This window comes from Lampris incognitus, chromosome 15 (assembly GCF_029633865.1).
Source record: "Lampris incognitus isolate fLamInc1 chromosome 15, fLamInc1.hap2, whole genome shotgun sequence".
In the NCBI taxonomy this organism is placed as follows: Eukaryota; Metazoa; Chordata; class Actinopteri; order Lampriformes; family Lampridae; genus Lampris; species Lampris incognitus.
In genome coordinates this window covers 21,496,896-21,641,074 of record NC_079225.1, presented here as the reverse complement: position 1 = coordinate 21,641,074, position 144,179 = coordinate 21,496,896, and the positions used below count along the sequence as shown (strand labels likewise).

General features: G+C 44.0%; 6 protein-coding genes, 1 long non-coding RNA gene and 1 other non-coding gene across 11 annotated transcripts in view; 3 read left to right on the top strand and 5 right to left on the bottom strand.

Moving 5' to 3' along the window:
- The window catches only part of cmtr1 (cap methyltransferase 1), a 27,998-nt gene extending 27,591 nt beyond the window's left edge, over window positions 1-407 (bottom strand). For both annotated transcript variants that reach the window (XM_056294620.1, XM_056294621.1), the window contains exon 1: window positions 31-407. The gene's annotated coding sequence lies outside the window, so the exon portion shown is untranslated. The remainder of the gene's footprint in view (window positions 1-30) is intronic.
- A 17,259-nt stretch (window positions 408-17,666) lies between these two features.
- On the top strand, window positions 17,667-35,759 carry si:ch211-225h24.2 (uncharacterized protein LOC564539 homolog). The gene is made up of 4 exons (XM_056294769.1): window positions 17,667-17,975; window positions 23,468-23,530; window positions 30,681-30,796; window positions 33,753-35,759. Exons 1-4 carry the CDS (start codon window positions 17,883-17,885, stop codon window positions 34,189-34,191), a joined length of 711 nt encoding a protein of 236 aa, XP_056150744.1. The 5' UTR covers window positions 17,667-17,882; the 3' UTR covers window positions 34,192-35,759.
- A 2,696-nt stretch (window positions 35,760-38,455) lies between these two features.
- Window positions 38,456-62,816, bottom strand: fbxo25 (F-box protein 25). Of its 2 annotated transcripts, XM_056294573.1 has the most exons (11): window positions 62,747-62,816; window positions 62,086-62,243; window positions 51,534-51,637; window positions 49,722-49,771; window positions 49,489-49,581; window positions 49,281-49,374; window positions 47,786-47,970; window positions 46,946-47,128; window positions 41,231-41,374; window positions 40,171-40,197; window positions 38,456-39,698 (listed from the first exon to the last, which is right to left on the bottom strand). In XM_056294573.1, exons 2-11 carry the CDS (start codon window positions 62,196-62,198, stop codon window positions 39,609-39,611), a joined length of 1,083 nt encoding a protein of 360 aa, XP_056150548.1. In that variant the 5' UTR covers window positions 62,199-62,243; window positions 62,747-62,816; the 3' UTR covers window positions 38,456-39,608. The 2 variants fall into 2 exon arrangements, with proteins under 2 accessions (XP_056150548.1, XP_056150549.1); XM_056294574.1 differs by lacking the exon at window positions 40,171-40,197.
- Window positions 51,029-51,133, bottom strand: LOC130125828 (U6 spliceosomal RNA). Its single transcript, XR_008811665.1, has one exon. It is a non-coding gene; the product is annotated as a U6 spliceosomal RNA (small nuclear RNA).
- A 191-nt stretch (window positions 62,817-63,007) lies between the features above and the next one.
- Window positions 63,008-82,783, top strand: LOC130125233 (uncharacterized). Its single transcript, XR_008811421.1, has 3 exons — window positions 63,008-63,054; window positions 70,265-70,362; window positions 81,538-82,783. It is a non-coding gene; the product is annotated as an uncharacterized LOC130125233 (long non-coding RNA).
- Window positions 66,014-67,879, bottom strand: fam110c (family with sequence similarity 110 member C). The gene has a single exon (XM_056294739.1). The coding sequence runs from the start codon at window positions 67,665-67,667 to the stop codon at window positions 66,594-66,596; it is 1,074 nt and encodes a 357-aa protein (XP_056150714.1). The 5' UTR covers window positions 67,668-67,879; the 3' UTR covers window positions 66,014-66,593.
- Window positions 82,784-84,912: 2,129 nt separating the features above from the next.
- On the top strand, window positions 84,913-102,653 carry acp1 (acid phosphatase 1). 2 transcript variants are annotated; one of them, XM_056294740.1, is made up of 6 exons: window positions 84,913-84,990; window positions 85,974-86,047; window positions 88,024-88,137; window positions 91,903-91,964; window positions 97,450-97,555; window positions 102,325-102,653. In XM_056294740.1, the coding sequence occupies exons 1-6, from the start codon at window positions 84,948-84,950 to the stop codon at window positions 102,400-102,402; spliced, it is 477 nt and encodes a 158-aa protein (XP_056150715.1). In that variant the 5' UTR covers window positions 84,913-84,947; the 3' UTR covers window positions 102,403-102,653. The 2 variants fall into 2 exon arrangements, with proteins under 2 accessions (XP_056150715.1, XP_056150716.1); XM_056294741.1 differs by lacking the exon at window positions 88,024-88,137 and adding an exon at window positions 87,839-87,952 and having other exon boundaries at window positions 84,920-84,990.
- A 5,955-nt stretch (window positions 102,654-108,608) lies between these two features.
- On the bottom strand, window positions 108,609-109,673 carry LOC130124813 (ALK and LTK ligand 2b-like). The gene is made up of 4 exons (XM_056294161.1): window positions 109,400-109,673; window positions 109,138-109,191; window positions 108,833-108,913; window positions 108,609-108,673 (listed from the first exon to the last, which is right to left on the bottom strand). Exons 1-4 carry the CDS (start codon window positions 109,671-109,673, stop codon window positions 108,609-108,611), a joined length of 474 nt encoding a protein of 157 aa, XP_056150136.1.
- Between the last annotated feature and the right edge of the window lie 34,506 nt (window positions 109,674-144,179).

Sequence of the window (144,179 nt, the reverse complement as noted above, 5' to 3'; positions counted from 1 at the left end):
ATAGCCTAACTACGGTTATATTTACGTTACCTCCGGATTATGTTGTTACCAAATGACACCTGAGAACGGACTAAAGTGGCCCATACCACAATCCAGTATGTATTTTTTGGGGAAGCACGTCGACAGCTCTACCAACTGGTGAGTAACAGCGGGGATGTATCACTTTCCTCGCTGGTTGTCAAACGACCCGAATGAAGACACTGGGCATCCAGGGCAGCTAGCTGTTGGCTAGCTAGCGAGTTTTTTTTCCAGCTTCGTGCACAACTTAATTCTCCTTTTTAACAAACACACACGTTACACTCCATCGACAAAGCGTACTTATAGGTATTTATCCATGTTTTGAAATCGGACGTTTCTATTTACATTCAAGAATGGATAACTGCGTTATTTATCAAAGTGAACATTAGCCCGCGTCTGTTTTCGAGTTCTCTGAGGTCCTTCGTTTCCATCAGACGCCTGTAAATGACGTATGTAATATATTAGGTGTCCAAGCAAATGCCTACGCGTAAAGAGAATATCGCGGTTATCTGGTTACCGTTCAAAATAAAATTCAGGTGATTAAAACAGGTGACAGACAACACTTTCTTTGCCTAGGCAGAAATGAATTACCACTATAATTTTTACCTTTACAAAACTGTAGCAGAACCTGCTTTGGAACTCAAGCGTTTTATTCTAAGATCTAGCCCAAGGTCTGCACTTAAATTCATCCATTATCTATATCCGTTTAATTCAATTCAGGATTGTGGGGCTGTAGTCTATCCCAGCTGGCATTGGCCGGGATGCACTATATTCCAGGGGTTTGGAGCCTTGCGTCATTAAGTGGGCGTGGTTAAGACCGTAAACAGAAAGGTCACGATCTTGCGCATTACAAGTACCGCTCAAAATTCAAAAGACATTTGGCGATCATTTCTGACATGAGCAAGTATTTGCTTTACATGGTTATCTTTAGATAAAGTTACGTTTGTAGTATTGTTTTAGTTTTTAATGACTACAATTAATGCAGCATGATTCGATGTGTTTAATAGGTAGCGATTTTTGTGTGTGCAGTGTTGTTTACCTTAGCTAACGTTAGCTTATTGCATTAAAAAACCGGTATACAACACAAATTACATTATAGTCTTCCCAGAAGGCTTACCCTCTATTTTGCATATTTTGTATGAATGGATATATTCATTAGCTAGCTAATGTTAACTAACAGAGTTAGCCACTTTTTATTTATTTCTTCAGCGCCCAGTATTTCATGTCATAATCATATTGTTCCCTGCTTGTTTAGCTACCTAGCATTAACTAACTACTGCATACAGGAATCAAACACCTGGGTTCAGCGTCCGGTGTTTCAGGTCACAATGTTCTGTGCTTGTTTAACTGCCACAGGATTCAGGGTTCAGCGCTCAGTGTTTCAGGTCATAATGTTCTGTGCTTGTTTAACTGCCACAGGATTCAGGGTTCAGCGCCCAGTGTTTCAGCTCATAATGTTCTGTGCTTGTTTAACTCTACACAGGATTCAGATACCTGGTTTAGCGCTCAGTGTTTCAGGTCATAATGTTCTGTGCTTGTTTAACTGCCACAGGATTCAGGGTTCAGCGCCCAGTGTTAAGGTCATAGTATTCTGTGCTTGTTTAACTGCCACAGGATTCAGATACCTGGTTCAGCACCCGGTGTTTCAGCTCATAATGTTCTGTGCTTGTTTAATCAACACAGGATTCGGATACCTGGTTTCAGCGCTCAGTGTTTCAGGTCATAATGTTCTGTGCTTGTTTAACTGCCACAGGATTCAGAGTTCAGCGCCCAGTGTTCAGGTCATAATGTTCTGTGCTTGTTTAACTGCCACAGAATTCAGGGTTCAGCACCCAGTGTTTCAGGTCATAATGTTCTGTGCTTGTTTAACTACACACAGGATTCAAACACCTGGGTTCAACGCCCAGTATTTCATGTTGTACCCTTATTTAACTACACACAGGATTCAGATACCTGGGTTCAGCGCCCGGTGTTACAGGATCTAATGTGGTACCCTTGTTTAACTACTAGACTGGATTCAGATACCTGGCTTCAGTGCCCGATTTTTCATGTTGTCATGCTTTACCCTTATTAAACTCTGCACAGTATTCAAACACCTGGCTTCAGCGCCTGGTGTTTCAGGTCATAATGTTCTGTGCTCATTTAACTCTGAAGCCAGATGTTTGAATCCTGTGTAGTTAAACAAGCACAGAATATTATGACCTGAAACACCGGGTGCTGAGGCCAGGTATCTGAATCCTGTGGCAGTTAAACAAGCACAGAACATTATGACCTGAAACACCGGGCGCTGAACCCAGGTGTTTGATTCCTGTATGCAGTAGTTAGTTAATGCTAGGTAGCTAAACAAGCAGGGAACAATATGATTATGACATGAAATACTGGGTGCCGAAGAAATAAAAAGTAGCTAACTCTGTCCGCTAACATTAGCTAGCTAATGAATATATCCATTCATAGAAAATATGCAAAATAGAGAGTAAACCTTCTTGGAAGACTAGAATGTAATTTGTGTTGTATATCTGTTTTTCAATGCAATAAGCTAACATTAGCTAAGGTAAAGTAAACAACACTGCACACACAAAAAATTGCTACCTATTAAACACATCGTATCCTCATTCATACTGCATTAATTGTAGACATTAAAAACTAAAACAATACTACAAACGTAACGTTAAGTTATCTAAAGATAACGCTGTAAAGCAAGTACCTGATGTCAGAAATGACCGCCAAATGTCTTGAATTTTGAACGGTGGGGGGCGGAGCGCCCGGAGGGGACCCATGCAGGCACGGGGAGAGCATGCAAGCTGCACGCGGAGGACGACCTGGGATGACCCCCAAGGTTGGACTACCCCGGGGCTCCAACCCGGGACTTTCTTGCTGTGAGCCGACCGCGATAACCACTGCGCCATCATGCGGCCCCAAAGCGACATTATACAACATTATTCTGTGGGATGAATACACTGCATTTCAAATAAGGCCACTAGATAGCACTGTTTAATCTTATGACTCAATTGAAATTACTGTCGTACTGGTGCGATGGCCTGGCGGCCTGTCCAAGGTGTCTCCCCGCCTCCCGCCCAATGACTGCTGGGCTAGGCTCCAGCATCCCTGTGACCCTGAGAGCAGGATAAGCGGTTTGGATTATGGTATGGTATGGTACTTTTAATGCGCAAGATCTGTGACCTTTCTGTTTACGGTCTAAACCACGCCCACTTAATGACGCAAGGATCCAAACCCCTGGAATATAGTGCATCCCGGCATATTGGACAGAGGGCAGGGAGAGAAGCCATCAGCCCATCACATCACAGGGCCCACACATTCACACACTGTTCACAGTATTGGCAAATTAAAGGCCTCCAAATCCCCTAACATGCGTGTCTTTGGGCTGTGGGAAGAAACTAGAGCACTCAGAGGAATCCACTTAAACACAGGGAGAGCATGCAAACGCCACATAGATGGGCTGGAACTGAACCCAGGACCCCCATGTTGTGAGGCATCAGTTCTAAACACTAGGCGATCAGACCACCAACACCATCATACCGGTTCATGCATGTGATTTTTCTGACCAGTTTGAGCAGTTGAACCAGTTTTTTCTTTTGGTTTTTTTTTAAGTAAGCCGTTCTAAAACTTCAAACCTTGATGCTAAATTGGCAGGTCATCACAAGTGTCACAGCCACGGTCAAAATAGAACTAGGCCCAACTGTCAGTGATCCATTGCTCCAGATGCTGATGCAGTCACATTAGGGCCCAATTTTATATATACATATTACATATATAATACATATGTACTATATATTCTTTTTATGTGATTATCTAACGCCTGGATCTGTCTCATCAGCAGCAGCAGCAGCAGCTCTGTCTATCAGTCCTGCACATTTTTATAGATCGGGAGGAGAAGCTTATCTGTTCTTGGCATCTGGATAAGATGATCCGTAAAACAAGTTGTTAAAGTAATTATCTATCTATCTATCTATCTATCTATCTATCTATCTATCTATCTATCTATCTATCTATCTATCTATCTATCTATCTATCTATCTATCTATCTATCTATCTATCTGGCATAACTTTGTTTTTGTGATTTCATGTGAGAGCATTATGTGACTGCGAGTGGGTGCAATAATGTGCACGACATGCCCATAGAGACGACTTAATTAGTTGAACATGCAAAATCCCTCTAAGTAGAAATTTCGTGACAGCAGAGTTACAGCAGGAAGAAACAGCCAAGAATGGCAGCTTGTTGTATTTGGTAAAAAAAAAAAAACTAACTTGGTTACCATTATACGAATATCATTTTTACTTCTATTTTTTTCTTTGTTTCGTGACTGAGATACTGTATGGAAAACGCTGAGTTGGGATTAGATCAGTTGCATATAGTAGGTTAGTGAGTACCTCTTAATGCTTCAGTTATTTAGATGGGTCAAGTCAGACGTCAGTGTCAGCATCCACCCACTGCAGCAAAACAGGTGCAGACAACGCTAAATCCCAATCAAGTAATTTGCCTTTAGATGGTAAATAAATGCAACCTGCTCCACAATGACCTTGGTAGATATCATTCCAGTATTGTTTTGTTGACTAATGATGGAGTAAGATGTTTGTTTACTCCATACGGCGCAGATGCCCGATGTAAAGGTGTAGTTCTGACAGATGTATTCATCCAACAGGTTTCCCAGTGCTCTATGTTCACCTGCTAATCCCCCACAGATTTAAAGATGTGCGTAGGCACAATCACATACACACGCAACACTCGCATACATACACTCAAACACCATGTGACCAGTGCGCAACTAAGCCAAGGCTTTATATGTCCCCCATGAGGACGAGTCTCCCACAGGTAACATCAAAGCGGTACTGCTGTGTGTCGGTGTGCATGACTGAGACAACCACTGTGTGTGTGTGTGAGTGTGTGTGTGTGTGTGTGTTTTCAGACACAAGGGAGACCTGCTGCTTTTTGCACACAAAACCTGGTGGGAGAGACCAACATAAAGCAACTAAGATTGCCTTGCAGGAAGTCCTCAGGGCTGATTAGGAAAGGCTTTTTTTGGTGGCTTTGACTTTGCAGCTGTGGAGACCAGCACAAAGATGTTTTTCCGCATCCCTCGACTGACCCCAGGGTACATCAGATACCTTCAGGTGCGTAAGATGCTTTAGGGAGCTTTTCCCCTTTAGGTAGATTAATGATTAGACTTAGCCATTTAGGGACATAACAGTGAATTGCACTTCCCTCGGTGAAAAGCTAGAAGCAAGGTCATCCATAAAAGATGTTGTTCATATGTCATTTTTTTCTCTTGTTCCCTCACAAGCTAATGTTTTCTTGGTTTTCAGCTAAGTTACCAGAAACTGGCACTGAGCACCGTCTAGAGAGTGTCCGTTAGTGTGTGTCAGGACAGGATTACCCATGAGGATTAAAGCAACCTGCCTTTGAAAGACTTCTGTATCAGAGAGGATTTTAGCCCCTCTGGGGTCAAGATGAATGTCCTCTAATTGGATCTCTAATGGAATAGCATGAGATCCATGCTCCAAATCACCCAGCCAGGTATTTCAGGAACCTGTCACTGGATTTGGCTGCTTATGACTTCTATTCTCTTTAAAATGGGAAGCGTCAGTCCTGACTATCTGTGTTTCAGTTCATCAGAGTTAAGGTTAGGTGTTAGATAACTGACACCATTGGTGATGGTAACTGCAAATACACTGAGATGAGTCTTATGTCATTTATGTACACATAGCCAAAAGGATTGGGTGATATATGGGAAAACAGCACAACAGAGATGAGGGAAGAAAATAAATCGATTTATATCTGACCTCAGGACATGTTTTGGATTGGCTCAAAATTCTGAGATGCCCGTTATGTCCAAAACCCCAGAAGACTGACAAAAAGAGAGTAGCTGCATGGGGTTGCTCTTTTCTTGGCCTGAATCTAAATCCAAACTTGAAAAAATGGAGATCCTAGCACGGCTCTTTCCCTATGGTAAGACCATCGCTATGATGAGAAAGGTCTGTGACCAGGGTCACCTCTTTCAGGACTCGACCGCAGCCAGAGCCAGCAGGAACGTTGCTCACGTTGGTCATCATCGTTTGACTGGTTGTTGTCGTGGCTACGCTGGTGGTGACCACTGCTCTCTCTTTCAGACTCAGGCAGCCCAGACTGTGCTGCAGACCCAAGAGGGCCTCGTGATGCCACGCGTGGCCATGCTGATGGGTCTGATGGGGATCGGCATGTGTGGTTACAGCTCCCGCCAGCTCACACTACACTACAAGCCATCAACTCACCTCTTTAGATGAGATGGAACAAGACAGGGCATGATCACATGCACGCACGCACGCACGCACGCACGCACACACGCACGCACACACACACACACACACACACACACACACACACACACACACACACACACACACAATTCTGACCTTTGCCTCTATCATCAAGCCAGACACCATCACAACGGACAGGAAAATGGATAGGCTGACAAGGCTGACACAAATACTGGTAGGAATTACAAAACCAGTGTTTTAATTTTTTCAAAAGGCATTTTTTTTCTCTGTGAGTCTCTGCCCCTACCACCCCTAGTATGGTTGAAGTTCAGGATCAGCACTGTTCTGGATTTGACTCTGATTATTGCATTTGATTTGGACAGATTGTTGCCTTAAGGCTCTGCTTGAACAGTAAAGAGTGGAAGTGAACTTCCCCGTTTTTAAAACTACCTCTCCATTTCAGCCCGATGTAGGTTTCTATGCTGTGTTGAGCTGAGCTGTAATGCGGCGAAAAGACAGAGGCAGCTTTTGATTTTCGTGCTGAATTGGGCTGACGTTGCACTTCAACCATAATATCTTCATATCATGTGCCTTGTTAAGATTCAAAACCCCCTGAACCGACTAAAAACATAAAAGCTAACTTTTAAAAAAGGTTTTTTTCTTCCCCCAAATACGTCAAAGATACTCAGTTATTGTATAGCAGATGCCCTCAACGTTACACAGTTGAGGTCAGTTTTGCAAAGTCTGTTTTCAAGTCCTCAGTCACCTACTTGCTAATTCCTATCCTCTGGCAGTGGATGAGGAATTTTGGTGGTGCCACAGCTGAACAGAGCTCACAGGTTCCTCACCTTTAGGAGCACAGCCAATGCTCTGACATCTATGGGATGCTTAACTTGTGTCCTTTGTTTGGATTTCTTGCGAGAGATTATGTTCGACAGACAGAGAGAGAGAAATCAAATCAGTAGCATCTTCAGTTCAGAGTCGAGGGACTCGAAGTGGGGTATTCGCAATTGACCCATCTTGACTCTGGAGGTGACAACATGAATGTGTGATTTTACGATTTCTCTCTACTGTGTATGTTTATTTTCAGAGTTTGACATCTACCACTGGAGCAAGTAAAGAAATGCTCTTTAGACTTGCTCGTATCTAAATCTAAACTTCTCTTACGACAACATGTCTATTTGGTCACGCTCAACCACTTTTTACCCCTTTTGGGAAGGCACAGAGAAAATGCTCTTTTGACGGAAACGTAAGAGGGTGACGACCCTTGATGTGCGGACAGCACTACTTTGCACTTTGAAAATTGTACGTGTGCATAAGATGTACACAATAATATGCATATCTATTTGAAGCTGAATGAGATTAGTAGATGGTCATATGACAAGGAGTACTACCAGCCTATGTTGTGAGTTGGTCTGGGCGAGGACTGGCTGGACTGACACATAGCACTCACTGTGGTTTACTGCCAGGCTGAGTATCCAGGACAGACACCCTGGATGCCACCAGGCCCAATGTGCCCATGAAACATGTGTGAATCCATCTGGTTTTCTTCCAGTTATGTACCCTTGTCGGATAAAATAGAACACAGCACAATAAATTTAGATGAATGGCCAATTAGCCGGTCTCTTTTTATATAGCTAGAGCAATAATTAGCTTGGCTGTTTATGTGTTCTTTGCAGAGTTTTGATATAAAAACTAACCTTTACAGCATATGAATGTATCACCGACATGCAATGTGAATTAGCAGGAAAACTGATAGGAGACATGTACAGCGAAAGAGTGGTAATAACTGCACCTTCTGTTTACTCAGGATTCTGAAAATAACTTAAAAACAGGTGACTAGAAGTGTGTGACGTCACTGTCCCTAAGAAGACCCAGACTTACTCGGGTCCAGACCTTTGAATCCGCCCACTCCACCGAGTGGACTGAGTCTTCTGGTCTGGCATCATGACATGAGACAGCGGTTTCTCGGTTAAAAAAAACGATTATTTAACGAGCGCCGGGGGGGGGGACAAACGGTTAGCCAATCAGCGCCATGGGCGGGACTACCGCCGTTGTCAAGGTGTTGTCAAGCGCTAGACGGCATGCCTTCTCGATATCGCCCTACATCGTAGTTTGTCTTTACTTCTCTCTGCGCCACCCTTAAAAACTCGGCAAAATCAGTATGTTGGTATGGCTTCGTATCAGCGTCGTCTTAAAACGACGTTAGATTCAGGTGGATACGTTGGTCACTAGTGATTAGTTAGAGGAAATCGAATCCCCCTCCCCGACGGAAATCGATCAGACTGAAGATGGAAATGGACTGAACGAGTTGACAATTCAGGTCTGATATCAGGCAAGACCCACCCCAGTTACCCCCCCCTAAGAACAGAACTGAGAAAGATATGGCGTACAAATACAATGATTTACCTGTTTTAGCTTTGATTAAAGGAGCTTGTTTGAGCCATGGATTTCAGATGAGTTTGTGTAAGTAATGAGACGGTGAATGTGAATTATAGTGTTATCTTCCTGTTATTGTTGTAAAAGTTTTGCTTGTTTGGTTAGGCGCTTTCCTTTGTCGTGTAGCTGTCTGTTGTGTGTATCTTATTCAAATGTGTGAGGAGATCGACACCGGTCCAGATACTGATAATCTGGGTCACTGTCCCTGTTGTATACGTAGTGTTTTCTAAAACAGGGCATAGACACTGTTGTCTAATATAGCTTTCAAAAGAAACGAGGCAGTAAAACATTCCTTATTTTGGTGTGTGTACATATTTGTAATACGCTATCGTGTTGACATTATTGTTTAGGATTTGCTAAAATTAAGTGAAGCACTCTGAATGCACAACAAAGCACAACTGAGCAAATGTGGACGTTTTTTCTTATGAAATAAAATGTACATTAAATCTTATCACAAATAACCCCAAACAGTTTTTGTTGGTGTGTTTTTTGAAAATTTTTAAATAATTTCATTATTTCATTTATATGCTCTCAAGAGATGAAGTACTGTTTTTTCCACAGTAGATGTCAGCACAGATTTTCAGCTATTTCTAGAGGCTTGGACATTTTGACACAGCAGCGATGCAAAATGGACATCGTGTAATGTGACTGATAAAAATCACTTGTTTGACCTCCACAGAAGCAGCGTCATATCATCAGCAAGGAAACGTTAAAAGAGTTGCTTTGTAAATGTGAAACCGAATTGAAGCCCAGTCTCGACCAGCGGTCATCCCTCCAATAGGGCTCAGGTGCACAGGCCGATGTTTCAGACCATGCTCCAGCATTCTTGCTTCACTCCTATATGAAAAACCTGTCAGCATGTGCATCTGAACACTTTTTTTAAAAATTTATCTGAGCTTCACTTTATTGTCTGTTGTCTACATAACCCAAACAATGGCTTGGCGTAACGCCACACAAAGCGTGACACTCCAAAGTCGTCTCCGATACCTATGAGTTAATCCGGCTTGTCTTTGATGGGTTTAACTCAGGTAATGTCTTTATGCATGCTCAATAATCCAGGTAAGGAAATCACAGAAAGGTGAACTGACTCACCTTTCCTTGATTACCTCAGGTGAGTTTATCTGCCTGCCAGACAGTCACCCCCCGTGTCGCTAGTTAGCAGCTAATAATTCATTGTCAAACATAAGGCCAGAGAGTTCTGACCCAGATACGGATATAAGCCTCTTTGGGAACTTGTCCAAAATCCACACCAGCAGGAGCCAGTTCAGGTTTCGGAGTTACGACACTCTGGAATCACACAGTCGGCTTAGGGTTGAAAGCTTCACAGTGAAAAGTGACTGGAAATAAACACGGGGGGCTGTGTGACACTTGGTAAACACGGGTTTAACCGGGGTTTGACAACAACAAACATTGCAACAGAGGCTGATAGATGCGTGCACATAAACATACCGGCTCGTCTGCAGCGTTTCAGGGAGTGACATACGTTTACTGGTTGGGGCTTTTTTATCGGGTTTCTACCAGCCTCAGGGAAGCGGCGAAGTCAGGGAGAAACATATGATCTGCCACTCACTCTCTCTCTGTATGATTCATCAAATGTACACACACACACACACACACACACACACACACACACACACACACACACACACACACACACACACACAGAGGTCCATTGTGTTTTTCTTCCATGGCCTGGTCCTGAGGAGGGTCTTGTTACAATCTCCTACAGTCACTTACAAAGAGCTGAATGTCTTTGCTCCAAAGAGATGGATTAGAGAAGTTAGGGACATACGCCTAAGGTCTTGTAAGCATTTTCCTGATACTTTGAGTGTGTGTGTGTGTGTGTGTGTGTGTGTGTGTGTGTGTGTGTGTGTGTGTGTGTGTGTGTGTGTGTGTGTGTGTGTGTGTTCATTCATGCTCATGTGTGTCCAGTGAGAACATAATATCCTCTTGCACGGACTTCCAAAATACCACACTACTTACCATATCTGTGTCACATAAGTAGACACCAAATGCAGTGTAATGTTTTTTTAGTCTGCTTCATGTGCCTTGTTGTACTAGTGTTTTATCTTGTGTTGCAGCGTATTTGTAAAAAAAACAACCCTACATCTAGACTGAAGAGGGTTAATGATTAGTTCTCCATGAAACAAATGATAGAATTGTACGGACGTTTTGGTGCTGGACTGGAATTAAACACTGGTGGCCTCGGGTAAATTGGTTCACTTATCAAACCATCAATAGTAACCACCACACCATCCTGTTTGGGGCAGTAAATCAATGACAGAAAATTCTCAAAGGCTGGGCGGATAAAAAAAAAGTAGCTTGCATTTGACAATACCGGTAGGGAGAACAACATGATAAATGGTCCTTCTTTAACCGTGGAACTGCTTAGCCTGGTTTTAAATCTGTCCTCTCCCTCAATCTCATTAAAACCCCTCTCGTGCGTGGGAGCTTTTTTATGCTACCCTTTCCATGCAAACACACACACGCACACACGCACGCACACACACAAGGGATCCCGAGCGGATGCTTGCGTGTCGAGTCAAATGACTGAATATCTATTCTAATGTACCCAGGGTTAATAATGTCCTAATAGGGTAACCTTGGAATACAGCCATAGCTAACCACTGATGTGGATGTGTGATCCCACCTTGTCAGAATATGGCTGCTAATTCCCACATGCTAAGGAGGGGGTTTGTATGCTGAGACACATTCACACTATTTTAGGAAGGGTGTAAGGAATTGATGACGCATGGCCTAAATGGATCTTGTTGTGAATTAAGCCTGTCCTGTTAGCAACTTACCTTACAAAAGACTTGACCGTGCTTGTGTCAAATTTCCAGTAGGAGATTTTTGCAAGTATACCAGAGACTTCCCAGGCTCATCACGATTGCAAGCTGAAAATGGATTGTATAGGACCGAAGCACGAGATGAAAATCCCATTCAGAAATGCCTGAGGTAGAAAAGCTGAAGATGTATATTTACTTCAATGTCAAACTGTGCTGGTCACGGTTCACATAGTATATTCCACTTGCCGTTGCGCCAAGGTTGCGCCACAAACTCAAAGGTATCCCCAAATTCTAATTACCCGCTCTATAGAATGAAGACCCCTCCCCCTCCACCATGAGACTTAAATGTTTTATTTCTTCGACACCCGATCCCACCAAACTTCTATCTCTGACCTTTGACTTTCTCCTGCGGAGACTTTTGGTCTCGCATTCTGTCTCCCCTCCATCCTATTTCTTACAGATGGGCTGAGTTTAATGAGGCTGCCGCTGACAATCAGCTTTGAAAATTGGTCTCTAATGAATGAAAAGACCATTGTTGGGGGGGGGGGGGGGAGACAGGGAGAAAATCTTGGATCTGCTCATCTAGTCATTGGTAAATTGATTTGGACAGCATGCTGTGTGCTCCTATGAGGGACATGGACTAAAGAGTGGATCTTTGGCTCATATATGTATACAGACTTCATGTGTTTTAATGATTTGCCACTCAAAACCACAGAAACAGTTACATTCAGCACAGAGCAGAAGTCAGTGTAACCTTGTGTACCTCGCCAAACTACATCATAGTTTGGACCCCTCATCCTGTAGTTGCACAATCAGGGTCTAGGATGTTGTGTTGCTGTAAAGCCCTCTGATGCAATTTTGTAGTATGTGATATTGGGCTGTACAAGCAAAATCGACTTGTCTTGTATTTTGAGGTGACAAAAAGTAACATCGATACTGCATTATGATGAATCAGGGTCGACGATTAAATTTTGCTGTTTCCATCGAGACACCACCCACCTTTAAGACCACGGCTTGGACGGTAAAATCGACTCTAAAGTTGTGGATTTGAGTTGCTCCGCTCAAAGCTGGGGGTTTTAGAAAGCACTATTTATCCGACAGTCAAAATGAAGAACATCTTTAAGCGTTTGCCCCTAAGCATATTTAATGCCCTAATCTGTGCTCTTGGCTAAACAGACTGGATGTGATCCCGGGGGGTCGTGCTGGAGAGGCGCATGTCCTGCAAGTCTTGTCAGATAGTTGCTGAGTCATGGTAATACCAGCTGTGTCCCTCCATGACTGTCTAACCCTGTCATGTAAATACCATGGTGAAGAAGGGATCTCTGTTATGGCAGGTTGAGACCCCCCCCCCCATAAGTGATTCTACACGTCTATGGACCATAAAAGTATACATGATTGTGCGACTGGATAAAATAGAGCCCAATCCTGGATGAGCACTAGTAGACCCCAATAATAATGGTGCTTATTAGTATTTAAGGACTAAGGGAGATCCTAAGGACAAGCGTTTTTAGGCCTTTCTTGCGTGAAAGTAAGCGGGTCAGCAGCTCTGATGGAGACCAGGAGTTTGTTCCACCATTTTGGGGCCTTATGAGAGAAACTCTGGACATAGGGCTTGTCACTTTGTGGGGACAGATAATAATAACTCAAGTCCAGGGGCATCCGGGTAGCGTAGCAGTCTATTCCGTTGCCTACCAACATGGAAATCACCGGTTCGAATCCCCGTGTTACCTCCAGCTTGGTCAAGTGTCCCTACAGACACAATTAGCCGTGTCTGCAGGTGGGAAGCTGCATGTGGGTATGTGTCCTGGTCACTGCAATAGCACCTCCTCTGGTCAGCTGGAGCTCCTGTTCAGGGGGGAAGGGGAACTGGGGGGAATAGCGTGATCCTCCCATGCACCATGTCCCCCAGGCAAAACTCCTCACTGTCAGGTGAAAAGAAACGGCTGGCGACTCCACATGTATCGGAGGAGAAAGGTGGTAGTCTGCAGCCCTTCCCGGATCGGCAGAGGGGGTCAGCAGTGACCAGGACAGCTCAGACAAGTGGGGTAATTGGCCGGGTACAATTGGGGAGAAAAGTTTCAAAAAAAATGGACGAGCAGGAGTGTATATGTTGAAATTGGTTTGCAAGTACGTTGGTTGAGTTTCTTGAACTAGCCAAAGTGCCAGCATCTATGTTTTGAACTTTATGAAGGCTGTATCAGCTAGCCCGTAATAGGGCATCAATGAGAGGGCCCAGGTGGCGTGGTCTCATACAAACAGTATACAGGACATACTGACTGTAAAAGTCTCTGGTGAGTCTCGTTAGATAGCTGATGAGTCATGGATAATGCCAGCTGTGTCCCCCCATGGCGGTTTAACCCCGCTGGTCCCACATTGATCTCTCACTACACTCAACAGTTGACAGAAAGGGCTGATGTACATGTGGCCCAGCAAAGTGTCATAGCATACTACACCTGTATGTGCACATCATATACATTAGGGCTGGGGATTGGCAGGTGCCTCCCGATTCGATATCACAGCGATATAAAGATTTTTTTTAACATGAAAATTACAATAATCCAAGGAAAATGTACAACAAAATGCCTTTATTCTAGGCCCCATGTATTACAAACGCTGAAAAGCTGAGTATGCTTTCCTAAGTAAACATTCAGAACTCTTCATGGTATCTGTTCATCATGCATCAGTGTTGTAATTCAGGGTAAACTGCTACGATATCAAACTCGTCATGGCTTAGCATCACTATTTTGTACTGAATCGACCCCCCCCCCACCCCTAGTTTACATCATACGCACACACACACACACACACACACACGCACGCACACACACGCACGCACGCACACACACACATGCACGCACACACACACACAGCTTACAATGAAGTGAGGGATCTCTGGTCTCTTGAGTCTTGCCACAAGACCTTTGACTCCTTGATGACAAAGACTATTAAACTGGATTAGGAACATACATGGTTTGAAAGGCTGCCAGGTCAGCTAGACTGTGAAAGAACCACTCTGGAGATACTATGGGAATGCAGCTCCTGGAAAGAGTCTCAGATGGAAACTGTACTCAATGATGACCTCAAGTGTCATAGGTCACTGACCTGCCGGCTGTTAGTGACTTCCAGTGATGCACACATCTTAATGGGCACACTTGACAGGTTGAAAGATGTGTGGCAACTGCTACTGACCTCAGTGATTAGGTATTGACACCAACTCATATAGAGGCTTGCTTGAGTTCAGGTCTGGGATACAAGCATGCAGGAACTAGCACTTGCACTTACACACACACACACACACACACACACACACACACACACACACACACACACACACACACACACACACACACACACACACACACACACACACACACACACACAGTCCATAACAATGACGTGAAGCAGATTATGACATAAGACTCTCTGTGTTGCAGCTTCAAGAATTTGTTTAAGAGATTGTTCTGGACTGAAAACAGACTTAGGCTATGCGTATGCCAATAGTTTAAAATAACACCATCACACTACCATAGATCTTGATTGTACACCAGAGTGGTACTATGATACATCTCAACCCTAAAATAACCTCAATTGGGACAAAGTGTAAATTCAGTGAGCCAAAAAATTCAGTCAAGCAGGGTGTGAAGGAGATCGCTTTCATTCAAGCAGCAACTCTGTCACTCTTCTTAAACTCGCGGTTCCCACCCATTTAGCAATAACATTCTTCAACTGTACACACGAAGCCTTGGAAACTTACTACAGGATTTTGAATCAGTGTAACAGTGTTACAGCCCTTTAACCGTGGCTATTTTAAGGGGCCACCACACGAGCATAGTGTGTCATTTGTTTTTCTACCTTAGAGAGAGAGAGAGAGAGAGAGAGAGAGAGAGAGAGAGAGAGAGAGAGAGAGAGAGAGAGAGAGAGAGAGAGAGAGAGAGAGAGAGAGAGAGAGAGAGAGAGAGAGAGAGAGAGAAGTGACCAAAGCTAACTATTGGTGATCCTTTCAGCTGGAGATGCAAAACATAGCCTTACAGCCAAAATAAATAAAAACAAACAAAGACAAAGAAACTTTATTTGGCATTGCATATACATACAACGAATGTGTTTTCTGCATTTAACCCATCCTACTGTATAGGAGCAGTGGGCAGCTCCTATACACAACTCCAGTTCTTCTTTCCATTGCCTTGCTCAGGGGCATAGACAGGAGTGTTAACCGTAACATCAGAATCAGAATACTTTATTCATCCCCGATGGGAAATTTGGAAACTAACATGCATGTCTTTTTCATGGTGGGAGGAAACCGGAGCACCTGGAGGAAACCCACACAGACAAGAGGGAAGAACATGCAAACTCCATACAGAAAGGACCTGGGACAGCCTGGGGTTCAATGAGGCAACAAGTACTAACCACTAGGTCACCGTGCCACAAACAAACATAATATGTTACTAGAAATGTTAATGTGATGCTAAGGGCTGCAATAAAATGTACTGAATGAAGCTTATATGCAACTGGGATACACCAGAGTACATGCCATGCTGTTGAATAAAGAACAACCTAACCTGCTGAAAACAGTAAGGGCAGCTTTTTTGTGTGCACCTCTCACAAAAACACCTATGTATGTGGAAATTATTGTAAAGTAATCAAAAGAATAGCATATTTTTGTAAATATATTACCTCAACTTTTGACACAGGGTCTCCAGGTATTTAAGGTCTTTATAAGATATACATGCAACTCGAGGCAGTAAAAGCTTTGCTTGTTAGATAAAATACAAACATATCTGTTATGGTTGACCAAGAATATTGCAGAAAGCGTATCAGACTAAAACTTTTTGAGGCCTCAAAAGAAAAAACAAGAATTTGAATGCATTATAGCATGGTGAGGTGTGTGTGTGTGTGTATATATATATATATATATATATATATGTGTGTGTGTGTGTGTGTGTGTGTGTGTGTGTGTGTGTGATCATGTGGTACATTAAGCAGCCCTAATCCTAGACCAGCAAACCCCTTTCTTGGAAACTTGATCAATAAACAGCCTCGTGGTGGTAAACGAAGTATGTTAACCCTGTGAGCCGGTCTCATGATATGGACACACTTTCACAGTGTGGTATCCCAGAAGCGGATCACCTCTCTCACTCTCAGGATCTGCATCAAGCACACACCGTATAGGGGAGGAGATGAATGTATATGTAGGGCAGTGGCTCACATTTAAATTCATCTGTCTGTTGTCTGGAAACAAAAAACAAAAAACCCATTCACGGCGAGGCAGCGTCGTGTGTATGATCGTAAACTGCGGAATATTCTCCCTTTGCAAGGGAGCCCACGTCTTCATTCATAACTTCTACACTTTTTAAAACACGTATTTTTAATCGTGCGTTTCACCAGTTAACCCCGTTTCATTCATTAACTGAATCACATAATGTGGTATGTCCTGATTGACTGAATTAATTTTATTTTGAATCATTCTGTCTAATTCTCCCTTTATATACACTTGTCTCAATATTAATAAGTTTTTTTTATTTTTTTCATTTGAATTGATTTATGTATGTACTAAGCGCCTTCGCTGCACTGAATTGCGCTGTCAGTGAACTTTGACTGATGTGATCGAGAGAGGAAAAAACAAAACACACACCAGTCTCGGTGTTTTTCATTAACAAAATGTTAAAATGCAACACACAGCATGGGTTTTACACTCGGCGTTATGACACTTCGAGCATATCGCCTCCAAGCCGGTGTTGAAGCCAATTCTGTTTCCCGTTGAAATCTGCCCCCCACAGCCAGAGTTCGGATACAACACTGAGACGCTTGATTAACATCAACTTAACCTCAATCGCAACCGAACCCTAACTTCAACCTCAACCCAACTAACCTAATCGTAACCGATAGCTAACCTGTCCCCATGCGAACGCTTTCGTCTGGCTAGGGGGGGCATATCTCGACGGTGAAACAGAGTTCGATCCAACACCGGTCTTGAAAATGAAGCCGGAGTAAATGGATACATGGGAGGAGCGCCGTTAAAAGTCAAGGTGGTCGCAGGCTCGCAGCAAACGCATGAAAACGCGCAATATTTGGTTAAAGTGAAGAGTGGGCGGTGTTTTCTTCTCCGGGGGTGGAGGGAGGGAGGGGGGGGTGTCGAGCCTTGCATCTCCTGGCACGTATGAATGAATGCGCTGTTTATATGGACAGTCTCTCACTCAGGTTGGTTTACAGTCAATATCCTCGAGCATCAACATCGCGATTTCTCCGCAAATCAACCAACCAAAAACAAAGCAACACAACGGAGTAGCGCTGGAGAAAGGCAAAACACTGCAAACGCTGCGAAGAGTTGGAGCCGAAAGTAAGACAAACTTTTTTCTTTTTTTTTTCTTCTTTAAACAAAGCGGGGGAATGTTCAAGAAAAGCAAAAGCAAAGTGCTGGTGGATTACGCGTCAGAGGAAGATGACATGCCGCCCTCCTGGCATTACCGTCACTCCTATAAGGTAAACGAGTCCGACAGCAACTGGGGGGGAAGATGAGCTACGTATCAAGACCTTCTCATTTCTCTGTAGACTGTCGACTGCCGGGTCATATTCACCGCATTCCACGTCTGTAAACCAAGAGACAAAACCAAGTATGGCGTATCAATTGTTAAGAGTTAAGTGCGGTCACGTCTGCGGATTACAGAGAGGAGGACAAGTGTGCGAGTCAGATGTCATGGCCAGCATGGGAGTCATAGAAAATGAAATTAGAGAGGGGGAGGGAGGGAGAGGAGGGGGTGATGGTTAGATGAAATGGTGCTTTGCATGTCTGGCCGTGACACAGAAATTGGAGTCACAAAATCGGAAATCGATTTCTCACCCTTATATATATCTCAAATAGTCATACTCGAGGCTGATACTGGTCTGTGTGAACAGCTTGTCGCTTGTGTGACAGGCTGCTTGTGTGCCTGTTTTCTTGAGTTGATTACGTGACGCAGGAAAGTACAATATCTCCTCAACGATTCGTTTAGGTGAGTTTGTCTTCTGTGCTACGGTCAACAAGGGATGATAGATAAGGAGATTGTTTCACACCCTGAAAAAGACCCCTTGTTCATGCACGTGCGCACACGCACACACACACACACGACCCCCCCCCCCGTCAGGTGTGTGTGGGGTCCACGAGCCCCTATCAGCAGTTGCAAGCAGCTGGGTTCTGTCAGGGTGGTGGGGGGATAGGAGCGCATTCCAGATAAGAACACACACACACACACACACACACACACACGTCAACCTATACTTGTGGAGACCCCTCATTGACTACACTCACTCCCTGGCCCTTAACCCTAACCTTAGCCATCATAACTACATGCCAAACCTTAACCTTTATCCTAATCATAACCTAATCCTAATCCTAACCTTAATCCTAAACCCAAGTCCTAACCCTAAAGTAGACCGTTTTTCTCATAAGGACCCATAAAATGTCCCACGAGGTAGGTGACTTCAGGTTTTCCTATCCTAATGGGGACATTAGGACAGAAAAAACTTGGTACACGCACGCACGCACGCACGCACGCACGCACGCACGCACGCACACACACACACACACACACGTTGCATATACGCTGAGAATGCATAGGGCTATACTTGTATAACAGAGCCACTTCTCTGCTGGAAAAAAAGCCGTACCTTAAAGCGATCTTAAGCTTTCCCTCATTAACGTGGAAGTGGTCTTGTGTAGAAGTCTTGTAAACAATGCTCTGCTCTCCTCACCAGCACAATACTCACCAGACTTCTACACTTCAGATTCTTAGATTCAGTTCCCTCCTAACAAGGAATTAATTGTGATCATAGATTCGGGGTTACCCTGCATAACCTTCATTCTTAACGTTTGACATTTCATGCTGGATCTCCAGATCATTGCTGTGATGTGTTACTAATTGACCAACATGAGATATTTGTCAGGAGGCAAACTTTCTTCTCCCTCTTGGAGCTGTGATGGTGATTAACCCAGTACCAGAATGGTTTGCAGGCTATGGTCAACACTATTACTATTGGGGTGCCCTCCATGATCATGTTCTAGGTTTTCTGACCGGCACAAACAATCCAGCTTTTACCGGGTGCTGTGAATACCTTCTCCCAAAGGTCTAATAGACAATGAGCTAACTGCTCAAATAGCCAAATAGTGTGGATGCTGAAGATCAAATTCTGTTCTTACAAGTGATAACTCAAAGTGATAGTTAAAACGGTTTTAAGTTGACATTATATATTAAGGTTTAGATTTAAATTGTGTCTTTCTGGGGGAAAAAAAGAACACATGAAAGTGATCCCCCCTCCTTCCTCTCCAGTTGAATTTTTGGCCAATTACCCCACTCTTCCGAGCCGTCCCGGTCGCTGCACCACCCCTCTGCCGATCCGGGGAGGGCTGCAGACTACCACATGTCTCCTCTGATACATGTGGAGTTGCCAGCCACTTTTCACCTGACAGTGAGGGGTTTCACCAAGGGGATGTAGCGCGTGGGAGGATCACGCTATTCCCCCCAGTCCCTCCTCGCCCCGAACAGGTGCCCCGACTGACCAGAGGAGGCGCTAGTGCAGCGACCAGGACACATACCCACATTTGGCTTCCCCTCCACAGACACGGCCAATTGTGTCTGTAGGGACACCCAACCAAGCCAGAGGTAACACAGGGATTTGAATCGAGGATCTCCGTGTTGGTAGGCAATGGAATAGACCGCCACACCACCCGGACACCCATGAAAGTGATTTTTATTTGATCCTTTATTACTAAGAAACTTTTTTGACCCTTTATTGATTCAGACAAGCTAACTTTAGCTCTGTCGAACCCGTGCGAAAGCCTCTAGTTTACAATCTCAACGTTAAACATCCAAGTTGTGATATTATGTAAGTAATATGTAATGTTAGCCATGCAGTTGAACATATACAGTCAATACCAGGCCTACTTCTAATTACAAACGGAAGACAACGATGCCGTGTCGTTCTGTGATGACAATATTTGTGTGTCCTTGTATTTACCGCCCTCTATGGTGCAGACTGAATGGGGTGATATGCAGTGTGGTGGGCAATTGGGAACGTCGACCGACACCATTTCCCAGCATTGCTCATCTGTTGTTGTGATAATGTCAGGGTCTCTGTGGCCCTTGGCTGGATTTTACTGGCTGTTCCTTACTCTCACCCTGGGAACCGATGCATGTGGCCCACACCAGTAAGAAATGCTTTGAGCTCCGTATGTTCCTCTATTCCCTGATGGTCACTGTGGGCACCAACAGCCGATCGGAGACCAACCAGGTCAGCGACTTCTTCTCCCCGGGCCGCCTGGGAATGTCATCAGGGAGGTCTTGCTGAGTTGTCATGGCAGTAAAGTACGTCTAGGGGTTAGGGGTTGGATCACAAAACGTCGTAAACACTGTGAACGGGGGCAGATCCAGTCTCCCTATTGGGGCGGTGGGGGGGGGGGGGGCCGGGATCAGACCAGAAATTATGACAACGCAGACAGAACATTTGGTCTTTTCTCATTAGTTATTCAGATCCCTCCGCTCGTAAATTAAGGACTCTTGATTGAAGAGTAGCAGATTTGCCTCCCCCAGAGGGGGAAGAGAGAGACTGTGCATGAGGTAGAGAGAGACAGATGAGAGACGAAAGGCTCGTCGAGACATTGGGGAGACCGCCGGCTGATCTATATCGCAGAGAGGAGAGAGATAGAGGGAAAGAGAAACAGAGAGAAAACAGACAAGACAAGTGGATTGACTGATGGACGGATGGACAGACAGACGGATGCGTACACACAGGTTGTAGTTCTGTCTTCCTTCCCAGATAGAAAAAGAGATAAGACACAAACCTACATTTGCATACGCGCACAAAACCAAAGGCCCGCCCCCAAACACACACACACACACGCTCAGAAAGAGAAATGGGGGACAGCATGGAAGGGGAATGGGGGAGGGAGAAGAAAGGATGTGAAGTTCATATTGTTCCTCTCCGTCTCAGTGCTGTAGGGCTACAAGTCCCATGCCGCAGCTTGCTTTCCATGCAATCTCCACCTACCACTGTCTCTCCCATTAAGTGCAACAAACTGGGAATGGCAGGTGTGTGTGTGTGTGTGTGTGTGTGTGTGTGTGTGTGTGTGTGGTTGTGTGTGTGTGTGTGTGTGTGTGTGTGTGTACACGAGCTTGAGCAGTAATGTGTGCATATTTGTCTTTGCACCAGAGCTTCAACACACCTGAATACTTCAACAATGCCCCTCTAATTCCACTGTTATACCCGCCTCTGTGAAGCCTGGCTCGTTACCCTACAGATCAAGGCTGTGCGAGACTTCACAAGACTCGGTGTGTAACTCCTATAAATCACGAAACGAAAAAGAGAAAAATAAGCTGTGCTGACGGGCGAGGTTTAAACTGGTGGAGATCAAACAGGCGTTCTGCGCCATAGGTTCAAATTAAATCATTGTAATCTGTGATGTCAAGAGAGGCGGCGCTGAACAGAGGCCCCTCGCCGTCACGTTCAATATGTTACGTGCCCCTGAGCTGCAGCCACACATCTCAGCGGACTGCCGTTCTCGGGGGATTTGGAGAGCTGTGCGAAGGGGCTTTGAAAAACTTTGGAGATAAAATTCACCACGTGCCTTTTGTTCGCCTGGTAATCGGGATGTTATTAGACAATGCTATGCCAAAATGTGCACACGCACACGCACGCAAGCACACGCACACACACACACACACACACACAAGCAGCGAACAAGAGAGGAAAACCTCCCCGAGGTGTGAAAGCGAAGCTCCTGCGTGTCTGTCGTTAGGACCATTTGCTGAAACGCTACTCTCGCCCCCTGCAGCATACCCCCCCCCCCCGGTGCTCTGTCTGTCTGTCTGTCTGTCTGTCTGTTCTGGAAAGTTAGTGCTGTACACTACTGCTTGTCGTGTGCTGCGGTAGTGCAGTGTAGATAGGGTGTTATGTGCACCATGCTTGTTGATATATTTTGTTCTTATTTCTATTTCTTATTTTATCGTTATTTCTATTTGTTTCTGTTTCTGCTTTCTTATCTTGTATCTTGTTAGTTTTTAGTTGTGAGAGTGTGAGTGTCTGTAATAGAATCCAATTTCTCCTGGGGGATGAATAAAGTATTGTGGTTCTGACTCTGATTTAACTCTTGCCAGTAGTTAGTTGTCGTCAGTCTGGGTGCTATATATATATATATATATATGTGTGTGTGTGTGTGTGTGTGTGTGTGTGTGTGTGTGTGTGTGTGTGTGTGTGTGTGTGTAAGTGTGTGTGTGTGTGTGTGTGTGTGTGTGTGTGTTTGATCTGGTCAGGTGGCATGGACCCAAAGGACTTTGCCTAGACTTGTTCAATCCCCCACCCTTCCCTCAATCTCTCTCCCTCCTTCCTCTCTCACTCGCCCTTCAAGTAGTCCTCCACGATGTTCTGAGGCTTTGAGCGTTTTAAAGCATTCCTAGTTTTATTTTTTATGGTTCATTGGTTTTAGGCTCCGTTTAAATGAGTATCCGTCAAGTTGCTGCAGCAGTTCTCATTTGATTTAACCAATTCCCCCAGTATTTATATTTATATTGAAAAATTTTTTTTACTGGATACTGGAACATGAAATATGGAGTACTGTGAGACTGAACTAACAGTTGTGACATGTGAATGCTGTCTTCTATTAATGGTAGATGAGGGAATAGTTTAAAAAGTCATAGCCTTTGTTTCCCTGACCTTTATTTAGTCTCCCTTCCTCCTTCCCTTTCCCTCCATTCCACCTCCCAAACTCAAGTTTGTTTATGTTACAGATTTAGAAATAGGTTTGGCCCGCGTCTTACCTGAAGACCCACGCTCCTCTCGCTGGATCGCTGCTGTTGTGTATTGGAGGCGTGCATGTGGATACACGTGCACGTGCACATGAGTATTCTGCATCATGGGGGGAGGCAGTTGATACAGTATACTGTATGTGCGCTGCTCACCATTGGTGTGTGTGTGTGTGTGTGTGGGTGTGGGTGATGTGTTAGGACAAAGACATAGAAGGAGAGGAGGGAGAAGAAGAAGAGGAGGCAGCCAGTCCAGCATCCAAGGTAAACAGTTAACATTACAACTACTAACACCTAACACAAACACGTTAACAGAAACACCCCTCCCACACACACACACACACACACACACACACACACACACACACACACACACACACACACACACACACACACACACACACACACACACGTCGTTTCCAATTTTTTTCCTGGAATGGCTCCCTACCAGATATGCTGTAGCTAATCCATGGATTTTAGTGACCTCAGACCCCATGTGATATAATGTTACCCTGCCTACACTGACACTAGTCTCAGGTGGACTAGTCTGTTGTTTTGCTATTTCCCAGTATCGATGGTCTTTGTACAACATGCAGTTAGCGTTTGCCGTGGTTATTCAATCAATCCCAACCTGCAGCGTGGCAAAATGTGAAGGACTATTTGGCCGCAGCAGTGTACAGCTGTCCCCTTTACTTTGCCCTGTGAAAGGCAGATATGGATTTTTATTGGTTGTGTGTTTAATGTAATTATGCCAAACACAATACGTCATCTGTGCAATTGCCGAGATTGCCGGGAGGCCCCTTACACATAAACATGATCCCTTGAATGTGCTGTGCCAATGCTTCGGCAAATCGCTGTGGCGTATTCAGGACTGAATCCCTAGGATTTGAGCCACAGCCCTTTTCACAGCAAAGGCAACCCTGGGGAAAAAAATCCTGAATTTCAGTTTAGTGTAAAAGAGTTATGACAAGCACGCACGCACGCACGCACGCACGCACGCACACACACACACACACACTCACTTATTTGTACGGTAAAATATTCATAGTTTGACCCCCTACAGTAACCAGTCTTCCACCAGTGCACCCAAACAACTCCAGATTCACACACATAAAAACAGACACACTATTTACAGACGGTTTCTACTCGTGAAACCACCTGTGTTGGGAACGGCTGTGCGGTATCACCGAGATAAACCAGAAGGGAGCAGGGACCTGCTGAGGCTGCAGTGTATAACTATAAACAGCTATCATTCCCAGCCTTATCCTAAAGCTTATCCAGACTAACAACATGCAGGCCCTGGTCTGCCCTGTCTCTCAACCCCAAAACTGGTCTTGTTTGTTGGTTGACGTGCATGTTGTTGTGCGCTTTGGTTTTTGTGTGAGTTTGCTTCTTAGAGTGTACGTGTGTTTGTGCATATGTGTGTAGATGTGCGACTGGGTGTGTTCACTGGCGTGTGTGTGTATGTGTTTATACACATGCGTTGTTGATGTGTGACTATAAGTGCATGTGTGCACTTTGTGCGTGTGTGTGTACATTTGCATTCATTCGTGTGTGTGGTTGCACTATGATTAATCCCATATGTGCTCAGCAAATTCAGTTGCATGTTCCCTCTGCAACCCGTATTTGTAAATAATGGCTTAAAAACATGGGTTTGAGGACCCTCATGTATGCCTGTGCAAGCAAGCGTACCTGTGCGTGGGAACGTCTGCAGTAATGAGGGAATATGAATATGTATGTGTTTTGATGCAGAATGCAGGGTCATGAGTATAATTTTGTCTCCTCAGTCAGCATTTTCGTACAGAAAGGTGTTGGTGTGTGTAAACTCCAACAGAGTAGACTTTAGTCACACAAGTTTTCTGATATTGTTCTTACCGCTAATCTAGAGAGAGGTGCTAGTGAGGAACCAAGATTCATTGCTGACAGGATTCTTGAAACGAGAAAAAGTCTTTTTCTTTTCTTACACTAAGCCAGTCTGAGTTGTTTGTCTATCGGCCACGTGTATAACAGCCACCCAACTCCCTCAAATGTATTCGACTAAGGCATCTGTTGCTAATGCCAATTTGATATTCAATATGAAAACGTTACCGAGAAAGGGATCAACAAAGAACTCCCTTTTGATTGAAAAGGAATGAAATAAAACTGCTCATGGTATCAGATGAGCTTAACGTGAAGAGAAACATTATGAGCAAACGTGCACATCAGGAGAGACGAGTACTGAGAAGAGTGCATGGCAGGACACTACAGTTGGTGTTATCTCTCTGCAAGTATATCTGTGTGGGGATTATACATTGAAAGTAAATCGAGTATCAAAGGTAGAGCAATATCCCATTCCCAGAATTGAAGTCTTGTTTGCAAACATATCAGGGAGTGTTATGTCATGCAACAATGAAGTACCCATCTCTGCAAGTATATCCCCATGCTCTCACCACAAAAGCCTATTTAGTAAATAGTCAAATAGCAGCAATATGCAGGGTCTCTTCAGTGTCAGGTTTTTTCTAACTTCTTTTGATTCTTTCTAACTTCTTTTGATACCAGCAGTAATCAGTACAGCTGAACTGACACAGACAAACATACTGGCCCGCATTTCAAGCCCACCAGTTAATCACCCAATCCCATTATTTACTACATTCCACCAATGATCTTATCTGATTAAATCCACATTTTTAAATACCATTTCCAGTTTATTTAACACCCGCAGACACGGTCAGTTGTGTCTGTAGAGATGCCCGACCAAGCCGGAGGTAAGGCCATATCAGGGGGCGCGCCTACAGACCCCTTATCCCGCGGCGTAAAGGCTGGGTTGTAAACAAGATGCGCGCGCAGAACGTGTGGCAAAACATGGCCGAAAAAACAACGTGCGTACCTATGAAACTCACAGATGAAAAAAGGCGTATAAAACTTAAAATTAAACGGAGAAAAGTTAGAAATGTGAGAAAATGGAAGTCTCAGAATATGCTGAAGGTGTAATCAAGGAACACAGAGAGCATTACGAGTCGAAGATTATGCTAAGCACTGGAGAAAAACTTCCCGATCCGTTTATGCTTGCTGAAGCTCGGCGGACAAGTGACGTCACGAAGTTGCCAAAGATCGGCTGGAGGGATGTGACTGAACACCTCAAGGACACACCAAGTATATTTACGAAAGACTCAATGAAGACATACAAGTCTTTGGAAGCATACGATTACGTTGTTGGTGGACATGTCCAAGACTGCTTTTACCATCCGTTATAGAAGGAAAACAAGTTTTGCTTCATCAAATCAAAGTTTAGTTTAATTGTTTGTACGGTTGAATTGTCTGTATTCAATAAAACTTGAATTGTTTGTACGGTTATGAGATCGAGGCTGGAGTCAAATTATGACCTCAAACATCATGACACAAGAAAGCTGATGGAATCGTCAAATATGAGGAAGGCTAGGCATTAACAACTCAAACGTGTGTTTGGCAGTTGCTCTACTAGGACACTATCACATGTAGAGCTGTTACTTACGTATGTTCAATCACAATACTTACTTGTGTAAGAAACGAATACATACCAGATATGAAATGTTCTCCGCAAATCTTGGCGTTTGATATTTGCTCTTCTGACCACGTCTCCCAGTCCTCCCGACGGATCGCATGAATCCACGTCTGTCTTCTTCGTTTTTCGGTTGGAGTTTTCCCTTCCGGCATACGATAAAAATGCAGATGCTTGTTTTCACCATCTTTACGATTTGCACAACCGACAGCGCAAGGCATTTCATTTAGTTTTAAATCAATTTCTCCCCGATGATCTCTTCGACATGAACGTAGTAACGTTTACAAACACGAGACTCCTGGCCCCTTTTTTGCCTCACAATCTGTGCACGCACATTTGGCGCACGTAAACAAGGGAACACGTCTATGGGATAACAGCGCTTCCGGATGACATTATTTATCTCTATTTTCTCACATACCGCAACTATTCACTTATAATGCACTACACCTTTGTCTACAATTAGGCTAACAATCTGATTAATCAGAACACTTGCCTCAAGTCATGTGTGACCAAACTATCGATAATGATGTAGATAATAATAATCAATTTTATTTGTGGGCGCCTTTCAGATGAATAATCATAGGCAGTTGGATCATGTTGTAGTCGCTGATTTACTTTTTTATTTTAGAAAATAATCAAGATAAACTTTTTCCCCCCAGAATATTTTCAACTCTTTGTCTTGAAAGTCGATTTGCTGTTGTGATTCACTGCATTAAAAATTCACCAGGAAATTACGTGTCTGAAACTCAGAATTTCCCTTTTTTTCCCTTTACAAATGTACAGCTAAAAAAATAAACCCGCTCTACTTATGCTTCTGGACCTTGGTTATAATTTTGCCCTGGTTACGGCCCTGTATACACCTCCTATACAACAGTAAGCACTGGCATAGCGCGACTGCCTATTGTATAGCAAGGTGACTTGGTTCACAGCATGGGTGGCTGTTTCATAACCTGTCCTGTTTGTAAATGAGGATAAGGCTGGCTCGGCCGGAAAGGGAAGGAAAAAGAACATTCTGTTAAGGAGTTGGACCTTTAGAAGGGAACAATCAACATGGAAGAAAAACAAGGCTGAAAATAGCTCGGACAGAGTGGAGGGTTATATTTTTTTTGCCCTACAATGGGTCTATTTATGTTGACATAAACGGACGTGTTTAATATATATTGCATATATGGTGGCACTTAGAGAGCAGACACAGAGTCTCTGACCTAAGCAACAAGGCACCTTTTCTTGTCACACGCTGAACCCAGTCTATTGTTTTATGGTAGTTCAGATTTACAATGTAGCATAAAGTGAAGATGCACAGGGATAAAGCGACTGGTGTGAGGAGACGGTCGCAAGTTGTACCCATGATGTCAGAAGTATGCCATGTGTGTCTTCATCTAGAGTGCTACCAGACCATCTCAAATCAAAAGTCCAAGGGCTTTTAAGTAGCCTCCAAACCCAGAGAACTCACCAGTCTTGAGAAAATGTCTCATTACTAAGTCTTATATCAACAATTTGTTGACTATTTCCATTATTATTATGCTGTTGGACCATGTTAGGTGAAATGTCTCTATAATCGCGCACCCCCATCACTTAGGTATGGATGGAAGAATTTGGACCAATAACAGCTCTATTGTTCCACCAGGTGGGGAGCTGTAGGTGAAGCCGTAGCGCTCATACACACAGTAAGCTCAGCGGGCTGTTTGGTTTGCCTACTGGCTGCCTGGGGCAGAAAGAGATTACCGGGCACTGAGCTGCTTTGGATCGAGAGACCTGAAGGTTAATGCGAAAGAGGGCTACCGAGAGACAAGTGTGCACGCACATGCATGCACACGCACAATCTCCTCTGGCATCTCTGGCTCTGTTCTGCAACGCTCCAACTATGGCAAATCTGATTCACAGTTTACACTTGGCAGCACAGGGGGGATGTGAGGTGGGGTGATGGATGGTGTGTGTGTGTGTGTGTGTATGTGTGTGGTGGGGGGGGGGAGAAAAGACAGAGAGAGGGAGTGGGGTAACACAGGGGGGTTGAAATAGCTGACTGATGAAATTCTGTGAATATTTCTTGATGATAATAAACTCACAGGAAAGCGGCCGCATTCTTGTGGCCCTTTAGTGATGTTAGGATAATGAGAGGAAAGGGAAAAGGGCCATTGTTTTCATGAAGCACCAATAGCTTTCCTGAGATACCCTCATAGTTACCTATCAACACAGCCGTCAAATGCAACGTAGTGAATGGAAATACCAGCTGAGAAGCGGGGATGAGTGGGATCCTGCCACTTTTGACGAGCCCAGTTTTGCTAACCAACAAAGTGGGAGAATAGAGAAGAGAGGTAGTGTGTTTGTGTGCTTCATATTTGTATATGTGCTGTGTGCATGTGTGTATGTACCGTCTATGGGTGTGTGCATGTGGGGTTTCAAGCGGTGGGTGACGTATGTGTGTATGTTTTAGTTTGTGAGTGTGTGTGTGCACGTGTGTGCCTTACATTAGTGTACAAGTGTTGCTTCAAATGTGTGCGTGTGTGTCTGTGTGCAGTCACCATGAACGCACACAGTGTAAATGTTGTTTAAACTATGACGTGCTATTTTTCCATGTGGAAGTTGTCGTGTGTGCGTGTGTGTGTGTGTGTGTGTGTGTGTGTTTGCATACCCCAACTTGCAAACTGTTTGTAAACTTTGTCATCCAAGTTCATGCGATTTACACTCTGATGTCCTGAGGCTTGATCTCCGGATCAGCGAAGACATCTCAGTTGTACGTGTTCCTGTCTGGCCGATAAGATGGCTGCTTTTATCCTCATTTGGTTGTTTGTTTGATGTCATCACATCCTTTGGTCTAAAACAAAAGAAACTGGGCTGGAGAGATCGAACACAGTGTTTATTTGTGTGTGTGTGTGTGTGTGTGTGTGTGTGTGTGTGTGTGTGTGTGTGTGTGTGTGTGTGTGTGTGTGTGTGTGTGTGTGTGTGTGTGTTTAAAGTGTCATCAGGGTCAAATGTATTCATAAAAGAGATGTCTTGAACATGGAGAATGTGCCGATCGTATAGAAGCGAGGCCGGTGCAGATGTCAGTGGGAGTTAATGTTATGACCATGACAGTTGACACCGGGAACGCTTCCCAGACATGAAGGGAGAAACTGAGCAAACGTTTTGTTCTGTAATCACTCGGGAGGGCGGTATCGGTGCTCCAAGCAGAGCCCGGGGAGGAATTCTGATGTGGCAGGAGAGCGTCTCGAGGGTCCGGCAGGAGTGGAGGGGTGTTCAGCTGGAATGCAATGTACTGCCAAGTCATGATGGCACAGGGTCTCTCTCACTCTCTCTATTAGCTCCACCCCCCCCCCCCCCGTTTGTCTCCCTTCGTAGCCCACTTGTATCTCCTAAATGCCTGCAGAATTGAACAGTTGAAAAGACCGTGCAGAAGGAGTCAAGTCAAGGAGCTTGTCCAAATAAAGCTGCAGAACTTGTATTTGGATGCAAAGTAGCTCATGGAAAAACAGTAGTGAGAGTAATCTGGTCACTGTGACCTGACAGTGTCAGAAAAACATGTCTGGCAAAGCACTGATACGTTGATTATCTTACTTTTTTTCTGTACGAGGAAGTACATTACATGTAAAGAGATAGTAAAACATAATGATAAAGTTTAGCTACAACAGACTTAGCTCACTTTAGGACTAAACGACAAGTTAAGACCCATGGTGTTTCAGAGAGAAACTTGTAACTGCTGTGTTGATGACTTTAATAATTTCGATATTATCATGATTTAGACAGTGTACATGCAAACTGAATTTTATAACCTCATCACCCACAAAATCAATACCAAACTGGAAATTATGATAAAAAAAGAAGCATATAGTGAGCAAAAATACTTCAGATAACGTTCGTAATTTGAACGCAGTTCGTTTGTCTGTCGGTTTCTCTCAGGAAGCCAAGGTGAAGAAGAACAGATCCAAGAAGGAAAGGAGGGAGAAGAAGATGTTCTCCTCTAAAGACGATGAACACTTCCTGTTGACCGGGGTCGATCCGACAGACCGGCGAGGGTGAGGTTGCACACACATTACTCAGCTGTAGATACAGTACACTCGGACTAATACAGCAAGCTAACCATTGGTACTTGTTAATACGACTACAAATACAACACTATTTGTTGCTACACGCATCCATTTTTCAGTCTCTTGGCAACGTAGACACCCCATAATAGTCAGGCCTCAAATAGTTTTTTACTGTCGTGTGAATGCGAAATGACATGAACTATATCGAATTCAACGAGTTGGAAGTTAAGTGTACACAACAAGGAGTACAAGAAGTAACAACTATCTACGAGAGACAAGGGGAACGCACACCAACACACCTGCAATCTAACAGGACGTTAAATCACAATAACATGGGGCGTCCGAGTAGTGTAGCGGCCTATTCTGTTGCCTACCAACACGAGGATCGTCAGTTCAAATCCTCGTGTTGCCTCCGGCTTGGTCAGCGTCTCTACAGACACAATTGGCTGTGTCTGCGGGTGGGAAGCCGGATGTGGGTATGTGTCCTGGTTGCTGCACTAGAGCCTCCTCTGGTCTGTTGGGTCGCCTGTTCAGGGGGGAAACTGGGGGGAATAGCATGATCCTCCCACATGCTACATCCCCCTGGTGAAACTCCTCACTGTCAGGTGAAAAGATGCGGCTGACGACTCCACATGTATCGGAGGAGGCATGTGGTAGTCTGCAACCCTCCCCGGATCAGCAGAGGGGGTGGAGCAGCGACCAGAACGGCTCGGAAGAGTGGCATAATTGGCCGGATACAATTAGGGAGAAACCCCCCCTCCCCATAATAACATGCTGACATAGTTGTCATAACATATATTCACTTGTACTCAATGCTAAATCTGTCATATACTGCTCTGATGCTTGTATAGCATGTATATATTTTACCATGACAATACAAGCTAATTAAGGTTTTACTTAGGATTTATATGAAGCATGTTACTTCTAAATTATACATTTCTAAATTCCTGCAGGATGATCAAGTTAACATTACCGGACTGTGACTGTCTGTCAATAAGACACAATGATATTGTCTAGACATTTAATAACGTTTTCATTTCATAATGATAGTCTAAAAAAAAAGCCTGTGATTTATGTTTTCATGTCCATTGTTTTATTCATGAGATACTTTTATGTATCTGGAGAGCCAAACTTTCCTGTTGTCATGAAAAAGGTTCTGTCTAAATCCAGTGGGTAAATCCAAGTCCCTTTGAAAGTTGGACATATCAAATCTCAGTTAAAATCTTCCCATGAAATATGCTCCCTAGTCTCTCCTCTTCACAGCATCTTCTTGCATTGCCATGACTGGTCAGTCGTGGCTTTGTTCTCTGTTTATGGTGGACATCATGTGAACTGAAATTTACCACATGGCCTTTACTGCTCAAGTGGGTGAGGGGAAAGAATTAAGAAATATAAACAGGAATAATGTGCCTATATACACCCTCTTGTATTAGTTTGTATATAAGATGGAGCTGAATTTTCCAGCTGTCATTAACAAGGCAACCCTCGGAGGAAATGGAATAAGTATGCAGAGGAAGGCCTGAATAAATGACCCGACTTTGACAGAGTACAATCCAGCAGGGAGTTCCTATACAATGGCTCAGGCCACAGGAACCGTTTCACTCCCAAGCATTTAGATGTCTGAAATGAATGCGGTTCCCACCCAGCTTCTGAAGTATCCGAAGATCCTAACATCCTCGTTTTCCAATATCCTGTTTGTTTAAAGGAAAAAACAGCTTTTTTTTAAACCTAAACCCTATTTTCCTATCCTTAGGAGTCAAACCGAGCAATGGGTAGCAGGAACTTTTAAACCGACTCAGTATGGAGTACGTAATGCTCACCAAACACTACCCACTAAAAACAGCCCTTTTTTGGCAGCAACAGGCTCTGAATGTTAAGAGAGGAGGCTAAAGAGTCTTAGCCATAATATCAATCATGGCATATCGTGTATATGTGTCTCTATAGGTCAGTCCATTTCAAACCCAGAACAGAAGTCTCTCTCTGTATTCCCATGAAGAGTGAGTTGGTACAGGAAGACAACAGTGTTGTGGAAGTGTTGGTTAGAAAATGCAGAAATGGTCTATCACTGTGTTAATTAGCTGTATTGAGATTGTGTTTTTCATAATTGAAGATGTTTTCAGATGTTTTTCTTTTCTTTGGATTTCCCGCCCTTTTTCTCCCCAATTGTACTTGGCCAATTACCCCACTCCATCCCGGTCGCTGCTCCACCACCTCTGCCGATCCGGGGAGGGCTGTAGACTACCACATGCCTTCCTCCAATACATGTTGAGTCGCCAGCTGCTATTTTTCACCTGACAGTGAGGAGTTTCGGCAGGGGGACATAGCGTGTGGGAGGATCACGCTATTCCCCCCAGTTCCCCCTCCCCCCTGAACAGGCGCCCCGACCAACCAGAGGAGGCGCTAGTGCAGTGACCAGGACACATACCCACATCCAGCCTCCCACCTGCAGACACAGCGAATTGTGTCTGTAGGGATACCGACCAAGCCAGAGGTAACATGAGGATTCGAACTGGCGATCCTCATGTTGGTAGGCAACAAAATAGACCACCACGCCACCTGGACGCCCTTTTTTCAGATGCTTTTTAAAATATTCTGAGCCTGTCAGTGCCAAAAAAAAAGTTCTTTTAGTGGACAGTATTTGGCAGGCGCTATAGCCCAGCGGGATTACATTGCAGCTTTGGTGCGCTGCAGTCGGTTAACGCTGGTTTGATTACTACGTGTAATTATTAATTTAAAAGATTCTGCTACCCATTGCTGGGTCTGACTGCCAACAAAGGAAAATAAGGCATAGGTTAAAAAATACTGGAGTTTTCCTTTAAGATGTCAGCGATCAAGGTAGTTCCTGGTTATTGTCATAAGTTGGTTAACTATTTTGTCAACAAACAGCTCTCATGTGTGCACATCTCTGTCTTCTTCCCTTTATCTGATCTTGAAAAAAAAATAGGTCCCACAAGAAAATCAAGGATGAAGAGCGGGAGAAAGAAAAGAAGGAAAAGTCAGAGAAAAACCACTGTTTCTGGGAGAGCGTTTCCATGACGATGAGGCAGATCACACCCACTAAGAAACTGGAGAAGATGGAGGGTTGGGAGCCGCCTCAGCTCGGGGACCCCGCTGAGACTCTGACCGCTGAGGCCCCGGAGGACAAGAGCCAGACCAGCAAGGACTCGCCGGTGTCTTTCCCCCAGCCTGTTGCGCTTCCGTTGGGACTGCCCTCCTGGTCCGGCCTGGGCCTGGAGGAGGATTCCTCCCGCTACGCCAACTTGTCAGACTCCAAGGATTCCGTGGCTGTCAGATGGACAGCCCTCGCCAAAGGCAAACTAGCCGGCATCAGCAGGAGGAGTCGAGGGATTGTGTCAGAAAGCTCTTGGGAAGGTTTTAAATAATAACCATCAGCCAAAACGATTCAGTTTTGAAAAAAAATACCTGTTGGTCCCCCAAGTCTCTGAAGGTTTGTTGATGTAGACTGGTACTGAGACTCCAGGACACGTGCTCACGCTGCTCTGCCCAACAGATAATCAATAGTGCTGATAACTCAGTCGCCCAACACCAGAGAATGAAGGGGCTGAAATAGGTTTTATGAAAGTGTATAGAATATATGTCAGGTTTTTTGTGGTCCTTGTCAGGACTGGTCTGCCAGTATGCTGAAACTGAGCGACCATCTCAAAACAGAGAGAGAGAGAGAGAGAGAGCGAGAGAGAGAGAGGACCACCAGCCCCTCCGTAGATAAATAGATAAAACTGGAACCAGAGTGAAAGCCCCACACTACTGTTAAACTGTGGCACCCACTGGTCTTTACACATTTTATATGACACAGCATAAAAGCATAAAAGAATGTGTATTCTGTTATTATACAGCTGATTGGGGTTGTGTTTGTATGGTCATGGGTGACATTCCCTCTATGCAGTTGAAGCCTATGAGCATAGAGTGCAAGTCTGAAAGCCCATGTTAATGGGCTTAAATGCTGTAGGCAATCAGAAAACACCCTAAGAAAACCTTGATTGGCTCTGGACCATTAGGTGATGTGTGTGTGTGTGTGTGTGTGTGTGTGTGTGTGTGTGTGTGTGTGTGTGTGTGTGTGTGTGTGTGTGTGTGTGTGTGTGTGTGTGTGTGAGAGAGAGAGAGAGAGAGAGAGTTCCCCAATTTCAGGGTGGGAGTAATGAATAGTTGAATGTCCAGTTTAGTGGTTTAAAAAAATCAGGAACCACCCTGGTTTTATTGATTGATATACATCAAAATCTGATGCTGAATGGCATTCATCAGTGCTCTACTGATAGCCAATTTTTCCTATATCAAGACTACTACCTGTCATAGAAGACATGAAGCCATTTTGTGCCTGTTGTCATATGCATAACATCATGTGTTCGCTGTAAGTTATTTACTCCATCAAACCATCTTTTCTGATCGAAAACCTGGCATGTACAATGAGAATCCCATTCGGATGTAGGTATACTAGGTATAGGTGTAGGTGGGCCCTCCCAGCATGCACTTGTTACTGTGACAGCCTTCAGATGCTTCCTGATTTCCAGCTACAAACCTGTATCCCCTGGACAGCCAAGCACGGAGGTGTTGGGATGGTAACTGGTGGACTTCGTTTTTGTATTACAAAAAAATCTTTTTAAGTAGTGTTTGCATATCTTAATGTTATGTATGTGTGAGAAATGAAAGAACTATTTCATTTCTATAATGATTGTATCTGATTTGTAATATCTCCCTCTTTGTAGTTGGTGAGGGGCAAAGAGTTAAAATTCATGCCACCGGCTGCTTTTCCTCTCCCTTTCTTCTCTTTCTTTAAAAAGCTACTGAATCTGTTTCATACTACAATCTGCTCCACTGCAGCCAAGAGTGTGCACACTGCACAGATGCAGGCCCACTGCCAAGGCGCCAAGGGTATCTGTATCCTGTATTTACAACAAGTCAGGGTTGCATTTTCTCAAACAGAATAAAGACTTACCCCGGACATACTGGCTCTACTTATTTCAACACCCTCCACTCTCAGCTAAATGCGTGGTTCGGTTTACCGGACCTTCCTTTCAACACTAGCATGATTTACAGTGATATTATGGCCTAACAGAAACCGTTTGCACCACAGTCCTCCATCCCAAGGCAACCCGCTGGTATGAAGACACATCATTTTAAGAGTACCACTAAGCTTTCAATATTCTGCACATTACCTTTTGCTAGATTAAAAAAAAAATTAAAATCGTTTTATATCAAGGGAAAATAAAATCTCATGACATTATTAAACTGCGCTGGAGCTGGATGGACATGACTGAAATTATTGAAATGTTTGGAAAGCAGTTTTCCTTGAATCAATATTTGAAATATGATTCCTTTGCCAAATTAAAGATAGTTGGAAGCAGGAACCCATGTTAGCCCTAATTAGATACAAACAGAAGCTGCTGAGTTACTCTACACCTTGTAAAGAGCCAAACCACAAGTAGTGCTGAAAAAGATGAAAGCCCCTAAGTAACATTTTTGACAAGAAGTGTGTCAGCCCTGTGATGGCCTGGCGGCCTGTGTCTCCTTGCCTGCCGCCCAGTGACTGCTGGGATAGGCTCCAGCATCCCCGCGACCCTGACAGCAGGATAAGCGGTTTGTTTAATGGATGGATGAATCAGTTCATCTGCATACAACGTTTACTGACAGATACGCTGTTGCAGCTAGAAAAGCGCTATATAAAATGGAACGTGATTGATTGATTGATACGTTGCATCACTCATAAGTGACATCTTCAGTCAAAACCGACTACAGATATCCCCACCCCCTATAAACCATACAGGACAATACAGCTGCATAACGACCGAAACCAACGACCAGTTTCATATTGTAGCCAATTCGTGTGTGTGTGTGTGTGTGGGGGGGGGGCAACCACACGAACCGTCGCCACAGCCGGGACCGCGAACCCGTGTCTCCCACACCGCAAGCGACAACGTTAACCAGTCGACTAAAGGGTCCGATCCATTAGTCAAGGACCAGCGTGTCTATTTATCCATGCACGTTACACTACCTCCCTCCTTCGGGAAGCGCATATCAGCTCCCTCACGCCTCTGGGCGCACGCGCTTCCGATGACCTCACGGTCTCACCATCCTACTTCTGACACCAACGTAGCAAATTCAGGGGGCAGCCCTGGAACCGCCACAGCCGGGACGCGAACCCGTGGCTCCCACACCGCAAGCGGCAACGTTAGCCAGTCGACTAAAGGGTCATCATAGGACCAACGTAGTCAAGGACCAACGTGTCTACTTATCCATGCACGTTACAAAATGCAAATATGGGTGTGCCCATTAACTACAGTTTCGATGGCCATGTGTACTCTTCACAGAGGACTTCGCTATCACAACATTGTAAGGTGGCGACAGATGTACTCTTAGATTGTATCTAGATGAACTGATTCAACCTTCTTTGATTTTCTTACCTGGATTATTGAACATACATCGACATCCTTTGCCAAAATAATAATAATAATAATAAACTTGTGGTTTAAGATATTATCATTACGTTAATTTTTCGTCACATGGTACGGTGGCTATAGGGGAATGACAGTCGCTATTCGGATCAGTCTCCTAAAAGCCCTGTTTTTACGGCACACTTTGTCTGCCACTGGGCACAAAACTTTCCAGAAAATACAGGGATTGCTTTACAGCACCCAATTTACAGCAGTTTTACGTTACATCATTTGTTAACGTGGCTTCTCTTATTCCATAAGTCTTTTGAGCTATGGCTTGTACATAAACCCACCGATCTTTTTGCTACACAATGAAGGAAGAACAAAACAAGCCCCTCAATTGTCTTTACGACGGTTGCCGTAAAGTACATTGTCTCGAAATCCCAGAAATTACACGGTTCCGCTTTAAGTGTCGGAAAGTGATTGTTCTTAGAATCACGCGGTTATGTTCGGTAGTTGTAAATTCCTTCAAATTACCCCAAGGACTAAGTCATTTATCTCCTTGGCCAGAAAAATGGAAAAGGTTGTTCTGCTTCTTTGTGTTGTACTGCAGTATTAGCAATGAATTGGGAACAATGACCCAGGTTGGTTTTCTAGTTTTATGGGGCAACTACATCGCCCAGAACTGGTAGATCTTCTCATATATGAAGCTGATATAGATGCTTTTATGTTCTGAATTCACAATCAAGAGTCACAGTCTGATGGAGTCAAAGAAAGACCAACAGAATATTTTAAATACTCAAAACTGATACATCCACATAACTTAACAGCCCGTGCTAAAGGGAAGGGTCACTGCAAACAAATACAAAGTTATTCTGAGTGGTCACCTTTATCCTATGATGACACATTTCTATCCTGATGGGAGTGGTGTCTTCCAGGATGACAGTGCCCCCATCCAAAGGACACGAGGGGTCACTGAATGGTTTGATGAGTATACAATTATGTAAATCATATGCTATGGCCTTCACAGTCACCAGATCTCAACCCAGTTGAACACCTATGGGAGATTTTGGACCAATGTGTTAGAGAGCCCTCTCTCCAGCATCATCAAAACACCAAATGAGGGAATATCCTTTGGAAGAATGGTGTCCATCCCTCCAGTAGAGTGCAGAGACTTGTACAATCTATGACGAGGAGCACTGAAGCCGTTCTGGAGGCTCGTGGTGGACCAACACCTTACTAAGACACTTTATGTTGGTTTGTCCTGTAACTTGTCACCCATCCTTTGTTATGTCAATAGTGTAACACATTAGTCGAAGCAACATCACACTTTGTCAGTAAAATATGAATGCCACTGTCCAAGTCAGAAGAGGTCTCATACGATAATAATCAAGGTCAGATAATCCCCCAAATGCAATAACAAGGCAAGGAAACATTGAGAGGACTATTTATTAATCACACAGCTAGTTCCTGTCCCATTAAAGTCACGACAGTACCATCGAGAGTAGTGGAATGGAAAAGGAATATTACAAAATTTTAAGAAAGGATACAAAATATTTTCCCCATAAATAACATTTTACTCTTTCTTTTTTTGCTTGACAATTCTGACATACTCGTATCATAAAAAATGTAAAGCAAACACAACTTTGTGACATTATCTTTTCGTCTCAGTGCCTAAAATGAATGCGCAGCCCAGGAAGACCTCACAAAGGATGATGGATGTAAACACAGACTCACAACTATATTTGACATGCACTCATTTACCTCAAAAAAACATCACCGAAACAGAACAATGGAAAGCAAAATATCCTCAATCGCCCCAAAGTAATAAATACCCCATCACCCCCACCCAATAAATATTTTTTTCTCCCAAGACATCAATGCTCACTTTTCCCCAACATTCAACAAGACCTCACACCTACCCCATCATTAGTATTCTAAAACCCCCCCCAACATAATATTTTTATTTTTCTTTACTTTTGTCTGTCTGCTTACCTCTTGTCTGTAGATTTTTTTTGTCATGAAAGCAAAACAACTGTGCACAGGGAAGAAAGAAATTGCAAAAAAAAAAAAAGTAATTTATTTATACATCTTACCCCATCACAGAAATTCTACCAATCTATCATAGTCCACTTTTTTTCTTTCCCCTGTCATGAGTTGCCGATTTTATCTGTCACTGAGACAAACAAATGTTTGTGCGGAAGGAACAGACAGCATTATGTAGAAGTCGTTCTTTCAGTTTGAGCCCTTTGTAACTGGGTGACAGACACCAACCAACCCCCAACACACACACACACACACACACACACACACACACACACACACACACACACACACACACACACACACACACACACACACTTCACTCAGAAGAGGGTAAACCAGTTTTTTTTCCTCAAGTACAATGGGGACGGTTAAAACTTGAAGAGGTTGATAAAGTGCTGGGGGGACACGGGTACGAGGCAGTTGTCCGGATCATTGGCCGAGCATGGGTGGCCACCGTCCTGCAATACAGCCAGAAAACCAAATGAAAACCAAAAAAACCCAAAAAGACAACAAACAAAAAAAAAAAACAGCAAAAATACATGCAGTTGCTTTAGAGTTGGACTAGAGAAGTATGTTGACATTAGCATAGATAAAGAAGAAAGGCTCAGCTAGATAATGGCATCAGACAAAGAAGCCTTGACAAGTGGAAGCCTTCGTTCAGACACATTAACGGAACATTCAGCGAAATCTGTGATTCACAATGACAAGTTGGCCACTGGAATGTCATTTGAAAGGATGACACTGTTGAATAAAATGGGGCTAGGAGACAAAAGGAGGCCATGAGGTGAACTATAGAGACATGTACAAGACAACCCTGAGTGCGTGGGGGGGAAACAAAGGATTTGTGGGTCAACATACATAAGATGAAATGGCAACCAAAGATGAAATGGCAACCAAAGAAACAGAGAGGCAGGACGACATAGGAAGTACCTTGAATAATATCGCCAGGTGGTGGTCCTTTGGGAATCAGGGAGAAGGGGTACCAGGGAGATAGACGGGAAGGAAGGGAGACAAGCATGAAGCGGGATGCAAAGAGGTCAGAGATAGGCAGTCGGCCAGGGAGCCTTGGCTTGTAAATCACTCAAAAAAAAAAAAAAGAAGGTGGCTAGTGCAGGAACAACAACATTTTGAAGACATACACTGTTGTGGAACCCAAAGGCTAACCCATAAACTTTGCTTTATGGATAATTGGTTATATTGGTTAGAAATCGGGTTTAATCTGTAACTATGTACGAAGATGCCCACTGGCTTTTACCCGAGGCTTGCGTATAAATGGATGAGCTGAGCTGGCAGATAAGCATTGTCTGAACAGTATCATAATTATTACCCAGCTGTTCACATTACAGTTCATCAGTGCTGATATACATCATGCATGAACTTGTTTAGCCTTTGCCAATAGATAGGATAAGGTTTTCAAAATGTCAGAAATAGTTTATAGTGTATATCGGACACAGTGAAAGATAAGCTGAAAATAGGCGCCACCCAAGTTTTTTTTTTTATGTTTTTACATGAAAATAAACTCTCTGGAGAAGGCTGCTATCAGTGTCAGAGAAGTTATGCTAAGACCAGAGTGTACCAAATGATAACAGTTGTTTTGGCTACTCGGTCAAGAAATAACAGCATGTCCTACTTGTTAATCTGATTCTTGACTTCTTAGGCCATCTCTCAGATCTAAACCACACCTTAAAAAACGTAGATCAGTGCAGGGTTTCCCATTAGATGAGCTTTCTGTTTGCCTTTAACTTTTAGATTCCCAGGTTAAGGTCATCTAGAAGGACCTCTCTCTTCTTTTATGCCTGCGACCAGGTTTTACCTCTAACAACTTAGCTCTGTAAGTTGCTACATCTGTAGTAGCTCTACTGTATAATGTATACAATTTAACGGGATGTGTCATGCACACCAGTGACATGTGGTGCCCTTGAGTGTCCATGAGTTTCGTCACATTAGGTTTGAGTTATGTGAACTGTGCAGCTGGGATGAGTCTGTTTACCTTCCAGAAAAGGATGTGGCAGTGTTTGCAGTAGTGCAGTGTGTCTCCATACTGCTCCCTCTTTGGGTAGTGCTTCTGCAAGTTGAAATACATCAGCTTCCAGTCCACGTTGTCAGACTCCGTCATGACCAAGTTATTAGAGCGCTGTGTATACACACACACACACACACACACACACACACACACACACACACACACACACACAAAGAAGCCAGTGTGTGCATAGACACACAGACAGGCAAAAAGAGTTTCACATGAATAACAACTAAAGTACAAGAGAAGGGAATGATGATAATGACTTGTTAACATTCATAATTAGAGAAGAGCATCTCGAACTGCATCATTTTCAAGTTTCGATTCTTTTTGTGTGAATGAGACAGCGTAAGTAAAAGAGCGATTGCGAGAGTGAGCCCACCACAGATGAGTAAACTGTGACAACTCTGCCCTCTAGTGGACAACATATATACTGTTTTACAGTCACAACCAACACGTGTAAGGGGGAACAAAAATCTTGACCATAAACTAATATTCAACTTTAAATATATATTCATCTATTATCCAAACCGCTTATCCTACTCAGGGTCGCGGGGATGCTGGAGCCTATCCTAGCAGTCACGTGGCGGCACCCTGGACTGGCTGCCAGTCCATCACAGGGCCAACACACACACAAACAATCACACCTAGGGACAATTCAGTACGGCCGATTCACCTGACCTACATGTCTTTGGACTGTGGGAGGAAACCAGAGCACCTGGAGGAAACCCACGCAGACTCGGGGAGAACATGCAAACTCCACACAAAGGACAGCCCGGGACGACCCCCAAGGTTGGATGACCCCCAAGGTTGGACTACCCAGGGGCCTGAACCCAGGACCTTCTTGCTGTGAGGCGACCATGCTAGCCACTGTGCCATTGTGCCGCCCAAAATGTTCTCCCCGCGACCCTGACAGCAGGATAAGTGGTTTGGATAATGGATGGATGGATTAAAAAAAAAACGGTAGAATTAACACAGTGTGGAGTTAGAAAACAACGAGACAGGAGACGTGAGAGTAGACGTAGTCGAGGTAGTTTACTAGCTCCAACTTTACATGTCATATATTCGACAACGACACTGAACTCTCTGGACCGGAAGCGGAAGTGCATTCTCTCTTAGGTGAATGTCTCTAGTTATATAGATGTGGGTCACCACACAGGCCCCCCCAGAATTCACCTACACAAAACAATGCAAAACAGCAAAAGCGCAACTCATGAACATAAAAATAGACTCTACAACAGAACAGTCAATGACATAGTGCAAAGTCACGGGGAAAACAAGTGACGAGTCGGGGGGTGGACCCTGCGGCCATAACGGCTGCGCTTCACAGGAGGGGAAACAGATGGGGCCGAAACCCGGGCCATAGGCGGGGCCGAAGCAGGAACAGAGGCAGGTGCCGGGGCCGACCTAGGAGGGCGTCCCCGCCGCGGGGGTAGGGCCAATTGCATTGGCTCCCCAATGTCCAAGTGAGCAGGCTTGAGACGGTCTATAGCGACCCGCTCCGGCCTGCCCCCCATGTCCACCACAAAGTTCTTATCCCCCGCCTCCAGGACGCGGAAGGGCCCGTCGTATGGGGGCTGCAGCGGGGACCGATGGCTGTCGTGCCTAATGAAGACGTACCTCGCCGATGGCAGATCCTTGGGGACGTAGGACCGGGGGAGGCAGTGTTGAGACATCGGAACGGGAGCGAAGGCACCGGCAGCGCTCCGGGACGCACTGAGGTGAGAGGCGGCCGACCAGGGAGTCGTAGCATCCGGAAGAAACTCCCCCGGAACTCGCAGGGGCTGGCCATACACCAGCTCAGCGGAGGAGGTCTGGAGGTCTTCCTTCGGGGCCGAACGCAGGCCGAGCATGACCCATGGGAGCCGGTCCATCCAGTCGCAGCCAGTGAGGCTTGCCCGCAGAGCGGCTTTCATGTCCCGATGGAACCGCTCACAAAGTCCGTTGCTCTGCGGGTTGTACGCCGTAGTGCGGTGGATCTTCATCCCCAGGTGCTCAGCGACCGCCGTCCAGAGCTCCGAGGTAAACTGGGAGCCCCGGTCGCTCGTGATGTCACCCGGTGTGCCGAAACGGGCCACCCAGCAGCCGATGAACGCCCGTGCTACCTCTGCTGCCGTCGTGGAGGACAAGGGAATAGCCTCTGGCCACCTGGTGGCCCTGTCCACAATAGTGAGGAGGAACGTATAACCACGGGAGGGGGGCAGGGGACCCACCAGGTCAACATTGACGTGGTCAAACCGCCTCTCTGGAACCACAAACGGCGCCAAAGGGGCCTTGGTATGGCGGTGCACCTTGGCGCGTTGGCACGCCACACAAGAGCCGGCCCAGGCTCTAACATCCTTACGGAGCCCAGGCCAAACAAACTTGACGCTCACCAATTTGGTCGAGGCCTTCACTCCCGGGTGGGAAAGGCCGTGGACGGTGTCGAAAACTCGGCGCCGCCAGGAAGTAGGCACCAGGGGGCGCGGTTGACCGGTGGAGATGTCACAGAGGAGGGTGGTGTTGGCCGCGTCGAACGTCACGTCCTCCAGCCGTAGCGCCGTAGGGGTCGACCGGTAGTCTTGAACGGTCGCGTCCTTGGCTTGGTCCGCTGCCATAGCGGCGTAGTCGAGTCCCAAGTGAACGGCGTTAACAACCGCCCGTGAAAGGCAGTCGGCGACGGAGTTATCCTTGCCCGACACGTGTTGTATGTCCGTGGTAAACTCGGAAACCGTCGCGAGATGACGCTGCTGACGCCCAGACCACGGTTCTGAGGTTTTGGCCATACAGAACGTCAGCGGTTTGTGGTCCACGAAAGCGGTGAACTGTCGGCCCTCCAATAGGAACCTAAAGTGTCTGGTTGCGAGGAAGAGACCCAGTAGTTCCCTATCAAAGGTGCTGTATTTGCGCTCGCTCTCACGGAGTTGTTTACTGAAGAACGCCAACGGCTGCCAGCCCCCCCCCACCCACTGCTCACACACGGCCCCCACGGCGTAGTCGGAGGCATCCGTTGTAAGGGCTATGGGGGCGGCAGGCGACGGGTGAGCTAGCAGCGCAGCGTTGGCCAGCGCGGTCTTGGCGGCCACAAAAGCCTCGTCCATCCCCGAAGACCAGTCCAGCTCGTCCTTAGACTTCTTACCCCGCAGGGCCTCATACAGGGGACGCATGATGTGGGCGGCACGGGGCAGGAAACGGTTATAAAAGTTCACCATGCCCAGGAATTCCTGCAGCGACCGTACAGTGCGGGGGCGGGGGAACATGGTGACAGCCTCAACCCTGGCAGGGAGGGGAACGGCCCCCTGTGGAGTGATGTGGTGCCCGAGGAAGGTGATGGACGACTCCCCGAACTGACACTTAGCTGGGTTGATGATGAGGCCGTGTTCGCTGAGCCTGTCGAACAGCTGTGTGAGGTGCGTCATGTGTTCCTCCGCCGACGCGCTGGCCACGAGGATGTCGTCTAAGTACACAAACAAAAATGGCATGTCGCGGAGCACAGAATCCATAAGGCGCTGAAACGTCTGCGCCGCCCCTTTAAGGCCGAAAGGCATACGTAAAAACTCAAAGAGCCCAAAGGGTGTGATGACAGCCGTTTTTGGGACATCCAGTGGGTGGACCGGCACTTGGTGATACCCCCGCACTAAGTCGATTTTGGAATAGATGGCAGCGCCCGCCAGGTGGGTAGAGAAATCTTGTATGTGCGGTATGGGGTACCGGTCGGGGGTCGTGGCATTGTTTAGGCGACGGTAGTCCCCGCACGGGCGCCAACCCCCGTTGGCCTTAGTAACCATGTGAAGAGGGGAAGCCCACGGGCTGTCAGAACGGCGGACAATGCCGAGGCGCTCCATAGTCGAAAACTCCTCCCTGGCTATTGCGAGCTTGGCCGAGTCGAGGCGTCGGGCCCGGGCGTAAACTGGGGGCCCCACTGTGGTGATATGATGTTCCACGCCGTGCTTGGCCACCGCCGAGGAGAAGGTGGGTGTGGTCAGCTCGGGGAAATTTGCGAGCAGGCGTTGGTATGGATCCCCGGTGGAGAGTGTGTTAGCGAGGCACAGCGCTCCAGCGCCCCCAAGCGTGCAGGGGTATGACGCAAAAGAGACGGCATCAATCACGCGACAGTTTTTAACATCCACCAGCAGGTTGAAAGCACAGAGGAAATCCGCACCTAGGAGCGGGGTGGATACAGCAGCCATCACAAAGTCCCAGCCGAAACGTCGGCCGCCAAAACACACGTCCACATGTCTGATACCGTACGTCCGAATGGACGTGCCGTTGGCGGCGTCCATCTGGGGGCCGTGACTGTCGGTCATCGTGTCCACAGCTTGTGCTGGTAGTATGCTGCGTTGAGCGCCAGAGTCAACCAGCAGCCGCCGGCCCGACAAGGAGTCTCTGATGAACAACAGCTTGCAGTCACGGCCGGCGCCCATAGCCGTTAACAAGCGCCGGCCTTGGCGTTTCCCTGAACCCTGTAACTGCAGGGTTTGCGACACCGTTTTGCTTTTGCCCCAAACCTGGCATGGTAATAACAGAGCCCGTCGTCAGGTTGGCGGCGGGCTGTCACCGCAGCCGCGGTGTCCATATAGTCGTACACAGGTGGTGGTGGGGCGGTCTGGTGGGGTAGCAGGGCATGCACAAACTGTTGCCGGTTGGCCAGGAAAACCCTGTCTGCTTCAGCAGCCAGAGAACGGTAGTCCTTGGAGGCGGCGAGAGGAGAACTGGCCAGTGCAGTGCGTACAGGTGCGGGGAGCTGCCTTAGAAAAATGTGTGTGAAAAGAAAGGCCGGATCAGCCGATCCCAGCACAGACAGCATTTTTTCCATTAACTCAGACGGTTTGCCGTCGCCGAGGCCATTCAGGGACAGTAAACGGTCTGCCTTCTCCAGCTCCGACAGTTCAAATAGTTTCAGGAGGAATGTCTTTATAGCATCGTACTTGCCAGCAGCTGGCGGAGCTTCCAACAGTGTCATTGCTCGCGCCGTTGTCGATGCGTCTAACGCCGCCACCACGTGGAAGTACTGCGTTGCATCCTGCGTTATCCCTCTCAGCTGGAACTGGGCTTCCACATGTTGAAACCACGGCCGTGGATTATGCTGCCAAAAGTCAGGTAGCTTCACAGTAGCGGTGTAAATGCTAGCGTTAGCAATAGCCATGTTAGCACCGGCGTCGTCGTTGTCAAACATACTCGTATTAGTTGTTCGATCACGTCGGGGTCACCAATGTGGAGTTAGAAAACAACGAGACAGGAGACGTGAGAGTAGACGTAGTCGAGGTAGTTTACTAGCTCCAACTTTACATGTCATATATTCGACAACGACACTGAACTCTCTGGACCGGAAGCGGAAGTGCATTCTCTCTTAGGTGAATGTCTCTAGTTATATAGATGTGGGTCACCACAACAGATACTCTGTACATATTGAACAACAAGCACCATACACAGCAAAAACAAATACACGGACCTTTCCTTTTTCAGAAATTAAGAACAAGTAACTGGTTTCTACAGTGCACAGAACATCTCCATGTCCCCAAACAGAAACACATTCTTCCACATTTGAAATCGTTTTGAAATATGATAATAATAAGATAATAATAAATTATAATTTTGAAATATTTTAAAATATATATCTGGTTTTGAAAATGTTCTGCAGCTCACCCATTCAGTCAGTTATTACTGATCTATGTCTCACAAATATGTCTATTATTTTCTCACCTGGCTGTCTGAAAAGTGAAAATGGCAAAGCTTTTTCCACAGCTGCGAGTCCTCACTGAGCATGTACAGAGTGGATGTCGCCTGCCCCAGGTTAATAATGTCACAGGGGTCAGAGAACTTGTAGAGGATCTTGTTCTGCATCTGAATCGGCAGGTCACTGAGGGTTAACCCCATGGACATTTGCTACAGAAAGAATAAAACAAAACACTCAAATCAGAGTGGTCTGGAGGTGCTGAAGTCAAATAAACAAGGGATTAATCATCCATCTATGGCATCTTGCACTGTTATGAGTTTTCTGGATGTGTATGTTGTTAAACTGTTAATAATTTTATAAAGCACTACAACATGAGGATGTGCACACATTCCCTTGCTGAAAAATGTTCGTGGCTCATCAAAAACAAGTGCATGGATGGTTGCAGTGGGATGAGTAGGGAGTATCACTGTGCCAGCAACACTGAAATCACCACAGAGGTCTCGTGTTCAAGAGCACTTTGTGGACTAGAGCAGATTAACGCAGTGCAGTGGCTGCCCAAAAAGGCTTTCAAGTTCTTAGCTTACTTATCCCTTTAAAAGAAACATTTAGGTAGAGGAGAATGAACAAAGTCAAGAACTCAGGATGATGGAGTGAACAGGGGTGTCACTGGCCAGTGAAAACATGGGTAAATAAAGGGGCAAAGTGATAGGCATGTGCACACGCTGTGCATGCACAGCCCTTCCCACTGACAGGCGTGCACGCACACACACACACACACACACACACACACACACACACACACACACACACACACACACACACACACACACACACACACAAAGAGCCCTGCATAACAGGCCCACTACCTTGGGGATCTGCAGGTTGTTGAGCTGCTGTTGCCAGTTGAGGATGGTCTCCAGTCGGCACACCCAGATGTTGACTGTGCCCACCAATAGGGAGTTGCCCACGTTCTTGGTCAGGCAATACAGTGTTGAACCAAGGTCCCGCAGCAGGTCTTTGATTAGGCGTGGATTGTAGTGGTCCTCCAGGACTAAAAACCAGAAAAAGCAACAACATGAAACAATAGATAAAGGTGAGAAAACATAACCATCAAAAAGCACTCATATCTGCCAAGGTTTTGTTTGTACAAAGGAGATGTGCACCGGAGTAATAGTCCATATTTGGCTTGTAAAAAACATATGCTTGGCTTGTATTCTTAGGGTATATATGTAAGGAAATCGCTATGGAAAAGTTAATTTGCAGTTTAAAAACATATTTTTTCTAGAGATACAGATGCGAATATTCCAGAGTGGAAAACTATGAGTAAAGTTGATACAAAAACAGTGATTTCAAACCTTTATACTACATATATTATACAAAATACTTGACTATGTTTGGAACAGAACAGTTTTAATGGTATTTTGAGGGCACCATCATACGTAGTAGGAGCCTTTTTTTAAGAAATGCTTAAAAAAGTAAAAAATACTTTTTGTTTGGTATTTTCCCCCATTTTTTCTCCCCAATTGTACCCGGCCAATTACCCCACTCTTCCAAGCTGTCCCGGTCGCTGCTCAACCTCCTCTGATAATCCGTGGAGGGCTGCAGACTACCACTGGACTACCTCCGATACATGTGGAGTTGCCAGCTGCTTCTTTTCACCTGACAGTGAGGAGTTTCGCCAGGTGGCCATAGCGCGTGGAAGGATCATGCCATTACCCCCAGTTCCCCCTCCCTCTTGAACAGGCACCTCGAGTGACCAGAGGAGGCGTTAGTGCAGCGACCAGGACACGTACCCACATCCGGCTTCCCACCCACAGACATGGCCAATTGAGTCTGTAGACACGCTTGACCAAGCTGAAGGTAACGCAGGGATTTGAACCAGCGATCTCCATGTTGGTAGGCAACAGAATAGACCGCTACACTACCCGGACGCCCCATAAAAAAAGACACTTTAAAAGTCATTCAGACCAATTCATTCATTAAAACTGATTCAAGTTTTGCCCTTCTTAGTATGTTTGACTGAATGAGCAACAGTCTTCTTCTGTCCTTTGACCTGCCTGATATTACAAACCCTATAATGATGATGGTCCTACTGGTTTGTGGTTAAACGTTTACCTCTCTAATAGAAGCGTCATTAGGCTGAATGCCACGACTTACAGTAACATCATATCCTCTGTCTGCTGGTTACTCATTTGGTTTTGGGGGAGTTTGTATTAATCAGTGAGGGAGAGCCTAAATATGGGTCTGGGGTGTGTCCAACAGATTCTGACATGACATTAGGGAGGCTGCTAGGGCTGGCAAATAAATATGATGTCCATCTGCTTGTTATAGCCACAGTCTCTGTCTCTCTCCGTCTCTCACCCTTGTGTACAATTTTCTCCAGTATGTTGAAGTAGTTCTTCTGGGCAGCTCCACTCAAAGAGGTCAGCTCCGACTTAGCTATTAGCTGAAAAAGCTGGAAGAGAAGGGCAGAGAGGGAGAGAAAAAGGAGGGAGATTTATTTACAAGTGCAACATCATAAGAAGAGGACTCATTGTCAAACTTTTTTTTATAATCATCATCTACTTACTTTTGCCACATAGTTGAATCTCTTCAAGTCATTAACAGCACAGGAAAAATCTAAGCGGTTAAGGGCTTCGCCGAGTGTGCAGTAACCATGTCGCTGTAAACACACAAAAATACACACATGCACAATTTAATACATACTTTTATCTGAAGAAAATCTTATCACAGCCACCAAAAAATTCATTTGAAACCTTTGGAGGTTACAGCACAACGTACATGCACCCAGTACTGGCTCACCTCTTTTGTGCTATCCCTCTGCACGTAGATCCACTTATCCCTGAAAACGACTGGAGTGAGAAGACAAAACACACGGTCAGATGTGGGAATATTTACTGGACAATTTATCATATATCTCTCTCGCGGTGCAGCTGCCAAACTCTGCTATTTCCCTCAGTCCCCCCCCTCAAACAGGCGTCCTGACCAACCAGAGGAGGCACTAGTGCAAAAACCACATACCCACATCCGGTTTCCCACCCGCAACCTGGCCAATTGTGTCTGTAGGGACACCTGACCAAGCCAGCGGTAACACGGGGATTCAAACTGGAGATCCCCGTGTTGGTAGGCAGTGGAATAGACCACGACGCTACCCGGACACCCCTCAAAATTTGTTTTAAACTGTAAAGACCTTTTTTTGCTGTAACAGTGATGGAGGGTGGACACAAGATTTTGCCATCTAGAGTTGTTTAAAACGTATTTCAACACCCCCCCTTTTTTTTCTAACCAGTTGTACCCAGCCAATTACCCCACTCTTCCGAGCCATCCCGATCTCTGCTCCATCCCCTCTGCTGATCCGGGGAGGGCTGGAGACTACCACATGCCTCCTCCGATACATATGGAGTCGCCAGCTGCTTCTTTTCACCTTACAGTGAGGCGTTTCACCGGGGGAACATAGCACTTGGGAGGATCGTGCTATTTCCCCCAATTTCCCCTCCCCCCCGAACAGGCGCCCCGACCGGCCAGAGAAGGCGCTAGCACAGTGACCAGGACACATACCCACATCAGGCTTCCCACCCGCAGACATGACCAATTGTGTCTGTAGGGATGCCCGACCAAGATGGAGGTAACATGGGGATTCGAACCAGTGATCCCCGTGTTGGTAGGCAACGGAAAAGACCACCATGCCACCCGGACGCCCATGTATTTCAACTTTATATTGAATTTAAATTAAGTTAATTAAGTTTCCTTTATTAATCCCCTTGGGGAAATTCAGTTATTGCAAATTAACCCGTCCTAGCTGTGATATGTGTAGCTCGGAGCAGTGGGCTGCCGTCTTCATGCAGCGCCCGGGGACCAACTCCAGTTCTTTTCCCATTTTCTTGGTCGGGCATAGACAGGAGTATAAACCCTAACATGCATGTTTCTTTTGATGGCGGGGGAAACTGGAGCACCCGGAGAAAACCCACCACAGATACGGGGAGAACATGCAAACTCCACACAGAGGACGACCTGGGATGACCTCAAGGTTGGACAACCCCGGCGTTCGAACTTGCTGTGAGGTGATAGTGCTAACCACTGGGTCATCATGCCACCAAAAAATAAAAATAAAAATTTGGGAACGCTTCACAAATTTGCGTGTCATCCTTGTGCAGGGGGCACGCTAATCTTCTCTGTATAGTTCCAATTTTAGCACATGTATTGCTGAAGCAACAGAAATGACCTTTGTTGGAGAATGCGGGCATTCGGTCTTAAAAGCCGTACGTAAAGGAGTTTAAAAGGTTTTATCTGCACACAAATTGTGACAGAAACACTATGATCTTTTTAGAAGAGATTGTTTTATTACGGCGAAAGCAAAAATTATTAATATATTACATTTAAGGTCCAAAATGTGACACTGTCGTCACCATCAAATTATCTCACAAGATATTTTAGAGTGCAATTAATGTCTACACCAACAATTACCTTAATAGAACAGGTGGCGTTGCTTCACAGTAGTAAGACTTTGGCATTTAAGGCCTTTTGCTCGGCCCTTTGTGCACTAAGGGCCTTAATTTTCATACCACAAGTATTTTACATAGCCGAGGTAGCAGGATGTGAACTGCTGCAACTCACACTGGGATCTGGTGTTATTGTTGTAAAAGTCCTTCTTCTGCTTCTCAGTGCTGAGCTCACAAACTTCTTTGACAAAGAGATTGCTGTTGCTTTCATCGCAGAGCCTGTATCAGAAGAAAAGGCCGAGGAAAAAACATGTTAACAAACCTTGTATACCATTGTGACCTAAATAAATACAAGGGTTGACAAACTCTCCTGCAGCTGGACCAGCCCAGTTAGAGGTCCCCTGCAATTTGACATCTCAGTGGATGGGAGCCAGTGGAAAGGGAATGAGGCGCAGTGGATCAGTAAAGCATTCAGTACATTTTTAATATTATCGATTACAGCGGTTTCCTGACTTGGTTTTACTGTCCTCTCTTACAGGATGCTGCATTAGAGTAACACAACAGTACAAACTTTACAATTTGCAATTTCATTTAGCAGATTTTTATCCAAAGCGACATACATCTGAGAGTTAATACAACACAAGAAAGGATCTAGTCAGGTGGTGACAACGCAACTAAGTGTCAAAAAAACTTGGTTCAAGTCCAACAGGACATAGGTGTCAAAAGGCAGTGCACAAAGGCAAAGGCGCTTCGAAGCCAATTATTGTTTTTTTTTTTTAATACCATCAGGTGTGGAGGTGTTTGAGAAAGAGCTGGGTCTTTAGCTTCTTTTTAAAGATGGAGAGGGACTCAGCAGATGGAATGGAGTTTGGTAACTCATTCCACCACCAGGGAACTACAGGAGAGAAGAGTCTGGCTAGTGACTTAGGGCCCCGTTGTGGCGGAAGTACCAGGCACCTTTCACTGGCAGAGTGTAGTGAGCGGGACTGAGCTGAGTGTTGACCTGAATGAAGAAGTTCGGGTTGGCGGGAGCCATTTTAGTTGCTGTTTTGTAAACGAGCATTAAGGTTTTGAATTTGATGTGGGCAGGAACTGGGAGCCAGTGGAGGGATATGAACAGCAGAGTGACATGTGCTGTTTTGGACTGGTTGAAGATCAGATGCACCGCCACATTCTGGACCATTTGCAGGGGTTTGAAAGTGCATGCAGGGAGACCTGCCAGTAAGGAGTTGCAGTAGTCAATGCATGATATAACAAGAGCCTGTACCAGGAGTTGTGCTGCATGCTCAGACAGGTAGGGTCTAATTTTCCTGATGTTGTACAGGGCAAATTGGCACGACTGAGCAATCGAGGCCACGTGAACCTTAAAGGTTAGTTGGTCTCATGACACCTAGGTTTAGGGCAGACTTGGTGGGCATGAGTTGGGTTGATCTGAGCTGGATATTGATCTGTCGTTGTAAGGAACAAATACACTGTCCATTGTGCAAGTATGAGTATTTTTTTAGTGTTGAAAAGGAGAACACATCATTGGCTGGTCTGATCTTGTTTGGGAAGGTCGTTCCAGAGCCTGGGGTTTCTGATAGAGAAAATCTATTTACCCTCAGTCTTTAGCCTAGGCTGTAAAATAACCAAATGAGTGGAATCAATGAGTGTTTCGCAGCAAAACAACTTAATTTTCCATAAGCATTGCCTTTAGCCACAAATATCGACATTCACTCCATGGCAGGTTGTTTTAAAGAAAGGAGTGAGATGTAGAGGTGCTTTGGAAAAACAGGTGTTCGTAAAACATACAGTGATGAGGTGAAACATCTCTGATGGTGGTTATGTCGCCCAACTGCGTGCCGTAAATAATTTTGTCAGATTTCGCGAGGAATCCAACACAGAGGCAAGCATTTCAAACCATTGATTTTGATTTTGAAATCAAACTTCATTTGCACAGATAATCAGTAAGGTGAAACTAAAACCGGGCAGACATAATGTCTCTTCTTAGTTCTTGATCAATGTTGACGAACAAACCAGTACAAACATCAGTAACAGTCTTAATGACCTGGTTTAAACAACAGCAAAACAAACCAGTCTGAACAAGAACAGGTTATATTGTGGTCTGTATTTCCAGACCCACAAAATCCTTACTGTTTGAAGCTATTTCTGCTCGACTATTGATTATTAACTACATTTAACAACATCAACAACAACATGAATAATACATTTTATTTATAGAGTGCTTTTCAAGGTATATAAAGATGCTTTACATGAGTTAAAATAAACATAAAAGCAACACACCAAAATCATATAACACACAACATTAATCATACATTAAAAGCAATTCTGAAAAGGTGAGTTTTGATTAATGGTGTCAACATGGACAGATCGGTGCAGATATGTTTGGGGAGGGAGTTTCAGAGGGAGAGGGCAGCTACAAAGAAGGCTGTGTCGTCCCAGGTCCGGAGTTTGGTACTGTGTGGTGGAGACAGGAGGTTGGCATGGGAGGAGCGAAGGCTGTGGGTAGGAGTATGGTAGTGGAGCAGGTCGGTGAGATAGGAGGGGGTCTGGTTATGGAGGGCTTTGTGAGTGAGGAGAAGGACTATGAATTGGATCTGTTGTGGGACAGGGAGCCAGTGGCGGTTCTGGAGAGCAAGGATGATGTGGTCATGGGAGCGGGAGGGTGAGCAGCAGAGCTCTGGATGTACCCGAGTTTTTTTTTATGACTTTGGATGATGAGCCATAAAAAATGCTGTTGCAGTAGTCAATACTGGATGTGATGAAGGCATTGATCAAGTTTTGGCAGCAGAGAGGGAGAGTGATGGGCGGAGATGTGCTATTTTTTTTTTAGTGGATAAAAGCTGTTGATTTGATTGACGTGGTGTTCAAAGGAGAGGTTGCTGTCGAAAATGATTTCGAGGTTGCAGATGTGTGGGGAGGGAGACAGAGTGGAGTTATCGATGGTGAGGCAGAAGTTGTGAGTGGTTTTGGTTTTGGTTTTGGATTTGAGGCTGATGATGGTCATGTCAGATTTATCACAATTTAGTTTGAGGAAGTTGGCTTGCATCCATGATTTAATTTTAGTGAGGCAGTTGGTCAGACTGGAGTAAGTTGTAGTGGTGATGGATTTCGTGGAGATGTAGAGCTGGACATCATTGGTGTAGCAGTGGAAATGGAGACAATGACGACGCATAATGTTACCATGGGGGAGCATGTAAAGGAGGAAGGGGAGAGGACCAAGCACTGAACCCGGGGGGATGTCTTGGGACAGAGGAGCGGTGAGGGAGGTGCAGTTGTTGATGCTGATGAACTGTTATCTGTTTGTGAGATATGACTTTAGCAAGGAGACTGATTTAGAGGCCTGCTTGGCTGCTGTGAAAAATTGGATGTGGTGAAATTTCCTGCTTTCAAATTCGGCTAAAAACCAAAGCCACATTATTTTGTTATTGTACGGTTGCAATGAAATTTGTTCTCTGCATTTAACCCATCCTATTGTGTAAGAGCAGTGGGCAGCTGCAGCGCCCAAAGACCAACTTCAGTTCTTTCTTCCACTGCCTTGGTCAGTGGCACAGATAGGAGTATTAACCCCTAACATGCATGTCTTTTTGATGGTGGGAAGAGACCCACGCAGACACGGTGAGAACATGCAAACTCCACACAGAAAGGACCTGGGGTTTGAAACCAGGACCTTCTTGCTGTGAGGCAACAGTGCTAACCACTGGGCCACCGAGATGCTGGTCATTGGCCCTGCTTGACATAGACACAAATTTGACCAAGTAACGATAACAATCGACAACTCTGTGATTTCACAAAGTGTGGCAGCCAAAAATCTTGCTGTTACTTTTGATCACAGCCTTTCCTTTGATGAGCACATTAAAGAAATCACCAAGACTCCTTTTTTTCACTTACGTAACATAGCTAAAATTCAGTCTTTCCTGTCCATGCCTGATGCAGAGATGCCAATACATTTATTTGTTTCATCCAGACGTGATTTCTATAATGTTCTGTTTTCAGGTCTGCCACATGCTATACTAAAAATCTTCCGATGATTCAAAATGCTGCAGCTAGAATCCTAACTAAAACTAGAAAATTTGACCATATTATAACAATTCTTGCCTCCTTTCATTGGCTTCCTATCCATGTTAGATCAGAATACACGGTGCTTCTGCTGACTTATAAAATCCTAAATGGGCTTGTCCCACCATACCTGTCTGATCTCCTTAAACCATACATTCCATCTCGAGCTCTTTGCTCTCAAAATACAGGGCTCCCGTGTGTACCCAAAGTTCAAAAGAAGTCAGCTGGTGGCAGGGCCTTTTCCTGTCAGGCCCTGTTCTTATGGAATAACCTGCCTGCTGCCATCAGACAACCAAGAGTCTGTTCAGTCCTTTAAATCCAACTTAAACTCATCTTTTTGCCTTAACCTACAATTAGTTGCCTTTAAATTGAGTACTTCATGACCTGTACTGCATGGCTTTGCATCACCTATTAAAAATAAATCATTTGTATGAGTCATGTCTGTGAGTATCTGAGCAGTCATCCTATTGAAGACTGTCATGTCTTGAATATATTTGTGAAGGTGCAAGGCATGAAGACTTATATTTCTCAAACCATTTCGCTTTACTGTAAAAACAAAACACACTGCACTAAAACTCACATGACATTTTAAATCACCATTGGTTTTTTTTCCCAAAAAAGGGAATCATGACAAGAACATAAGGTGAAAATTTTAACAGAAAAAAAACTTGACTCCTAATTAATGACTCCTAATGACTCCTCTTATTGAGGGAGATCTCTACATATAAAGGAGTTTTGTTATTTTCCCTGTATGACAGTGCATAGTCCAAAGTATTTAAGAATAATATTGCTATATGATGCTTCAGCTTTGGAAATAATTACGATTATTTCTATAATTATAGCAATCTGTTAGGATTACAAAACTGATTTTCCAGAGAGGAAAATAGTCTTAAACATGACCATCAGAATACGAACCCCAAACCCCAAAAATATTATTTTCCTGAAGAATAGGATGATACAAATATTTGAGTAAAAAATAAAATCTGATCAATAGATCTGACCTAGGAGCTTAAACTCCTTTAGAATCTATCAAAAAAATGAAACACACAACAAATAAATAATCAACACAGATAATAGTAGGATCTTAATAATAATAACAATGGAACCATTTCTTTAATGTCCACCTCACACTAACCATACTGACATAACCTAAATGACGCCTCTTTAGTAACACAATTAAATCTGCTGGGATTTAAGAGCATCACATTGTATGATAGGACCTTTTACTTTGTAATATTCTCCAATGAGCCTTGGCAGATTGATCTTATTGATCAAAGAGCTTGGCTTGGGCTGATAATTGGTTCTCTGTGTATATATAATTCAATCGGCCAAAATTAGACGCCTGACTAATAATACACCGAACCAACCCACAATGAGTTTGAATAAATTGTAATGTGAAACATATTTCAAAGTGGGTTTTTGCTTCTGATGTTGTAGTGACTGCCTGTAGAGATGCTGTCCTAAACCTGATCTGCCATATCTGTTTGCTATTTGCAACATCTCAAGATTCAAGATCCTTTATTGTTACGTCTCTAAGTACAAGAGAGTAAAATTCTTGTGTTTCGGCTCCTCAACACCGCAGCAATAATAGCAATAAAATAACTACAAAACAAAACAAAAAGCAGTAATAATAATAAATAGTGCATGGTGTATGTAAGGTGCTGTGTGTATGTAGGCTCTGCCTTAATAAATGTGCATATGTGTGTGTAGTTATTTGCATATTTGTGTGTGTTTGTGTATGCCAAGCTACATGTGCATGCGTGTGTGTGTATGTGTGTGTGTGTGTGTGTGTGTGTGTAAACTGATTTAAACCGATGATCTTTGCTTCTTTACTCATTGCTACCTGCCTTCTTCTTCCACTTTTAGCTGCTACGGTGAACACATAAAACAATATGCACAAATCATGTTTCCAACAAAAAGTCCTACAGGAAGATAGCCATCAAGATGAGTGACTACGAAACCGTGTATAATCAAGATATTTTCTGATGAGGGTCATCTGGGTGGCATCGCGGTCTATCCGTTGCCTACCAACACAGCGATTGCTGGTTTCGAATCCCCGTGTTACCTCCAGCTTAGTCAGGTGTCCCTGTAGACACAATTGGCTGTGTCTGTGGGTGGGAAGCCGATCGTGGGTATGTGTCTTGGTCGCTGCACTAGTGTAGCCTCTGGTTGGTCAGTGCGCCTGTTTGGGGGACTGGGGGGAATAGCGTGATCCTCTCACACGCTATGTCCCCCTGGTGAAACTCCTCACTGTCAGGTGAAAAGAAGCAGCTGGTGACTCCACATGTATCGGAGGAGACATGTGGTAGTCTGCAGCCCTCCCTGGATCGGCAGGGGGGGTGGAGCAGCAACCAGAACGGCTCAGAAGAGTGTGGTAATTGGCCAAGTACAATTGGGGGGGGAAGAAAAAAGAAGATATTTTCTGATTAGCTATTGCCGTAAATATGGCAGTGAAAGAAAGTGTCCAAAAAGACATCTGTTTGCATGCAAATCTTGACAATTGATTTCTACTTTAACAGACAGCTGAGGGCAGAGAGTGACAAAAAAAAGATGGCTAAGTAAAGATGGAGAGTATGTGCAAGGTTAAAGCGACAGATCCCAAATTATGTTCTCACAATTTACAGTATGCACCTTAACTAGCCAAATCGGCTCAAAGTCACGTATGAGGCCAAGTGCAATGATTCGTCATGATTTTAGAAGGGGCCCAGAGACAAAAGTGCAATAAATAAGGGGATTTGACGATAGGGGGTAGAACATCAATGGACAGATGAAAACGGTCACACTACAGGTCTATAGTGCTAAAACAGAGCAGGTCTTCAAAACGAGAAAAAACTGTGTGGAATGAGTTGCTGTCACCAGGTTACGTATAAAGTCAGAGAACATGGAAAGGATCAAAAGCTGGGTAGACACGTTGGGCGATTTCTTTCTAAAACACGTGCTGCTGGAAGGAGAATCAAATTTATTTGTTCCTCCTAAATATTTGTTTGATCCCCGGATAAGACAGAGTTGAGCTCTGCGTGACCGAGCAGGTCCTTTGAAGTAAAATGGATGGGATGAACAAGAGCTAAACTAATCCATCTGGCCCTGTCCATTTGGACAAGCCCTGCTATACCAACCACCAACAACCCCCCTCACCCACACACACACACACACACCTGTCATGGGGAATTACAGAAGGTGAGGAATGCAAAGATCAAACTGTTTCTGTCGTTCAACTATTCTGGTAATTTGAAATTACTTGTGCTACAAAGCGCGATAAACAGAAAAGTTTACTTGGGAAACTAGAAAGAAAACTTTGAGGCTTAAAGGAAACTTAAAATAGTTACATTTCTACTGGCTGGATGAAAACTGGAGTATTTAAGTATTAACTGCAAACTAATTCTTGACTTTTGTTCCATCGTACTTGGCTTCTTACATGGTCAGGCACTACCATATCTGTAATATTTTTATCATGTCAGATTAATTGCCAGTCACGGAAAACTGAAGTACTTCAATTTGGCCAGACTTTCCTGCATTGTCTTACATGCTCAACCCCATCCGTCTGAAACAGGCAAAAAACAAATTATAAAAACAATATCTAGCCATAAATAGTATTTGAAAGAGGTCTGGTAGCGTTGAAGCTCTCTGTGTCATGACACCCACAGTCATTACGTTATCTTTTTGTTATCGAATACATGTACTTTTTTGCTGGCGATAGGCAAAGAGGAGCCACTGTTAAACACATGAGGTCACCAGCCTCTCTGAACAGGGATGTGTTTGGAGGGCAGCCAGTGCAGAGAGATGATGTCATGGCATATTGTCTGGTGGCGTGTCACTGTACGTCTTTTGATGAAGACACGAAGAGACTGTGGCCTGCTGACAGGCTTACTTGGTACTGAGAAGTACCATGGATTTCTCAATGGAAACAACTGTGTGGTGAGATGACAGGTGGGACTGAAAGAGATGCCACTGAAATGGTAAGGAGAGTCTGCATACCCAAAAGTTATGATAGCAAAGAAATACAGAAAACAGGAAACCCCTTCACCTTCCTCATCATGAGGCTATTCCCTGCCAGTTGGCATGGCTCAAAACTACATGTTTCCGGGAAGATAACAAAGCCTGTTCTCCTGCTGGGAGTCAACCAACTCAGCTTTCACAGGAAAAAAAACAAACAAACAAACAAAAAAACAAAACAAAAACAGAGGACAAGGCGAGAGAGACTAAAATAGCCTAATTTGATTTTATTCAACCCTTCCCAACAAATAGTGGTGATTAAGGAAGACTTTCAGCCAGCAGAATCTTTTTGGAAAGACACAATAAGTTAAAATGGGCCAGAGTAAGTATTGCTTGGATATGCTTGGGTTCACCATAGCAGTTAAAGCAAATAGGGAACCTCTAAGCCAGGATTCACTCTGGAGGATTGAAACAAGGCATCCGAGTTCGTATCCAGTACTTCATTAAATAATGCCATTGGGTTTGGCACCTTATGTTGTTTCAATGCGTTACTAGGCTTCTGGTAGAACCGAAAACATACCTTACACTATGTACCAAAAGATTTTTTTTTTTTACCCTTACCTTTGCCATAATGGGTTTTGGCATAGCCTTGGAGGAAGAATTTGAAATTTGTGAGTTCTGGAAATATTTGAGGTGCGTTCAGAGGTAATGAATCAACATTTGAGTTTTTCTTGCTGTCTTGTGATAACCAACTCAAATTTGTACTAACCTAAACTATCAATGCTATTCAATACTAGTCTTATTACTCAACAAATGATCAGAATCATGACATGGCATGAAGTTTTCCTTGTGCTATTTTATCCCCAACGCTTTATTTAACTCTGCACTTCTGCTGCTACGCTGGGCCGCAATTACTGGATGTAAATGACTTCACCCACATCTTAGCCTTTCTGCTACAACGGAAATAGCAATTAATCCGACAATTTGCTTTGGTAATTGGGGTTGGTGGGGATTTATCAATACAAAATGGTTTAAATTAATTGCCTCTATCACTTATTATAGGCCTGGGCACTTCCTGCAGAATAAAAGCATGCATATTTCAACAATTAGACAATTACAAACTGACTGCTTTCACTGACAATAGACACACTTTGTGTACTTTTTGCAGAAGGAGCATTCTATGCTCTTGGTAATAAGGCCAAAATCTACTGTCTATGGCCAATGATAAAGAGGCAAAATGCAATGGCCATGGGGAGCAGGGCACTGCCTCAGTTAGTATTTTCAAGGGAAAAGTCAAAATGCAGGGTTAGTCTTAGCCCTTGGTAAGCCATGGTCAATCATGAAAGCCCATTTCTAATTTTGATATTGCCATTTTTTAAAAACATAGTATAGTGGTCTTCTGGTGACCATTTTTATTCTGGTTTTACACAATGAGAATGTAGTGACGGAGACAGAGCTGGGAAGATTATGGTGGCACGTGGTTCTGAATGAGGGCTTTTTTTGCCACTTCATTATTTCAAAGTATTTCTGGTGAATAATACAAACGGTAGTCATTGCATATGGACATCTTAAAATGCTACTTACTGGAGAGCTGCCCACAGCACCCAAAAAGAAGCTTTTGCTCATTAGACTTTAGACTTACCTTAAAAAGGAGAACAAAATTATGACTTGTATACCAGGCTCACGTTATTGGTTGTTTAGCTTCATTTGCAATATTCATTTGCACGGCTCGCCAGAGTACTCCCTTTCTAAACTAGTTGCAGACTTACTGCTGTACTGAAGAAATAATTGATTTTACTAACATTTAATTTCTAACAATAACTCTGAAATTCTTGATAGATTTTCTTCTTCCCTTTCCTTTAGCTACAGTTTGAACTGCACAATGATGAGTAAAGATAACAAGACTTCAAAGCCACTCTAGTTAATAACAAGAGGGAGGAAAAAGGACCTAACAAAACCGCCATGAAAAAGAAATGGTAATTATTTGGCTGTGTATCCTTGGGGGTTGCTGAGAAGGTAAACCACACCTTTTCTTTAAAAAAAAAAATGAAAGCAACAGGGGATTACATAAAATTAGCATATTTTGAACAAGATTGCAGCTCGTTTCTCTAAATGTGTGTGTTAATACTCATACCAGACGATCCTGGGTGGTATTTATGAACCTCTTTCAATGCCTTAGGCCAGAAAACATTGCAATTCCAGTTAAAACAACACCATAAATAAACTGAAAGACCTAACATGCATAAAGCTCCTGGTCAGTGGATCGCCTCTAAGATATAGATAAGATGAATAGAAAACAAAGAAACCATTATCAAGTATTACAGTACACTGTGGAAATGAGGATGGTTCGTGATGGCTCATTTTGTAAAACTACACAGCAGTTACAATATTCTATCAAAGACTTTCCACATAGGGAAACCCTGTACGCCTCAGTGTTGCACAGGGCCTCTATCAAGAGTTATATCCAAAAACCAAAGCAGAGCAGATATCATCCACTCAACGTTAGGCCGTAGCCTAATGAAACTATCTTTAACACTGGCTATGTCATTCATATTTCAAACATTTTAATGGAGTCTGCAATTCATGAAATGCAAACAAATGCAAAATAGCACCCAATGAACGAAACAAAGTTATCAAATTTGTGGCCCTCGGTGGCTGTAGGGTGAGGTAGTTCATAACGGCTCATCGATCAAATACATACAAACAAAGGGATTATAAATTGGAAATAATCTTACTCTTTCAAGTCTATCTCGTTTTTGTCCTCTGCAAGTACAATCCTCTTCCAGCCATGTCCAGTCTTTGCCCAGACCCATCCCGGTGACCTCCAGTCTTGGCCCAAGAAAGGCATTCTGCTGCCGTGGATGGTGCAAAGGAGGATCGCCGCCACAAACACCTGGAGGGATAACCAGACCATTGAAACAAACATCTGGTTTGTCCTGACCTGTCAGCGAAGACATGCCCGTCAGTTTACGGCCCGACGACAGCAGCCTTTAGAGATCCCCCGTCACGTAGAGCTGCCTGGTAGTGCGACCCCATGCTGACACTTTCCAGCGTTTTATCGTGGCTTACATGTTTGGAAATGACACAATGAACAAAACTGGTCGCGTTACATCTGACAACCTCCATAGCACGTCCACACAGCAATTTAAAGATGTGAAAAAGGGAACGTTAGCGAAGCACAATTATACACATGCATATACACACACACATAATTGAAAGCAGCATTTGTGTTAATATGGACTATATAGCGTTGCTCTCGCTCCCTCTACCTCTCTCTTTACCGATCTGTCATGCATTTAACTGACACACATTCAACCACAACAATGCGAAAATGTACAGTCACTAGAGATTCAATAGTCGTCGGTAAATGGGGGCGATCATTCAAATGACACGGACCTCTTCTTGCGATGCGGATCCTTCGTTGTCTCGGCGATTTCTGCTTTCACCCCACGAAACATTGACGGAAGTAAACACGGTACGCGGAGTGGAGCGTCATTTGTGTTTGCCTTGTTGCTACCGGGATCTGCTTCGTTGATTGGTTAATACGGCCGTCAATCGTTTTCCCTTTTTTTTCTCTCTCCGTGTTTTGTTGGGGGGCATTTTCCTACACGTGACTACGGCCAGCGCACATGTTCCTGTGTTTTGATTTTTATTACAGCATGGCGGAGGGGCTACAACGTGACCGCAGTGGGGCAGTTAAGGAGGTAAGCCTTCTGAACGATGACATTATGTTTTACATTCATCGAAACAAGGTATCTCAACATTTTAACACACAAAAACCCCCATGTGTCAGATTGTCCACGGAAATAAAGTGGAGGTTTTGCTGCATGGTTCTAATGTGCAGGTTCATCTGTGTGACGGAGGAAACACCATTACTAACGTAGATAGGCGGTAGACTCCCTCTCGTAGTACACAGAGGGCAGGGTCTTGTTAATTGGTTGTGTTGACTAACCGAAAACGTCTCAAGACAGCGCGTCATATTAGTTTCGTTTACAATATGATTTAAGAAAAATAGAATAAAGATGAACAACTTCCGCCCTAAATTTGCCTTTCATAAGCCGGTAAATCAAAACGGTGGAACTGTGCACCAAACGAAACACAATGATGGCATTAATATCCAACGCTATTGATGAAAATGATTTTTTTTGTTTGTTGCCTAGACATACTAATAAAATGGAATAAACGAATGAATGAAATGGAATAGGAAGAAATGGAAACGGATGTTCCGCTGTGGCGACCCCTAAAGGGAGCAACCGAAAGTAGTAGTAGACATACTAATAAAATGATCCACCCATTAGTTATATATTAAGTAAGCAACAGACATGAAACTAAAGCAATACACTCATTGTAGTTCTCCACATGACCTATATATACACCACTCCTTGTCCATGGTGATTCACCCTTGTAATATCACTCAATTTTTAGGGTTTCTGAAGATGGCAAGCCTTAGAGGTGTCCTGGAAGTAAGAGGTGACTAGTTAGAGTTAACAGAAAGAAAGGTAGTACGGAGCCATTGTGCTGTTCACCACTGTGTTGACGACACAATCCTGCAGCCTTACAAATTTAGCAATCTGTTATCCATGCAACAAGGGAGCCTCCGCCTGCTTCCAGCTATGAGGGCCTTCTCCATCAGAACAGGGCTGGTGGTGTTAAAAGTACCAGAGAGGTTAAAGAACATGATTCTCAAGTGTGCTGTGCCACAACCTACTTCAAATTTAGCCAAGAAAAGGCTCATGCTTACTATATACTGATACTGCCCTCTTGAGGGCACATACGTTAAAAAGGTATTCCATCTGCAGAGACAATGATGATGATGAACTTTTGGGATTTCAGCAACATCTTTTATATTAACTGTCACAAAGCTTAAAAGACTGTCATGGAAGAAGATGAGCTGTTCATAGACAATTAAAATAGCTATACTTATATTTTTGAGATACTTTATTGATCCCCGTGGGGAAACTACGTTCTGCATTTAACCCATCCTAGCTGTGTAGCTAGGAGCAGTGGGCAGCCACCATGCAGCAACCAGGGACCAACTCCAGTTTGTCTTACCATGCCTCGGTCAAGGACACAGACAGGAGTATAAACCCTAACCCTTATATGTGTGCCTTAAAGCAATCCCAAGAGATCTCGTGTCTGTTGGCAGACAGAATTTCCTGATGCATACTTATTTGGCACTAAATTGATTGAAAGTCCTTCACTGAGTTAGTGTTTGCCCCTCATTTACCCTGATTTTTCCGCATGTTGACCATGAATAACTTGTTTGGGTAACAATGCCCCTCTGCAATGCATTATCAATGCATTAGTGCATTAACTTTTTATACATTAACCTATGGAAACATAGTGTAAGTACATAATATTTTCTCATACTCACAAAAGCATTTTCTATGTATTTTTGAGTCTAAAAAAACCTCCCATAAAGAAAATGCAGATACAAGATTCCAACTATTTAATATGCGTTCAAACGGTCCCATTCATAAATGTTCATACAGTTTTAATAACATTGACCTTCAATGGAATGAAATGCACACATTATCGTTTAGTTTGCACGTGTTCATAATGTTCAGTGAATCGGGGTCTCTAAATTGCCAACAGGTGTGAATAGTGTATGGATGACAATGTGTGTGTGTCCTGTGATGGACTGGTGACCTGTTCTGAGTGTCTCCCTACCTTCCACCCAAACCCTGCTAGGATAGACCCCAGCCCCTCATGACCCTGAGTGGGAGTAACCGTGGTATAGATGATGGATAAATGGATGTTAATACATTAGACTAGCAGTATCCCATATGCAGTAGGTAAGATCTTCCATAAGGAACCTTCTCATTTTGACTCCAGTGCTGCACCATGTATCAAGAAACGTGATCAAACAAAACAAAACAGCTCCTGCAAAAGAAAGTAGGTGCAGGCAGGATATGGCTTGCCTTTGCACGGCACATAGTCAGCCCTTACAGAAGGCCCCCGGAGTAACAGGCGTGTCTACAACACAATGGTACTGTACAGCTAAAGAAAGCATACCCGACATAAGGCCGCAGAGGTGTGTATAAGGGTGTGTATTTTGTGTGTATGTGAAAGCAAGATGGTGCCGTTCCACACTGTAAGCTGACAGTGTTATTCACTTTTTGCCAGATCATGTTACCTATAAGCTTTAGGGGCCACCTCCCAACAAAACAGGTTTAAAGAGGGGAAAAGGTGGAACAGCATGAGAGGGAAAAGTAGACATGAAGGCTGAGAAAGAAGTAGAGCTTTTCTTATAACTGGTGACTGAACATACAGCCTTAACAAAGCTCAGATTACAAACTACATTCCCTGGACGATTGGGTTAGAGAACATTTATTCCGTTTGCTTGTGACTCCAGTCTAAAAGTATTTGGTCGATTCTGATTCAGTTATTCATGAATTAGAGTCAAATAGAAATGCAACATTATAATGGTACGTGAGTGGAATGCCATACACTGAGTTACCCAAGCGAGAGAATCACTAAAGATAACGCTATTGATTGGCATTGCACAATCCATCACTGTATTTTGGATCAATAGGCCTATAAGCACATAAAATAAAGGACTATATCTGCAAACTGTACAATATATTTGAATAGTATGCCTGTGTGTGTGTGTGTGTGTGTGTGTGTGTGTGTGTGTGTGTGTGTGTGTGTGTGTGTGAGTGCCCCATGATGGCATGCATATGCTTTAGTGTGTGTGTTTGTACATGCACCGTGCAGACAATGGCGGCCATAAATTCCTGGTGAAAGGGTCTTAAATGCTTGTCTAAGCCTAAAGGCTTTTTATTGGATCATAATCGTTGTTTTCGACTGGCAGCTGCTCTACAAGTGATCACAGCTTCAGGATGAACTTCTTGTTTCCTAAATGGGAGTTCAGAATTAACCTCCACATATTTTTCAGTAGTCCATCCGTGTGGCTGCATGTTTACTTTGTGCCACCGACATGACAGCACACGTAGCCTACGGGCACATACAGTAATTAGCAATTCCCAGACTGTTTTCCAAACTACATACAACACTGTCCTCATAAAGGAGTAGAGAAAGCAGAGAAATTTGGGCCTACACAACAAATTTCACAACCCAAGGCTGGGAATAACCTCTGCATGGAAGGAAACTACTGACATTGAAAAGCCAATATTCAGAGATACACTGATTCTTCAGGTGACGTGAAAAGGTTAGTTGTTTTGAACATGAATTGTGGGAGCACAATACCTATAGGTCCCTGTGTAAGAAAATAAACATTTGCTTAATCCAGCTCACGTAACTTTTTCCCGCTCTCTTTGGCATTTTGGCAACTGTACAGCCATTTGATAATCCGCGCATTGCGCTCGATGACTGATGTCCCCTGACGAATCTTTTCATTCAACTCCTCTTCCAGTAATCCGTCGCTCTCACCGCTATTCCTGGAGAAGCCGTCATCTGATGTAGAGACGCTGACGCTTCGAATATTTATTGCCAGTTCGTCTGAACGTGCAGAAAAATTCTTCTTTCCTAAGGACTCAATGACCTCCCCATCCAGTCCGCAGTACTTGAAGAAGGCGTCGAAGTCTGCAAAGTTTTTGGAGTACCTCGAGCTGATGTCGGAGTGAGAGCGGCTGACCCCATTGCACCCTCTCCTCTGTACTTCAGTTACTCTTTTGTGACCGGGTTTATTCACAATGCCCACTTTTGTCCGAGGACCATTATTCTCTTCGCTCACTTGGTCTATAGCTTCATTTTGGCATGTAGTTCGTGTCAACATTTTCTCTGAATGAGAATTGACTGCATTTGAGCTACCTTGTTTTGTAGACCTCACAAGTGTGTTGGATTTTGTATCATCACCATCAGACATACCTTCTTTATCTGTTGCCTCAGGTAAGGGAACATCTTTATAAACAGAACTCAGAAGCATCCTGCGTGCTACATGTTGCTTATGTTTCTCACTGGTTGACCCTCTCAGTAATTCACATTTCTGCCGGTATAGTAAAAGGGAGTCAGGCCGTTTTTTGGAACTGGACCGTCGCACCACATTGTCTTGTTGCGGCGAGCAGACTTGAGCACCAGCAGGCGAATTCCTCCCCGTGAGAAGCTTGCCGTGATGGTTTGAGCTTCGGTTGGAGGACCCGTTGCTACTCACTGAGGGCGATCCAAAGTTAATAACTGGTTCCTGAGTGGTGTTGACCACCTGTTGACTCTTGACATATTTTGGCTTGCTGGCGGCAAGTCTCTCCACAGCACTCGTCCCCCCTTTCGCCTCACTCTCCAGTTCCATCTGCTTTCGGAGGTACTCGGGACCCTTTTCCAAAATTTTTGTGGTGTCCACATCGCTGGTTGCCTCCATTTTGTTTCTATGAACATTTAAATCTGTGCTTTTAACACAGCAGGTAATCCTTATACATATGGCTTCCCTGCCAGTGGAGGTTAACAAGTTGGAATTCCAAGAAGCCCGTTCTTTTCCTTAGCACATATCACGACGGGACGGTTCACCTTTTCCATCTAAACACGCCCCACCCATCTCACCCAAGGCTTGTTTTAACTAAACAGCCTGTTCAAAGTACACCCGACAACGTCACAAGTGAGAATAGTGAAAACTGACACTATGGCCTGTTTTTTTCCTCTGGGGGTGGACCTCATGCCTGTCCCCACAGGCTCTCTTATCGCCTGCACGGTTACCAGAATGAGAAAGTGACTCACCAAATTGTTACAGAGCTTTATCCAGGGCAAACATTGTGTAATCAGCATTCATCCTGTCCATATCCTGCGTAGCACATAAACTGTATGACTCACTATGGACATTACAGAAGTGCATGGTGCATCACAGGTGTAATTGTTGTTATTCTAATACATCAATAAATATTTTCTTTGTGATCAACACTCACAGTGACTCAAAGAGGAAGGAACTCATCCCTGTTCTGAGGAGACCGTTGGTCTTTGCTCAGTACTACAAAGAGGATGGTGGCCCTCTTTAGACAGACAGGGCACCAATGTATAGATTCAAACCAGTTTTTTTTGGTGCATGTTTGCGCTGTTGTTTAGAAATCTGCACAAAAGCTTGTGTTTAGTAGATAAAGTACCACTGTGGGGTCATTCCTTCTCATACGTACATCAGATACAGCAGTATTGCAGATGAGTATTATAGCATAGCATCGATGTGGTGTTCATTGCGGGGTTAACCAATAGTCGTAACATATCTCATTTCAGTGTAATGGCCCTCAAGTTATGCAAAGTTTTATCGTGTCTAATAAGCAATATAATCGCAAGCCAAACTTCAAACAAACTACAGAACTACAAAATTCAATGAATTTTAACAATGCCTTTACGAGAGATATGATGTTCTGCATTTTGGCTTGATATTGTGTGAAGTTGTGTATGTGTGTGTGTCTTCTCTGTCTATCTGTCTCTCTCACGCTCTCTCGCCCCCCCCCCCGCACTCTCTCTCTGTCTCTTTCTTGCGCTCTCCCTCTCATGCCCCCCCATATATACATATATATATATATATATATATATATATATATATATATATATATATATATATATACTGGTTATGTGGTTTCTGTGCTTGTGAATATGACACAGAATGAGGGAGCCTATTTGTTTGTGCATGTGGACTTCTTTTCTGAGAGGGATTGTATTCCATCCCAAAAAACAAAATCAACAACCTGACACTGAAAAATGGAAATCCTACACAACATGATTCAAAATGATTGTTGATGACCCTATAAGCTTATAAGTGCTGGATAAATCTCACTATCATCCTTGCGTTTAACAGCTGGCTATCAAAATTGCCAAACAACTGATTTCCTCTTCACCACTTTCTCGTGTGAGGCAGAAAAGTGTTCTTGGAAGCATGGGTCCTGTCAACTAAAATCATAACCATCTGCTCCTGAGCCAGGCTGGAACTCATTAAATCTGGGTAAACGGCAGAGGGCGGCACATGAACGCTATTGTGCAAGTCACTGGTATGAAGGTGCATACCTGTATACCTGCATCTGGCTGCATCACCCATGTCCCTTGGCTCCAGGTGCAAGTAGTTTCCTAACCCTGCATGAAAAAGAAAAAAAAATCTGGATTTTCGCCAGTCTATCAACTTCATTTTTTGATATTTTTATTTAGATAACTGAATGCATCACAGCAGTTACAATCTCACTTGAGCATGGCCATAATGCAATATAAGAAAGGAAAGGAAAGGAACCACTGAAAGAAGTCATCAACTGAGGTTCTGTTATCCATCACACTCAACGTCGCTTTAGTACAAACATACTTTTCAGGGCTGGTTATCATAATTATCATACCACATCTGCTCTCAGTGGGGATTCCATCCATCCAGCCGCAGTTTTCTTGTGATTGGCTTATTTAACATGAGCCCCTACAGGTCATATGGGAATTCACCAATGTTTTCTTGTACTTTATCTCCACTTCCCTCTTTTCACAAATTAATGATAATGTCCTTGTGATTAATTTAAGTGCAAGGAGATATGGTATGTATGGGAGGCATGATTCTGACGTCTCGTGACTTTTCTGTGTTGTTTGGTTATTCTATAGAGTTCAGGGGGCAGATTCTTTAAGATAATGTTCACCCAACAAGCAAGCACAGGCACAGACAGGCATGCTTGCTTGTACTTGAACTACGCATGCAGGTGTTACAGTTTCCTTCTGAATGAGTAATGGAGAAGGATTGTAGTCTGATCATGTGGGAAACAGCAAAAACCAAACAACAATGAATGATGCACCCAGCAGTAGTTGTGAATTAAGGCGTACTGAAACACAGTGTAGACTCACTGAGGTCACCAGCATCCAGGATGTAGAAAATCTGGTGGGGGATGGAAATGTCTGGTGCTCATTTTATTCGTGTCATGTCCGCTTCTGTCTTTTTTTCTGTCAATGACCAATGTGATTATGTCAGTGACTTTCATTGTTGTCACGCTTTTCCTTTCACAGGTCCGTCCACAATGTTTTAAAGGCTTTTCCCTGTAAGGTGCCATTGTACAGCTGTGTCTAGTGTTGCAGCCATGTGCATGATCTCCAAAATGAAGATGGTGAGTAAAATAACGTCATAATCGATATGCACGATGGCAGAAAATACGAAACAATACCAGGGTTGTAAAAGAAAAATTCGGAATCATCCTTTAAGTTTGGACACCACTTCGTTTTGGTTGTGTCTTCTCGCTCCATAGAGATATGCATATTTAATATTTAGCCATTCTGTTATGTTAAATTAACTCCCTCTCCAGTTCTGAGAGAGTTTTAGTTAAGTTCAAAGGTTGGAAGTGGGCAGCTTGTTTGTTTTGGCAAAAAGCTTATTTTTTTTGTTGATGCAACGTTTAGATGTTTCTGCCTTTCCATTAATCAATATAGATGTGAGGCAAACTGTAAAAGCACAACTACAGAAAAGCAAACCATCAGAAAACCAAAGCCTGCAAACATATCTAAATCTTTGTATGGCTTTAACCTCTACAGAAACATACTTGAGCCAAACCGACACATGTAATTTACAACAATGTAAAACTGTGTTATTATCTCTACCAGGCGGTAGCCTGGAGGGGATTATGTGTATGGTCGTGCGCGCGCGATATGTGTGTGTGGGTGTGTGTGTATGTATGTATGTGTGTGTGTGTGTGTGTGTGTGTGTGTGTGTGTGTGTCCCCGACTTCCCTGGCTAATCTCAGAAACTACTGGACCTATCAGCCTGAATTTTTTTTTGTGCACAATTAGGACTGTATGATGAAGAGCCTCTCGTGATTGCGGCAATCCAAAACCTTTGAAAAACGTTTGTTCTAGCTATCACCGCTCCCTCCCTTCATTCGCTCTCCAGCTTGACTGACCAACGCTGCTCCCTGTCGCTGACCGAGCTGAGTCAACCGTGCGCATGCGTGACTCACATCTACGGTTGAGTCAGATCGAGCAGCAACGGTGTCAAAATCAAAACATTATGTATTCGGACATGAGTCTTGACAGTAAACGAGGAGTCAGTTGATTTTGCAAGCCAGCAAATCACGATCTCAGCACAGGAGAACTGGAGGAACACTGGCGGAACCAAACATAATTCACCTTATTCACCTCGCCGCCACGCGGAAGTGCCATAGTCTCCAGTGTTAAAAGTCCACTATAAAAAATACAATTTCAAGAACAGGATGGCCCTGGCGGTCTGTCCAGGGTGTCTTGCTGCCTTCCGCCCAATGACTGCTTGGATGGGCTCCAGCATCCCCGCGACCCTGACAACAGGATAAGCGGTTTGGATAATGGATGGATGGATGGATTAATCACAGTCACAGCTGGAAATCATCTCAGTAGCTACAATCAAACATTTCCCATGACTGAGCTGTTTTCTTGCTGTTGTTTTATGAATGAAAGTCAATCAGCCGAGCAGCCATTCGCCTTTATTAATTTATATCATGAAAACCGCGATGGCTAAACACATTTGAAGTCTTTTAATAAGGGGCTTTGATATTATGATAGCCTGATCTCTGTCATTTCATGTCAGACTTGGTCGCTTTCATGCGAGGGTCCACCAAGGAGGCTGCACATCCACAGAGGGACAGGCAAAACATTTTTATTAGGTAGATTTTTTAGCTTGAGCACTGCATATTAACAACCCCCACGTTTCCTGTTCTGTCGACGTGGGCGCTGCGCAAATGTCTTATAATGGCAGGGAAAGCATTGGTTTTTCTATCCGTGTGTGCATATTTCTCTTCTCCTGGCAGGCAAAAAAAAGGGGGGGGGGTGTTATCGATAAATTCAAACACTGGAGAAGGGGAGGTATGCACTCGTCTGAGTGCACTGCTCTAGTTTTACATTGCTGTGATTGTCATTGAAACCAGATTTACACCATTAAAATTCACAACACTACCTTCCCCTCCAATGTTTTGAAAGTGGGTCAGATTGATTAATGAGAGTTACCATCCCCCAGCTAATTAAATTCCGATTCTTGGTTCGTTTACAAAATCGCAGGAGCACATTACAATAGACACTAATTAAGTCATAACTGCAAATGAGTAGCGAGACATTTTTTGAAACTCTACACGTTTGCCGTCCGTTCATTCATCATGCCACAGTGCTTGTGTTTTTTTCCGGCAATAAAGTCACTGGAAACAATTTCACTTGGAATCTGAAAATCCTTTTGAATGAAAGTGGCTGTTGCTCAATAACCACTGAGATCTTCCTTGTGCGTTTCTCTTTTTCAAGAGAGAAAAAGAGAAATCCTTTTTTTTTTTTATCTCCCACATAGTAAATCTATGAAAATTAGATCCTCTGTGGCCACACAGTTTTGCCACAGTTTTTTTAATGAGAGCCATCCTGGTAGGATCCGGCACCAGGGTGGTGTGCTGCTGTTGTACACCCATATTCCAGGTAGACAAATTGTTCATTTGGGGGCAGACGGGCGGGCAGTGGAGGGGGGAGATGAAAAACATCTTTACAGTGAAAGAACGTCTTCACAGTGTTTTAACACTCACAGTGGCCTGCAGCGGATTACAGAATCTGTCCGCTGAGCAAGACTCAAACTTTGGCTTGCAGATTTTTGAATCGTAAATTCCAGATGTGAGGAGACTCAATCTGTTCCATCCATTTCTGCGGTTGCCCTTGATCTGTGTGTCCACCAAGCCTTAAGCATACTCTTAACACACAACACACTTCTTTCTTTCGTTCATTCTTTCTTTCGTAGATTTTCATGACAAGACCGGAGAAACACGACTCTTTACACACAACCTCAAAAAACAACAACATGTAATTTGCCATAAAAGTTAGAATGCAAACCTAACGTGGCACAGCGGTGTTGACGTTTGCACAGTACATTGTTTGATTCATAAAAGACTGGTGGGATCTGTTTCTCATTATCAGGGCGAAGAAGAAGAAGAAGAAGAAGAAGAAGAAGAAGAAGAAGAAGAAGAAGAAGAAGAAGAAGAAGAAGAAGAAGAAGAAGAAGAAGAAGAAGAAGAAGAAAAAAAGAGATAGCCGAGGAAGGACAGAGGGGAGGCAGAGGGCTAAGGGGAGAGTCAGGGAGGGCAGCGGAGAAAACAAACATGAACGCTTACGCCTGTCTGTCGGATGAATCGCTCGAGCACTCATGAGCCCCCACACTCGCGGCGTTTTGCAATTCATATCTGGTTGGAAAAATGTATTCCACACCTTCATCTGACACTGTTTGCTTCATATCCTAATTGTGGTTTTTAGTGAGTCATTCACAATAATTAGCCACCCCACACCCATCCCAACCTACCGCCCCTTGAGACATGAATGGGACACGCTGAGTCAATTAAAAATGGCTGGCAAATTGTGAGATGTAATTGCTGCAGGCATCTTTTGTTTGCAGTTATTGGTCTATTATTATGTAAGTAACTACTAATAAGTAATTATGCATACAGTGGTAATTGCCGGGACCAGAAGGTCGCCTCCCACTCAATTAGTTATGGACATCGTCTATTTAACACAAACTCATCTTGACATATTCAAAGTAAACAGCTCCATAGGGCTCCTGCAGCGGTTGTTTCCTGATCTCCTCCTCCTCTCCTCCATAAGTTTCAAATCTCAAGATCATATCAGCTTAAGTGTTTAAATAATAAGAATCAAGCAATCTGGGATGACTGCCCGTATCTTTTGGCAAAAGATTACCCACCGTGACTCGAATAGCACTAAGTATACAGTAAGACTTGGTGGCCATTGCCTGCTATAAAAAAAACCTGTGAAGTCTAATGTAAAAGTGTGTTCAGTGATGGTCCATGCTGACTAGACAACATCTTGTTGTTGCTCAATCTCATCACTAATAAAGATAAATATAAGTGTAGACAGAAAGAATTGTGCAAATAGTTAGGACAAACCACAACAGACACAACAAATATAAAACAGGGCACAGCAGGAACAACCAAAAAACCAATAAGCATAAATGGGATTTTTGCATTTAAAAGAGTCCAAAGTGGGGGCAGATCTAACACAGATGTAGTTTATTGCACAGCCTCGGGACAGTAACAGCAAACACGCGGTCATCCTTTGGCTTTGACTGAGACGGTGCAATAGACAGCAGCAACTGGCTGGAGTAGCCGAATGACCCAGAAGTGAAATGGGAGCACAAGTGGCCTGAGATGTAGGGAGGGGACAACCCATGAAGTGCTTTGAAAACAAACAGTAAAACCATGAAATGGATTTCAGAGCTGGCTGGCTGTCTGCAGAGGGAGGCTGGTACAGAAGTATTCACTTTCCAGTTGGAAGCCTGGCAGCAGCATCTTGGACCAGTTGCAGGTGAAAAAAATGGGGGATTGGTTAACACTTGTGTAAAGGGAGTTACGTCAATCCAACTGGAAAGAAAGTAAAATACACGTGTAATTAGTTTTTTTTCTTCTTTCTTCTTCTTCTTCTCCAAACTCTTGAAACAAGAGGACTGGCTTCAGTTTTGCGATGGTCCTGAGCTGTAAGAAGCTAGTTTTTACAAGAGTGTATTGGTCTATCAGAAATCACAATTCAGGGGCGTCCGGGTGGCGTGGCGGTCTATTCCGTTGCCTATCAACACGGGGATCGCCGGTTCGAATCCCTGTGTTACCTCCGGCTTGGTCGGGCGTCCTAACAGATACAATTGGCTGTGTCTGCGGGTTTGAAGCCGGATGTGGGTATGGGTCCTGGTCGCTGCACTAGCGCCTCCTCTGGTCAGCCAGGGCGCCCGTTCAGGATGGAGGGGGAACTGGGGGGAATAGCGTGATCCTCCCAGGCGCTACATCCCCCTGGTGAAACTCCTCACTGTCGGGTGAAAAGAAGCAGCTGGTGACTCCACATGTATCAGAGAAGGCATGTGGTAGTCTGCAGCCCTCGCCGGATTGTTAGATGGGGTGAGCAATGACCGGGATGCCTCGGAAGAGTGGGGTGATTGGACGGGTACAATTGGGGAGGGAAAAAATGGTGGGGGGGATCATAATTTAGATGCGGGACCAGAGGACCTAATCTTTCACAAATGTAATGGACAGAATACCAGGGGCCAAAAACAATAATCAGTCTTGTTTTTATTTAATTGAAGATGGTTCTTGGCCATCCAGCACTTGAGTTTGCACACTAACATTCTCTTAAACTAGCAAGTTTGGAGAAAAATAAAATAAAAAACACAGTACTAGTAATGATAATAATCTCATGTTAAAACCAACAATCAGGCCGACGTTACTGGAAAAAGGCACCACATTTCAAAATAAGCCTTTGTTGGGTTTGGTATTGAATATACCGTTAGTAAATAACCATCCACATCCAACTGAACTGCAATAAATCCAGGTAATTATAAACTCAAGATATCAGACATCTGCAACAACATTAGAAATGTTGTCAAAAAGGAAAAAGGGGAAAAAGAAGCGGGTTTTGAGTTTCCATCACAGTCATCAAGTTTGAAAGTAAATCCAGTATTTTGATAGCTTGGTGATCACCACCCAGTCCTTAAAGCCCGCCAGTCTTCTCTCTCAGGTCGGCTTCTATGTCTTCTTCAATCTACAGGGGGAAAGACTTCTGGCTGCTCCAGGCCACATGTGCTACCAAAATCAAAGAAACCAGGCAAAGAAAAAGCCAGTGGAAATGCTCCAGCAAGGCGTACATCTCACCCCATGAATGAGCACAAAGGGGGAGAAATACAGTCTAAACCGAACTGACAGCTATAGTTGCTGTAGCAGGACTCTGGTTTTCCTTCGCCTCGTCTGTGCCAGCTTGGACCAAAAGCCTCACTGTGCTGAAAAGAGATGACATGAAAACCAAGCAAACCACACACAATGGTACAAACAAACAAAACATGCCAACTAACATCTACGGGTGAATGGGTGCGAGTGCTTAGAATGGAAAATCTTCAAACCTGTATTTTTAGAAACAGCTCATCAGCCTTTTTCAGGAGTAGAAATGTTTATGTTCATCATGGCATTGTCACAGAGTAAACCAAACGCTGTATTACAGAACAAGTCAGAAAGATAATTACAGCTTGAACTCAAAGTACATGTGTATCCCATAACAAATGGACCAGGTACCAATATGTATTGTTTTATAACTGCCACAAGTGCCATTCGTAAGTTGTTCATAACCCTTCATCATGTCTTAAGGGTGCAACGTGTGATATTTATGAAGTCCATATGACCGGAAAACATCTGCAGGGATTGCTGAATTAATAACGTGGATGACTCCCTGCCCCCAAATCTAGCTCCCAAGATTTTTGCATTAAAAAAACGAGTTGAGTTGTTTTTTATTGTTGTTTGACGCCCCGCCCCAAAAACACTTGGCCCACACTCCGGCACTGACAGGTCCAGGGTCCCCCCACAAGATCGGAGGGCGGGACCCTTAACCCACAGGATATTTTCAAAATGCATAATGTGGTCGCGTGGAGCATCATTAACAGACTTTCTACATTTAGTGGTGTGTGAAGTAAGCAGACAAATGGAATGAGCAGTCCTTTCCTTTTATAGAGGTTAAGAGACAAGTACAGAAGAGGACAGCCTCAGGGCAGTGAGAGTTGTCTAAATCCACACTTATAGCCTATGGTCTTGTAGGTTATCAACCTGCAAGCTGCAACAAAAAGTCATCTCAAGCTGGATATTTGCTCTGCATAGGTTTTCTCTGTCACATCTCATGTAAGCGGCACTTCTTGTAAAACACAGTGACAGAGAACGTGACTTTAGGTTTGCTTGCACACCGCAGCAGGTCAGCTCAGCTCACAGGTCGCCAAGAGTCAAATTCATTCCTCTTTTGTATGTTTGCATCTTTTCAAAAAATATCATTATTCAAAATCATTATTGTTTTATCCTATAGTTTTAACAACACAAATTAATAAATGAAATTATTGTGCATGATGTGGGCAAGAGCTACTGTTAGATGTTCAGTTCATGGTGGTGTCCCCAGTGTAAATTATAGGCAGCACTGCAAAGTAAAACAAATGAGTGCATGACCTCTTACGGTCCCACTTCCCTCCTCCCCTTTTTCTCCCCAATTGCACTTGGCCAATTACCCCACTCCCCAAGCCATCCTGGTCGCTGCCTCACCCCATCTGCTGACCCGGGGAGGGCTGCAGGCTATCACATGCCTCCTCCGATACATGTGGAGTCGCCAGCCGCTTCTTTTCACCTGACAGTGAGGAGTTTCGCCAGGGGGACGTAGCACGTGGGAGGATCACACTATTCCCCCCAGTTCCTCCTCCCCCTCGAACAGGCCAGACTGACCAGAGGAGGCGCTAGTGCAGTGACCAGGACACATACCCACATCCAGCTGCCCACCCATAGACACGGCCAATTGTGTCTGTAGGGATTAGGGTTGCCAACTCCTTGAAATGGAAATAAGGAACAGGAGACAGGGAGAGGGGGTGGATGGATGGATGGGGCAGCGTGGGCATAACAAATATAATGTGTCTTACACTACACACACACACACACACACACACACTTATATAGATAGATAGATAGATAGATAGATAGATAGATAGATAGATAGATAGATAGATAGATAGATAGATAGATAGATAGATAGATAGATAGATAGATAGATAGATAGATAGATAGATAGATAGATAGATAGATAGATAGATAGATATGTACTTAGCACAAAAAGTAAGAAAATGTGTGTTTGGTAGATTATTTCTTTGTTGTAACAATGCTTCTTGGCAATACATCTTATACTGTTGGAAAGCCTGTTTATAACCCTTTTACATGGTGCCACATTTGTAAGGAACATGCATTTGTGGGATGAGCAGCAGAGCTGAGTATGTGGGTTGCGCCCATGAAAAATTTGCCAAATCTTCTCTGCCAATGCCAAACAGCACATTTTGCTGTTGCTATTGACCCTTGTTTTGAGCTTCTGGTACCCCAGGTGCTGACAATCAGGTGCCTGATATAAGATTTATTGCCAAGAAGCATTGTTACAACTAAGAAATAATCTACCAAACACACATTTCCCTACTTTTTGTGCTAAGTTTATATATATTTTATATATGATAAGGAACGATTCCTTATTTTAAGGAACGGTTGGCAACCCTAGTAGGGATGCCCGACAAAGCCGGAGGTAACACGTCGGTCCCAGTTTTATTCATTGAAGTCGATATTTGAATGAGGCAGCCTATACACCCCGTAAAACACAACAAAACACAATAATTGCAAACATTTGCTCAGCGAAAGTTTTGACGATGACCATCAGATCAAGTTTTTCTGTCGATTTTCAATGCTGAGAGTCACCAATCATCCCAGGTAGTCGGAGGCTCCCCCCAGCGTTGGGGACCTTCACACACCGGGTGGGTTGTGGGGTTAAGCACTCAAAGTCCTCAGCAAACTAAGCAGCTAGTAATCACAGCAAACGCATTTGTTGCTGTTGTTCACAACATTAATAGATGGAGAGCAGGATTTTCCTTTTCTTTTTTCTTTTAACCTGTGCTGTTGGCAGGCTTGGCATACAACACAGGGGATTTGCATGCCGATGTGTCCTGGACAGAGTCAATCTGCAAGTGGAATTCAGGTTCTCCAGGTTCTCTAATTCCATCCTTTGGGTGATCTGTGGCATGACAAGAGCACTGGGGTTTTTGTTATACATTTATAGCCCCCACCGGTCCCCCTCAGCATTTAACACTGTCGTCCCAGATGTCCTCAGCATTCAACATCATCATCCCAGATATCCTCCACTTCAAACTCACCCTGCTCACTGTACCAGCCCCCATCTGCCAGTGGATTAAAAACTTCCTGACGGACAGGAGGCAGCTAGCGAGGGTGGGGAAAATCCCATCCAGCACCTGGACAATCAGCACTGGCGCCCCCCAGAAATGTGTGCTCTCCCCTCTATTCTTCTCCCTCTACACAAATGACTGCACCTCAGGTGACCCATCTGTTAAACTCCTGAAGTTTGTGGATGACACAACCATCATTGGCCTTATCCGGGATGGTGACGAGTCTGCATATAGACGGGAGGTTGATCAGCTGGCCCTCTGGTGCAACCATAACAACCTGGAGCTGAACACGCTCAAAACAGGGGAGATGACAGTGGACTTCAGGAGGAGTCCCCCAACACCACCACCACCATACTCAACAGCATGATGTCTTTGGTGAAAACCTACAGATTTCTGGCTTCCACAATCTCCCAGGACCTAAGGTAGGCATCCAACATAGACACAATTATCAAAAAGGCCCAGCAGAGGATATACTTTCTCCACCAGCTCAGGAAGTTCAGTCTGCCTCAGGAACTGCTGATTCAGTTCTACTCTCCAATAAACAGTCTGTTCTCTACACATCCATCACTATCTGGTTTGGTTCGGCCACCAACAGGACAGGGACAGACTACAACTGACAGGGACAGACTACAACTGACAGTTAAGTCTGCAGAGAAAATCATTGGTGCCAATCTGCCCTCCATTCAGGATTTATACATCTCCAGAGTCAGGAAACGGGCAGCCAAAATCACTGCAGACCCATCACACCCTGTTCACAACTTGTTCCAACGCCTCCCCTCTGGTAAGCGCTACAGAGCACCCTTACCCCAAAACAACCAGATATAAAAACAGTTTATTTCTGCAGTCTGTCGTTCAAATGAACGCTTAACACTGAAATAAATACAACCATTTTGTATATACTGTACTGTACATTGTATGTGTACTGGTACGCTCTGTCATGTCCAGCTACCTCAGGTATGTATGTAAGCAACCCGCTAACATGTATTTCAGCATCTCTGATATATTCTCTGCACCATTGCACTTTATCCCCCCTTATTTCACCTGTATAAGTCAATTCTTGTGTATATATCTGAAGAGTGTTGTGTTGTGGTGTTGTTATTCTATGTTAAGTACACTGTGAGAGCCACGAAACCGGAGTCAAATTCCATGTATGTCCAAACCTACATGGCCAATAAAGAGGATTCTGATTCTCTTCAGCATGTTTGATCAGCTGAACAACCAATCAGCATCGCTTCTCTCAGAGGGGGACAATCACCACAAGTGAAACAAGGAAACTCAGAAACGAAAAATGACGCCATGCATCTGATGAGACATAGACATAGAAAGCGATGCTGGCATGAGTTCAACAAAACATAATGAAATTGAATTTATTGATATCAGCTTAGGATAGCAGTTATAGTGATGAAGAAGAAGACAGAAAAAAAGGGGGGAGAAAGAACTAAGAAGAAGGATGTAATCCAGAGAGTGTTCCAAGGAGTGTGAGGCAGATGTTAGCAGTGTGTATGTGTTTGTGAAGTGTCCACCTGTGAGTGCATGGGATTAATCCCAACAAATTATCGTGTCTGAGATCTGCAATTTATTGTAGTGCCTCCAGGCAGCAGACAGGCTCTGCGGCCACCCACAGGCCCTGCAGTCATGCAGACATCCCACGACCAAGAGAACAGCTGGAGCCAAAAGCACCACAACCGCAGAGGAATATTGAGCCCACAGGGGGGCCAGGAGCCTGCAGAGCAACAGCCCTGCACACCCTCGATGAGCACAAACCAGTCCCCAAAAGCAAAAGCTAGGCCCACACCCCTGAGCCACACCCCACCACCAACCCCCAGGCGCAGGCACAGGGCGCACCTGCAGGCACAGAACCCTAGCCGCGAGTGGCAAGCAGAGACCACCGGGCCCTGCAACCAATAGGCCAATGCACCATGGGACCACCCACCTAGTGAGCAGGCAGGGAGGGCCCCATGCCCATCCATACCCGATGTAGGACTGTGGCACGCCGCCAGGAAGATGCCCCCACTGGCGACACGCACCGAGCACACAACCACAAAACCAAATACACCAGGCCCAGGCCACCCGATGGCAACCCCCAGGATTTTCTATTAGAATGACAATTTTAACCATTTTGCTTCAGGAGCTCCTTCCCTAAAGCATGAAAACTTGACCACATTTTATATCTTCATATCCTGTCTAACAACACAGCTCACCTGTCTTGGAGTAATAAAATCACATGATTTTGAAAATGCTGGTATTAATTAAGATTGATTACTTGAAAACTAAAACAAAGGTAAATTAGATAGAGGTGTGCCATAGGCAGTTAGATGTGTGGAGATCAATGTCAGCAATATACTATGACTTTTTTGTTATTCGGATGGTTTTAAAAGTACACCATAAATATCATGGATAAGGCCTAAATTTCACCTCACCTTCTTATAAACCTGAACCTGACCCCTGTCAACATTGATTTACAACTTATTTATAACTGTTATAAATTTATAACTCTCTCGATTTACATTAAGTGTTTCTTTCTTCTTTTTTTGGGGGGGGCGGGATTTCCCCTTTTTCTCCCCAGTTGTATACGGCCAATTACCACACTCTTCTGAGCCATCCCGGTTGCTGCTCCACCCCTTCTGCCAATCCGGGGAGGGCTGCAGGCTATCACATGCCTCCTCCGATACATGTGGAGTCATCAGCCACTTCTTTTCACCTGACAGTGAGGAGTTTCACCAGGGGGACATAGCATGTGGGAGGATCACTATATTCCCCCCAGCTCACCCCTGAACAGGCATCCCGACCGACCAGAGGAGGCGCTAGTGCAGCGACCAGGACACATCCACATCCGGCTTCCCACCCGCAGACACGGCCAAATGTGTCTGTAGGGACGTCCAACCAAGCCGGAGGTAACACGGGGATTCAAACCGGTGATCCTCATGTTGGCAGGCAACGGAGTAGACCACTACGCTACCCGGATGCCCCTACATTGAGCTTTTCTAATGAACACTTCAACAAGGCTCCACCTTGTCGTCCATCACCGCTGACGAAAGAGAGGATGATGTTTTCCTCGTCATAGTATTGCATGGATGTAGGCATTCAGCTACTTAGTACAAATGCAGGTAAGCTGTTAGCTTCTCCTCTCAGAAGAGCAGAATACAGTGTAGTCATGTCTGTATAAGGTCCTGCGTTGTAGGTATAATTCAACTGTATAGATGAATGCACAAATGCATGGTTGCATAACCGTGTGATTAATTTTGACCTATAATTTGTTCCTATTTTTACTCTGCTGAGTTGGTGAAATTGCAGTCTAGACCTGGCTGTTTTCAAAAATCTGTGGAATGTTATATAAAAGGTATTGTGATCATGGAGTTCAGCACAGCGTTTGTCCCTTTTTCACCATGGGAAACTTGGTCATTTACTCGGGTACAGTATTATAGTAGTCTGCTGAACACACAGATGTCAAAATGCTGCCAGTGACCATACCCCGTGAAAGGTAATGCTTATTGATGATCTAAGTCCTGTGTATATTCTTGTACACACTGGAGACATCTAGTTGTAAAAGCCTGTTGAAAAAGGTGGAAATATTGTAAATCTCTTTCCATTTGATGTTAGTCTTCTGGACAAGTTGTTTTATGAAGATCAGGTCATTTTCAAACAAATTTTTTCGAAATATAGTTTACATCTGTTTTTCTTTGAAAAGACAGTTTTGTTATAAATGTGTTATATTTTTGTATACATAGAATACATACAACCTACTAAATAAAGCAAACTGTTCAAGACTTCTCATGGTGCTCTTGTGAGTTTTCCCTAGCCAACATTTTAGGACTTTAGCACCTTTAAGTTTTTTTTATTTCAGTTGACTAAGAAACCCCTTACACTCCATGTTTAGTTTTTCACTCAGTGACGAAGCCATTAAATAGTTGGATATGAAAACACATGTTTGGATTACATTCTTTTTGTTAATTGTGCTGTATGATATCACGTACAAACTCCGAAACTTGCTAAAATGGCTGTCTTGGCAAAAGGTCTGCAGAGCTCTGGTAAGGTCTAAGTTGGTGGCCTCCAAGCATGAGACCATCATGAGCCATGTTTGGTTAGAATGAAATTCATCATATATATGGCTCTCTGTGTCACACAGCTCAAGTCTAAGGGTTAGATTTATTCTTCCACTCTCAGAAGCCTCATAAATCACAGTCATTTTTGTTTCACTGCACATCCTTTCCAGCATGACGCATGATTTAGCCCCGCTTTGGGGAATTTTGTCCCCAGAGGTGAGATGCGATGAGGTGAAATCCCAGACGTCCAACCAAGCCAAGCACAAATTGTACAGTCTATTTGTCTTGTAGGACCTCGTGACAAGCAAATGGGGCCTGTAGAGAAATACAGAGTACCCTAAGCAGTAATTTGCGCTTACCAGTTGAAGCATGATGGCGTTTCATGGTAAGTGATCATGGTCTGTTCATTTACCCACTGTGGTCTGTCAACAGGAAGCCTGGTATGATCTCTTTGTTTAAGTTTCCACCATAAATATTATCAGGAAAAAAAAATACCGCAACAGTTCTCAGTTGGGTTTTTAACAACCAAAGAACTAAAGATCTGTCAACCCTATTGTTCATGAGACATCTTTGAGAGGGGAAGCTTAGAAAATTGAGACAGAAATCCTTGGGGAATGCAACGATAAGCTAAAATAGAGAATGCAATATCTGATTAAGAAACCCGTGGAGATGCCTGATATCTGATGTGAACTCAAACAGGGGAATCACAGTCGATCTGTTGCTTATTCCAACATTGTGTACAGTTAGGTTCACAAATTAATGTTGGCTCCCCTTTGAGAAAGACTGATTTGTGGCGCTTGTCTTGGCTGTTCATTGAGACTCCTAAAAGGTGAACAATAATTATTTATTCTCCCTAACCCCTAGCATCTCATAAACACTAGGGTAAACTAGCAACAGCATAATATTCTTTTCTTTTCTTTTCTTTTTTGCAAATGAGACAGCTTTGTCGTTGTTGTATCTCAGCTCATCCAAGAATAATGTTTTTGCACATTCCTACTGCGCAAAATGTTTGTCTATTATCTATTAGATTATCCTATAAATACTTGGTCATCATGACTTGGAGAAAAAAAATAAGCCGAGAAGAGACAGCATTTTATTTTCTTTGTCCTCATGTCTATGAACTAATGCAGTCAATTTGGGCTATCTGCATAAATGTTACTGGATTTTCTTGTGAGGTTTAAATATTTTTTAACATTATCTAACATCAACACCAACAACTCAAATCACTTCACTTCATGCCCAGGAGCCCAAGCACAACCTAATTGGACCCACAGACAGGGGCCTTGTGGTCCTTCCAAAATACGACCTTTTGATCAGGCAGCTACTCTTCAGAATGCCCTCATACCGACCAGGTCTCTGGGCGATAGGGGAAATATTTTTTATCATGGTAATAAGCCTAAAAAATGTTACGTAGTATTGATATATTTCACGATATCTGCAACATCTACATAGCTAAAAAAATGCCATGTTTATGAATCCAGCTGGGATTCATCACATTGAACTGTCTGGTAAATTATATCAAACTAAAAATAGTCTTCAAATATTACTCCCACAAATATTTCAGACCTCGTTTGTGAGAAATTGTAAGTAGTAGATTCCCACTATCATTAATTTAGACAACAAAATTGTGTGTCGTTATCTTGATATACAATGCCACTGAGAGACTATTAACCTTAATATTGATTTATTACCCAGCCCTACCACACACAGTTGGGGTTTTTTTCCAGTTGTCGTATTTTCTTGTGTTGCTATTTTGTATTTGTGCCTTCATTGTAAAACCCTTTTAAACGGGGCAAAAAATATTGAGTTTTTCATAAAATTGCCTGTGCCTGACCACATTCTGTGTTTTCTTTGCCCTTGTTCAAACCTTCAATTTTGATCAGGCACAATTTTGTTGCCTTCTACGCCGTGACAGAGGACCCCTCAGAGCAATATGGCAGCCAACAGTACAAAGTCTGTTTTGTTCGTCTGTTTGGGTAAGAAACGTTATTTTTTTAAACTCTGAGCAGCTAAAAGGTATTTGAACCAAATCAGGTTGAATATATCACTTCTTCGGCAGTAAAAGATAGTGAAATAACGTCGTTTGTAATAGCAGAGGCTATGTTTAGGTTAGCATCCCCGCTGCTAGCGTCACAAGCTGCTAAATGAATGAACAGGAAGCGTTGCCGTTAACGTGTTAGAACGGCAGTGCTTTGCTCATACTCATTCATTTTTAATGTAGCCCGGCCCAATTTCAGGGTCATATCAGTTAATAACAGTATGGATGACCCAATGCTGTTATACCGTACAGCTTCAATGACTAAAATGATACGTTAGGTGACACTGTAAAATAAGGATAGGTTACTATCAGCTTTTGATCAGAGCAACCGACCTTTGTCCTTATTCAGTGTCGTGTTATAGTATGCATACTTGTCTTTTGCCCCACGTCTGGACATAATAATCAGGGAAAACTAGACTGCGAAATCTGTGGATTGAATGTGACCATAGCTATTTGCAAACAACCTTACAGAGCATGTATGAGTTATTCATGAACGAGTTACAGGGGAAGACATTTTTAATGTAAATGCTCAATGATGAATCATATCTATCTATCTTTATTGACAGCTGATGATTGCGTATGGCATGAAACAGCCTTGTACTGTCTCATAAAGAATTTACTTGACTCACTGGATTATCTATCTATCTATCTATCTATCTATCTATCTATCTATCTATCTATCTATCTATCTATCTATCTATCTATCTGTCTGTCTGTCTGTCTGTCTTGTATGGCGCAGCTATGATAAGTACATTCATTCATCTGCTCGCAGATATAACTTCTGTGCAATGATTGTGTTACTTTCTTGAGTAATCCGATGACTGCAATGCTGCAGGTATGCTGAAGCAAAGACACCTGACTTGATTGATTGACAGTGCAAAGAACGTCATGCCTATGGTGCTGTCACTTTGCTTTAAACAGGGAATATTTGCAGATCCCCCATCGCTGAAGCAGTCTTCAGGAAGATGGCAACAGATGCTGATGTTGTTGATAAGGTATAACCATCATGATGATGGTTAAAGATTACATTGAATGTGTATTGTTAGAGCTCTAAGATTTTTTTTTTTAGTTGGAATGTAGATGCTTAACATGTGGATTTTTATGCCTTGAAGAAGGTTATTTTTAGTTTGTCGGTGTTCACCTACATTTATATTCCTTAATGTTTAACCTATATTACTACTCTCAATTAGTTTACATTCATCATGTAAAATTCTTTGGCCAGTTGATCGTTATTGCTCATACACACAGGTTTGATTTTTTTCTTTCCCCACAACTTCTTCAACAGTCATGTTGAATCAAGGTAATTTTTAGTTAGAAGAGACTAAACAAAACAAATCAAACTTGACTGTATTAACCTGCACCCTCATCGGTGTAAACTTAAACCCTTTTTTTTGCAAACAAGGTCTTTGATCTTGTCACTTGTATAAAAGGGATGATCTGTTGCTGTCTCTTGTTTATTTGTTTGTTTGTTTGTTTGTGTGTGTGTGTGTGTGTGTGTGTGTGTGTTTTAAGTATTAATTTAGCTTGCAGCAGTACATACAAACACATTAGCATGCTATGAGTGTTTAGTGTCTACTAAACACTCACAGCATGCTAGTCCAAGGTAAGCTACCTTTGCCTTATCTCCAGATCATCAGCATATGCATCACCAAATGTTAAATGCTGGTAAAAGGTGAAACTCTTTCATACCGCTGATCTTAATTGCCATAAGTAAATGCAAATTTTTGTAAACTAGTAAAATACACTTTAAGACAATGTGAAACAGCATTCAGTGTCTCTTGTAGAGAGGGATGGGATTTGACCCTTCACATTTTGATTGGCTCATGCAAATCATTTTATGATATTATTTATTGGAACATTGCTCGCCTACCTGCTTGGACCAAATAATGTAAGAGTAAGTTCAGGTGATTAGATTTTGATGTAAAGTAAACAAAAAAATAGGTTGTTGAATAGGTTGAAAAAGTTGTCGAATAGGCACATAATATGACTGGGGAAATGAGCTAACATGATTTTTTTAAAAAGTGTTTTCGGGCATCCGGGTAGCATAATGGTCTATTCCGATGCCTACCAACATGGGGATCGCCAGTTCGAATCCCCGTTTCCTCCAGCTTGGTCGGGCGTCTCTACAGACACAATTGGCCGTGTCTGCAGGTGGGAAGCCAGATGTGGGCATGTGTCCTGGTCGGTGCACTAGCGCCTCCTCTGGTTGGTCAGGGCGCCTGTTCGGGGGGAGGGGGAACTGGGGGGAATAGCACGATCCTCCCACGTGTTACGTCCCCCTGCTCAAAACTCCTCACTGTCAGGTGAAAAGAAGTGGCTGGCGACTCCATATGTATTGGAGGAAGCATGTGGTAGTCTTCAACCCTCCTCAGATCGGCAGAGGGGGTGGAGCAGTGACCGGGACGGCTCAGAAGAGTGGGGTAATTGGCCAAGTACAATTGGGGAGGGGGGGGGGTAGAAATAAAAAAAGAAGAGTTTTCATCATTTCACATGGTTTTTAATTCCATCACTCACTATGAAGTGGCCTCATAAAGGCTCTGCTACTACCTCTGAAAATTATCACTGTCAGTATATGCAGAATATGTTTCCCTAAACTTGTTTTGGAGTTTATTTTTGTATTCCTTCTCCAGAGCACACTATTGTAGTACATATGACACTTTCTGCCATGTGTGTGTGTGTGTGTGTGTGTGTGTGTGTGTGTGTGTGTGTGTGTGCACACGTGCGTGTGTGAGAGAGAGGGTGAAATCAATTTGCCGTTATGGTTTTCTTTGCTCTGCTCTGCCAAGTGGAGGATAGACAGTGCTGCAACCTCCACCTATGAGATAGGCAACCCTCCAGACCACCGTGGTCAAGCTTGCATGAAGAGACATGACGTGCTCATGAGGCATGTGGCCAGGCAGGTATGAACACCCAACTCTACCACCTATCTTATTAGTTAGCTAGAGCCCCTCTGTGTTCTCTGTTGTTGCAGTGGGTCATAGACAGTGGTGCCACATCTGACTGGAATACAGGCAGTTCACCGGACGCCCGTGGTCTTGCTTGCCTCAGGGGGCATGGCATTGAGACCAACCACAGGGCCCGACAGGTACAGTTGTCCTGAGGATACTCTTGCCTTGTGACTGGTGCCCATACTATGTGTGTATCTATATTTTTGTGTGTGATGTACTGTAAATGGGATACCTACATAGGCACCAGGCCATCCATTGAAAAAAATGTTGTTTTAAAAATTATAACATTATAGCAGTAAATTATAGTAGTCATTCAAACCCAATAAGTACATTTATTTTACTTGAATTTCTGTCTCATCTCATATTTTGTTTCCTTTTATGAAAGATGTGGAATTGGTAATCGCAGACTTAACCATCTATTTTTTTTATACTTTCTTGATATTTGGTTTAGATGTGGGCCATATGGAGCTCACTTAGTATGAAAAGACATTTTCAAGAATCCAAAGGAGTTGAATCAAGTGCAACTGGACTTGACCTGGATGAATGAGAACATTCACAGACATTTTCAAGAATGTTTTTGTAAGAGTGATACAGAACTGGACAGCTTGGCTTGATGTGTTAAGTCATGTAAGGCAATTGTATGAACTGTATGGACGGACCACTGAAAGATAAAGCCAAAAAAGCAATCATTTTCTGGCCTCCCACCCATCTGCCAGTTCCTCAAAAACATTTTTGGTGCTTTGTTTTTCCTACAATACTTGAGCTTATCACCCAGTTCTTGGGGTCTGCTGTCTTATTCGTTTGTCTCTGTGCGAAACTCTCAGTCCGACTCCTAATCTAATCTCCCCAAAGTAGGGCTGGGGAAGCGCAACCCTGGCTCAAAGCCAGCCAAATCCACAATCCCCTTAATGAACTTCGACAGGGTTTTGCTCTTTCCTCTTTTCCAGTATCACTCTCTTTTGCTCATATTACTGGCTCTGTCTTCCACCCTCTCTTTCCTTCATTCGTACTTACTCTCCCCCAACCTGTGTCTCAAATCTTTACTGAACTTCTACAGGCAACCAATGGTTTGCAGACCATGTCTGCTCCACACGAACAAAAGTATTGTTTTATCAAGTAAGCATACTCAAAAGTCCTCCATGACTGCTTTGTGGCTCACAAAAAAAGTATGATTGGATGTATATACAGAGGTGAACTCTTGAGTTTCGTATTACTCCCTTCTTGATTCAGCTTTTCAGTGTTGCCAAGCCGAATTAATTTCGCTGTCATCACATATACTTTTGTCCATCATTGCTGGGGTCTTGATTTAGCACAGAACAGTTTTTGCACTGTGAATGAGCTATGTTTTGCTCAGTGCAAGGTGTAGTGATTACTGTATTAAAAGAATAAGTCTCAAAAACCAAACTAGAAAAAAACTATTCAAAATTACTTTTTAACAGAGTAGACCCTCTTGATTACAAATCATTGAGCATAATCACAGTAGTTTGTGAGTTCTGTTTAGAGGCTGCCCCCCCCCCCCCCCATGGCATTACACTCAGCTTCATGGTTATTGTGGGAAGATTTTTTTTTTTTAAATTGGTCCAGACTGTGTAGTTTCTCCCGTTGTCCACTGCTTATGCTTGCTAGGGGCCTCCCAGCTAGCTGCCAGTGAGGTATGTCAGAAATCAAACCTATGCATATGTTTGGTTGCACAAGGTTTATATGTAGCTTTTATCACAAGATGGCCTCCAGTTCTTGTGTGTGTGAAACAGAGTGAGAGAAAAAGATCAACAGCTGCAGCAGTGATTATGACCACAGAGTACTGTGGTGTGTTATTGTGGCAGTGCAAGAACAAGTTCATATATGGGAGTGAGCATTTGTTTATCTGGGCCCACGCTGTAGTGGAAAACACAGTAGTGAAACAAGTCACTGCAACTGAGAAATCTGGCAGAACAAACTTGCTTCTTTTTTTTGTATTCAAATCAAAGCAAACTAAGCTCATAATATAATCCCTTTGCTAATCACTGGATATATCAGTTTACTTGCCCTTTTTTTCATATCTAGATAATCTGTCCATGTCGCCTGCCTCACTCTTGATTTGCTTCTCTCAACCCTCCCCAGCATTCCTATAAAATGACCCCTAGAAAGGCTTTAAAACTATTTCGTGGGTTGCGTGTTGTTCATGGGTGCTTGTTTCATCAAATCATCACCGAGTATGTCGACTATGTTGCACAACGTCCCTCCGCATACTTACAGATGTGCTGCTGCTTTGATCCCGTTCCTAACCCTGTCAATGCACCCTGCTCTCTCTCTCAGCTCTTGCGTGCTCTCTCCCTCTTGCTCACTCTTTCTCTGACTGAGTTGTTGCTTTCACTTATCCATGTGTTTTTTGAGTTCAAAGTGGGTGTGAACTGTCAGTTTTTTTTAAGTTTTTATTGAGTTTTTTCAAGGAACATTAATACAAATAAGTACAAAAGACAAAAAAACCCCAGCCATAAACAAGAACCAAAATAGCACAGACTAAAAAAAAAGAAGCACAGCATAATCTCTGCAGCGTTCGTAACACTAATGATGCAAAAGTCCGTCAGCACATCATCAGTCCTTGAAGGAGTTGCTAAGTGACTCATTCTGCAGATCAAACCTGGAAACCAAAGAAAAGTCCCTGTGGCACAACCAAAACAAAAACAAGAGCCCACTCCTTCCACCTGTATGTTAGTTCATTGATAAAGAAATATTCATAATATCAATTAAACAGGTGGTGTACATCGAAAAGGCAAATAAATTCCTCGAAAGTATAGTGTCTGGCTCCTATAACATGTTTTTTTCCTTTCATGAAAGACAAAAACTGATTCCAGACAAGCAAACATGATTTTTTTTATGGCTATGCAGGTTGGCTATCATTAGCTCAAATGACGCGTTCTCTAGTTTAACCCACTCTCTACATTTAGGTCTAACTTGGTTTTTCCAGTTGCGGAGGATAGCCTTAAAAGCTGAAATAAAGCTTAGGGCTAGAGCTGGTCTAGAGATTTTGGGTAAACATGACCTGTCCCCCTTGAGGCAAAGCTGAATTGATTCAGGCACAGGTATACCTAGCCACTCCTGTACTGTTTTGATAATCTCTCTCCAAAAAGGCAGAACTAGAGGGCAGGACCACATTGCATGGCTAAAAGTGCCTCAATGCTGTTTACATTTCCAGCACAAAATGAAGACGGACGGGTGTAAAATAGTATCGACAAAGTATCTTATCATGTGTAAATTTCCCCCCAAACTTCTCTTGTTAACCAGCCTCCACTGGAAATTATCTTTGCCCAAGATTCCTTATCAGTGTTCAAATTCAAATCCTTCTGCCGGATGAGCTGAGGTTCTTACAATTGCCATTAGCGGTCATCTTATAAAAGGTGGAAGCTGAATGATTATTTTCAGGTAATTTAATGAAGAGCTGTACCATATGATCCTCCCCAGGCAATTGCTTAACTACGCTCCCCAAACTAAGTTTTATTTGCAAATATCTCCAGAAGTCTGATTTATCTTTTAGGTTGATCTGTGCACTGAGTTCTTGATAAGATTTGAATGTTTTATCAGTGACCATATCGGCTATATTTCTTGTACCACAAGACAACCAGGAATACAAAATAAACAAACAAACAAACAAAATAAAATAAATCACTTTCCCCCCACTATTATCACTGGGTTATTCCAAGGTGAAGAATATACCTGCTTATATTGAACTGTCAATTTTGAATACCAGGCTTATGTTCTTACCATTTAATTGGAAGTGGTTGATTTTTAAGGCAGCAGATGTAAAGACTGCTGTCCAAAAGGTCCCACCCTAAGACAGCCTTTGCACTTTGTACCATTTTGTACATTCACTTGTTGTCAAAGCTAATATTTGTTAAGTGCTGTATTTCCCTACCTGCTTCCAGGTGACCAAAGAAGATTTCATGGGCTTCGGGTACATTCTCTGTATGGATGAGAGCAATTTAAGGTACAGACATTTTGACCCCAAGGATTGCCTTTGTATTTATTCCAATGTGGTTCTAAGGGGAGGAACAGTGTATCTCTGCCCTTAGCATAAGCCACATTATTATAGGAGTCACCACTCAGAGGAACTTACTGCTCGGTTAGAGAATGACTATCATTCCCCTGTTAATATATTGTCAGCAAGGAGCTTACCAACACTCGGTTATTACCAACACAGGAACAGCACAGTTCAGTCAAAATGTAGAAATGGCAAAGAAAATGCTGCAAAAGAAATTCAAGGCCTTGGGAGTAAGTGTCCCGTCTTAACGTAGTTGTTTTTGTCTTGGATCAAAAAAGATTTGTCCCTGGAGGAGGTCATGCTAGGTTATCAGCCCCTGTGATCACAAAAACAGTGGCCCTCAGAAGGACCTGTGCGTCTCTTTCCCATACACATACATACATGGAAATCACAGTAAAACATCAAGTTATACCTAATTTTAAAGTCAAGGTTTACTTTTAATGAGCAGTACCCGTCCTTAAGCTCTTTCCAAAGGGCAGGGGGAGGGCTATTTTTGCTACTTTGAACATTTAGGGATCATTTTGAGATCACATGCCTATTGCAGATCTGATCTGTAAGCAGCTTACTGAGTTCTTTGGATGCCTCGTCTTTGCTCTTTGGGTTAGGTTTTTTTTCCTTTCTCTCCCTTGGTCCTTTTCTCCCCCTCTGTAAGTGTTAAGCTGGTCAAACTGAGAAAAGGAAACCCATTGCAAGACAAAGGGGGACCGTGTCCGTGACTAATTTCCTTGACTGAATCCACCTCATTGTCGTCAATTAGTAAGATGTGATTAATTTGCCGACCTTCTGTTTCAATTTGAATTTAGCTGAACTAGGCCAAGATAAAGCTCTGCTCAGACAAGTCACGGTACATTTTTCATTCATCCTCTTGTTCCATACTCCCCCCTTCCCTCCTTCAGACCTGATAATTGTACTTGGAGTGCAAGTTATTCACGTGGCTCTCTGTATTGCAGACTTTTTTTTTTGTTCTTTAATTCTCTCCAATGCTGACACCTTTCCCAGTTCACCAGGCAGCTGTGCTGTGTGTCCAAGGGATCCGGTGTGGGTTTAGACGTAGGTGTGAGCGTAGCTCTCCAGTTTGTGATCTAATCCCAGCAATTACTGAAAACGTCACCCGGAAAAAATTAGGATAGCATCTGTTACTGGGGGTGTTATGGTTCTCTTATACACCAGCTACCAGATTACCAGATTACTTAAATAAGACCTTAGAAAGTCCTAATCAGTCCATCGGTGCGTTAAAGACTCCATTATATACAGTAGCATACCGTGGGGTTTCAGTCAGAGCAGTCAGTAATGAACTGCACTCCCCCATACACATGGACACAGATTTCTTATATGGGTGCTGATACAGCCAACACAGCCACATACATGCAAAACACGATATGAACTACTGGATCAACACCAAAAAGACAGCTGCAACAACCACAACACACACCACTGTGCACTATAGCAGCTATTGCCGTATCACCATAAGATCTTCCTTTATGTCACTCAGCAACTAGATTGCAGCCGCACACCATGTGACACAAAAACAACCAATAGAATGCACTCAGTAGAGTGTAGATCTCCACCAGGTGTATCTCCCCTTCTCAGGTGTTTCAACTTGGTGACAAGCCATCTTTTTTTTGCCTACTGGGAGAAGGGGCCCATATGCATTTAACTGTCATGGTTCCCATGATATAAAATGAATGCAGTCAATGACTGAAATTTGAAAGCAATAAAACAACGGTGACATTCCATGTCCTGAGAACCAGTCTGTGATGCCAGAAGTCGGCACACCCTTGTCCCCGCCTTTGCCTGCTGCCCAGCTTGCATTGCACCCTACCCCAGTGCTCATCCCCGCAGGTGGTGGGTCCACGGGGTCATGGGGGGATAATTGGAGCACGCCGGAAGGTGTGCTCCAATTATCGGGGCATCACACTGCTCAGCCTCCCTGGGAAAATCTACTCTAGGATGCTGCAAAGGAGGCTCCGACTGATTGTCGAACCTCGGATCCAGGAACAATGCGGATTCCATCCTGGCCATGGAACAATGGATCAACTCTTTACCCTTGCGGAAGTACTGAGGGAGGCATGGGAGTTTGACCAGTCAGTCTACATGTGTTTTGTCGATTTGGAGAAGGCTTATGACCATGTACCCCGGGACACTGTGGGGGGTACTGCGGGAGTATGGGGTACCGGGGCAGTTGCTACAAGCCATCCGGTCCTTGTATAATCAAAGTGACAGCTGTGTTGGCATTCTCAGCACAAAGTCAAACACGTTTTCAGTGGGTGTCAGACTCCGCTAGGGTTGTCCCTTGTCTCCGATTCTGTTTGTGATGTTCATGGACAGGATCTCAAGGCGCAGCCAAGGTGAGGAGTGTGTCCATTTTGGGAACCTCAGAATAACATCTCTGCTCTTTGCAGATGATGTGGTTTTATTGGCTTCATCAGAACGCGACCTCCACTGCACACTGGGGTGGTTTGCAGCTGAGTGTGAAATGGGCAGGATGAGAGTCTGCACCTCCAAGTCTGAGGCCATGGCTCCCTACCGGAAAATGGTGGATTGCTCCCTCCGGGTTGGGGATGAGTTGTTACCTCGAGTGAAGGAGTTCTATTATCTCAGGGTTTTGTTCACGAGTGAGGGTAGGATGGAGCGGGAGATTGACAGGCGGCTTGGTACAGCATCAGCAGTAATGTGGACGTTGTACCAGACCGTTGTGGTGAGGAGGGCGCTGAACCGGAAGGCAAAGCTCTCAATTTACCAGTCAATCTTCGTTCTAACCCTCACCTATGGTCATGAGCTTTGGGTAGCGACCAAACGGGTGAGATCACGGATACAAGCTGCTGCAATGAGTTTCCTCAGTAGGGTGTCTGGGCTCAGCCTTAGAGATAGGGTGAGGAGCTCAGACATCCAGAGGGAGCTTGGAGTAGAGCCGCTGCTCCTTCACATTGAAGGGAGCCAATTGAGGTGGTTCGAGCATCTGATTAGGAGGCCCCCTGGGTGCCTTCCTTTGGAGGTTTTCTGGGCACGTCCAACTGGGAGCAGACCCCGGGGTAGACCCAGAACTTGCTGGAGGGACTACATGTCCAATCTGGCCTGGGAACCCCTTGGGATCCCAGGGCATTACTGGGGAGAGGGACATCTGGAGTGCCCTACTTAGCTTGCTGCCACCACGACCTGACCCCAGAGAAGCAGCTGATGATGAGATGAGACAAAACAATGACAAGAAAACGTAGCTCAGGGCATCCTGGTGGTGTGACGGTCTTTTCCGTTGCCTACCAGCGCGTGGATCGCCGGTTCGAATCCCCATGTTACCTCTGACTTTGTCGGGTGTCCTTACATACACAATTGGCCGTGTCTGGGGGTGGGAAGCCGGATGTGAGTATGTGTCCTGGTCAGTGCACTAGCGCCTCCTCTGGTTGGTCGGGGCACCTGTTCGGGGGGTGGAGGGGGGAACTGGGGGGAATAGCGTGATCCTCCCATGCGTGACGTCCCCCTGGTGAAATGCCTCGCTGTCAGGTGAAAAGAATCGGCTGGCGAGTCCACATGTGAGGCATATGGTAGTCTGCAGCCCTCCCTGGATCGGTAGAGGGGGTGGAGCAGAGATCAGGACGGCTTAGAAAAGTGGGGTAATTGGCCGGATACAATTGGGGAGAAAAAGGGAGGAAAAATCCCCCCCCCCCAAAAAAAAATTAGCTCGTTTTATTGTAGCTACTGAGATGATTTCCAACTGTGATTTATTAATCCTACTCTTTAAATTGTATTTTTATAGCGGCGTTATAACATTGGAGTCTATGGCATGTCCGCTTCTAATCCCATTCATGATTTCTGTTAAACAAACATGGCGGCGAGATTAATAAAGCGAATTATTTTTGGTTCATCCAGTGTTCCTCCAGGTCTCCTGTGCTGCGATCAGCAGTGAATGATCTGCTGACTTGCGAAATACTGTCAATGTCTCATTTACTTTCAACACTCATACCCAAATGCAAAATGGGCACTGTCTCTACCTGAGCTAAAATCAGCTGTGTGCATGCGTACAGCGACAGAGAGCAGCGTTGGTCGAGCGAGCTAGAGTGAACGAAGAGAGGGAGCGGCGATAGTGAGAACAAACGTTTTCCAAAAATTTTTAATCACTGCAACCACGAGAGGTTCTTGATCACACTGTCATAACTGTGCACAAAAAGAATTTAGGCTGATAGGTCCATTAGTTTGTGAAATAAGCCACGAACAGACACATACATGTGACCAAATGCATATCGCCTGGCGGAGATAACAAACACGTTTCCACAGTTGTTGTGTTCACCAGTCACTCGCGCAATTTCAACAAACTCAATAAAGTATAGCTACAATATTATCAGTCCACTGCCTTCAATTCAATAAGAAAAATGTGCACACCAACCTGGAGTTGAAGTTCCACCTGACTTGAGAGACTCGTGGCAGCCTTCTCTCGCAAAGTACATCCAGTTATTTAGTCCGTTTGGGAGAACCAAAAAAAAAAATGCAGCCAGTCCTACCAAATGGGCAAAAAACGTGAATAAGATCGTCAGTAGCTGTGAATGCGGTGGCCATTGCGGTTAGTTTGCTCACAACCCACCAAAGGCTCAAGGTCAAAGTTGATGACAACACCGGATCAACACATCGCAGCGCCCTGGGGCGTTCTGTCACTACGCATCAAAATTTGATTGGCCGATGATATGGTCACTCAAAGTTGTAATCAGTTTGCAGCTTTGGGCTTCAAGGAAAGGCTAGCAATACAAACTAGTGCTGGTCCAAGGAGCTGTGATGTGTTTAGGTGACGTAGGAAATCACTGCTCGGCCCCAGGAGAAAACAAGTATTTGAATTCAGACACATTTCAGGGACACTTCAATTTAATTATGAAAAACAAATTATGATTTTGACAGGGCCAGCAGAGAAGGCCCCGATAGCCCTGACAGCCCACCACTGATTATATATGCTGTGCATAATGTAAAAATCTAATTTGGCATAACCCCAGCTCAGACAACAAGCTATTGTACTTAACTACATACAGTTTTTCCACGAAGATGTTTACCTGGTCATCGTGGCACAACAGTGAAATGAATAGATTTGTTTTTGTCTTCCTTTAGTTTAAGATGGTATTTTTGTTCATATCTTGAAGCTGGATATTTCAAATTTATCTCCACTTTTCATTTGTATGCACAGTATGTTTACCTAGTATGTTTTATTGTCTTAATTGTTGGCTGTATTATGAATACATTTTAGAAGTGTCTGTTTGTTTGTCAGTTGCTGTAGGGATCATTACCCACATGGAGATTTTAAGTGTTCTCTCTAATCTGGAATTTTTTTTTGGCACAAATGATGTGAGAAATGATCTTATATTTTTTTATCAAGCACACATTTTCCATAATTTGTCTGGCTTTTGAGTTTTGAAGTGTTTTAATAGTTAATCTGTTGCCTGATTTGTCTACACAGAGACCTGCAAAGGAAGGCAAACTCTGTGAAAAACTGCAAGGCAAAGATTGAGCTCCTCGGTTCATATGACCCACAGAAAGAGCTGATCATCAAAGACCCATATTATGTAAGTTTTCCAGTGTTTCTCGGTATGACGTTTGATTTCTTACTGTTAGCATCTCAGATATTGACACCTATATCAGTAATGACATGCTAAATGGCAATAAGGAGGGCTCCTATCACGAAGTGAAACTCTTCCAAGGTTATGCTTACACTCCCCCATATGTCACCTCCCTGTTCTGCATGAGATGGTTGTTAAATTTGAAGTTTGAATCCATAGGTTAAGGATCTGTTATAAAGAAGAGAAGTGACATGAAGTTAATATTCTTTTTATTTTTTTTTGGTTCAATATAAAGTTTTGGTAACACTTTAGTATGGGGAACATAAAAAAACTTACTAGTGAATTAGTAATGATCAAGATGTCACTTTAGTATGGGGAACATATTCTAAGTAACAAAAACTTAATTTACAGTAATTTAACACTATTAACACTTGTAGTTTTGTGTTTTGTTATGTAAGAACAGACCATATTAATTAAGTGTTAGTAAGGGAGAATAACTCTTCTTGTGGTACTACCACCTTATAAAGTCCATACTAAGCAAAGCATATTTAGATGGTACTACTAATAAGCAATAATTCTGAGGTTATAGAGGGAAAACTCATAGTTAATGGCTTACTGGTTGTATAATAAGGCCATGCAGAAGAAGGCATTAATGAGTACGTAATAATGACCAATTAAGAGCCAATATGTTGCTAATTTGCATGCTAATAAGCACCTAATTAATGGTGACTACGTTCCCCATACTAAAGTGTTACCAAAGTTTTTAGTTGACAGTTGAATTTATACTGAAATAACAATGGTAAAAACTCTGTTCACCCTAAATGTTTACAAAGCTAATATCTTAGTTAGCTAAAATATACTATATAAGGCTGTTTGCCAAAATGGTACAGCTAACAAAAAGCAAATCCTGGGGCATCAGAGTAGCGTAGTGGTCTGTTCCGTTGCCCACCAACATGGGGATCGCCCGTTCGAATCCCTACAGACACAATGGACAGCCCAGCCCCGCCCCCCTTAGTTACTGTTGCTAACTCGGACCTGATATCATCTAGAAGCCATCAAAACGGACTTCACTATGCTTGTAGGGGACCGAGCCGGCAAGGATGAGGAATACAGGTGTTTTCCAGAAAAAAAGGGGTTTTATTTACCCAAAAATGCAAAAAAAAATACTTTACAAAAGATAGAACAAAAGTCTGGGCCCATAAAAGAGGTCAAAACAACAGAACTTAAATCAAGCAATAAACTCAATATAAAGTGAGCTAACTGAAACAAACTAACAGAATGACTGCCCAACAAAAGACAAAACAGACCTCCCTAACTAGACACAAAGGGACACATATATAGTGGCTGATCAGACCAACTACACACAAGGAAGGGCGACATACAAACACTAAACACTACCGACTAAATTACAAACAAAAGAAAACAGGGCAATCAGATAATCAATATAAATACACTCAACATCTAACCTAACAAAATAAATCAATAAACTAATACAACCCAAAACATAACTAAACTCTAAACTAAATCCCCCCATGATGTGGTCGGCACTTGGTTTGGCCTAATTGGCCACTTCCTCCATAAAAGGGCTGTGCTTCCAGGGGCGGATCCTTTTGCCCAAGCCTCACAGGAAGCCCCTCGGCAGCAACAGCACCCTCTGCAATTTAGATCAGTTGTGAGGCCACAGATGTGGCCATCACAATGCTATAGAGGGATATGTACAAAATGTAAAACTAGATATGGTGGTTGACAAGCTTAAATTGGAGGTGAGAGTTAACAGATCACAATGCAAGAGGGAAAAGCCTCATCCTTGTTTATCTTCGTTATCTTCGTTCATTACGTTGAGTTGACTGTGTGGTCTGCCACACAGCTTAATCCACCGGAGACATTTGGCTCTGTCTTGTTTTGGTTTGGGAAATGGGATAAAATATACCCCATTAGCTATCCTCTCAGGATACCTCGTATCAGTGTTGCATGTACCCCATGCACATCGTTTGACCATTTTTGTTCAAGTTATATCCATAAAACATCACAAATACCACGACTTCTGATGCAACTCTGATGCTACTTAATGGAGTTGTTAGCTCTAGATGTCCGAGTGAGCTCCTGCATGCATTTGGTACTACACTGTCATTGGCTCGTCTGCGTTCGAGTGGCGGGACTGAGCGATAGGTCCATTGGCCGTGTCTGTGGGTGGAAAGCCAGATGTGGGTATGTGTCCTGGTCACTGAACTAACACCTCCTCTGGTGGGTTGGGGCACTGGGATGGCTTGGAAGAGTGGGGTAATTGGTGTTGTACAATCGGGGAGGAAAAGGAGGGGGGGCCAGAGATGATGACCACTCAATGTTTCTAAAGGCTGAGTCGTCGGACCTTTGCTACCCTGCCGACATTGCATAGCAAAATTATCTCAACTATTAATTAGGTCCTAAGATTAGGTCCCAGTACAAATATGGTATTCAAAGTAACTGTGAGAGTCTTTTGTTGTGGTCCCTTACTTGGTCTGCTATCTGATGCTTTATGGGTCCTTTGGCGCTCGAGTGCTTCCTCTGCAGTTGGAAGTTCTGCCAAAACTCTGATACGAGTCCCTGGACATTTTTTTTTTCAGTATGATGTTGATTTTTTGCATGTGTGTTACAAGTTGGAAAAGCACAAGTGGGAAAGCTCCAATGAGTACAGGTGTTGAGACAGGTTTAGATAGAATGTAAATCATTGAAAGTCAATTAAAAAAAAAACAAAGAGATTTTTACCCAAATGTTTAGCCAGATTCAAACTTTGTGTTTTCCTTAGAGAAATTTTAATGAGGTTCTCATATAAATTATACCATATTTCCAGAACTCTTGTAAATAAAGGAAACAGGGCAGCTTGAAGATAAACGATGCCTTGTGTGGTCTTTAAAGAGAACTATAATTATTATGTGTGCATTACTGTGGCAACGTGTTTGCCTTTTTAGAAACAGGATAGGTTGATGAAATATTAACGGAATCATCAGCAATGGGGCTGAAACAAGAGACCACACAAGTTTATGTGAATGTAGTCACTTTTGTCAGTGTGGCTTGTTGTGGCCTTGGTGTTGCTTAAATGGCATGTATTTCTTTATGATAACCCAAAGAACCCCCCCCCCCCCCGAGCCATTACCTTTTTCAAGCCCTGGTTTTATGGAGTTGTGTAAATGCTCCGGAAATTCATTAATGTTGGGCCGTTGTTCTGCCAGGATGTGTGACAGAAAAAAAGCAGAGCCAGACAGTGACTGTGTATGTGTCAAGATGAATGGAGACGCACGTTCCGTAGTCTTTGTGTGATGCTGGTGACTAGTTCACAGGGCACTGCTGCACTGTGGTAGCGTGCTTTGAGGTTGGAAGCTGGCCTTTTACATTGGGTCTGTGTTTTATAGCACTTCCAAATTGGGTTTTATAGACTCAGTTAGCCATTTAATATGAAATCACAGGCTAAGCGGCAATGGTAGACTGTTTTGCATTTCATTAAAAGCAGAGTCCTTTTGTGTTTCGATGATGTGTCTAAATGAGAGAGGTTATTTATTAGCCTAGTTTGCATAACTTGCTGGCAATGAGAGATCCTTGATATTTATTTACAAAAAAGGATTTTGTAAAAGTAGGATTTATTTGGATGAATACTTGTGCTTAATTGATCAAGTGGGAAGACCCCTGACTGAGGTTCCTTGTCAGGCCAAAAAAGGTAGTGAGGAAATTCAGAGGGACAGTAAAGACATCATCAAGAGGCTCGCCTCACATACAGTGACATACTGACTTGTTTAACCTACACTGTGCGAAGACAAACAGTCTGACTGCACTTTTGAAACTGAGCGTTTCAGAATCAGATCAGTTTTAACTACTAGCTGCACCGGCTTCAGCTTGAGCTCCTGTGGCAGCAGCGGGGTCTGTAGGGGTCAAGGCTATGAAGGTATAGGTTGAAGAGAATGAGGAAAAGTGTCAGAGGGCAGTGTTGGGAATGACAGTTAAGTTTGCTTGTATCGTGAGATGCTTGCAACTTCATCACTGAATGGCCTCTGTCAAGTGATGAACTTCTCCTGATTTGATTCAGTGTGCGTTTCGTCATATAAAAGGCATGCAAACAAATTTATGACTAAAAAAAACTGATCTAGGTTTTGTTTATTAGTTAAATAATCTAAATGTTATAGGGGTGTCTTTGTGTTGTCTGGCACACTTCAAGAGCAGATCTTTTTGCTTCAGCAGTGAACTGAGATATACGTAGCTTTGAATGCATGTTCCTTTGATATTAAACACATTAGGTCTTGAGGGTCATTAAAAAAGCTATCAGGTCTTTCAGAACTGGAAAAAGCGTCTGTCAAGATCAGAATTTCAAGAGTTCTTCTGGAAATGTTTGAGTCAGACTGATTATAGTGTATAGTTGGATCCAGTTGGCATCAGGATGGGATCTGTTTCCCTCCAAGCAAACCAGTGAACGGTACTTTGATCAAAAGTTGAATTCATTTTGGGGGGGGGGGGTGTTCGGTTAAGTAAGAAACTAACATTTCATCACTATGCAAGTGTGAGTGTATGTGTTTATAGTGTGGTAGTGAGTTTACTGCGGCCAGTCTGGTTCATTTATGGGGAAACACCATATACCGCACTGCAATATTGCTCGCTAAACACTGGAAGACGATTCTATGGAAAGGGTACCATTTCACTTTCTTGGTCACAACTTTGTAAACACGATGGCTGTTTGTATATTTATGGAATTTCTGCATTTCTTTCAAATTTACTGTTCTCTTCCTCTCTTTGTCTTATTTATTCCCAAGGGGTGCGACGAAGACTTTGAAAATGTGTACGAACAGTGTGTGAGATGCTGCCGTGCATTTCTGGAGAGCAATTCCTAACCGTGTCCAAACTCGGATCATCTGTTTTAGTTCTGTTGGATGAACATTGGCAAACGTCTCAACTTGTACAGCCTGCAGTATACTTTGGCCATGTCTTACAAGCGTTTGTCTCTTCAGCCCCCCGAGGTTACTGCAGAATTAACATGAATCTTAATTGTTGTACAAACTATTCTGTGTAGAATGACGACAATGCTTTTCTGACAAGTTTTGTTGATTTTGTCAATTGGGGTTCCCTGAATTAATAAATGAAAATAAATGAAGATCATTGTATAGATTTTTTTTCCCACACACCTCTTCACAACATGGATGTATTTCAAATATAAGCATAAGCACAACTATGAATACTCTAAATCATCTTTTTTTAATCGAGATAATCGACTGTTGATATTGAATGCATGGAGAGTTTTGCTAATTGAAAAGGCAATAAAGGCCGTGACCAGGGTCAGAGTATAAGCTAGCCCCAATGCTAATCTTGATGGGTATTTGGGAAGATGTTTTGTGGTTAAGATAGGCCATCACTTTTGGTTTTATGTAGAATACAGCTGAGTGTCTGACCTCATGTAGCATGAGATACTTTGACAAAAGTGGTTATTTTAAAACAGCTTTTTTTTTTTTTGGCTTTGTCCCTTTTTTCTCCCTAATTGTACTTGGCCAATTACCCCACTCTTCCGAGCTGTCCCGGTCTCTGCTCTACCCCCTCTGCTGATCCAGGGAGGGCTGCAGACTACCACATGCCTTCTCTGATACATGTGGAGTCGCCAGCCGCTTCTTTTCACCTGACAGTAAGGAGTTTCACCAGGGGGACGTAGTGCATGGGAGGGTCACACTATTCCCCCCAGTTCCCCCTCCCCCCAAGCAGGCACCCCGACTGACCGACCGACCGACCAGGACACATACTTGGCTTCCCACCCGCAGACATAGCCAATTGTGTCTGTAGGGATGCCTGGCCAAGCCGGAGGCAACACGGGGATTCGAACCGGCAATCCCTGTGTTGGTAGGCAACGGAATGGACCACTACGCCACCCGGAGACTCCCTTTAAAACAGTTTTTAAATGGGCTTTTTAAAGTTAGAATTTTTTTTACCATTTAGATTTTAAATGAAAGAATATTAACTATTTGCTCTCATGAAGGACCATTGAAAGGCCCCTCCTTTGTAACATGCCAAAGTTGTTCTGCACCATATCAACAGCAGCTGACATCTTTAAATTGAGGTAAGCCCATGATGAGGTAGAAAGAGATGCTAATGCTGAGGTGGACTTCCTTTAGTTTGGCCAGTCACTGCCAAAGAGCCTGTGTGTTCAGCAAAGCCCCCCAGCAAAGCTTCTTTCTGGGGGGAAAAAAGGGTGAAATACTGATTTTTCTTGTTTGACTTGATCTCTCAAAAGACAGATCCTCAGTCTTTCCTTCAGATACAATAATGTTGTATGACAATTTATGACTGGAAATTGAGTACGACCGGATGACAGCATTTGGATGTGTTTTTCCTATTGTTTTGGGCATTTTGGTCCCTTATTCTATTTTATTTTTTATTTTTTGGGTCTGCAACTCATTAATATATTGCCTCATAGAGAAAGAACTGGAACAGATGTGCAAGGTTTCTGTATCAGTAATCCTGCCGGGATGGTTTTCTGGGAACAACAGCACCCTTTTTAGTTTGGACCTGGTAGCCCTAATTTAAACAGCAGACCTCATTTGGACTCAAGAATTAAGACAAATATGCATTAAATCAACAAAAGCCATCTTTACCTTTTTATTGCTGACTGGTGTTAAGTTTTTGTTTGTATTTATTCTTCTTATTCATTGCAAATCAGACAGTCCTATGAAGGCCATATTTAAAGCATATTGTGTAAACCACCACGGTGATATATCCCTTCAAGGCACTATCTAATTCAAATGGGACTCATTGTACATAGAGCACAGAAAAATAGTAATTTTGGAAAATAATCTGGCGTTGAGTTTTAAAGCTACTATTAGGGCTCATTTAAAGTCTTAACTTTTAAACTTTTTAAAGTTTAAACTGTTTGGCTTAGTGGCATGCACAACACCCTGTTTGTTACATGGTAATGGTGTCTGCAACGCTCCTAACTTTAAATTGCCCCAATGTCCAAAGACATGTAGGTCAGGTGAATTGGCCATACTAAATTGCGCCTAGGTATGAATGTGTGTTTGTGTGTGTGTGTGTGGGCCCTGTGATGGCTGTGTGGCCTGTCCAGAGTGTCTCCCCACTTGCCGCCCAGTGACTGCTGGAATAGGCTCCAGCATCCCCGTGACCCTGAGAGCAGGATAAGCGCTTCAGATAATGGATGGATGGATGGATGGATGGATGGCGTTAATGTTTGCTTGTGTTGCTCTAATCCCAACATGTTAGTTTTTCTTGGCAAATATTTGCTTTCTTGGGCGTCCGGGTAGTGTAGCGGTCTATTCCGTTGCCTATCAACACGGGGATATCCGGTTCGAGTCCCCGTGTTGCCTCCGGCTTGGTCGGGCGTCCCTACAGACACAATTGGCCGTGTCTGCGGATGGGAAGTCGGATGTGGGTATGTGTCCTGGTCACTGCACTAGCGCCTCCTCTGGTCGGTCGCAGTGCCTGTTCAGGGGGAAGGGGTAACTGGGGGGAATAGTGTGATCCTCCCACGTGCTACGTCCCCCTGGCGAAACTCCTCACTGTCAGGTGAAAAGCGGCCGGTGACTCCATGGATCGGCAGAGGGGGTGGAGCAGCGACCAGGACGGCTTGGAAGAGTGGGGTAATTGGCTGGGTACCGTTGGGGAGAAGGGGGGGGGATCCAAAAAAATAGAAATTTGTTCTCTCCGTTATCAAGCAGCAACAGAAAATGTACTGATCTGTCTAACGCAGGTACTTAAAATGGACTCTGGGCCCCAAATGAGCATAATTGAAGGCCTAATACACTTTTTCCAGCTGTGGAAAATGTCAGAATATAGTTTCATATAACTTCTTGTCCAAAAGATGACATGATTATGTTATGATGTGATTCAGCATTTTTTTTTTATCATGCTAATTTAATCGTATGCTCCTAGCTACTGTGTGTTTTGGGATGGGTGAAATGCAGAGGTTGAATTTCCCCACGGGGATTAAATAAAGTACATCTTAATCTTAATCTTAATCTGAATATCTAAACCAGAGTCTGGTTTTAGAGTTTGGTGGAGTTATTTTGTCACTCAGACATCGTTTCTTGTCCAGCTGAGGTTGTAAGGGAAAACACAGCATAAACAAAAACCACTCACTTCTGTACCAATCATATAATTTATTAAATATATTTCATTTTTAAAAAAAATATTTATATATACACTACCGTTCAAAAGTTTGGGATCACCCAAACAATTTCGTGTTTTCCATGAAAAGTCACACTTATTCACCACCATATGTTGTGAAATGAATAGAAAATAGAGTCAAGACATTGACAAGGTTAGAAATAATGATTTGTATTTGAAATAAGATTTTTTTTACATCAAACTTTGCTTTCGTCAAAGAATCCTCCATTTGCAGCAATTACAGCATTGCAGACCTTTGGCATTCTAGCTGTTAATTTGTTGAGGTAATCTGGAGAAATTGCACCCCACGCTTCCAGAAGCAGCTCCCACAAGTTGGATTGGTTGGATGGGCACTTCTTTGAGCAGATTGAGTTTCTGGAGCATCACATTTGTGGGGTCAATTAAACGCTCAAAATGGCCAGAAAAAGAGAACTTTCATCTGAAACTCGACAGTCTATTCTTGTTCTTAGAAATGAAGGCTATTCCATGCGAGAAATTGCCAAGAAATTGAAGATTTCCTACACCGGTGTGTACTACTCCCTTCAGAGGACAGCACAAACAGGCTCTAACAGGTACTGTTTAATGAAGATGCCAGTTGGGGACCTGTGAGGCGTCTGTTTCTCAAACTAGAGACTCTAATGTACTTATCTTCTTGCTCAGTTGTGCAACGCGGCCTCCCACTTCTTTTTCTACTCTGGTTAGAGCCTGTTTGTGCTGTCCTCTGAAGGGAGTAGTACACACCGGTGTAGGAAATCTTCAATTTCTTAGCAATTTCTCGCATGGAATAGCTTTCATTTCTAAGAACAAGAATAGACTGTCGAGTTTCAGATGAAAGTTCTCTTTTTCTGGCCATTTTGAGCGTTTAATTGACCCCACAAATGTGATGCTCCAGAAACTCAATCTGCTCAAAGAAGTGCCCATCCAACCAATCCAACTTGTGGGAGCTGCTTCTGGAAGCGTGGGGTGCAATTTCTCCAGATTACCTCAACAAATTAACAGCTAGAATGCCAAAGGTCTGCAATGCTGTAATTGCTGCAAATGGAGGATTCTTTGACGAAAGCAAAGTTTGATGTAAAAAAAATCTTATTTCAAATACAAATCATTATTTCTAACCTTGTCAATGTCTTGACTCTATTTTCTATTCATTTCACAACATATGGTGGTGAATAAGTGTGACTTTTCATGGAAAACACAAAATTGTTTGGGTGATCCCAAACTTTTGAACGGTAGTGTATATATGCATTTAGCGCCTATTTGATACATGCTTGTGGCTTTAGTTAGATGACTCCCTCTTATACTTTGTTTTACAAGATGTACTTGGTTAAAATGTTCATGTCCCACATACAGTAAAGTGGAGACTGATGACAAATTGACCGTATAAATATGAATTGTACCGCTCTCAACCGAGATTCACGGGTGCTGTGTTCACAACACTTTGACTTGCAACCACCCCGTACGTGAGATCGGTCTCTGTTTTGAATGTGCCTTGCAAAGACATCGAGAGGCGACAGATATGTTTATGCAACTAATAATTTAATCATGATTTTCAGTGTGAGCACAAGTGAATGAAAGATCGCGAGAGACTGCCGGGGTCTGAGACAGCCTTTTGTCAAGTAATAGTGCAGAGGAGAGGTGGCTGGCTTGACCTAACGCATTAATGCACAACAACCATATGTAAAGGCCACGACATACCCAGACTAAACATACCACTTGCATATAACTTCTGATTATGTTCTTTGCTTACAAAAACATGAACAAAACACTCCCTTTTTGTGTCCCCCCCCCCAGAAAAAACACAAATACCAGCAGGAAAAGGCCCCAAATTGGTTATGAGTCAACATATTCTTCTCTCATAGCCATTTCTTCTTCTTGTATTTCACCAGCTATGTCTTCTGTCTGTGTGTTGTTGCCTAGTCACTAAGTCACTACCTCCTGTAGGAACAAGTGGTGATAGCCCATCACAGAGGCCAGACAGAGCTGTGGGTGGTGGTAATCCATGTCTATGGAGAGCAGATCCCTCCGAAGGACAATACTGTGCCTCATAGCAGACCGGGCTGGTCAGAATGTTTTAAGCTTCCCCCCGTTACTGTCCAAGGCACTCTTATCAGAACTTTTTTCTTCTGCATGGATTGGGTTTGGCCTCCACCTACAATGAAAAGGAAGCAAACTTTAGTGCACTCCGAGGCTTGGTGGAACTCAGAAAATTCCTTCCTTTCCAAATTGGCCGTCAAAAAACGGACGGGATACATGATTTGTTAACACATTTGGTTTTTGGGCTGTGCCACAGCTATGCGTGAACACAGCAGAACTCTTGCTGCTATGCATGGCTGCCTTAATGTACTTGTAAGATGGAGAGCTGGTCACGTCCTGTACACTGGCCCCCACCAGATTTTCTTCAATCAAGCTGCTCTTCACAACGCTATTGTTTGGCTTGCACACAGGTGTGTAATCACCCACAAAAAAAAGGGATTTTCAGTTAAATGTGATGGCTAATACATCCCCCAGTAAAAGTGACTCCTTCTAAATGTGATTGATAGTGATGGCACAATAAGCACTCCTTATAGTCTTTTTTTACAGCTTTATCTTCATATTGGTGCTGTGCACAATGGATTTGTTGGACTCCAGTTGTTTCCTTGTGCATTTAACATCTTTCACATGTACAACTGTGTCACTTGCTCCTTTAACTGGTATAGTTACCTGTGTTTGTGTGTCCAAACATGTGTTTCACCCACACCTGTGACACATTGGCCTATCCTCCCCCCCACACAAACACCCCACCCCCGGTTTTCCTGTCTAACAATGGCAATGGGCCAACCCTAGAAGTGCTCCATTTCCCATGCACACATGTTCTCAATGAAATGCATCTCTCAAGTTGTCTGAGCAGTGTAAAGCATTCATGACACAGTAAGCAGCGTGGATCCTTACCTTGTGTGTGCTACCCCTCTGTGCACCGTGGGCTGCCTGCTAACCGTGTAAGGAGCCGCGCACATCTTTTGAAGTCTGAAGCAGAGGGAAGATGACATATACACAATATATATGAGCTGGTTGCTTCTTTTGACAGTGCTACGCCTTCTCGGTTCTCTTTATGGGAAACGTGTTGATCTGAAAAATATACTATGGATGAACCCATCGACTCCTACCACAGAGGGGGGAACTTACATGCAGGTATTGAGCAGTCTCTGGTTTGGTGGTAGAGCCGGTATACTTGCCTCCGGCACTTGGGACCGAAGTACAAAGGACCTGAAAGAAAGCAGTTTTTGAGATCACACTCTCTTTCCATGTACATCCCATAGCCATTAGTCATGTTATTTTCCTTTCTTTTTTTGCACTCTTGAGAAGTACTCTACTCTGTCTGCACACACACACACACACACACACACACACACACACACACACACACAGTGCACACATATGCAAATAAACAGATAGTGATGCAGTACATTGCAACAATGCTTATGTCTTACCAGTTAAGTGTTGAAGAAACTTTTCTTTTTTTCTGAGATCTCTGGGGAAAATTTCTGCAACACATCAGATTGAAGAGACGGGACAGGTCAACAACGTGAACCCTGTTACACGCTTATCATTATTATCATTCCCTGCGGCCATGAACTAGAATAGCGATTCATGTTCTCAGAGTGCACTTTCTTTCTTTCTTTCTTTCTTTTTTTCTTCTTCTTTTTTTAAACCCCTCAAGGCGCTGCCCAGAAGCCAGGACGTCATACTCACCGATAACTTGATCCCCCCTCTCTGTTTTGAGGCTGCGTAAATCCCTTTGCTCTGCTAAAGAGTCTTTCGGAGGTGTTGACGGGGACGAGGTCTGCGCCCTGACCACACGCCTGCTCTCCTCCGCACGCTTCACCGTGTCCGCTATCCGCCACGGGGCTCTGCCATCCCTGCAGACGGAGGCAGCCGGCGTGGGCGCGCTCTCGCTGCACCGGCCGGTGAACGTGTAGATAAAGAGCACGAGTGCCATGATGTCGTGCCTGCGCAGTCCGCTCATAGTTCCCACGGCTCGAGCAAAGTCGACCCCCCTCCGGGTCGTTCTTGGACACTTGTAGAGAAAACGCCTGCAAAAAGAGGTTCGGAGTCATCACTCATAACTACACTTGTTTCCCCCCCCATTCACGTAATAAAATGCTACACTCGTAATATCACTTTGCTCCATTTGCCGACTGCGCCAATTTACCGCACCTTCCCGAGATGCATTTAGTGAATGATTTCTAGGCCAAGTCACGGAGCCCTCTATGGCCGGTCCACCCCACAGAGGGGCGTTAGGCTTAGCGATGGGACATGTCTTGTGAGCGAACGCGTCGTCTTATCCAGCAGACTTGCCAGGTTAGTTTTATTTCAAAGAATGCCGCGTGTGCGAGTGATAACAACAAAGCGTGTGAAAGTGTGCATTACCTTGCGCTCTACTATACAGCCTCTTGAGACCCGCGTCCAACAACTCTCCCGACTTTACCAATGAAAATAAAGCCGCATACACCAGATCGGTTTTTTGAGTTGCTCTCTATTCCAGTATATGTATATATATATATGTATAGGTGTTGGTCCTTTTCAAATCCCCTCGTGAGGAAGAAGAAGATGAAAAAGGGAAAACAAAAGAAAAAGAAAAGCAGCTTGAATTGTGGATTTATAGACGTAGTTGGTCCACTCCAATGGTCACGCTGTAATCCTTGGCCGCGCGTTGGTAAGAACTTGAGGACTGTTCAACTCCTTGTGTGCGCCTCCGCTAAGGAGGGTCAGGTCGTTTTATTCTCTCTTGCAGACGTAGACACGCGTCCCTTGGGGGGGCTCACTCCGACATGTCTTCAATCACCGATGCATGATGCACACACTTCTCAACAGGGAAGTTCACGTAAGTTTCCCGACCATCACTTCGATGCCGCGTCTGAAGTTTTTAAACGCCCCCCCTCCCCCTCCCCCTTTTTTTCCGTCACCATACTCTATATCTGCAATAGGCTGTTACAGGAAAGCCTTCTTCTGTTTTTCCCACGACCGAGATTCCAATCAGCCGACATATAGGCTGCCGCGCATACCGGCATATCTCACTCGCAATATTCTGCCATATTCTCATAAACCTGCTCTCGCGAAACGCTCCACGCGTGTTTCTTGATCAGTAATGGGAACAACACCATCTAATGACGAACGCTGATTTTAAAGCCTGGTATTCGTTTTCCAGTTAGTTCAACTTTACCCCGATAACGCCCCGATGCAGAGAGCGGGGGGTAACTGTTGGCGGTAGGCTACAACTTTCTTCAAGTTGAGGGCGTGTGACTCCCCATATCTCCCTCCCCCAAGAAAGTGATTGAAAAACGCGTTGTTATAAAGGACGTGAGAGGACAAATCACCATTACGTAACCATGGATACATAAAAAGGGAAAACGTAGCGCCGCAAACGCCGCGCGTAAACTATTACAGCAGTCGTAAAAGAGCCCCCCCGGAGCCCACCACGTTAAGCGCGCCACGCAGCGCAGACGCTCGCGTAAACGTCGATCAGCGACATATTCAAAATGCTCCCGTGCTCTGACCTTCTGCAGACATGGGGGGCGTTTTTCTGCGAAAGCCCCCCCCCCGACCGCGTGCGTTTAGTTCTCTCTGCCGTGCGCGACAACAACTTGGTGCTGAAAGGACAGCGCGCGTAATGGCACTAAACGGCGCTTCCTTTGCGGAGCCTAACTTGGTCGTGTGCCGTGGAGGGCCATGTGCGTGCGGGGTTTCGCTCTCAACACCTATACCAACACCACACTGTGCTACACTACACCAGCTGATTTCCCCCAACTCAGCCACCTTCAGCCAGGCGGAGGAGGGGTAACCGCCCGGCTGGTTTGAGAGAAAACGCGCGTATACGTGTTCCTGTATGGCAAGTGATTGGGGTATCGTTTAAGCTTGATCGTGTCTGTGTATTTACGTACACGGGAGGTCTCGGATGTGCCGAGCACGACCTTCCTTTTCTCTAAGGACGTTGCCGTGTGATCAGTCTTCCATGGCGAGTTAAACTAAAGTCCCACTGTGGATATTAATATGCATTATGAATAAACATCGCCGTGTTTTTCCATTTTAATAGCAACACGTGTTGTGATGAGTCGCAGCGAGCTCTCCGCCAGAGGTCAGGAAATGACGCGTTTCGCGTAACGCTGAAACGCGACGCTTCCGCGGGAAACATCACGGGCGAAAAAGAAAAGGGACTCGCGTGCGTTTGGCGGACCACGTTGTTTTGGTGCGCTAAACGGCGAAGGCAGAGCTCCACCGCTTCCGCTTTCAGAGAATAAACAAACGAATAAATAAACAAATAACAGGATACGATCCAAGGAAGGGCAACAGGTAAAATGAGGAAATCACAGGAAAAGGAATAAACATGGCGAGACATCCAAATAAATGACAATTTGTCGGCTTGTTTTTTGCTGCACAGCTACTGCAATAAGAACTGCATTAGCCCTATTGTTTATTAGTGTAATTTGAATTAATTATCACCAAAAATCTTTGTTGTTTTGTAGATGGTAGATTTTTAACAAGAAATTATATGGCTACACTGTTAGCTGCGCAATGTGTAGTGTTGCATTTATAATTCATCTAGGCACATGCTCATCTATTTCCTTAAGCGTTGTACAAGCGTTATTTATAGTTCAGGATAAAATCTAGATGCTCGCTCATATAACAATACATTTAGCACAACCGTTTTACCGGGCTACTACCGTGCAAATATTTAGCATAGAAACACTGCTCTTTACTAAAGAAATCTTAATATGAGGGAACATCCAATGTGTGCAAGTTTACATCCTGAACAATTAAAAAGTTGGCCATTCATTTCTGATTGTAGTAAGCTTTATCTTGACATGACTACGTATGCGGGCCGTTGCAGATAGTGTTCAGTATAGCCACCACTAAACGTCCTTTCCGCTCAAAAATGCTTTATTCCATTCACAGAGGTGAAAAACGGACAGTTCCTGACACCGGGCTGCTGCTGCTGCTGCTGCTGCTGCTGCTGCTGCTGCTGCTGCTGCTGCTGCTGCTGCTGCTGCTGCTGCTGCTGCTGCTGCTGCTGCTGCTGCTGCTGCTGCTGCTGCTGCTGCTGCTGCTGCTGCTGCTGCTGCTGCTGCTGCTGCTGCTGCTGCTGCTGCTGCTGCTGCTGCTGCTGCTGCTGCTGCTGCTGCTGCTGCTCGTTTCCTGTTTTCCAGGGGTCGCCACAGCTTATTTGAAAGTTTCCATCGGTACCCTGTGAGGGTACAGCACCGATGGCGGTCTTGTCAATCCGCATAATGATTTGGCAAAATTTTACGTCGGATGCCCTTCCTGACAACCACTACCCCTATGGACGGGGGCACAGGTAAAGCGCTGGATGCCATCCCAGTATTCATGGACTTGCGCCCATGCCTGTCGCCATTCGAATCAGTCTGTGCTGTAATTGACAAAAAACAAAGGTGACTAATGTTCACGGTGATGGACTAACTCTCACAAGCAAGTGTCAGCAAGTTCATTTTCATACCGTACTGCATGAATGGATATCAATGGCTGCCTGGAAGGTAGGATAAAATGCAATAAAAAAATAATAAAAAAAAGGTATTGTAACGATCACGAATAAATAGGCTCGCTAGCCCTTGGCTAACGGGTCGGACCCTTTCGGGTTCGCGTCCCGGCTGTGGCGACGGTTCCCGGACTGCCCCCCCCCCCCAATTCGCTGCATTGGTGTCAGGAGTGGGATGGTGAGATCCTGAAGGACCGTGAGGCCTTATGTAACGATCACGGATGAATAGGCTCGGTAGCCCTTGCCTAACGGGCCAGACCCCTTTAGTCGACTGGTTAACGTAGCCGCCTGCTGTGCGGGAGCCCCAGGTTCGCGTCCTGGCTGCGGCGATTCGCGGGGGCACGAATCCCAAAGGAAGGGGGCAATGTAACGATCACGAATAAATAAACTCGCTAGTCCTTGGCTAACGGGTCGGAACCCTTAGTCGACTGGTTAACGTTGTCGCCCGCGGTACACTGCAGTATGCTTTAGTAAATGGCTGGGAGTAAAGTTTATAGTAAATAGGCGAAAACATACAAAAACACCACTATAGTCCTTTAACAGCAATGGCAGAGGAAAGCAAAGCATACAATTGGAAGTTATAATAATTTTTGCATTACCACTGTCATTTTGAGACCAAATTCACTTCTGAGAAAAATTTGCCAAGAAATTAGCAGTGTAGATTTCTAATATTTGCCCTTTTCGTAAAAGTAATGCAAATTTGAAAATTTGCCCTGACTCAGAGCTAGGAAGCCCGACTAGCTCATGCCCCATACTAGCCACTCCCTCTCGTCGCAAACTACATTGAGTTGTCTATATGCTGTGATCTTGCAAGTTTGTACTCACAAGTTCCATTTGTCAAGCACATACTCCTCAAAAACACAAATTTGTGGGCTAATCATACATTTTGTTCCAATGCCATCATCCAATGACATCACAAACGGCAACAGCAAAAAAGGCATGGGTCAATGTGGTCAAAATGAAGTCAAACCCTGGTGCAGTTTCCACTCGCGGCCACAGAAATCCCTAATGAGCAAAAAAAGTTACATAGTGAGACCAGTGTTCGAACTGTACCGTGGCCTTCGGGGGAGCCCACTTTTTGTATCTTTTCCTCCGATGGGGGGCGGGGCGCTTGCGCGCGCCTCAAAAAGAGGACTTAAAATGACTTACAAAGATACAACAGCTGCAAGTGTATGCCTACTTGCTTTATGCAGGCACATCGTATAGGCTATATAAACATATACTCTTATACTCCCTCTATATAAAATAAGCTATACACAAAGCACATCAGGTTGCCTACAATCGAGTACATCAACAACAGATAAGTTACCCGTCACAGGCTACAGAAGAACACCATAATTCCTCCGTTCCATTAAGACATCGAGGGTCACTTAGACCTATAACAACCCAGCCACGACACATTGGGAATAACATGCCTTACCTTAATACAGAATCGACCACAGAGGCCTGGAGTCAGCTGCCTTTGCTGTTCGTCCAGAAATCCATGATGTGGACGGGCGATGACCTGCCTTAACCCAAGATGTGATAAAGGGCATTGGGGTGAAACTCTCCAACGGGGGTCCATTAATATCCAGAAAAAGGAGCGATGAGAGGCTGTTTTCACGCAACCTATTGCGGGTCTTGCTGTCAGTATCATTGACGGCAGAAAATCCCCTCTCACACTCAGCTGAAGTGGGAAGGTATGTTCCACTCGCTGTACAAAGCTTTTCCAGCGTTTTGCCTGGTGCTCTGTCTTGTAACTTCCAGTCGCAGAACTCCAACTTCCTTTCTGGCTGGTTCTCCAAACATTTTAGCAAGTGCCCGTACTTCGTTTTCTCCATACAGAATCAAAGCATTCCGATCCTGTGGCCAAAAGTTCTTGTCCAGGGGTTTCAGCATCTGTAGGAGGTCTAATTCTGGCATTCGCCTTGTGAGATTGTCAATCACAGATCGATAAAACTGATTTCGGTTAATCTTACCCATGCCCTTAAGTAGTTGAACATCTTTAAACAGCCCCTGTTCGGCCTTCTGTGTGGATTTACCTCCACTCGCTTTCATTGCATTCAGTATATCAATAGACTGCAGAATGTGGCGACTGGCATCCGCTAGAGTGATGTCTCTTTGCTGACATTTCAGTGACAGGCCCTGTAGCTCACGGAGTATGTCTTTCATGCAAACCAGATCAAGTAAAAACTCAGAGTTTGTGAGGTGTTTGCGTAACGCCAGGAATTTCTTCCTCTCGCTGTCATTGCGAGATGCATCCTCGCTTGCAGTTTTGAAGTGGCGCGCTAAAGCAGGTTATTCCAGGCTGCCTTTACAGTATTGAAACTCGCCACCCATCTGATGGTGAATATCTGTCCAATTCTCAAAATCTGCATATTTAGATTTGCAGCTGCTTCCTCAAGCAATCTCACATTCTTTGCAGACTGGTGGTACAAAGAATACAGCTTGGCAATGAAAAACTCGAAATGATTACATCCAGCAACCACTTTCAGAGAATCATGGACAGCCAATTCAAGGCGGAGGGCCAAGCAATGTATGGACTGGATGTTCGGAAAGTCGCGCTTAAGCCTTGCAATGACTCCACTGGTTTTGCCTGTGAGAACTGAACCCCCATCTGTGGTGATGCTGATGAGGTGTTTCCCCAAAAACTCATCATCTAATCCTGCCAAAAGAAAATGCTAAGGACTTCACGCGCAGATCAATGGGACTCAGCCTCCAACGTTTATATTTTTTCTACGAATCTTTTGAGTTAACATGTAAACATGAGTGGAGTTTGATTTGCACCGCAGCGCCGCCCCGCCTTGATGGTCATGACAAGAATAGCATGTGTAGTTTTCTTTATTGAAGTGAATTGGTGCATGCATGAATGACACATTCGCAATTTTACACATAATAATTCATGATGATGACGATATACAAAACTGAAATTGCATGTCAAAATAACACATTGTCAATATTTTTAGAGACCCCCCCCCAAATTTTTTTCACAAACCACGTTTTCAGGGGAGCCCATGTCTTATTAAGGGGCGCTCAGCTCCCCCTAGCTCCCCCGTAGTTCGCACGGTGTCATAGATGAAAAGCACTATTATTACAGGGTCCAAGCAAGTAAGGACTTGTTGAATTTGCATTTAGTAGACGGTTGTGTCTCAACTGGACACCTGTAAAAAGGGCCTTCTGTGTTTTTGTATTGTTTTCTACGAAGAGGTCACGCTTTGAGTGCTTTCAACCCAATTCAGGGAGCTGATGTCCTTTTAGAGCCTAACACCATCAGCCCACCACGTCTTTCCAAATACTTTCATTATTAATGTGGAGAACCACAAACAAACGAATATAAAATGAATCAAAATTTAGTGTTGATAACAGGAAAAAATAAACCTGTTTATTTGACAGTTTATGTGTTATCACAACATGAATGAAGAGAAAGCAGGAGGAAGAATCTTTCTTCTGTCGTGAAATTTATCTTTTTCTGTACTACTGCGCCTCTCATCCCAACACCTGCTTTCTACACGCTAACACTATCCTCTATTGTTATCACTAGCAGAGCTTCTCTCAAAGTTTCCCTCCAGTGGACACATGACCATATTCTATGGTTGGTGCTAGAGTGGATTGGCCAGAGGGACGCTCTCTCTGTGATTTGTTGTTTCGCTGTCAGGCAACTGATGATGCTCTGGGCATTCGTGAGTGGTTAAGGTTAGGGTGAGGGTTAGCCGATTAGAGGCATGCAAACACTTTCGTCACAAGGAGCACAGCGTCCCTCCGCTGATCCACTCTAGCACCTTCTCGATTGTGGTACCCCATCCGTGTCGCCGTTCCTGGTTGAGAAGGTCCAGCAGCACTGCCAGGGCCTCCCTGCTCAGTCAAAAATCAGGCCGTGTGTCCTGTTGGTTGAAAAACCTGTTCAGCACAGGTTTATTCTGCAGTACAGGGGTCTGGGCTGGTTTTTGGAAAGATGGAGAAGAAAAACTCTTGAATAAACAATAGCTAGATATCAGGTGTGGAGAGCTTAGATAGATATGGCTTAACAGCTATCTACTCAACCTGTTTAGCTGATTAGTGAAAATACCATCTTTAATATTAAAGTAAGGTTAGGGCCACTCTAAATATTAAATTATATTGTCAAAGCTAAATGTTAACTATTGTTAACTAGCTAATTTTAAGATTACTATTGACTAAAAGTACACAGTTTAACCAATCTTAATTTACCTGGCCATGGTCCTCTCTCAGCCTGGTGAAGCATCTCAATTTTCTAATGTAAATGGTAAAACAAAATAAAATAAAATAAAAATGTCTTGCTCCATTTCCATTACTGTTTGTCAACTACAGCTGTTGCTAGGCTCCAGGAGCGGCGCTTGGTGACGTAAGGGTAAGGGCGGGAACAGCTAGTGATGCAGCTGGAAATCCTCTGTAGACCAGACCGTCTCATTTAACAATGCTCGGTTCCGGCCTTCGGGGTCTACGAAGGACACGCCTTTTGCAGAATTATGAGAGGCCGTATAGGCCATATTCCATACTTTACCTCTCACATACACATGTGAAATCCTTTCACATACACATGTGAAATCCTGTCACATACTACTGAAAATCCTCTCACATACTACTGAAATACAATAGTTGTATGTAAGAGGAATTTCAGAAGTATGTGGGAGCATTTCACATGTGTATGTGAGAGGATTTCACATGTGTATATAAGAGCATTTTCAGTAGTATGTGAGAGGATTTTCAGTAATATGTGAGAGCATTTTCAGTCCTGTGTGTGAGAGTAATTTCAGTGTAAACGGAAGGCAATTTCAGTGTAACCGGAAGGCAGTCTAGTTGTCAAATCTCCTCGGTCCATAGTAGAACCTTTGCGGCTCTTGAATTGGGGCAAAGCCTATATATGTGTTCAGTGGGCGTGGCGCTTATTTGGCCATACGTCACTAAAAAGTTGCAGGCAGTGTTATCAACTTTTCTTCTGGGGCGTCCGGGTGGCCAATATTTTTTTCCTAGGATGAATCCAGAAAGTTCCGTTGCCTACCAACACGGAATTCACCGGGTCGAATCCCCGCGTTGGTCGGGTGTCCCAGCAGACATAATTGGCCGTGTCTGCGGGTGGGAGGTCGGATGTGGGTATTTGTCCTGGTCGCTGCACAAGCACGTCCTCTGGTCGGTCGGGGAGCAGCGACTGGGGCGGTTCAAAAAGAGCGGGGTAATTGACCAGATACAACTGGGGAGAAAAGGGGGGAGAATGTAAAAAAATAAACAAAAAACACATTTTCCTCTGTAAGGAAAGTGATTGATAGAGCAGAATTTGGTACGTTACATTATCAACACATTTTGTGTATTCTGCACATGAAGTCAAATGGGAAAAGGGGATGTAGTGGCAGAGAGAGGAAAAGGTGATGACAAAATAGCCTATATATTTGTACACAGATTAGACACCATAGTGATAAATCAGTTTGGCCTATTCCCATATTTACAAGAACTATATTCAGTCAGGCATTTATTTATGGAAGGGAGGGGGACAAAATCTGACTCCAAATTATTGAAAAAGCAACTAGCCTGCAAATTTAAAGAAACTCTTGACACCAGTCTAGCTGATCAAATCTGTTAGATGTTAGCAAACATCAAATAAGGCATTTCCTTTTTCTTTTTGCCATACGATGACACCTTTTGTTAACCTACCCTCGGTGATTGATCTTGCTCTGGCCACAGCCTGGTCCATGGCCTCTTGTAAGACTGACCCATATGACACTGTGGGACTGCAGCTGAAGACTGATGGCTGCCCCCTCTCAGTAAAGGGTAAAATGCAGAAGAGCATGTGTTGTTAAATTCTTCGACATTACTCTGTCATTAAATGTTAAAGTGTGACAAGCAAAATTGGCAACAGTGGTTTCAAGTATCTTATGTTAAGAGAAAAAATGCCAAACTCACAGGGGGCTGAGCACTTTTTTTGAGGTTTTTTTTTTACATGGTAATTTTTTCCTCTTCATTCTTGAGCCATTCAAGCCTTGCCGAACACGTTTTAACTTTAGAGCCCTGCTATCATTTCTTTGTTTCCTGCCCCAGATGGACTTGTTAACCAGGAATATGTGGATGAGTGAGTGAATGCGTTCCTTTCCAGCTCCACGAATTGTTTCACATCTGAAAAGACATGACAGTTGGGGATGGATCAGATCTCGACCGTCTTCCTTCACATAGTAGTGCTCCAAGTCCGTTGCCGATTGAAATCAAACAAAGAGGCTTACAGATCTGCAGATGTGAGCCGAGTTGCTATCACAATTTCATCTCGTAACACATTCCCCTTAATACTCTGGCTCTGGGACCGTCCAACTGGACACATAAAAATACAACAGTTAGGCCTAGTCTTTGTTCAGATGTACTTTTCTTTTTAAGATGCATTATGTTCGGAAAGAGTCTGGCAGGTAGATAGAGATGAGGTTTTGTTTTTTTCAACTTCCCTAAACTGGTGTAAATCAAATAGCATGCACTGTGGTGATGTATTTAAAGAAAAACCACAAATAAGAAAAAAGTACTTTACAGCAGCAGAACCCATTTAAAAGTAGTGTTTAGCTGTTCCATTAGCTCAGTCCTACTTCCATGGAGTTGAGTAAATAAAATCCAGATTGGAAAACATGTCACAATCGCAGTAAAAACAGTAGGGGGACGACTGTGGTTGACAGAATGTGCTATACATTGCAGTAATGGGACTGGCGATTAACACAGTCACAATATTTCATATCATATACCGAATCTGTAAAATTAGCCCTATGCAATGCACATATCTACTGTCATAAATAATGGCCCTCCCAGATTTCAACTGGAATTAACTTTTATGAACTTTCCAAAATGCACCTACAGTCTAGAAGAGCACTTAATTCAGTTTTTATGCAAGGCCAACTGAAATTAATGTTTTCACATATATCTCCTAGTATCTACACACATACAGGCGTAACTTATGCGGGGGGTCAGGGGGGACATGTCCCCCTCAATATTTAGAAGAGGTGAATTTGCCCCCCCCCAAAAAATATATATCATGAATGATAATGTCAACTCCCTCGCCAAAAAAGGTAAAATAACAACACAGACAGTCGAACTACTTAAAATGTCATTCATACTTATTTTCCAACGATTTCATACACCCCTATGCTTGGACCATACCATTTTAACCTTGCCACTGGGCTTGCTGACCTTGTTGCTGTCTTGCAGTTGCTCCTGACAACCAGGAGACCAGAGCATGAATGATCGTGTAAGCAAGTGTAAGTAACATAGCTAGCCAGCTTGCTTGTCTAGCCCAGTACACCACTCTTTCTTACTTTTGGGGTTTCTGAGTTAGATTTTCTTACGTATTTCCGGATGAATTATAGCCTTATCTAGTTTATAACTTGTGTTTGGGGTTATCAGTTCAGACCCCCTCACGAACTAGCTAGCTAGCGCTTGCTAACAGTAGCCCCTAGACGTTTATGTTAGCTTAAATGAACTTGAACTGATAATTTTGGGCACATGAGATAACATAATAGGTACATCTACAAACCAATTTGTGCCAAGGGTATTGTATTAGTTCAAATACATCTACTATTTTCATTCACAGAGTCAACATGAGCAAGAGGAAAGTAACAGAAGATATCCGGTGCTTTTTGGTGCAAAAAAGAGAGTAAGATGAGAGAATTACCTAGAAAGTTGTTTTTCTTTTACATAAATAAGATATTTCCACAATAAATTGATGTAGAAAAAGAGCAAATTGGTGCATACAAATTCACCAGAATGCAGGAAATTAAATGTGTGATGCTCAAAATTTCCAGGGGGAGGACCCCCTGACCTCCCGCTAAATGTCTCCCCCCAAATGTTCAAGTGAAACTTACGCCACTGTACACACACACACACACATCATTCCCTACACAAATGCATTTATTTTGAGGGGTCAGAGTGCAGGGTCAGCCACAGTGCAGTGTCCCTGGAGCCGGTTTTGGGGTTCGGTGCCTTGCTCAAGGGCACTTGGGCAGAGATAGTGGGCATCGTAGATATAATACCAGCCACCCTCCAGTTGCCAGCTTACAGCTGAAATACACCCTCCAGTTGGTGCCAGGGATCAAACCAGCAACCCGTCCTGTCTCTGTGATAATATGATGGGATATAAGGGGTGGCACGGTAGCCCAGTGGTTAGCGCTGTCACCTCACAGCAAGAAGGTCCTGGGTTCGAACCCCAGGGTTGTCCAACCTTGAGGGTCAATCCAGGTCCTTTCTGTGTGGAGTTTGCATGTTCTCCCCGTGTCTGCGGTGGGTTTCCTCCGGGTGCTCCGGTCCCCCCCCCCCCACCATCAGAAGGACATACATGTTAGGGTTAATACTCCTGTCTGTGCCCCTGAGCAAGGCAATGGAAAAAAGAACTGGAGTTGGTCTCCGGGCGCTGCATGGCGGCTGCCCACTACTCCTAGCTACACAGCTTGGATGGGTTAAATGCAGAGAAAGAATTGCCCCGCTGGGATTAATAAAGTAGTAAAATAAACTAAATAAAAATAAAGAGGAATAGCTGACACACAATTACCACCACAAAGGTGTAGTCAGTGGACTGTCTGGAAAAGCTTTTGATCCTTCTGCATAATATCAGGAAGATGACAGATATGGCAAAAACAAAGATGAAAAAGTTTTATGACTATTAGTTTGTGAAAACACCATGGTGGGTGGTGTTCAGAGGAATATGCGGGTGATATTTTGCCAACGGCAGGCTGCTTGTTATTAAGCATACAGCTGGACGATAACGCTGCATGTACGTAATCATGCTTCCTAATGACCTCCAGCAACAACAGATTAAGCTAAAATTATTGTGTTCTGTGCATCGTAGTAGAATTTGAATTTCAGACTGGAGACACTGAGTTATTTTACCCTGCATTCTGCATCCTGGTGCAGCTGTCTGACTTTGTGTAACTTTGACACAGTCACAAGTTAAACTGTGTGTGTGTCATCCCATACCTGACTCATGTCCAGATGACCTTCACAATGGTCACAATGTAGGAGTGTTCCCTTCCTCGGCTTCCTCATTTATTCACATGGTCACATTATAGGGTAATGGAGAGAAGACCCCCCCCACCACCACAGGGTCCAGTCCATAGCCTTAGACATGAAAAGAGAGAGATTTTGTTCGTCTTTATTCGTTTTACAGCTGACACGAAAAAAGAAAAAAAGAAATACAGCGGGATTAGGCACATGCAGCAGACGATTAACTATTCATTTGTAAAAAAAACAAACAAAAAAACCCCAATAAATTCACAACATCTGTTGATGCACAAAACTCTTGAGAATTACACAAAATACCTTTTTAAGAAATCCATCCATCCATTATCCAAGCCCCTTATCCTGCTCTCAGGGTCATGGGATGCTGGAGCCTATCCCAGCAGTCATTGGGCGCCGGGCGGGGAGACACCCTGGACAGGCCGCCAATCCATCACAGGGCCCTATATGTATATATGTCTACGAAAGGCAGCGTTGGAGGTGTGGAGCCACCCAACAACTCTGAGGTAAGTGTTTGTTGCCTCCAGTGGTAGGCCTCTTGTTACCTCTTCGGATTTTTCGGGGCCTCCCTCAGTAAAGTGTCAAAGTCTAGTGTACCAAACTTATTTGCAGACAACAGCTCATATAGTTAAATTATTCTGAAGGTAAAAAAAACCCCGTTCAGTTAATCTCACAGGTACAACAGAGGTTCGCGTGTCGGTTGGCTCATTCTGCTTGGTCGTCTGTTTCCTGCTCAATCTCTGCCATCTCTTTCATCTCGAGGACATCTTGGATAGACAGATTTGAGATTAGAGGAGGATGTGACCTCTTGTCGACCCCCGGACATGCCTCTTTCCCCTGTTTCACTTCCCTTAGGTGTTACTGAAGGGCAGTTTCTTTTCCAGTCTTGGCTCCGGCAAAAAGAGTACACATCTTTAATCAAGGAGGTTTTAAATATTTTCATTAGCAAGGGTCAAGTGCACCAACATCTGACAAAGAACAAAGAAGGAATTTGGTGAGTAAGTCTTAAACTGGCTTTCAGGGACCCGGGCCTGAATTTCAGACAACACGTTGAGGAAACACAACTGAACCCCAGCCCAATAAAGAAAGTAAAGAAGTAAGACAACAAAAGGAAATAAAAAAAAATATTTACGTGTCTCAGCCATATTTTCAATGGTTGAAATTTATTTTTCATTCGCTAAAGGGATTCCTGGGTTCGTCCCTTCCGCGGGGAAAAAAGGTCTTTTGTTTTGGTTGAGGTTCTCTCAATAAGACAAGGTTTGGATTGACATCTAAATTAAAGGCTTGATCTGTCTGGTATTGTAATAAGTCCAATCCCTCTTCTTTGTATGTAGGTCTGTGATCTTGCTTTTTATTTCTGTAATGTGTGCCTCAAAGCCAAGATCTTTGTAGACGCTCCCTGGCAGATCACCCGCATGTTGAACTCGTTTCCATTTTCTCGTGTGTGTGTGTGTGTGTGTGTGTGTGTGTGTGTGTGTGTGTGTGTGTGTGTGTGTGTGTGTGTGTGTGTGTGTGTGTGTGTGTGTACCAGCTTTTTCTATCCTAATGGAGCCATTATGCCAAATGTCCCCATTAGGATAGAAAAACATGAAACCACCTACCTTGTGGGGACATTGTATAGGACCCCATGAGGGAAAGGGTCTATTTTATGGTTAGGACTTAGTTTTAGGGTTAAGGTTAGAATTAGGATTAGGTTAAAGTTTAGGGTAAGGATTAAGGTTAGGCATGTAGCTATGATGGTTAAGGCTAGGGTTAAGGGCTAGGGAATGAATGTAGTCAGTGAGGGGTCCCCACGAGTATAGGGTGACATGGTGTGTGTCTGTGTGTGTTTATGATTCTCTCTGTTCCTTTGTGAGGTACTGAGTGTTTGCCACCATACTTGAACCCCCTGTCTAAACTACATCTGGTGTCTATGCTCTGGATTGTGCCCCCCCCCCCAAATAGTTCAATCTGAATTTTATATGAAATAAAACTCACATCTGCACTTAGATTGTCCGACTCAGTTCTTTACAATTTCCATTTCCCACTTAACATTATTAATTGCTGTCCTGCACCTGGTATCCCTAGCAGACCCTCTATATACATGTGTTTCTGATAGGAAGAAATCCACTCGATGTACTTCACAGATTCCTTCCGTCTCTTATCTCTGTATCTTATAGGGTAGTATCACCCCCCCCTCTCTCATTTCTGTTGAATACTTTCGACTCTGCATGCTCTTTCTTGTTCTCCCCCCCCCCTTCCCTAAGGTCTTGGACAGTCTCTTACAGTGTGACGTTCACCCTGGATTCTTGTACCATCAACTTCTCATCTCTTTGTCACCTTTTCTGTCCGTCTGTCTCCCTCTCTCTCACTTTCAATTTCGCACTTTGTCACTCTGTGTGCTAATTCATCGACCACAGAAAGAATTCCCCAATTTGTGACGCCCAAAGCATTATTTGTTTGTCCTTGATCTGGGCTCGCTTGTTTTACTCCTCCACAATCTGTCATCGCACACCCGTAATTCTTTTCCCATCCTTTACTTCGGTCCGTCCACTCATCTTAGGTCATCGTTTTACTGGCCAACCATCTGCTTCTCTCTCTCTCTCTCTCATCCCTTTCACACAGTCTCACCCCCTCTTTTTTCTCTTTTGCTCGCTCCCCCTCTTCATACATGGATGTATACGTCAGAGGTTGGGAGTTTTGTAATCGGTTACAGATAGTGTCCCAGGTATTCTCTTCCTTCTCTCCGGGATAAATCATCTGCTATTTCGTCTGGATCTTACCCAGATATCTATATACACGTGGTTTTCTTTATTTTGATATCAGTGAGCCGCGATGGAAACTGGAAACTGCTTCTGACACCAGTGACAGCGGGGGGGGGGGGGGATGTCATAGACACTGTGACATTCTGTGTTGTAAACAACACCAAATCTCAAGTCAGGGTAAATGCTCTTGTAGGGCTGCTGATATCGTGTGATACATTGTGGCATATGCATATTTACATGGACAACAAGATTAGTAAGTGTGTAACGTTGCCTGGAAAACAGATGTTGCCCGGCTGGATCATTTTCACATAGCATATATCCCTCATACAGCTCAAATATACTTTACAACAAAGACTTGGCTTCATCTTTCATTTTGCATTTATTCAAATTACCCTGTCCTGCCTGTCAAGCGGGGTATTGTCCTCTGTTTGCACAAAATGTTTTGATCAGAATCACTAAGTTTCATAGCATCAATGTCTTATGTTGTCAAAATGAAAAATGAGTGCATGTCTCTTGATTGCAAAATTGCAGGTTTTGGTTGCAGAGTACACACTGCTGAGCCAATAAAAAATGAGTACTTTTCCCCAGTGCCACAGTATGAAGGAAAGATTAAAGCATTCCCTACCCAAAAAGAAAATAATCCTGGAAAAAAATGTCCAAAATACTGAGGTCAGTATTTACTTAAAGTTGGTGTCGAATCAGAATACGCTATACCCAACCAGGACTGAACACGGTGCAGCTCCTCTCTGGTGCTACCTCAAGGTGACATCACCAGCACCTCGCAAGAAGCAGCTTCCTGTCGTGCAAGCTTTGTTTGGCACTGCTACTGCACCCTTCAGATCTCTGGAAATAAAGATGCACTGGCGTCTCAGCCAGATGAACATGCACTGTTGGGTCAGGCCCGAGTCTGGCTTGGAAACTTTTGTTCTGTTGTCCCTGCCCTCTTTCTCCACCCTGCACTTCCTGTATTTCCTCACAATCCTGTCAAATGGAGCAAAAATTGCTAAAAGAAATACTCCTGTGAAGAAGAAAAAAAAGAAGTAATAGCTTGTCATATTCCTCCACCGGTAAAATCTGGTTTGGGAAAATGAATCCTAAACTTGCTTTTAATCCTTAACAACTTAACTATCATTAAGGTCCCTTTGAGCAAGACCATTTATCGACCATTTGTAGCCTGCTGACCAGTTTCCGGGTTTGCATGTATAGAAATGCATACGTTTGAAGCGGGGTATTGCGTAAAAAAAAAAGAAAAAAAAAGGAGCATGCAGGGGGCGTCCGGGTAGCGTAGCGGTCTATTCCGTTGCCTGCCAACACGGGGATCACCAGTTCGAATCCCCGTGTTACCTCCGGCTTGGTCGGGCAACCCTACAGACACTTTTGGCCGTGTCTGCGGGTGGGAAGCCGGATGTGGGTATGTGTCCTGGTCGCTGCACTAGCGCCTCCTCTGGTCGGTCGGGGAGTCTGTCCTGGGGGGGGGTAGCGTGACCCTCCCACGCGCTACATCCCCCTGGCAAAACTCCTCACTGTCAGGTGAAAAGAAGCGGCTGGCGACTCCACATGTATCGGAGGAGGAGGAGGCATGTGGTAGTCTGCAGCCCTCCCCCCGATCGGCAGAGGGGAGCAGCGACCAGGATGGCTCAGAGAGCGGGGTTACTGGCCAGGTACAATTGGGGAGAAAAACGGGGAGGGGGGAATCCCCAGAAAAAGAAAAGCATGCATGCTTAGTCGATAGAAAAGAATAAAGATTTGGAAAACTCAAAAGGAGTCACGACGTTTCAAAGCCCGCCCTTACACTAGCTTTCGGTAGCGTCATATGTTCCTCCCACGCTATTCAAATATATTTGCCGGCCTCGGTACTTGAGATGCGTACCGCTGAAGAGGTGGCCTAACAGACAACTGCGTATGTGAGAGGAATCCAGATCGTTGGAGTGGGCGGGAAAATGTGAGGTGAAAGTGAATGAAACATGAGCTGTCTCACTCAACCAGTCGAAGTGCATTGGGCAAAGAAATCAAAATAACGCCGCTCCGGGGGGGGGGGGGGCGTCCAGCTGGCGGTCTATTCCGTTGCCTACCGGCATGGCGGATCGCTGGTTCGAATTCCCGTGTTACCTCCGGCTTGGTCGGGCGTTCCTACAGACACAATTGGTCGTGTCTGCGGAAAGGAAGCCGGATGTGGGTGTGTCCTCGTTGCTGCACTGGCGTCTCCTCTGGTCGGTCGGGGCACCTTTTCGGGGGGAGGGGGAACGGGGGCGCGCTACGTCCCCCTGGCCTGGCGAAAGTCCTCACTGTCAGGTGAAAAGAAGCGGCTGGCGACTCCACATGTATCGGAGGATGCAGAGGGGGTAGCTCGGCAGAGGGGGTGAAGCAGCGACCGGGACAGCTCGGGAAATAGGGCCAAGTACGAAAAAGGGGGAGAAAAGCCAAAAAACAAAAACAAAACAAAACCCAAAAAGCGCTCCAGGGGAGCTGCTCCGTGGCCAGCAGCGTAAGACAGCGGTTCTTCCCAGGACACTCCAGCTTCAGGTGTGTGATTACGTCTAAACCTACGCTCCTAAGGTTTCAAAGCATAGTCGCCTTCCGCCGTGAGTCCTTGTGCACATGCTCCCCAGCCGCCAGAATGACCAGTGTGCTTAAACAGAAACCACTTGCTCTCCAAGACTTTACAGTGCCACACCTACCAAATCCCCTGTCACCCCCAGGCTGTCAACCTCAGCTTTGAAACAGGTTTTGGTTTTAAAGCTGGTCTCTGAGTTGACACATGTTCTAAAGTCTTGGCGATCTGGTGGTCTCTGTGTTGTACAATAATATTATGGCTAGTCTTTACTTTTTGCAGAAACCATGAGAACATATGGGAAATGCTTTGGCAGCCAAAGAGCTAAAATGAACTGTAGACGCACTTGGGGAGGAATGTAATACATTTAATTACAGAGGACACATTAGTGGATGTGATTTTTTTTTTTACAAATTCGACTACCATCTGATAAGAAATTCAAAAACACACCCTCCATCCTCCCTCCCTCCCAATAGAAAGAATCCTGCGACATGAAGCAAACATTTTCCCTCCATGTAAGATACACATGTTTGTTATCAGAAGTTGGAAGGAGACACAGTGAGAAAGCAGAGTGAAAGAGCGAGAGAGAGAGAGAGAGAGAGAGAGAGAGAGAGAGAGAGAGAGAGAGAGAGAGAGAGAGAGAGAGAGCGACCGTAACATTTGTTTCTTTCTGTTGCACTTGGTGTCTTCAGAAAAACCCGGGTGTCTTTTTTTTGCGTCTCAACACTGTTAAGCATCGGCCTTTCCCACTGAATCGATCTATAAACCTATTCACCTCCATCTTCTCAGGGTCAACTCTGCACGAGTACCATACTATGAACCCCAGAATGAGGAAGTCAACAGTTAAAGGCAGTAAACATGTCCATCATCTTGCTACCTCATGTGGACAGTCGCTCGTTGTCAGAGACAGACCAGTGTGAACCGCAGCATACCTGAACAACATGCAAGCCCCCACGCGATTTATGGTAACACAGGGCAAACGCATGCTCACAGAGACTGACCAGATGCACTGGTCTGAGGAGCATCATGGAAACTATTATCTTCACTCCATTCTATTGGTCTAGCTCGCCGCTAAGGAATGGCACAAGCTGTCATGATAATTGGGATTTGTGCAAGGCATAATGACTGCAGCGACCTCTAGAACATGGTCCCTTCCCATGGACCACCCCCTCGGTTGCTTTGACGTCTTTATTATCTCTTGACAGGGAGGGGAGGGGATTAATACGTAGCCTCTCGAGCATGTGCCTAATAGACAAGAGGACTCACTTCTCTGTTAACCATTTTCAACCCCCCCCCCATGTCATTATACACTGCAAGTCCAGATGCCCTGATGTTATGCTAAGTGTCAAGTGGCCAACCTGTATTATCGCAAGCACCATGAAGTCACTTTTAACTGATCCACCAGTGCAGCTGTACAGCTGTTTTGGAGCAGCTCCCAAATAAGCATGCGTTTAATGAGTATGTAACATTTGAACGTATGTTCAATTTATATTTGAAATTTTGTGAGCGTGTGCCTTTCCACTTCAATCTGCTAAACCGGTTCCTTCTTGTGAATAAAAAGGTGGCCCATAGTCGACTTTAGTATGCACGCATGCACGCACACACGCACGCACACACACATTGACCTAGTTGTGGTTTATAATGTAATGGCAATTTCATAATTTATTGATCCCGTGGAGAAATCCTCTTGCCTTGCTTGCTTGGCTCCAGTGGGAGCATGGTGGGCAGGGTCAGCTGCAAAGCATTGTCCCTGGAGTTGGTTAGTTTTACAGCGTCTTACTTAGGCGTGTGTGAGCAGGGCAGATGCTGGCCCACAAGGGGACCTGGGTCCAATTCTTGTGGCTGAACAACAATCTCCCACCTGGACAGCCACCTTGTTAAATGACAGTAAAGAAAAGGGACATGGGAGAGGGCTGCAGGACATCAAAGCAGACCTAAACCGTAGATGGGATTGACGCTGACACACACATTTTAGTATGTCGTGTTTCACTGTTTTTGACACTATTACACATTATGAGGTAGCAATCAAATCTTGGCCGTGCAACGAAACCTCAAGCTCAGACACACTGAGCCCAAAACATTCTTCTCATATCACAGTTACGTAGCTCACCATCACTGTGGTGGGGAAACTCTGCAGCAAGACACTTCAAAAACTTGTATGCAATCTTCCTCTCTCTCTCTCTCTCTCTCTCTCTCTCTCTCTCTCTCTCTCTCTCTCTCTCTCTCTCTCTTTCTCTCTCTCTCTCTCTCTCTCTCTCTCTCTCTCTCTCTCTCTCTCTCTCTCTCACACACACACACATACATACACACACAAACGCCATAAAATGTGGGGTTTTTTTTAGACTTTTAAACAACTGGCACAATTCTTATTCGTGTGTGTGATTTGTGTTGATGGTTGGAGTGAAGTGACCACTGTGGTTCTGTGTAGCACGATGGATAGATCATAGCAGTAATATTGGTTGCAATCTAAGATGTGGAGAGCCTACAGTATGCTCAAAAAGTAAGTGCTGACGGGAATGTATGACGATTTGGATAGGATCGACCATAAAATATGTTATGAACTGTAGGTGGGCTCTGAATGAACCACCGTCTGTTTTGAGCCGGGTGCACGCTGGACGAATTAAAATTTCAACCAATTTTGAAAGTGCACACGTATGTATATATATATATATATATATATATATCACATGACGATAGGGATCATGCACATTCTGATTTCTGCAAGTAAACGATGGTCTTGACTTCGGGCTGACCCGAACACTAACCCTTAACCTATTTCTAACATGAACTTGCTTGGACAAATGATGATGGCGATGGGACAAGCTGTTAAACGTTGACCTGAGAACATTTTTCAAAAGAAAAGAAAGAAAGAAATCCGGAGAAACAGATTTCACAGATGTTTTGTCACCGTGTCGTAAAAGCTTCCAGTCCTGACGGATGGGCAAAGACAGCGAATCATCATGTCTCACTGGTGTCGGGACCTCTAGCCTCACAGGAACTCCAGCAATCTGACACTGACCAAAAAGAAGCATCCAGACAGCTTTGCTGCACTCAAGAAAATACACAAAGACAAAACACAGATACATTTAAAAAAAAATTGTCATGATTATTTATTCAACCCTATCCAACCCTAAGTAGTTTCCTTGTGGGAGGAAAGCAGGGCATAGGAAATTTATCTTTTGGCTTGTTGTGCTTTAATGCAACAACTATGATGATAAAGATCATTTTCTGGATGAAGATCAGACATACATACACTTTCAAAAGCTGACTGTACCATGGTCAAACAATAACACAATAAGTTGCATCACTTGTAACTTGTTAATTATTACAGTTACAATTGAAATGCATGCCCTTTTTTATTGCAGAAATACACGTGAACAGCATTCATATCTCTTGGCGTCTTTTAATTCAACCCTGTGCAGTTTCTGTGCTTTACTTGCATGTAGTTTGTTATTGTAAAGGAGATTAAATGCAAACAACATACTACGGTCTGAGTGCGTGTACATACCCAAACATTTGCTGATCAGCAACCCAAAACGCCGACAAGGAGACTGCCTGCATTCATTTTTTTATCACTTCAAGCACTGATAGCAACTCTATTTGATTATGCACTTTGTGTTATTATTTTAATTACTTATATTCTTATCAGCAAAAAAAAAAATGATGCTGATTCCATGTTATGCGAGTTCTTACTCCAGTGCATTTTACTTCCTATTCTGATTAATGATGCGATTGCCAGTCATTTTGATCCGAATTTGCTTAAATCTGTCTGATCATATGTGATGATCTGTTGTAGTAAATCTCAACTCTTAAACATTACAGCCGTAATGCGCGCTACATTCCTTGTAACCGAACCACCACTGCTGCGTTGCAAGTCCGAGGTCAGAATTTCCCTAGCACCAGGCAAATCTGTCAGTTCATGTTTTACATTTGCTCTGGCATATGTCTGGCCACCCTCTCGTCCAGACAGATTTCTAGCCGACCCGGTCTGGGTCGGGCCAATCACAACCGTCTATTTAATATGGGGCGGATGACATACGGCCTTATTTTTTCCCCACCCGCATTCCGGGAACTCTGCCTCTGACTGGCTAGTACTCGTTGCCTCCGTTGGTTAGCTTGGGTAAGGTTAGGGTTAGGGATAGGGTTGGCCAATCAGAGACAGAGTAGGGGTGGGTCTTCCCGGAATGCAGGTGGGGAAAAATAATGCTGACATACAGAGTAGCGCCGTTAGTTGCCGCTGACGTGGAAAGGTCTGTTGAATCCCGTCGCCATGTTATTGTAGCGCATTCGAGGGGGCAACTGGGAACCGTCGCAGCCGGGGAGCAAACCCAGGTCTCTCACACCACGGGCGACTATGTTAACCAGTCGGCTAAACGGTCTGACCCGTTAGCCAACCGGCAAGTGAGTCTACACATCCGTAATCGTTACAGTATTAAACGAACTGGACTGTATATTTTCTCTAAAAGAATAACTAACAACTGCACTTCAAGCTTTTGTTGATAAGAAAGATGCGTTTGTCGTACTTCCGACAGGATTTGGTAAAGCACTACGTCACTTGTTTCGTTGCTTTGATTGGTTGTCGGTCTCTGATCGTGTCCAGGGGCGTTTTGGTCTGCACACGTTGATAACGCCCCTTGGAAATCGAAAATGAATTGAAAAGTACAGGCTACTTAGCATTTGGAAGTTCTTCTGGTTCCCAGGCTAGAATTTCCCAGTTGAAGTTACCCATTCCCGACCTCCAAGCGTTCCAGGTGCACGCCGCCAAACGTGAACAAAAAAACAGGCTGGTCATCTTGTGAACTGCCACGGCCGACCCTCGATAGCCATGAATTTGTATTGTGATAGTCTTTGAAAGTCAAGTCCGTGCGTGTCAGTTTGAATCCAAACAATGACTGGATTCCAGGTCCGATGATAATTGTAAAAAATTGTTTCCAGAAAATACAGCCTTAACATGGTATTGATTTGATGCACAGTTTCCCTGAAGGTGCACTCTTGGTTTCTGCCTCTTTCATTCTCTCACCACCCTCTTCCAGACACGCACATACACTCAACCCCCTCCCTTACCCCTGTAATATTATCAGGATCTGGATCATTCATATTAAGTTTTGGGTGTTAGCTTAATGCCTCCATGGAATTCAAACGTCGCTCCTCTACATTAGTTACATGGAAGCCATGATCTATTCTTCCTCTTCACAGCCGGGAACAATATTAATGCATATTGAGGAAATGTGACAGGACAAAAAAGTGTTTATTTGGTCAGAGTTGAACAATGGATCTGCAGCTTTGATAACTCTCTCTCTCCCTCTCTCCATCCCCTTTCTCGCCGATATTCCCATCTATTTATCACTGTGAGCGACACTGTCTCTGTAAACCTTAGTGGGCCGATAAGCATTTGCAGGCTTTTCTGCATTTGTGTTTGGTCATGTTGCAGGACAGCGATCTGTTTTTAATGGTGGCAGGGCTGTAAAGACTGCCAGTTTACACTGTGGGTAATAAGAAAATCCATTAGGAAGTTTTGGGTGGGACTACAGAAATCTGTCTGAATTGTGATCTTCTAGTTAAAAAGGGTTCCCCGCTGTTATTAGTCTTTTTCCAAGGTTTGTGTATCAGTTCCATTGATGGTTTATTGACTGTAAGGCAATTGCACAAAAATCCTTAAGTTTTTCCCTCTGTGGGGTGCTTTAAATCAGATTACACAATTGAATTCCCTCTTTTTTTTAATACAGTCATTCAAAATAATTATGTGTCATTCCCATGTTGCAGTACTAATTTATTGTTTATCCCTCACTGGTCCTGTGATGGACTGGTGGCCTGTTCAGGGTGTCTCCCCGCCTGCTGCCCAATGACTGCTGGGATAGGCTCCAGCATCCCATTACCCTGAGAGCAGGATAAGCGGTTTGGATAATGGCTGGATGGATGGATGGTCTGCTTGTTGTCTTATTGTGCCACAATATCATCATCTTCGACAGTCACTAGGGGTCGAGTATGACCGTCCTCCCTCTGAGTCCCTCTGGGTCTTCAGGTGGGCGTAGAGGCTGATCCTGGAGCCGCATAATTGGAGGACACCCGCGCATGACAGCTTTTTACGTGGAGTGACTGATGCGCCTGCAGCCACCACATGGCCCTTGGCGGGGGGTGGCCAGAGTCCAATGGCATAGAGAACCAAGAAGAATGGGGACCACCCTCTTTTGCGGCCTTCAACTGCTGTTGTGACCTGGAGACAACTTCTGCCAGTTCCGCTGTTGAGGTCTTTGTTGGATCGCACTTTGTCTGGAACCTCCCCCTTGACCTATCCGCCTTGGGTGACCCTACCAGCAGCCAAGCTCCAGACGACATACCTCTTGGGATCATTAGTAGACACAAGCTTCTCTACCACAACAAGGTGGTGATCCAGGAGAAAGCCACAATATATAATGCAGTTGTTTCTTGTGCTGGAGATGAAGAAACAAGTGTGGCCTAGATGTGACACTTCCAGAGTACAATGTCCCAACACTTTCTAAAGATAGAGATATAGATAGATAGATTTAGCCTTCTTTAGTCACTATGAATGAAAGCTACAATGTACAGGGGTCACTTGGGCATGCATAAATCCCCCTAGACTAGCTTTAGACCCACTTTTAGATTTTGTATTTTGACATTTTAATCACGTTAGTTGATGTTGCCTCTGTGCCTCCCACTCATTCAGCATTGGTGCAGACTACATTTTGCTGTTTGTATATCATTTTCTCTACAGCAAACTCATGTCCTCCAGTGTCAAATACTTAATAGATGGCTATCATGGGGACAAAAAGAGGAAAATTTAAAAATAAAAATCCAGAAATTATCGTCTGTCAACATCTTTCATGATAGCAGTGGAATTCTCCAGAGCATGGTTTTCACTGCTACTCCTGTCTTATCAATTATCACTGTTCCCCAATTGCTGTCCAAAGAACATTTTCATGATTGTGTCTTTATCTTGTTGCCAACATAGATGATTTGTTAGCTGAGCTTTGGTGCCAAATTATTGAATGATGCTTCTGATTTCAAGTGATAAGAATGAATTGGCCCTGGTTGTGATGAGTCCCATTGGCTTAGCTATGGAAAAGTAGCCATGGACCTGCCTGGGTGAACTCCAATGAACCCACACCCTTCATCTCTCTGAGTCACCCACGCATGCTTATTCTGCACTCACACCACTGATGTTCCCTAGCTCTTTATCTCTTACTTTTTTATTTCGGTTTCTCTCTCCTTCTCTTGCTCTTTCGCCTTCTCTCAGCATTACCCTGTCTAATGCTTAATAACCACATATATGCACACAGATACAAATACACAAACATAGATACAAATACACAAAAACATGCAAATGCAGTCACACACAACATGCACACTATGAGTCAGAGCTGTTGTTAGCTTGTATTCTGGCCATTTCTAGGGTAGCTGAGGAAATGTGACTACTTTGGTAGTAATTGTACTTTTGTTGGGTAGCCCACTGTGTTTGTTATTTTATTCTATAAAAGTAGCACATGTTGCACACTGAGAGAAAGATGTGTTCAATAAAACATGCAAGAGGGTGGAACATAATCATTTGAAAAGGAAAATAAACACCAAATCACTTTTCTTTTTTTTTATAGCTGTAAACTAGTTTTGGTTTACATACAGTGACATCCATCAGTGCCGGACACGAGTATAAGATTTCACGAACATTATCATATTGCTGTTTAAGGCATTAAACCAGTTTTCTTTCCTCCATAAGTTGAAGGTGGACACCCTGATGCCCCCCCCCCCCACACACACACACACACAGCTGAAGTGACAGTTTACAGTAGGGTATGGATTATGTTTCAGGACTCTACAATATACCTTGGATATCTCTCCTTACAACATACATTTTCTTTTGGGTGATTTACTGCAATGTTAACACATGCACTCACCGACAGAAAAAGGTAAAAATTATTTTCTGATGGCTTCTAAATCGATGAAAGGGACATGTATGTTCTGGATCTTGTTATTGATCTATTAACCTGATTGGGATTTTGGGTGGACTGGGGTTTAAAATCCTCAACCACTCAAAGGCTCAACCATTGAGCTTGGAGGCTTGACCGGGGGGCCGGGGCCAGTGAAGCTAGGAACTGCTGGAACCGATAAGGCTCCTAAGCCCTTAGTTGTAAAAGTGCTGTAGTCTTTTCCCCAAAGCATATCTTAGATAAATGGGTGAGCTACAAAAAAAAAAATTAAAAAAATTCTGAGTGGAGTCCCCCCTGAGGAGTCCCCCCCCCTCCATTTAGCAGGATGAGACGGGCTGGGGGGGGGGAGGCGTTTCAGTAGGTTACTGTTCAAGATGCACAAAACTTGCAGGCTTATATACAGAAGCTGAACAAACCTTTGCACAATGTCCAGGGCTCTACCCTAACTTTTTCCCCCAAGGAGTATGTGTGGTCCTAAATGAAAACATTAAGGTGCGCACAAAGAAATTTAGGAGCACAGTGAAAACTGTTCAAGTAACAGTTTATCATACATACCTTACTGTGCGTGCGGGTGTCCCTTCTCCTTGTGTGCAGTCTTGATGTGAAAACCAGTGGTGGAGTATTAACGTGGAAGACCCTAGCCTTAAAATCTTGAAAACAACATTGACATAGGTTTTTTAAAATAGTGAAATGTTGAAACACAGCTTTTTAAATAAAATATTACAACAGTTTTTTAAAACATTTGAAACTTTTTTTTTAACATTGTAGCACTGAAACATATTTTTGAAACACAAAGTTTTTAAAATATTGACACTGCATTGGTTCTGCAATACAGGTTTTTTTCCCCCTTTGTGTGTGTGTGTGTATGTGTGTGTGTGCAAAGGGACATAGTAATCTGTCAGTTGACTGCCGGCCTCCCAAACCACCCAACAACCTTCACAGCAGAAGGGCAACAACTGGCCACTGTTCCTGCCTTCAAATATCTAGGAAGTATGCTATCTGACACCTGTACAATGGACGATGAGATTCAGCACCGCCTAAAACAAGCCTCAACATCTTTTGGCTGTCTAAAGAGCAGGGTTTTCCAAAACAGCAACCTCAATCTCCACACCAAAGTGCTTGTTTACAGAGCAGTGTGCATCTCCACACCACTCTATGGATGTGAGGCATGGACCATCTACAGCCACCATCTCAGAAGCCTGGAGGCCTTCCATGTGAGATCCTCGGCATTACTTGGGAGGACAGAGTGCCACACACAGAGGTGTTGGGAGCGGGCAGGCAGCTGCAGCGTGGAGTCTACCCTAAACCATCATCAACTCAGGTGGCTTGGGCATGTTATTCGCATGCCCAGCGAACGACTCCCACGTAAAGTCCTCTACGGCCAACTACACCTTGGTCAACGCACTGCTGGTGGGCAGAAGAAGCGGTTCAAAGACCAAATGAAGACCATACTGAAAAGATGTCAGATCAACTCCTCTTCTTTGGAGGAACTTGCTTTCTTCCGCACAACCTGGCGCTCTCACATCTCAAAGGGAGTGAAGTACATGGAAAACCAGCGCACACAACACCGTGTAGCAAAGCGTGCGGAGAGGCATGCTCGCAAAGCTACCCCTGCCCCCTCCAGCACCACTTTTACATGCCCGGTCTGCAACCGCAACTGTGCATCCAGGATCGGACTATTCAGCCACCCTAAAGGACCTACAAATTGTAGAAGATGGTCATCATCGGACACGATGGACAACCAGCAAGCAAGCAAGCAAACATCTGTGCAATAGCACATACCACCAAAATCACACATTGGCTCATGGCTACTAGATGCCAAGGACACTGTTGTCCAGCTGCTTTTATGCGTTTGTGGTCTGGCGCGCTCCGCTGAATCAGTAGAATCAGTCGACTCACTGAACTGAAACTCGGCCGAACGTTCGGTTCAGCTCAGCTCGCTAACTGAGAACGGTCGTTCAAGCCAGTGAACTGAAAGCTGCTATAACAAGAGTCCTACCCTATACAGAACTTATATTTCTGCGACACCTAATTATTAAATAAAACATTAGGTACTACTTCCTACTTCCTTGTGTGTGCGTGCGCAATGTTAAACGTTAGCCTATGCATGTAAATAATATGTCATATATCTGGATTGAGATCCAGAGAGATCCCAAAAAAGGCGGCACGGTGGCGCGGTGGTTAGCGTGGTCGCCTCACAGCAAGAGGGTCCTGGGTTCGACTGTCCAACCTTGGGGGTAATCCCAGGTCGTCCTGGGTGTGGAGTTTGCATGTTCTCCCCGTGTCTGCATGGGTTTCCTCTGGGTGCTCCAGTTTTCCCCCCACTGTCCAAAGACATGTAGGTCAGGTGAATCGGCCATACTAACTCGTCCCTAGGTGTGAATGTGTCGGCCCTGTGATGGACTGGTGCCCTGTCCAAGGTGTCTCCCCGCCTGCCGCCGAGTGACTGCTGGGATAGGCGCCAGCATCCCCGTGACTCAAGTTGGATAAGCGGCTTGGATAATGGATGGATATCTGGATTGCAGTCTAAAACCAATATTGTTGATTCATTGCAGCTAAATGTTAGCAACCCGAATCAGCTGTGCGTTTGCTATATTGAACACACCCCATTCCCCCTACGAATGAATGGCTTGAATCATGTTGTGTGTGTTACACTTCTAACTTGCATATTATGCCAAGTAGAACCGATTAAATCATACGCACACCGAGAGCCACGCTTCACTTTACTCCATATTTCTTCGTCATCTACATTCCGCATCAAAGCGCGACGTAATGACGTAATCAATACACGACATCCCCCCTTACTTGGATTAGAACTCTAATGTCTCCTTTACATAAACAACAGGTCACTTGAACAACATAACCATATATCTGAATGGTAATGACATATTCTCTGACAGAATAAACATTCCTGCCCCCTAGCATTGTGTATTAATTTTCTCTATTACCATACACATGAACCTATGCATTCTCACATTGAATTCACTTCATAACAAAACCTGTGAATCTCTGGGGCATCTTTATTTCTCGGCGAGGTCTCTGTCTGTGCTGTCAGAGGTCAGCATGGGGATGACCCCTGACTGAGTGTCTCTGGTGTGGACCTCTGTGTGTTCACGTCCCTGGTTTTCATTCTCACTCAGTGTTGTCTGTATTCTTTTCCAGCAGGTGATGTCAGCTCAGCTGGTTTGTACCTTTTGACATGGGTTGTGTTTCTGGAGTACTGAGCTCCTGTGGATGACTCGACTACCACATTGTTACTGTTCTTACTGATTACCGTGTGTGGTGTCTGGTTGAAAGTTGTCGTGAACTTATCTGCTTTGTCCTCTTTCAAAAGGACTTCATCTCCCACTTGTACTTGGGATGGTTTGGCTCCGCGTCGGTCGTCGGCGTATATTTTGGACTTCCCCTTTCGCTCTGCATCAGTGTCCCGTGCCTCCAGGTCACTCCTAGGTGTACTGATGTCCGGCAGCTTTCCTCGCAGCTTTCTGTTGAACAAGAGTTCGGCTGGGCTCTTGCCCGTAGTGGAGTGGTCTATGGATCTGTAGATGGTGACGTACCTCCGGAGTTCCTTCTCCCAGTCCAGCCCCTCCCCCTGTGCGATGCGTATCCATTTCATGATCGACGCGTTTTGCCTCTCCACTTCTCCATTTGCTTGTGCCCATTTAGGCGTTGTTTTCACGTGCTGTATGCCGTTGTCTTGACAGAACTCCTGGAACTGTGATGACAAGAACTGTGGTCCACAGTCAGACCTGATAGAGACAGGTAGACCGTGGCGGCTGAATATGTTCTCTAGACGGTCTATCACTTTGTCTGTCGTGGTGGATCGCATGATCTCATACTCATAATATCTGCTGTAGTAGTCTACAACTAACAAATCCGTGGCAATATCCTGCCATGGTCCATCAGGGAGAGCTGTGGGCCGCAATGGCTCTGGTACGTTGGGCCGCGCCACTAGTTGGCACCCGTGACATGACTTAACATATTTCTCTGTTGCCCCGTACATCCCTGGCCACCACACCTTTCCCCTGAGATGCTGTTTTGTCCCTACAATACCTAAATGTCCTTCATGAGCTAACGCTAGAGCTCTGTTCTGTAGGCTCTGTGGTAGAACAATTCTCGTTCCTCTTAACACTAACTGTCCTATAGTGCATAGTTCCTTTGCGATAGGCGCATAGGCTGAACACTTCTCAAACCGGCCACTCTGTATTGCTTTGGGAACTACTATGACTGGGTTTACACACGGTGTTGGGCCCTCAACCTTTTCGATAATGTCCATGCTTAGCAGCTCCTCTATCTTCTTGTCGACTGCCTCCCTCAGATGGAACGGTACTCGTCTCCGTGGTTGTGCTACGGGTTCCACGTCGTTGTCAATGTGCAGACTGATCTGTTTGGTATTGAGTTTACCAACCCCTGTGAAGAGCTTTGGGTACTTCCTCTTTACCTCTGCCATATCAGTCACTGCTGCTACATCTACACCCACTTTTAGCGCTCCATAGCTGTCTCTCTCCATAGTAGTGGTATTCCCTGACCCGCTACTACTGTGAACTCTGCTTGGGTTTCCCTTTTCCCTATCTTCACCTCACATGTGAACACTCCCTTCACTGGCAGTGGTTCCTTTGATGAGTATGTATACAGCTTTTTGTCTGAAGTGGAGGACTGACACTTAATTTTTTTCTCTCTTTAGTCCTTCCCATGTGTTTTCATCTACTATATTGGTCGTAGCCCCTGAGTCAATTAACATTACTAGGTCTACACCACCCACATTAAATGTTAATCTGTTAATATTGCTACTGTCACGTACTACAAATGCATAATCTTTATCCTGTTGCTCTTCCTTTTCTGAGTCTACATATTTCACAGACTGTTTGCCACCTTTAGATTTGCACATTTTCGCATATTGGTCTTTACCACCGCACCTCCTGCAGGTTTGCCCGCGTGCTGGACATGTTTCATCTATTGCAAAGTGGTCTCTGTGCCCACAACGATAGCACACTTTCTCTTTCCCTTTTCCCCACCTTTAGATATGCACATTTTCGCATAGTGGTCTTTACCACCGCACTTCCTGCAGGTTTGCCCGCATGCTGGACATGTTTCATCTTTTGCAAAGTGGTCTCCGTGCCCACAACGATAGCACACTTTCTCTTTTCCTTCCCCTTCACGCTTTCGGCTCTTCTTGACCCATTTCCCTTTGGATACCTGGTTCAGTCTCAGTTTCATTTGCGTCCGTGTTACTCACTCTCATTGCTGCCATCTGTTGTTCTACTCTTTCACACTGCGCAGCAATCTCTAGCGCTCTCGCTAGTCAGTCCCGAACCCTCCTCAAGCAGCTTTCTCCGCACATATTCTGACGTGCATTTACTCAGCACCGCATCCCTGAGCTGGTTAGACATATCCGCCCCAAAACCACAGTCTTTAGCTATCTGGCGCAAACGTGTTACAAACTGTTGTACAGTCTCGCCATTGTTCTGTGACAATTGGTAGAAAGACTGGCGCAAGAAAGCGGTATTCACCTGAGGCACGAAATAGTTATTCAGTGCATCCACTGCTTTGGCATTATCTTCAGGACCTCCCGTGTCGTCAAGGGTAGAGAAAACGTCCTGCACACCTGTCCCTGCGTGATGCAAAAGTAATGCTCTTCTCCTAATCTTTGTACTTGCGCTGACATTGTCCGTCATTATCAGACCTTTACCATCTGCGAACAACTCGAAAGCCGTTAGCCATCTACCCCAACGAGGACCTAGCGCAGCAGGCTCGTTGTAGCAATCAAACTTTGGCACGCTGGTGTTCTCCATCTCGCGGACGAACTAAACTCACTTTCCAGATTTAACTATTCGAATTTAGTATCATCGTCGCCACTGTTACACTTCTAACTTGCATACTATGCCAAGTAGAACCGAATTAAATCATACACATACCGAGAGCCACGTTTCACATCGCTTCACTTTCACTCCATATTTCTTCATCTACATTCCGCTTCAAAGCGCGACGTAATGACGTAATCAATACGCGACAGTGTGAATCCCCGCACGTTCGTTCGCAACTGACTGAGAGCTCAGCGGAACCGACTGAGAAATGAACGGATCGTTTCAGGGAGTGATTCAGTTCGGTTAGTTCACAACACTACTTGCGAAGCCTGGTTAGTTAAACCGTGCGAACCCCCCTCGCCAGGTTCTTCTTTTTCATCGTCTCTTTTTCACTTAAAATAATAATAATAAAATAAGGCTTTCATTTTTAGCGACACTTTTTAAACGCATCTGTCCCTGACTGCCTACGGTAGGTTGTAATCTTTACTCGCCCACCGTTCTCGTAAATAATTTGTTTTTTTTCCGGCTCGCGCATCTATTTTTAGGGGCAAATACGGGTGAAATACTCGCCCTGATGTCAGGCTGAGGGCCCTGGTACACCAAGTCCAATGTGTCTCCATGGGATAAAAAATTGTAAGATATTCATATATTCTATTTGTAGAGGCTAAGCCGCCGCTTTAAGCCACTGAGGTGTTGCACCACAGATAGCGTAATTGACGCACTTATTAGCGTATCTAATGAATCAAAGTCATTGACAAACTTGCCAGTTGCGAAACATTCTGTCTGTATTGTTAGTGTCCCTTAAACTCGAACGTGTTTCCTGTGACGAACAAACAGTAATATCCAGAACCACAAGTTAACGACTACAACAAGAAGCGGCCTCAGCATGTGTCTCTGTGTGTGGTAAAAAAAAAAAAACTGTTAACCTTCCGGGCGGAACACCTGAGCAGACAGATTGGTTCCTATTTATACAATCGAGCGCTAATTGGCCCCTGCACTGTTTTTTAAGCACGTCGGCTTGCACGCCATCAAACTTGCTTCACTTAGTCAAAAAGCTGGGCCTCATTGGTTTATATTCATCTAAAAGCATTTCTGTTTCAATTTATATAATTTAAATAACGAAATGAAAGACACTTTATTTGTCATTGTATTCTCACAACGAATTGTATTCTTACAATGAAATGTGTTCTCTGCATTTAACCCATCCTATTGTATAGGAGCAATGGGCAGCTGCAGCACCCGGGGACCAACTCCAGTTCTTCTTTCCATTGCCTTGGTCAGGGGCACAGACAGGAGTAGTAACCCTAACATGCACGTCTTTTTGATGGTGGGAGGAAACCGGAGCACTCGGAAGAAACCCACGCAGACACAAGGACAACGTGCAAAGTCCACACAGAAAGGACCTGGGACAGCCTGGGGTTCGAACCCAGAACCTTCTGAGGCAACAGTGCTAACCACTGGGCCACTGTGCCAAGGCCTATGCATAGGTATAGACCATATTTATTACAATAGGCTATATAAATGCAATCCATCCATCCTAAATTGAATAATCTAAATATGATTATGCTTACTTATGTGTAGGCCTATTATGTTTATATTCATTTAGATCTAAACTTGTTTATGTTCTCCCATTTTAAAACTAGTCTTTCTGTGAGGAAGGCTAATGATAAACAGACTTCTCCCTCTTTAAAAGATGTGGGTGACCAACAATGTTTGTTTTTGTGTACGACAGGTCTGCACTGCTCTTAGAGTTTGATTGTACCATTAAACAAATCGAGAATTGGGAAAAAAAATTGGTGAAGGCACATGATTTTTTTTGAGTAGTCTGTGCAACCACTTTGTGAACAGATCTGTGCATAGAATATGAACACCTCTTACGTACGGCCCAATGTTTTACATGTGCACATTGGATGCCAGTCAAATAGTCAAATCATAAAGGGAATTAATATTGTCATATAACCTATAATATCATGCATAAGTAGTATTACTATTCTCAGCAGCTTATGAATAAATCTGGAATGCTTGTTTATTCTGTTGGATGTCTCTTGCAAAACATTGAGAAATGGAGAATTATTTGGTCTGTTTTTCTACTCTGCCACCACCTGTCTTTGGCAGACACCTCTGTACGGTTGCATTTAATTATTCATGTTGATTGATTATTCTTGCCCCTTGTACTCTTAAATCTATTCTGATGCTCTTTCCGCATCTTTAAGAAACATGTAGATGAGATGGACGACATTCATTTGAGTGATGGGTGAAGGCTGCAGAGGGGATTGTTTGTGGATTCAGAAAAGGAGTCTCACGACAAATGAGAGAAACACTGCAGATCTTTGTTTGTTTGTGGAGGCCGGACCCTCCAGTGACTCCCACTTTCAAATTTCCGGGGAGTGTTTACTTATTTTGGAGAGTTGAGAAGGTGACAGACATGAACATTGTTATGCTTTGGCAATGCTCGGTCCTCAAGTGCTGGAAAGGATTCCATGCCGGCGAGGATATCCGCAGCTCAGAATAGCAACAGCTCTCCACCGACCGCCAAGTCCACCATGCCAGTGCTGTGTTTGTCGTTATTTTTACACCTAATTGTGTCCTTCTCTGGTGAACAAAGTTCACACGTGATCACCGAAGCCTCATTGTGTTATACAGGGACTGCCGGAGGTGGAGATGACTGGCTGTGGTGTGTATTCTTCGAAAGCCATACTGTGTGTCTGTCTCGCCTCCGGGATCCAGTTGCTGAGTACACACGGCAGGATGGAGGTTGAAGAAGCTCTTCCCAGCTTTGTTCTCATTCGCATTTGCTCAGTGAACAATTGATACTAAGAGACACCCCCCTCCATTTCTCCACATCCTCTGACATAAGATCTAAATTCCTGGAAAGAAGGAGAGGGACAGAGATTGATAGAGAGAAAGAAGTGAGAGGGGATGAGGAATGTGGTGAGCCTGAGGTTTGTGAATGTTTGACCGAACAGCTTTGT

Coding starts and splice junctions, on each gene's coding strand:
- si:ch211-225h24.2 (XM_056294769.1), top strand. CDS start 17,883: ATGTTCAAGAAAAGCAAAAGCAAAGTGCTGGTGGATTACGCGTCAGAG. Junction 17,976..23,467: donor ATTACCGTCACTCCTATAAG/GTAAACGAGTCC, acceptor GTGATGTGTTAG/GACAAAGACATAGAAGGAGA. Junction 30,797..33,752: donor GATCCGACAGACCGGCGAGG/GTGAGGTTGCAC, acceptor AAAAAAAAATAG/GTCCCACAAGAAAATCAAGG.
- fbxo25 (XM_056294573.1), bottom strand. CDS start 62,198: ATGCCTTTCTTGGGCCAAGACTGGAGGTCACCGGGATGGGTCTGGGCA. Junction 51,638..62,085: donor AACGAGATAGACTTGAAAGA/GTAAGATTATTT, acceptor CTTCTGATACAG/GCTCTGCGATGAAAGCAACA. Junction 49,772..51,533: donor CAATAACACCAGATCCCAGT/GTGAGTTGCAGC, acceptor TTCTCACTCCAG/TCGTTTTCAGGGATAAGTGG.
- fam110c (XM_056294739.1), bottom strand. CDS start 67,667: ATGGAGGCAACCAGCGATGTGGACACCACAAAAATTTTGGAAAAGGGT.
- acp1 (XM_056294740.1), top strand. CDS start 84,948: ATGGCAGCCAACAGTACAAAGTCTGTTTTGTTCGTCTGTTTGG. Junction 88,138..91,902: donor CCAACCACAGGGCCCGACAG/GTACAGTTGTCC, acceptor ACCTGCTTCCAG/GTGACCAAAGAAGATTTCAT. Junction 91,965..97,449: donor ATGGATGAGAGCAATTTAAG/GTACAGACATTT, acceptor TTGTCTACACAG/AGACCTGCAAAGGAAGGCAA.
- LOC130124813 (XM_056294161.1), bottom strand. CDS start 109,673: ATGAGCGGACTGCGCAGGCACGACATCATGGCACTCGTGCTCTTTATC. Junction 109,192..109,399: donor GAGGGGGGATCAAGTTATCG/GTGAGTATGACG, acceptor GATGTGTTGCAG/AAATTTTCCCCAGAGATCTC. Junction 108,674..108,832: donor AGACTGCTCAATACCTGCAT/GTAAGTTCCCCC, acceptor CCTCTGCTTCAG/ACTTCAAAAGATGTGCGCGG.